The 144,179-nt window shown below is 28.4% G+C and overlaps 1 protein-coding gene and 1 long non-coding RNA gene across 12 annotated transcripts; one reads left to right on the top strand and one right to left on the bottom strand.

The window, feature by feature from the left end:
• Window positions 1–56,948: 56,948 nt before the first annotated feature.
• On the bottom strand, window positions 56,949–73,417 carry LOC107450662 (uncharacterized). 9 transcript variants are annotated; one of them, XR_015429707.1, is made up of 5 exons: window positions 72,899–73,135; window positions 67,483–67,580; window positions 60,810–61,001; window positions 58,352–58,482; window positions 56,949–57,495 (listed from the first exon to the last, which is right to left on the bottom strand). It is a non-coding gene; the product is annotated as an uncharacterized LOC107450662 (long non-coding RNA). The 9 variants fall into 9 exon arrangements; XR_015429703.1 differs by having other exon boundaries at window positions 57,358–57,495; window positions 60,890–61,001; window positions 72,899–73,037; XR_015429705.1 differs by lacking the exon at window positions 58,352–58,482 and having other exon boundaries at window positions 72,899–73,417.
• Window positions 69,559–143,934, top strand: LOC107450661 (uncharacterized). Of its 3 annotated transcripts, XR_001584970.4 has the most exons (4): window positions 69,559–70,857; window positions 138,606–138,908; window positions 141,541–141,653; window positions 143,144–143,725. XR_001584970.4 is itself a non-coding variant. In XM_071184660.2 (3 exons), the coding sequence occupies exons 1-3, from the start codon at window positions 70,251–70,253 to the stop codon at window positions 143,173–143,175; spliced, it is 942 nt and encodes a 313-aa protein (XP_071040761.1). In that variant the 5' UTR covers window positions 69,559–70,250; the 3' UTR covers window positions 143,176–143,934. The 3 variants fall into 3 exon arrangements, 2 of the variants coding, with proteins under 2 accessions (XP_071040761.1, XP_015921994.1); XM_071184660.2 differs by lacking the exon at window positions 141,541–141,653 and having other exon boundaries at window positions 143,144–143,934; XM_016066508.4 differs by lacking the exon at window positions 143,144–143,725 and having other exon boundaries at window positions 141,541–142,191.
• Window positions 143,935–144,179: the final 245 nt, after the last annotated feature.

Raw genomic sequence — 144,179 nt, 5'->3', positions numbered from 1 at the left:
ACAAAAAATCATGTTCCAGTAGCGAAATGAATTAATGAATTCTTGTGTTAATGAATTATTTTACATTATTCTTTATATTTTTGTTGACTAAAAAACATCACTGATTAGTTCTTATGAGTGATTTAAGGTTTTGAGTTTTGGACAGCTTTTTTCAAGTTCCAACTACCATGCGTCGTAGTAAGAAATATATTAAGTGATTTTTATTATTAAATGACGTGAAGTCAAAATTATTCTTTCCCTCAAAAAAATATATATATTTATATAAATTAAGTATTTTTTTTCCTCTGCTCCTAGATCCCTATTTGTCAGCCAACCTAAGTACAGTAATAATAATAATAAATAGTATTGTGATAGAAAACAAACAGAAAATAAATAAAACTATTTAATCAAATACATCTTGTAACTTCAATTACAGCCTTAAAATGAATCAAACATCTTTATAATAATTCACTGCATTCTTTTAAGAAGTTTTGATCATATGAACTTAGATCACATAAGCTCTGCTATAATATAGAGAAGTGAAATTGATTTAACAAATAGACACAGTGAACAAATTATTTATCCTATGGCGATGACAACTATGATGTTATCTGTTTTAATAAATAGGGTAATAGGAAAGCAATACAGAACTGCCCATAGACATTTTGAGTAATAGGATCCGTTTGTGAATCGTCACCCTGATTTCAACTTGACCATTGGTCAAGCCTTGTTCATTAACGTCAAATGCGCGCGCGGGGCCTTTATTAACTAATGGAGGGACATTAACAATTAACTCCATTTGAACTCTTGAGATAGCCGGAGACAGTCACCATGGGAACGAATCCCTCCGAGTTGCTTAGCAACCACCAGGAAGTCATGCGAACTCCGAGAGTTTCTGACTATTATTGGCTCCATGGCAAGGATTGATTGGCGAAAAGGAAAACTGGGATTTAGAAATGTAATGAATTCCGGAGAAGTTCTTTTTTTTTCGGCCCTCTTCTCTTTCTGTGAACGTCATTAATTATTTTTGACTAGACCTACCTTTTGACTTTTTTTTTCCTATTTTGACTTGTTCGATTTAATGAGATATATTTTTTCATTAAAAGCCTTATCTTCCTTTTATCCCGTTTTGATTAGTATTTGAATTCCTGAAATGAATTCGAAACTAAACGTTGATTTTTTTTTTCACTGTGTGAATAGCTAAAACAGTTTCAGGACAAGTGTCGAGTACAAGTTGAAAAATGTTGCGACAATGAAAAATATTGTTTCTAGTTATTGTCATTAAGTGTTACTTATGTAGTAATACACGGTATTCTAAGTGTTATTTTAAGTTTTAATATGTTGTAGCTAGTTATATAAAGCAATAAAAAGCAAAATTTTGAAAGAAAAACAAGATTCAGCAAATTTTTGCTTTACATATTTAGTAACAAAATCCAAAAAATTTCCTTAAAGCGTATGAACTTTCTTTTCTATAATAAAGTGACAAATTTAGTATCATGAATAAAAAAAATGCTTAAGTTGTAAAGTTAATAAAACTCAAAATTTTAGTTTATAGGAAGGCTTAGAATTTCCCTTAAAATAACAAAATGAATTACGTTCTGTTAGTAAATCCATTTTACTGATTTACTTTTTGAAAACTGCTTTACTTTTGTTACATAAAGCAAACCGAAAGCAGGTACAGAAGAAAAGTCCACAAAAACAGATTCAGCTCAAAGTTCCAATCTTAGAGGAAAACATTAGAATTTTCTTAAAATAACACAAATTAAAACAACAAAAAATTGAGTTCTGTAGAATAAAGCATGTCACTGATTTTCCTTTTAAAAAAAGGGTAATTAAATAACATACTGAGACCAAAAGTAGGTACAGAAAATTACACAAAAACGCACACAACTCAAAGTTCAAGTATCACAGCACAAAGAAAGAATTCCCCTTAAAATAACATTAAAAAACTAATCAAACTAATCAAATCCAAATCATCAATTTTCTGATTTACATTACAAAAAAGGTATTAATTTAAAATAGACCAAAAGCAGCACAAAAACTTAACTAATCTAACTTAAAAACTTAACTAATCTAATTTAAAAACTTAACTAAGTTAAAAGAATTCTTTCGTGCTTAACTTCAATCACCACCGAAAATCCCCCCCCCCCACGTTTTTGGGAAGTGATGTGAAGAGCTTTATGTTTGCCAAAAAAGGAATCCTCCCCCCCCCCTCCTTTTCAGACTACTTAAAAAACCAAGTTTTTTAAACTTTTATTTTAATTTTTCTTCAAGTTTGACATGAATTATTAAGTAATCATTACCTTAAAGTTCTATCAATTGCAGCTTGTAGTAAATTTTCAGAAGTTAATATATTCTTTTTTTACTTTCAAGCCTGTTTCAAAAGGCATTTTTTGCTGTGTCCAAAAGGAAATTTAATTTTATTAAGTAAAAAAATTGCTGATTTATTACTTTTTTAATTTTTACTAATTAATTATGATTGAATTCCTCAAAGATTCGTGTATTTCCAATTTCAATTACAGCAATGATCCCTATTTTAATCAGTTAATCCCAGTTTTTTCGTTCATCCTAGCTTTATCCGTTATATACATTAACATATTTACAAAAATAAATAAATAAAATAAAATGAGATTGCAAATTAGAAAAGGCGACTATGCCGTGTGAAACTTATAACGGTAAGTATAAAAAGGGTAAAACACAATGCAAAGGTTACCCAATTACCCAGTATTCTTAAAAGGCAGGGAGGCCCATATATTCTCTCAATCAAATAGAGAAGTAAATGTCCATTTCTGAATTGAATCCCCTTTTTCTTCTGCCTCTTTTTTTGAGTTGGGTGACTATTCATTCATGTGCAATAAGAGGAAAAGAAAGAGGGAGGTTCGGGGCCCCGTGTAAAAGATCCGCAGCTTGTCAAAACAATATCGAAAATCAATGCTCTGACCCCTCTTAATGGACTAAAGCTTCAATATATCTTCCGACGAAACTTTATTTCAACTTTATAATTTTTGCTATTAAATGTATCGTACAATAATTTTAAAGGGCTGAATAATATTTGATGATAGCAAGCAACATGAAGCTAATTAAATGTATAGAATGACTACTGTCAATCTACACTACTGTTTGTGAAAAATGCAGCACCATGAAGAAATTGTGCGAAGTGAACCAAACTTACATGAAATGTAAGACATGCAAATGATTAGAATTATAAAGCGATTGCGCATTTAACAGTATTGCGCATGTTTATCTGTAATACTATCAGTAATATGTGGAATAAATCTCAGTAATTTATGACAATTCCCTAATTGTGATGAAATTTTTACGAACATTTATATAGAAAAAAAACTACGTATATGGGTATTCTATTACGAACGCTCTTGTCATGCATTTTTAGAATTCCTGTTAAAAACGAAAGTAGAAAAGTTTAGAAAATAGGGGACTATGTATTTAAGCGTCAAAGAAAAAAATATCGATATCAAGAATCATATCAGAAAAAGTAGGGTTAAAATCCTCAGAACTTGTTTGATTATTGGGGAAGGAAACGAAAAGGAGGTAAAAGGCGTTTATTAGAAGCCACTGCTTTATTAGGCAATCAAACTGGTTGTCCCGCTTCCTCACTTGTAATGCCCACAACCCATTTCGACATCGTTTTCATTTCTTTTTGACTTATATATTATTTATCAAATCCTAATTTTTGTATTTTATAAATCTTCCTTTTTGATAAGGATTAATAAAATCGATATGAACGAAACGTTATTAAACGTTATTTAAATCGATAGTGCAAAATTCTGTATCGTCAATAAAATGTTTTCATTTATTATAAGGTTTATTAAAGTCTATATGAACAACAATGATCATGGAACACCCTGTGTCTACAAAAAAGTTTACTTTCATCTTTGATAAGGACTGATGAAATTGATATAAATGGCAATGATCAAGAAACACTCTGCATCTGCAACAAAATTCGTTATTATTTTTGATAAGGATTATTAAAATTGATATGAACGGCAAAATTAAAGAACATTCTTTCGTTGCAACAAAATTTGTTTTAATGTATGATTTGGATTATTAAAGTCGATATGAACGGCAGTGAGCATGAAATACTCTGTGGCTGCAACGAAATTTATTTTCCTTTTTGATAAGGATTATTGAAATCGATATGAACGGCAAATCGCAGAACATTCGGTGTACGAACAAAATTTCATTTAGGATAAAGATTATTAAAGTGTAAAGTCTATATGAATGGCAATGATCATGGAAAACACTGTGACAGCAACAAAATTTATAATTATTATTGTTTTCATTTATAACATTGAAATATCAATGTGAACGGCAATAACCACGGAACACTCGCTGTCTGCAGCAGTACTGTTTTTCGATTAATTTCTCGATGAGCTGATCTAGGTAAACTTTCACCCTGTTCACAGCTTGCGTTGACTGCAACGCTGACATAACATGGCTGTAGTGGAAGATGAATCCTAGATTTGAGTCTCACAATACTATTTTTTGATTAATTTCTCGATGAGCTGATCTAGGTAAACTTCCACCCTGTTCACAGATTGCGTTGACTACAACGCTGACATAACATGGCTGTAGTGGAAAATGAATCCTAGATTTGAGTCTTACTATACTATTTTTCGATTAATTTCTCGATGAGCTGATCTAGGTAAACTTCCACCCCGTTCACAGCTTGCGTTGACTACAACGCTGACATAGCATGGCTGTAGTGGAAGATGAATCCTAGATTTGAGTCTCACAATACTATTTTTCGATTAATTTCTCGATGAGCTGATCCAGGTAAACTTCCACCCTGTTCACAGATTGCGTTGACTACAACGCTGACATAACATAGCTGTAGTGGAAGTTGAATCTTAGATTTGAGTCTCATTATTATATTATTATTATAGGTCCCGCAGTGGATTGATCATTAAGACACGGTAGAGAACAAATAATTTCACTAAATTTGTAAAGAATTGACAAATGCTTGAGATAAAGTTTGTTTTCGATTAATGACTGCATGAACTTATGATCCAACTATAGTTGGATAATAGCATATTATAAAAACGCGTATATTTCTATTAAACGCGTATATTTCTATTCTGTTTGTGGATTTACGGGGACTGCAGAGCTGAGATAAGATATCTTTAGTAGAGGATGATTCACAGATTTGAATCCTATCATTAGTATATCGAGGTAATCATAATAGAATAACTGAATCACAATAAGTAATTTTACTAGTCATGCAATAAAAGTTCTCTAATGAATCAAGCATATGCGTATCTGAGCAAAATTTTAATGAAAACAACGCGTGTCGATAATTGGAAAATTGTTAAGAACATTTAAGAATATGAGAACAATTTTAGTCAGTTGTTTACGCTATTAAATTGATTAAGCATTGCAAAAATTAAAAAATTGGAATAATCCCTTTCTCAAAAAGGGATTTCTCTATATCTTTAACAGTATTTTTAGAAGCTCTTACGACAAATAAAGAGATATTAAATAATAGTTTTTAAATATATTGCACCACCTTTCTGATAGTATTATTTGAGTCTCAGAATGAAAGAAATAACTTAAAAACATATTGTACCACTTTCCTGATAGAATTATTTGAGTCTCAGAACGAAAGAAATAATTTTAAAATATATTGCACCTCCTTCCTGATAGAATTATTTGAGTCTCAGAACGAAAGAAATAATTTTATATATTGCACCACCTTCCTGATAGAATTATTTGAGTCTCAGAACGAAAGAAATAATTTAAAAATATATTAAAAATTATTGAATTTTTGTTAAAAATCACCTTTGGAAATTGGGGAGACTTTCCTATCTAGATGAAAATTATCAAAATCAAAGAATAATTCTTAATTTTTGAAAATTTCAGTGTGATTAGGCAATGCAGTGTTGAAATGACTTTTTAAACATTAAAGATTTAGATCACAATCACTTTTCATTTACAAAAAACTATACCTTTTCTTTATATTGACTTTTTCACCATTTCAGAATTAGCGTGGAGGACACTGATTAAATATAGATTGTACTTGACTTAACAGTTAGGAATAACTCTTACAAACTCACTTCTGTTAAATAAAAATATCATATTGTTTGCGAAAAAGAATTATTGTGTGCAACGACAGAGCATTCGAGAAACAGTCTTAGTCCCTAAACAACATGTTGGATATAGCAACATATATAAAGCTTCTCTGGTAGACCACTGCGAATGTTATAAGCAATATTGCACCCTCCAAACAATGCATATTTCCTTTCAAATAATCTAGATAAATTCCAATAGTGGACCATTTTAGCTTTCTTCTCATCCTTTGTGACGTCATGACTAGTTTTCTAAATATATTATCTGATTTTAATACCGTCCACACGATGGTGCAATTAGTGCGTTAGCTTGTCAAAATGAAAGATTAATATTGCTAGTCAGAGTCACTAAACTCATCATCAGCATACAACATCAACGTAAACATCATTTAGTACGATAAATAATAAATCTCTTGCAAATTTTTTTATCTGTTAGTACTTAATCCTATTCCTCACCATTTAGAAATGCGTGAGTGAATTTCATTCGCCGATTGACCCATAGCATTTAATTCAACGATTGGCCCACAGAAGGTCAATTTTAGTTCTCAACCAACTTCTGTAAGGATCCCATGGGATTCACGGAACTGGGCAACGTGAGAGAATATCCTCCTAACAGTAGCCCCTGGCCGAACCCTCGCATTTATCAAGCTGACAAGGGGTGTGCAGGGCGGAGCAGGGCCCTCTTTCTCTCTTAGTATTCTTTTTCTTTAACCTTAGTGCAAACATTACAGGCCACTTCATACTACGTCACTGCTTCAGGGGCACTGAGATGAATGTCGCAGGAGAAGGGGGATTCCTGTGGTTACAGGATATAGAGAATGATGAACTGGAGGCAGGAAACATGAGAAGCAGTTTTTCCCGGAATCTGGATTGGATATCTAAATAAAGAATTACAGTTCTTTCTTTGTACATCTTCGTTTCCAGGACTCAATTGATCTTGATGATGAATTAAAGATGTGACATCTGCCATCATAAGTGAAAATGAACGATGGCAGTGGAGTTATATTGAAACAAATGAAATCGAGCAGGAAATATGGGAATACTTCAAAAGAATCTATATTTTATAAGACGTTAACATTCATGTATGTTGTCTCAAAAACGATGAAATTTCTTCAAGAAATTGGGGGAAGCAGTTTTAAAACATGACTTCACGATATGACATGACTTCATCATTCTTCATGAAATATTCTGGGTTACTGACTTCTAACCAAAAGTTTTATCATTAATCTACTCAACATTCAAATTTCATTCTTTCTTAACTAATATTCATGATAATTAATGAATCAGAACCATTGGTAGAGCAAGCATAAATGATTAATTATTAAACTGAAAAGATATTATGTCTGTTGGAATCAAAGTTTCATTATGACCGAATTTAAAATCTATGCTTTTAGTGTCTGGATTTCAGACATCTGTGACCAAATGGTCATTTTTCAAGCTTTTATCCTTAGAGAAACAAGCCTAACAGTTGCTTGAAAGTATCGCTAGCTATTTTTTACTCCTGTCAAGACCTCTTTTCAAACCACATAAAACTTATTCGTGGGAAGGAAGGATTTTTAGCATTTGAAAGAACATTCATTTTTGTTCTTTTGGCAAAAGAAGCTATTTAGATGGAACTCTTCCAAGTCTGTGGTTGCTTAGTGCAAAAATGTGACTTTGGAATCTAATGCCATAATTTGCAGACAATTATATTTGTAGTTTAGTCACCTGAATATAAGACGCAAACAGAGAAAAGTGATTTCTAAGGATAAATTTTTTTCCCTTCTTCCATGAAAAAAAATATAAAAGGTTTTCGAATTTAAGGGATATCAACTCGCACTTAGCCTTCTGAGTTACCTCAGTCAGGGTGAGTCATAATTTCATGAAATTTGAACTACAGATTACACACTCTTCATTCAGATTCAATGCAGATTACACACGTATAGAGTGTACGCGTATACTCGTGTACACACGTATAGAGGTCATTACAATATTCAGCAAAAATAAGCAAATTTTAAACTCTCATACCATGCTTTCGTTGCAGCACCTTGTCCAGCAAATATTTTATTCTCTTGCAGTTATCTAATTTTAAGAATTTTAGGATTAAATTCATTTAAAAGATATAACGTTGCGCAAGACAAAATTTACGTTATGTTTCATTTAGTAAAATTTTGAAATTTTAGAAAGTTTTGAAATTTTTGAGAAAGAAATTTTTTTTCAAATTCTTATATCCTCAAAGTAAAGAAGGAAAAATAATCGAAATTTTTTAAGTGCAGTTATTTCAAAATATTTATTTTTACTTATTTTGCATTTAAAAGAAATTGAAAATGCATTTTAGAGGTGAGAAGGGCATTTTAGTGCCGTAGGAAGCTTTGATTATATCTGCTCCTCCTACGTCAATCAAATCTCCCCTTCTTTTAGGCTCATATTTTATATTTGAATTGCATTAATCAATTTTTTAAAACACTAAAACTAGTAATTAAAGGGCTTTGAGCTATAAAGGGTATATGTTTACGATGAAGTAGTATTGCTAGCAGATTCTAAGTTTTACATTTTTATTAACAAAAAGTTTTAATTATAGCGCAAAGACATACAGAGGTAGTTAAAAAATCTTCGTAGCTTTCGGTTTGAATAAAGATGGAAATGCTTACTTGGCAGGTTTTTTTTTATCTTTATCATTTAAAAAAGAAACAGGTAGAAAATAATTTTAAAACATTGGATCCTTATTAAAAGAAAGCTTTTCAGCAAAAAATTATGGTTGAAAAGCAATTTATTTAAAAAATAAAATAAAATAAAAAACACAAAAGAAACAATGGTATTGTTCATTTTGAAAATGTTAATTTTAAAACGTTTCTTCCAATAAAAAGAGTTTTATGAAATAAATTTTCTTCACAGATAGTTTTCTTTAAATGATTTGAGATATCTTACAAGTAAAAAAAGGCTGCAAGCACTCTTTCTCTGTAGAAAAATTATCTGGTAAGGATTTAATCACTTAAAAAAGAGCTTTCTTTGATATTAAATTTTCCGTAAATACATTTATTTTATTTAGTTTAAAGATCTTTTATTACCGGCGGATTCTTTTTTATAGTAGTAATGTCTCATTTGGGGAAATATCTTCATAGATAACGATGGTTATAAGAAAATAAATAAAAAAACTCACTAAGCGAAAAACAAACATTCCATTTTCTATAATTAAATAGAAAGGGTTAATATTTTTAAAGTGACGATAGTTATTACATCATATTGAACGAATCACACGTTCTCTACTTTTTATGTGGTAGAGAGTGAAGAAAAAGATAAAACATAATCAAAACCGATTAATTTTTCCTTCTTTTTCTCTCTTTATTTATTAAAAGCTTATAATTGATATCACTCCTTGGAAAGAAGGTCAATAACAGTTAAACAGCATGACTAATAGAGTCATATCTAAAAAAGCTTATGGTCAATATCACTTCGTGAACAAAAAGTTACTAACAGTTAAAAATAGCTCAATCAATAGTCATATATGAAAAACATTGGTACCACAATAGACTTGACCGTAAGAGACAGCTCCCAGTACATCATCGAAATCAAACATCACTGGTAGCGGTCAGTGGGTGACAGCATGGATCAGCGAGCGAAAGGACCGAGGTTGCTCGGTTTTAGTCCTCGTTAAACTGTTGTACCATGAAGTGCATGACTTCGCACGCTGGTCGTGGAGCTTCTAAGGTGGGAAAGATTTCCTCAGATTATCCTCACGGATGTTTCCATGACCGTCGCCAATAGCTAATTGGTCAGCTCTAGTGCGAAGTAAATTCGGTACTACATTACTAAGTCTATATACCACTATGAAAAAGATTATGGTTATTATCACTGTTACTATGAGTTACTATCACAGTTATTATTATTATCACAGTTATTATCATTCACAGTTAAACAGCTCGATTAATAGGGTCGTATTTGAAAAATCACAGAACTCTTAGTGATGGAATTAAGAGCTTACGCTTCGAGATCACTTTGGACATTTCAATTGAGGGACCGTCAATGGGTAAAATGTACTCATTATATACACCGAAGAGCCATTACATTATGACCACCCTCCATCTATAACAATGGGCTCGCCCTGGTTTTCATGGATTCTCGCCCAGGAACAATGCTATCATGGGGCACATTAGGACCCATAATCCTCATAGAACAATCTCTGTCGTCTGTAAGCTACTTGAACATTGTTGCAGACCAGGTTCACCCATTCATGGCAACAGTTTTTCCTGCTGGGGCTGGTGTTTACCAACAGGATAATGCACCATGTCATAAGGGTCGAATCGTCGAGGAACATTCCAGTGACTTTCAAGTCATGTCTTGGCCCCCAAATTCACCTGACCTTAATCCAATAGAGCATTTGTGGTCCTACATGTTATTAGCAGGGTGGTCATAATATAATGGCTCTTCGGTATATATATATATATATATATATATATATATATATATATATATATATATATATATATATATATATATATATATATATATATATATATATATATATATATATATATATATATATATATATATATATATATATATATAATAAATAAATAAATACAAGAAAACACTAAGAAAGTTAAGAAAAACAATAAGTATCATTTATTGCGCTTAAGCTGCAAGTAAACAGCACTCATTAGATAAGTTCAAAATGAAGAATAAAACAAAGAAAAATTATAGACATATGAAAAAAGGGGGTGGGAAATAATAAGTAAGAAAAAAACAACAAACAACATTTTATTAGAAAAAAAAAAAGTGAAATGTTAATTAAAAAACCGGAAAAAAAAAATTTCCGGTTTTTTAATTAACATTTCACTTTTTTTTTTTCTTTTTTTTTTTTTTTTAATAAAATGTTGTTTGTTGTTTTTTTCTTACTTATTATTTCCCACCCCCTTTTTTCATATGTCTATAATTTTTCTTTGTTTTATTCTTCATTTTGAACTTATATATATATATATATATATATATATATATATATATATATATATATATATATATATATATATATATATATATATATATATATATATATATATATATATATATATATATATATATATATATATATATATATATATATATATATATATATATATATATATATATATATATATATATATATAATGAGAGAGTTCATTTTACCCTTTGACGGTCCCTCAATTAATCAATAATTGCAAAGCTATGTTTTGTGTGTTTAGTATAAATAAGAGTGATTTAAAGTCAATAAAGACTAAAGAAAAAATATAACAATATCTCCCTGCATACAAATATGTATAATATATATCTCTTTGCTTACATTTCTAAGCAAGGAGAGAAATTTTTAATTATTTATCAGAAGAAATTTAGGCGCACGTTCTCCTATCTCCGTAGCTTTATCAACAAACACAAGCTACGTTCATATCAATAAATTGAGTAGGAACAATTCATTGAAATGAAGCCGTAGACTGAGTTTACCTTTTGCCTCATATTCTCGTTTTCACTGTTTGGATGGAAGAGCGTGAAAATACAAAAGTAAACTCATTCTACGGCTATCATCTCAATGAATTGCTCCTGCTCAATTTATTGTGATGAACGAAAGTTGTATTTATTTGTTAATAAAGCTATTTAATAATAATAATAATAATTGAAATAAGAGAATCTTTGCTTAAATATTTACGGGTAAATACTTACATTGAGATCAAGTTTGCAATTACTTATCAGTAGATATTTAAGCAAATATTCTTTTATCTGGATAGCTTTATTAACAGACGCAACTTTCGTTCATGGCAATAAATTGAGCACGGGGCAATTCATTGAGATGATAGCCGTAGAATGAGTTTACCTTTTGCATCATATTCTCTTTTTCACTCTGTTTGGATGGAAGAGCGTTAAAATACAAAAGTAAACTCATTCTACGACTATCATCTCAATGAATTGCTCCTGCTCAATATACTGTAATGAACGAAAGTTGTACTTATTTGTTAATAAAGCTATTTAATAATAATAATAATAATGATTGAAATAAGAGAATCTTTGCTTAAATATTTACGGGTAAATACTTACATTGAGATCAAGTTTGCAATTACTTATCAGTAGATATTTAAGCAAATATTCATTTATCTGGATAGCTTTATTAACGGACGCAACTTTCGTTCGTGGCAATAAATTGAGCACGGGGCAATTCATTGAGATGATAGCCGTAGAATGAGTTTACCTTTTGCATCATATTCTCTTTTTCACTCTGTTTGGATGGAAGAGCGTTAAAATACAAAAGTAAACTCATTCTACGGCTATCATCTCAATGAATTGCTCCTGCTCAATATACTGTAATGAACGAAAGTTGTACTTATTTGTTAATAAAGCTATTTAATAATAATAATAATAATGATTGAAATAAGAGAATCTTTGCTTAAATAATTACGGGTAAATACTTACATTGAGATCAAGTTTGCAATTACTTATCAGTAGATATTTAAGCAAATATTCTTTTATCTGGATAGCTTTATTAACAGACGCAACTTTCGTTCATGGCAATAAATTGAGCACGGGGCAATTCATTGAGATGATAGCCGTAGAATGAGTTTACCTTTTGCATCATATTCTCTTTTTCACTCTGTTTGGATGGAAGAGAATGAAGATGCATGTCCATCCAAGTTATTTGTGATTCAGTAGGGGAGGGCAGAGGGCACTCCACTTCAAAGAGTACTCCGTAAATGTCGGAGACGCCGTCGGTATCGATCAAATGGTAACGGGTTTCCATGACAACGGATCGGCCGTCCACCCTCCCAAGAATCCTCTTGCTCGGAAAAGAAAAAGCTTTTCTTTGGATAGTAATGAGCAATGTCCTCTTTCGAACGTTGAGAAGTCGTCGATTGATATTTGCAGCAGAAAAAGGGGGGGCGAAGGGGGCGCAATTAGAGAAAAGAGTTGCTTGCGTCTGATTAATTGCAAAGGGAGATGGAGCGGGATAGTCTGGGGGTGCTTGGAATGAAAGGATTCGAATCTCCTCCCACCTTTTTCATTTCCATCCCTTCTCTCAAACAACACTTATTTCGGCTCACCCCCTCCCACGAGCAAAAGGTATATTTTTAAAAATGAGAGTTAAAAGAATTTTCGACTTTGAGATATTCTTCGAATTAAAAGGTAGGATCGAGAGGGGGTTTCGAGCGGGGGAGGAGGGTCACGAGAGAATCCAAGTTCGTACTCTTTTAATTGCGATGATACTGATTTTAATTTTCCTTTTCACCCTCCACTCTGTTAAAACTAGTTTTTTTTTTCCTTCATCTTTTTCAGAATAAAATATCTCCCCGTCTTCAAAATAATTATTTCGCGATGAAATTTTTAACAAATTAATCTTAGATTATTTTTATTTATGTTTTTGATGCATTATAAATTGAAAGTATTCCGGTGTTTTAAGTGAAATTCGGAAACAGAAATATTTTTCCGGTTCTTTAATGCTTTATTAAAAGTAATTCATTAAGTAGGAAGTTTAAAATTATTTCTTGTAGCGAAAAAAATATATATATAATCAATCTGATTCCCCGAAAATTCTAAATTTGGAACATTTTGTCTTTCTTCTTATTTTTTATCACCTTCGAAATACAAGTGATTCAAGTAGTGAATAAACTGACACCATTGCAATGTTAAATGCAATTTAAAAATAAAAGGTGCAGAATCGAAGGAAATAGTCGTTCACGAAGAGAGCTTCTTCTAATAGTCCGCTGCACAAGAGGAAAACCATGAAAATCTTTCGAAATTAGCCTTACAAAAACTACATTTTATTTCAGGTTCCATCAAGCATCGTGATAGCAGAAAGGGGTTGCATAGAGCGTAATTAATATTACAAATATAATCAGTTTTCTAAAACGGTTTTTAGCAAAACAATTTGCTGTAACTTCCTTTTCTCCTGTTTGTTCTTGGAGAAAGTCAAATGAAATTTTCAAGTTGCAACATCCAAAATCTATCCATTATTGATATAAACTTAAGATGATTGTATGTATTGAGAATTAATTAGCCGATTTGCTACGACTTTTGTATGCATGAAATATTGTTTCTTCCTTTCTTAGCTTCACTCACTTTATGGACGCTATTTAACAAGGTATCATTAATTCATTAACAAGGTATCATTGCTTAAGGCATTAAAAAAATCAATAATAAATTAAATTTTTATCAATTCCATGCAGTTAACGATTATCTAAGGAGTAAATAAATTTTATGTAGTTTCTTAGAACTTTTCGGTTTTCTGGCTAAAATTAAATGAATTTTCCTGAAAATTTCAAAACATTAAGGTACGTATACTATTGGAATGTGACAACTAACCTCCAGCCGTTTTTTAAACTTTAATTTTCCGTACGCCTTTGGTATAATGTTTTATCGGAAGAAAATTCTTTGTTTTATCGGAATCTATGTTTTTTTTTCCGGAGTTAATTTATGATAAATATCAGATTGTTGTAAAAAAATGCTTTTTTTTTTTTTTTTTTTTTTTTTTTTTTTTTTTTTGCTTTTAATCAAGGTTTAAATCGCCACAAAAACTATTTGTGACATTTCTGCAATAGTTAAAAGAACAGCTAGTGAGTGATACGCATAAATTCAAAATGGAAGTTTTGAAATTTAAAGGTGCTCCGCGTTCTGGCAGACCAATTGAGTTCCTATATGTTAATTGTTCGCTCGTAAAAGTTCGTTGTTCCTGCTGTGAGTTAAATGAAAGTAGATTAAGCCGACTTTTGTACGAAAATTTTCGTAAAACAGCAAGGAAACTGACAAAAAAAATGGAATTCCCAAAAGGTGATAACTTAGTTGCTAATTCTATAATGCTTTTATTTTAAAATGCTGAGCAGCAAAAACGTATAAAAATCTTTTTTTTTCTACGGTCAAAACGAAGTGCGAGTTAATCAAAAATAAAAATGATTTGATTCATCGGCAATAAGAAAAGTGAATCAATTAAGGATTCCCCAGGATGAAAACACAATCAAAGTCTTAGGTTGACGACTATCATAGTCCCATCTGTATCTCCGATTCAGCAACGCTCAATAAGGCGGACACAAAATTCAATTTAAGATCGAAGCGAACAAAAGACCATCTTTTGAAACAAAAATTGAGACATTAAGAGGACGTCCACGGGACAAGCTTCGCTGGTCACGCGACATTATCAACCAATCAAACCATCGCCCAGTGCCGCTACTGGTATGACATCAAGTTTTATATTTTATGCTTATAGAGCGGACTGTCCTCCGCCTTGGCTCATTTAAGTACAAAATCCTAATTTAGTCCTTGAAAAGACATTCTCCACACGCAACTGGCCCTGGTAATGACAGATTCGTGACTGATGTACGATCTTTTGAAAAAATATATTGTTAAAAAATTTTAACGTCTTATTTTTCCCTTTCTTGTCCAGTAATCACGTGTAAACGGGGTGTGAACAGATTGTGGGAAACTTGTGAGAAATGTGACACCCAATGTACAATTTTCCAGATGCGATCCTGAAACCATTTGCATTGTGAATTGTGAAGTGCGATAAATCGGGTGGGTAGGGGAGGTGCTAATGCGTATTTTAGGAACTGAATGACAGGAATCAGTAAGGTTGGGGTGGTGTTGAACGGATGACATTTTGATCATTAAGTCATTTGATGATAGCTACTCAGACGTGAGTTTTTTTTTTTTAAATCAATTTCATCATCTGAATTTTAGAGAAAGACGTTTTTTTTTCTTTTTAAATTTACGTAAATTCTATTTTTTTATTTATAACTAAAAATACGAATTTTAATTTCTGTACCAAATTGAAATGACTGATACATTTTTAGGAAAAACTTTGGACTCACAACTAAATTATTTTTATATAAAAAGAATTATCACTTTATGTAATTTTTGAAAATGAATACAAGGAACTAAATGAACTTTAATTTCTGTCAATTTAACATCCATGCCTGCTTAATAAAAATACTAATAAAAAACTGATGTAACTTCAAGCAAAAACTTTGGAATTATTTCTAGAGAAATAGGATTTTTACCAAATGCGAAATATGTATTTTAATTTCGGTATAAATCAACCTATCATTCAAATTCTGTATTGAAATCACTGATATTTTTCAAGAAAATAGTTTGATGTCACATCTGTACTGTTTCTGTTGAAAGAGGGATTTTTTTTTTCGCTTAATGCATGATATGACTTTTAATTTCTGTCAAAAATTATAGCACCATTTATATTCCAAATTGAAATTACTGATACATTTTTAGGAAAAACTTTGGACTCACAACTAAATTATTTTTACATAAAAAGAATTTTTACTTCATGCAATTTTAGAAAATGAATACAAAGAACTGGATGAATTTTAATTTTAGTTAAATGAACATCTATATTTGCATAATCATTGATACAACTTCAAGGGAAAATTTTGGTATCATTTCTGGAAAAATAGGAATTTTTACCTAATGCCAAATATGTATTTTAATTTCGGTATAAGTAAACGTATCATTTAAATCCCTTATTGAAATTACTGATACACTTCTGGAAAAAAGTTTGGATGTATAACTGTACTTTTTCTATAGAAAAAGGTTTTTTTTTCGCACTTGAAGCATGATATTAATTTTAATTTCTGTCTAAATCAGTGCATCATTCAATAATTAATAAATTCCGGAATGAAAATATTAATACACTTCAAAGAAAAATTTTGGTTACTTAATAACCTCTTTGGAAAGAATATTTCGCTTTTAGTTCCAGGTCAAATGCCCTGAAACATTTTATACAAAATGTTCCATAAATATTGACCTTGACACAGAATTTTAGAATTCTGTAAAAATGAAGCTGAAAAAGTATAAACATTAGAGTTCGAAAATTTTTATTATATTTAAACTAGGTAAAGCTTTCGAAATCTGTCAAAAAACTAGTAAGGAATGATGAATGAAAAACATCAAAACATATAGCTTACCTGATCAAAGAAAGACGAGTTTGACAAGAGATACAAGACATTGTAGACATTTAAGCTTTAGCTCCGAAACAGTGAAGAGGAAAGAGAATTATCTTAAAATAGTATTGCCCTTGACAAGTATTTTAGAATACTTTCAAAAATGAAGTTGATAAAGTATAAACATTAGAGAACGAAAACTGTTAGTATATTTAAGCTAAGAAGACAAAAATAGCTGTTGAAATCAGTCGAAAAACTAAAAATATAACTTTATTAGTCTAGGAAAAATAGTGCCTGATAATTTTTAGAACATCTATAAATTTTTTTTCTTAAAAATATTAAGCAATAAAATTATGTGTTTTGTGGTTTTGAACAATTTATTTGTAACTGCTATTTTATTCTCATTAAGATTCCTTAAAATTAAAAAGCAATTTAAGGAAATGAAAATCGATTTGGATGATGCCAATTTTTGTTTTCTACTTAAATCACACAAAAAATATATTTCTCAAAAATCTAAAAACGAACAAATGTATTATACTAAACTTTCTTTCAAAAAATGCTGATTGCAAGATTGTATTAGTATTATAATTTTATCAGAGAAAAATGAACCAGGTACCAGGGAACCAAATATTTTACATCAAAATTACACCTGTAATGTTTACTAAGCAGTTTACGCAAGTTAAAACGTCGAATTATACCAAAAAGTGGCTATCCAAAAAACATAAATTTTACGCAAGCAAATTCGTTTCTCTTATGAATAATTTACCAACCACTTTTTACTTGGTAAAAATAAGTACTTTATTTTTAAGTAATATTTACGTCAACAATACGTCAAAATATACGTAAGTTGAAACTTTGAATTATGGTAAAAAAATACTTATCCAATAAACGGAAAATTTACGTACTTAAACAAATTATTTAAAGAAGCGTTATTTGAAGAATGTTTTACCAACCACTTTTTACAGGTAAGAATGAATGAAAACGTTATTTTTACATATTAGTTACGTCGATCGTACTTCAAAATATACGTAAGTTGAAACGTTGAAACGTTAAAATATAGAAAAAGAAGTAGTTATAGAAAAAAAACAACAAAAAAAAACAAAAAAAAAAAAAACAGAAAATTTCAGTAAATAAATTCGAACCGAAATTTAAATGGTAGATTTGTTTTGTCAATAATACGAAAAATACGCAGAATCATTTTCACTAAATCTAAAAAGTAATATACTTTCGTCAATCTTTCGTAAAATATAAGAAAATAATCTTACCGAAGGGTAGTTAGTAAAATCCATTACGTTAATATAATGTAAAATATACCAAAGCATTTTTTTTCCCCAAATATCTAAATGGTAATATCATTCCACTAATATTACGTAAAATTTGTTTACAACAATTACAACAATTTATGTTTAATTTGCGTACTACATGGGAATGATTTAAAACAGCACGAGCTTTTCATCTAAAATTGGGGTTGCATAACCAAAATGACATGTTTTGAAAGATACTGCCGAATGCAGTAAATATTTACTATCAGTTTGTTTCTAAAAATTAAATAAAGAGAATTAAAAGCATGTTTAGAATTTCCCCCTCTCACTCTACCCCTTCGGCAATTGTGTTCGGTAGGGACAAAAGAGGCCACTTAACAACCAAGACAAACATATCACAACGCGAAAGGCGGATTTTCTTCATAAGATCTCTAACACAATATGCAACTGCAAAGTAATTCTCTCAAAAAATTAATTTTATCTGATTTTAACAACATGAATTAAAGAGTATTTTTCCTCAGACAGATTTGTACCTTGTTTTATTTTATTGATATTTAGTTTATTTTTCTTTTAATAGTTATCAGAACAATTTGTAAACATTCCCCGTGTGTCAAAGTACCCGGATTTTACTTATGACTTGACCTGCCCGCCTCGCACACGCAAACACTCCCTTCATACGAGGACTTAATGAAGAGTCCATCATTGATAGGTATGGACACGAGGTCCAATTCTTTTCCATTTGCTCTGTTTCTGAGGGGTAATTCCTCACTACTGTGTAGTATTATAATGTAGAGGTACAATACAAGATTTTCCTTTTTTTTTTCTGGGTGAGAAAAATATGCTGCAAAAAAAGGGGGGAGAAGAAAGTTGTTTCTTTATCTTTCGAATGATTGTTTTTTTTTTTTTTTCCAACTCTGTTTTTGTAGTAATGTCTTTATTTTTTTACCCAGGGCCGTCAGTAGGCAGGTACTTAACCCCGTTGAAAATGACTTAAAGTTTAAATTGAGAGAGGATATCAGTTAGGATCTCATCTTAAAGTTGAAAGTGAGGTTCTTTTTTATCGTTAGGATCTTTTTTTTTATCCCCTTTCCTTTCTAACTATTTTTTTATTGCGATTTCAGTGTTTAAAGTGTGTTATACCAAAATAGAAATAAATGTGAAGGAAATAAATTACTGTATGAAGCAAATGATCTCTAAAAATTTGTAAATCATGTACATTATCTATGCAATGTAGTTGAGAGAATGCGAAGCTTTCTTTGCCTTTTACTAAAGTCTTAGGAAATGTTTACTTTAAACTTTATCCAATTATATGTAAAATATCATGTTCGAATGAGGAAAAAGTAAATTTTGTTTTTAATAAAATTGAGCAATCGCAGTTTAAAGGAATTTTCCTGAAATTTCTGAAACCGTCTTTGATAATTCTTGCAATGTGGTATAAATCAGAATACAAGGGACTGGGATAAAATGTATGTAACAGAACATTAAATTCTATTTACACAACAACTTTAAGAAAGAAAAAAGTGATTCTAACTTGAATATTTCTAAAAATTATGGTTTTAGGGGGAGTTTTGTATGTAACAGAACTTTAAATTCTATTTGCACAACAACTTTAAAAAAGAAAAAAGTGATTCTAACTTGAATAGTATTTCTAAAAATTATGGTTTTAGGGGGAGCTTTGTACGTAACAGAACTTTAAATTCTATTTACACAACAACTTTAAAAAAGAGCAAAGTGATTCGAACTTGAATATTTCTAAAAATTATGGTTTAAGGGAAGTTTCGTTTTTATTAACAGTATCTGTGATTAAGTTACATTCCATTCTTTTAAGTAAAAATAAATTAATAAAAAAGCAAAAAATAATATGTCTAGTAATTTCATTTGAAAAGTACCTGAAATTTGAAAAACTGAAAGCCAGTGATAATTGAAAGCCAATAGGATGCAGATATATATGGGTCCACTGGATAATATTCTATTTGATTAAAGAAAATAATAATAAAAACATTAAAAAAATCTGTACTTTTTTTTTTAAATTTGAAATCATATTTTACGTAAACGTAAGCTGAAATTAATATGCTGTAAAAAATTTATCATTTCCAACAAAATAATTATCTTAGTTTTTGTTAGTTAATGCCGACTTTATAATTAAATGTGTTTTAAAAAGTGTTATATTTCGCATTGGGAGGGGGAAAAAATCTGATGAAATTACCGTATTGTATAGTAATGAAATTTCTGGTTTAAAAAAAATGCGATTCTGGTTAATAAAACCAAAAAAAATACGGTATTTAAATAATTCATTTAATAATTTTTCCGTTCGTATGCTAACGGTTTATCGAAAATTCTGGTTATAAAAGTAATATTTCTTATTACCACTCATTTAGTAAAAATACAAGACTGAAAAGTAAATTTAATTGAATAAATAATATCCATGCCATGCTCTTAGGTATCATGATAAATTTTGCCACATTTTTCAAATCTTATCACATATTACGAAACTATATTTTATTGTTAATTTTACATAATTATAAATTCTTACCAAAGCTCTTCGTTAAAAATTTCCGAGTTTTTGGGTGTTCCTATAGAGCTAGAACATGCCTTATGAGCTTTTAGCCTCCTCCACCATTTAATGAATTTGGCCCCTCAATTAAAAACCTAATCACCTTCTCCATATTTTCTTTTAATAGGGCTTCAGTTTTGTATTTAAAAATTTCTTCAACTCATTTCATAATTAGTTATAATTTTATTGTGATTTTTAATTCTTCTCAATGTGCAAACATTTAAAAAAAATCGCATTATATATGTATTAATACATTTTCTTTATTTGATAATTATTTTTCTACATTTTACACACCGTGGTATATTCAAATATTTTTAAACAATTTTAATGATAACATGCGTTAGAAGTCCTATTACAATAAAAACGAAAATAAAGAAAAACATTACATTTTAAAACGTTATTACCTCTTTAATAACAGGCACTGTAAACGATAATAAAACACTAAGTTAGTTTTAGTGTGTCATCATAAAGCTCAACTGCTTTCAATTGGTATTTAAATTCAGATTATGTAATTTTTAAACTGCATAAATAATATGTTTTGCTCGATATACTACAAATTTTATTTCAATGTAGCAATATTTGTCATCGAATGGTTAACCATGCTCAACGTTATAAACTAATTACTTTAGTAATGTTATGGCCGTAATCGTTTCAGTCAATACAGAAACAAGTAATGCATTAGGTAATATAATAATATTTTTATTACCATACTCATTTTCATAATGTTTGTTTCCATGCAAATCAAAAAAACAAATTACAGCGCTACATGATTAAATTATATATACAAACGCGGGAAGATGAGTCTCATTAGAACAATTTTAAGAAGAAAATTAGGTTTCTCTGGTCTTAGAATTCGAAATAAACATTAGAAGGGGAGGAGAAGACGTACATAAATCTTTTTTGTTGCAGCCGCCTCACCACAAGAGTAATATTTTGTCCACCCCGCGGCAGGACGTTCGCGTTGAATTGAGTTATTATGAGCAGGAAGCGTTGTCGGCCACACGATTTTACATTATATTCTCGAGCGAAAGAAGGGACGTATTAGACGCCGTTATCGCTTTCTTTCATCCTCCCCTGATTACGACTCGCTCGCCAACCCCCAGAACTTCAGCCTATGATCAAAAATGTAAAAAAGAGAAAAAAATTACGATGTAACGAAGGAAAAAAAATCTTCATGCTTACACGATGATTTAGCAGACGATTTTTTTTCGGCAGACGATTTTCTTTTCCCCACGCAGACGATTTTCAATCCATCTCAAGTGGAAAGAGGGCGGGAAAAAATAACTTCGACAGTAATTTTAAGCACAGCTGCCGGTCACAGAGTCGCGCTAATAACTGTAACTTTACAGCCTTTAACTTCGTTTCTTATTTATTTTTTCTTTTTTTTCTTTGAATTCACTGAAACTTTGAAGGACAAAAACTAGACCTTGGATACGATGAGAATTCAATGAGAGTTGCAAGCTAGGTGTATCAATGGGACGGGACGAATGCTTCACCTTTGTTAACTTAACCTCGTCCGACCCCTTCTGTTCAGCAAATGAAATCTATGCTTCCAGTCACACGCGATCGCTTTCATGAACGCCTTTTTTTATGACTTTATAATGTCTTCATTAAAGGAACATTTTCGTTTTCTTTGCTGAAAGTGGGCTGTGACGAATCCCTCATTCGTTGGGTGCCATTCACACCTTCTGCTAAGTTCCAATTTTCTTGAAATTTTTTTCTCTTTTGCAACCGGGTCAACGAAAAAATTTCTTTGAGAAAAACTTTATAACAAATTTTTAAAAATTGTATAACAATAAAAAATAAAATTACATTGATCGTTCTAAGAATATCAGTGAATTTTGTGCAAAGGATCACTCCTTGAAAATACATCGAATTTTTTTACTTTATATTTTTCACAGATCAGTGCATAAATCCAGTCTAAAAAGGATTTTTTGTGCAAAATTCAACCATTTTGTTTGAAATCGGTTTTTTCAGAAGCTAGATCGCTTCTGAGGGTTCTAAGAATTTTAAAAGTATAAAGTAAAAATACAGGGAAAAGATAAAATATTCGTGTATGTATGTAAAAGAGCATGAAATTTCCATTTGTGTTAATCCAATTTCTATTAACAATATTTCATTCATTAAGGTATTTTGAAAATAAAGCAAGCATATGCTTACAAAATGGTTGAAACTAAATGCATGTCCACTTCAATGTATAAAATTTTATTAAAAAATATGGAAAGAAAGAATTTTAAAAAAATTAACGTAACTAAATGGTACCACTCATTTCATAGTAAAGGTGATCGGAATTTCCTTGCATGTCAATTAATTCATATTCTTAAAATTGTACAAGCAAAACCTTTTTAGGCTTCACGAGAGGGCATTCATAATAGCTCAAAAAATCAAATCATTCTTTATAAATCCGTACATGACATTTCAATAAGTGCTCCGGTGGCACCGACAGTTAAGACATCGCTCACGAGCTAGTTGTAGAGCTGTTGAACTTGAGTTCGATCCTGACAGCCGACAAGGTCCTCTCGTTGGCTGTAATGTGGAAGTTTGGAGAGAGGGTACCACATCAGGCGCTGTCCAACTCATCTGACAAGGGTAAAAATTACGTGGCATTCCAACCATGAATGGCCATGGTTGGCTGATGGGGACATTTGAATATAGGTAAACATCTACTTTTAAATTCCATAAAAAAAAGAACATCGAACTCCAGCAAAAGTCCAAATAAAGCAGACATTGATTTATTTATAAAATAACATGAAATTTTGATAAATGTCAGTTCTTTTTCAATTGAAATGCAAGAAATTTCAAAAAGAAAATTTCACGAAGAACTAATTCTTTTAAAGAATTTTATTTATTTGTAAAAATGCTTGAATGAAAACAATAACAACAAATATTTTGTCAACACAATTCTTCTTGCTGAACCTTAATATCGTTAAAATTTACTACTATATAGCAGACAGTGGATGTTTGCAATATGGATGTAATGTTTAACTAATGGGGTTAATGTTTATCTAAGTAATGGATGCAATGTTTAACTAATTTTCGTAACTTTTATATTTGATTACATTATACAATTGAACGGAAACATGGTTTATTTTAATTTGAACATTGTTAAGATTGCAGCAAACTTGCTTCATATTATGATTCAAGGTGCTTATATTATCGGTCGATGTTGAACTGATTTTTCTGAAAGTATTTAAAAGCAAATGTTTAAATATCGAATATCCATGGAATCAAGTATTAGTATAGCATATTAAATTCCTTCATTCAATCACATGTAATGGACTGTGCGAATGCCATTTTTAATAATTATCATAACATTTTATTATATTTATCATTTTATTATTATAAAATGTGATTTTAAAATAAAAAATCTTTTATTTACTGAAAGTACGATGCGACAGATGTACTGCTCACATACACCCATTCTGTTAGATTTGAAACTTTTGAAATTATGGTTACACCTTTTTTTTTTTTTTCTTCTCAATTTTGATTCGCCTAAAACTTTTTTTTTTAAAATAAAAGAATGAAAGAACGAAAAATTTGAAAGGAAATTTCTTTAAAATTTACTTTAGTAAAAAACTAAATTCTGAACTTGGGAAAAAATAGTATACTGCGTAAAAGTATGGTTATTTTAAATTTTTTGTGTTTTTCCCATCTTATTCTGATTATCTCATATAGTATATTCTTTTAAAAAAAACGAAAATTAATTATTTTATAAATATGTCCAATTTAGAACTTTTGAGTAAGTTTACGGTTTAGTGATGAACGAAGTAAAATACTTTTTTCTTGAAATTGTAATACTTTTTTTAATAAAAAAAAATAAGAGAGAAATAAAACAATTTGATGATTAGAACTTAAATCTTTCCACTTCACACACACACACCAAAATAGACAAATAAATAAACAAATAAATAAAAAATATATAAAATAGAAAATTAATAATAAAAATAAATTATTAATTAAAATAAATAAATAAACAAAATAACTTTAACAAAGACAGGTCCTTATGCTCATCATAAATTTAGATGCTTCGGAAAGGGAACCGCTTAAATGATGCAAATTCATTACATGGATCAGTATTTTACCAATATCTGAAGTACATAACCTACATGACATTTATGTTTTATCCGCTTAGAAAAAAATATGTTGTTTTTTTTTTTCGCTGTCAAATCCGTCTCATAAAATTCCCTCGAAATATCTTATTTTTTTACACCATTAACTTACGTGTACTTTATTACTACTAACCCTCAAGTCTAAAAACAAGGGATAAAGAAGAAAAAAAAATAACAAATGATGATTAAAAATCCGTGCTTGGCGCAGAAATGGCGCTGTTTTTTTTTATACTTCTGCCCCGGGACGGAGGAGAGAAAGATCCCCGAGCGGCGACCTCTTCACTTACTTTAACGACTAATGTAATATTTGGACACGCAAAATGAGAAAGATGCTCTCGCGACGCATTTGTCTTTTTGAGGATGGTTAGGTCACTTTTCTTCGAAACACACACTCGGTGAATTAAACTCGGTGATAACCTCAATCCTATCTCCCCCCTCATCCACACACTCAAAACACTTTTATTTTTATGGTTATATGAATTTATTGTTATTCCTCTCAGTTGGCGGAGTTTTCAAAGTGTGATTTTTGTCGCCACGTTTTAAAAAGCTTCGAGTTCTTATTTTCAAGAGCAGAAGTTTCAAACTGCATTTGTTGTATAATATTAAAAAAGAGGATTTTGATCGTTATTTAAATTGGTTTTGCATGTTTTATTTATTTTTATTTTTTATATGCTTTGAGATTCAAAAAAGAGAGCAGACGATTGTTTTGACTAGTCCATTTTTGCTGGCAAAAACAGAAATATAACGATTTTAAAATTAGGGAATAAAGCAAAATTACAAGCACATTTGGAAAAGGTCTTATAAGCTTCTTTGTACAGCATTCGTTTCAGATTTGAATTACAGATTTGAGTTCAGAGTTCTAATTTTTCTTAGTCAGAATTCGATTCAAATTTGAATCTCTGATTTGTCGATTGAGGAATAAGTTTAGCCTTTTACTTCGCATTTTACTTAAATTTGAATCCTGTATTTAACCAACAAAATTTTGATATAACCTCTTATTTAGCATTAGAGTGAAGTTTAAATTCCAAATTTGTCTATACAGTTCTAAATTTAACTCCTTACTCATTATTCGGTTTAAGTTTAGATACCAGGTACTAATTTTAACCACTTATTTAGTATTTGATTCAGATTTCATCTCCCAATTCGGCAATAGATTTGTTTCTCAAGAAGGGCTCATAAGAAAAAAATTCAGATTTTTCAAAAGCAAGTTAAAATATTTAGGGTATGAGAATGTCTTGAGTCGTCCATTGAGAGTTAGGCTCAAAAGCTTCTGTTGAATTAAAATGCTTTTTGAGTTGAGTGCATTTGTTTATGTATGAAATCCGTCTAGATTCAAGAAATGTTGACGAAGGTTGTTGAGTTTAGATACTTTGGACTGTACTTTGGGATTATCCCGTCGAATTGTAAGCGATCGCGAAAGTGCACAAATCCTTTAGCGCCATCACAACGAAAGGCAATTTCCAAAATAAACATTCTAAACACATTAATTTTATCAAATAATAATAATAATAAAATAATAATAACAAGAGAAATGTTTGTAAAAATACGTAATAAAAAAGTGTTATAAAAAGAATCAAAACAAAGTAAAAATCTCTATTTTTTTTATAATCACACATTGGAATATTCTCGAATCTAACCATATATTATAATAAATCATTTCGGGAGTCAAAAAATCCTTGATAGCTTTTAAAGTGCAAGCAAACAAGTCATTATCCTTGTGCAGTCGCCGCCACATAAATTCGCAACGAATCCAAGTGTTTTCAGGTAGTTCTGCGGTGTTGGCGAAGTATAAAATGTACGGTTATTTCTGCAGAAGCCACATTTTGGCGATATAATCGGCTTTGGCAAAAATTTTCGGCGGGATAATGCGTAAGTACGAAAATGATAGACGGGATAATCCCAAAGTACCTTTCTGTCTATGGATATAAACCATTTACTGATAAGGATTAAATGGTTCTGTTAAATGCAAATGCTTAGACTGTAGAAAAAAATCTCGAAACTTTTCTGAATATATGAGGCAGCTACGGATAATGAAATTTCAAAAACTTTTTTGAATATTTCGGAAACCTCGGAATCTGAATAGGCGTAAATGCGATTAATTTTCATACTTTTGAAAATAAAAGAAATGTTTCTCAATTGATCGGAAACATGCTTTTAAATGAAGTTCTCTGAGATTTTTGTCTAGTCAAAATTAGTTTCTGAAATTTTTTTACACTGTAGGGGAAAAAAATCATTCAGTAGAGTTCAAAAACTTCTTTTGAGTTGATTTTTAATGCTTCTGTTGATGCTGATTTCAAATGATTAAGCATGAAAACCATCTGCACCGAAGAGCCATTACATTATGACCACCCTGCTAATAACAAGTAGGACCACCTTTAGCCGTCAAAACTGCTAGCACCCGCCGTGGCATTGATTCCACAAGGTGCTGATAGGTAGTCTGAGGTATCTGGTACCAAGCGCTCACCAACTGGTCCTGCAATTCCCTCACATTGTGAGGGGGTAACGTGGCAGCACGAATTTGGTTTTCCAAGTAGGACCTCAAATGCTCTATTGGATTAAGGTCAGGTGAATTTGGGGGCCAAGACATGACTTGAAAGTCACTGGAATGTTCATCGAACCAATCCATGACGATTCGACCCTTATGGCATGGTGCATTATCCTGTTGGTAAACACCATCCCCCGCAGGAATAACTGTTGCCATGAATGGGTGAACCTGGTCTGCAACTATGCTCAAGTAGCTTACAGATGTCAGGGATTGTTCTATGAGGATTATAGGTACTAATGTGCTCCATGAAAACATTGTTCCTGGGCGAGCCCATTGTTATAGATGGAAGGTGGTCGCAATGTAATGGCTCTTCGGTGTACGAAAAATTAATATTCAGAAGCTTCTGTTAAGGTGTGTTCAAGTAACTCAATTATGTGCAAAAGTTAAAAATTCAAATCCTCTCTTGAGAATGAAGTTTAAATGCTTTTACTGCTACGAATTTGGATTTTTTGTTCAAAAGCATCTATTGGGTTCAAATGTTTTGTAATGAAAATCGTCTATGAAAATTTTCTATTTAATACGATTAAAAAGAGTTGTTTTTAAAAATATATAATGGTTACAAAATAGTCGATTACGATTAAAAAGCAGTTGCTGCAGTTGAAAATTTAGTTGCTTAAGAAAAATGGTGGTACAGATTTGGATGCTAGATTTATATCTGTTGGGTTCAAATGTTTTGGGAGGAAAATCGTCTATGAAACTTTTCCATTGAATACGATTAAAAAGAGTTGTTTTTGAAAGTATATAATGGTTAAAAAATAGTTGATTACGATTAAAAAGCAGTTGCTGCAGTTGAAAATTTAGTTGATTAAGAAAAATGAGGTTACAGATTTGGATGCTGGATTTACACAAATTCAATGTTTATATTATTGTTCATTGACTTTTATAAATTTCATTCAATTAAAAAATTTCAATATTTTTTTTTCTCATAAGAGATATTTTTACTAACCTTTATGTGGCGGAAACACTTATTTTGATCTGTGGCAACGTGAGCAGAAAGAAGTGTTATTAGGAAAAGGATTAAAAGAACGAAATGAGAAAAAGAGAAAAAGAAATCCAACGCCAAAGAAAAGTGGAAGAAAATCGATTAAGCAGCCATTAGTATCCGAAATAAGGGACTAGAAAAGAGAAGAAATTCAAACACGGGGAGAAACGGGAAAAAGCGATCTGTCTTCTAGCGAACAGAGAAGAATTGGCGCGCCAAGATTAAGATCCGATTGTTTGAAACCAGAATCGATTTTAGCGTGGAACGAACGAATTTCTCCTTTAAAGACAGGGAGAGAAAAAACGAATAAAACTGGAAATATATATATATATATGTATAAAAATAAGAAAATTCCAATCCCCCACATAAAAAAAGGTAGAATAAAACTAAACAAACCTCGTGGAAAACTGCCAAAAAAAGAAAAGCGGGGAATTAGATAAAAAAAAATATGTATGCGATCCGAAGATGAGGATAACGTTGATAAGTCGGGTTTTTCGTAGATTTCTATCTAATCCTTCTTTCCTTAACAAAAAAAAAAGAAAGAAATTTTGAAGTGGCTTGTAAGGTAGCATGAATTTTTCAAAATTGATAGTATAAAGCAAGTAAGATTTATGTTTAATGTCAAAAATTTTGATCCTTTCTGTTCATAGTTAAGTATACAAAAATTTCAGTGGAATAATTTCAAAAAAGTTTTTTTTTATTTTTATGAAAAATTGTATAATATCAATTTAAACGTTTCCAACGTTAATCGTTTTCATTTTAACAATGTGACAAAAAATATTTTCACATTCAGTTGCCATTGTATCAATTTAATATGAAAACCTAGTTTTAGTGTTAGTAGGTAAAGATATTTGCTTCGAGATAGAATGTACATGCAAAAAGCAGGAGAATTAATTTTTTTTTATCCATTCCGTAGCAAGTTTCCTGAAATTTTGACGAAATTATTTCGAAGTCTGTTTTTATGAAACATTTTAACAGTTTAATATAGATCAGTGGTTTCCAACTGGCGGCCCGGGGCCCTTATCCAGCCCGCGAAGCCTTTTCTTGTGGCCAGCGAACTAAAATATATTAGTTGTCATTTTTTTGCGGACAATTTTCGAAGAAAATCTATATGGGTTTAAAATACTTTTCCCGTTAATAAAAACCTAATTTCTTCATTTCTGTGAAATTTATCATACCAACGGTGCAAAAAAAATTATTTCTCAGGTTTTGCATCCAAGAAAATATTTATTCAAATACAAAAATAATCTTGTATGTTACTCTTTTTTATTTCACTTTTTTGTATTTAATGAATATAATTTAGCATGTGTGTATCAGAAACTTCCTCGAAGAAATTCTCCTATTTAACTTTTTGAAACCACTCATTTTGGACGAAAATATTTACACACACATTTGAAAATTTTAAATTTAAAATGTAAATATCTATTCTCTGGTGGTTGCAGCAGACAAACCTGAATTTCGTCATTGAGCAATTTGTGTGCTACTATATAAGTTTCAATACCAACCTTTTTAAAGTTTTATATCTTAACAGTTAGATATCTGTTGCACATTAATTGTTTAATACATGGGTGCATATTAAAGTTATTGTTGTCCGAATTTTTTAATATGCAATTAAATATTTTTAAAAATCTGCTTCTTATTTTAACTTGTAATTCAATACTTTTGTTTTGTACATCTTGGTAAAAATCTGACAGTAATATTTAATTCTCCTTCAAACATAAAAGAGTCCTACATAAAATTTTTATAAAGTTGAAGCCGCCATTTGATTTGTGTTTTCAATTGTGGTCCCCGGCCTCATATAAGTTGGAAACTCCTGATATAGATATTTCGACGCTTTAAATACTAAACCAACATTTCGTTTAATTATCCACACTTAGTTTCCATTAAATTTCCTTGAATTGAAAACTTTATTTTACTGTTAGTTTGATAGCACGATTAGTTTAAAAGTAATTGTAGATAGCTCAAAAATTTTGACTATTTTTGTTCATGACTTATGTTTCTGAAAAAGAAAAAAAAATCTTTAGAAAGGGTTTTTTATTTTAGCGGTTTTAACATTCTGAGTATTAAAGCCAAGAAATTTATTACTGCGTACGACCTCCATTACATAATTTTTTTATTTTATCAAAAATCTATTTTTATTGTTAATGAGTGAGGTAGCGTGATTCTTTCGAAATTAATATTTTAAGGTAAGACCGATTTATAATTCTTACCAAAAATTTTCATTCATTCTATTCATTATTAAGTTTACGTAAATTTTGAAGGTATCATCTTAATTTTTTTCTTCTTCTTTTTTTATGTAGAAATTCATTTTTCATCAATTTCGGCATCCTAACTTCACAAGCCAGCAATTCTAACTCTAAAATACATTTTGTCTCCGATTAATAAACTTAAAAATCTAATTTTGTGAGGTGGGATGATTGCTTTAAAATTGTAAGAAAAATTTATATTTCCTCTTAAAATTTCAATTTTTTTCTGTTTACAGAATTTTTTTTAAATTTTAAAATATTCATTTCAGTTTTTATTTTTTCTGAAAAATTTAACAGCATAATTCTGACTTTTAAATTAAAGAATTCAATATTTTTTAACAATCAAATACAATTGGTTTGCTTTTAAGAAGCTTGTTTGAAAATCTAACTGAAATGTTAACAAGTGACATATGCTAGCTACCTATTTTATTTCTATTCGTTTTTACTACCGTCATTCGGGGCTACTTTGTGCAGCGGGGGCTACTTTGTGCAAATTCGAATTTGGCATTTTTCAAGTGCTGCTATTCAGTATTATGTTTATTTCACGTTAAAAATGTGTGGAATTTGAAGATAGAAGTCTCTTCTATTACTACAAACATTTTTTCTAATTTTAAAACAATCTCAGAGTGTGTTTCGTTCATCCAATGCCAACAACTTTCCGAGGACGTCGGATGTCGAAAAGTGTGCGTGGAAACTTTAGCTGTGAAATGCAAAGACGTTGATAAAAAAATTGTCGTAAATACAAAATTTTTTATTTATATATTAATAAACAATTATATCATGTTAGCGTTAAAAAAATTAGAAAATTAATAACAAATAAATGGAAAATGAAAAAAAATGCATTTTGGGGCTACTTTGTGCAAAGTTTCATTCGTTTTTTTTTTCGACAGAAAAATGGTCAGACGTTATAAAAAAATACCTGGAACGAGAAACTACCATGATTACACTTTAGAAAAGCTGCAACAATGTTTGCAAGCAGTTGTTGGTGGTATGTCGATCGCAGAAGCTTCTCGGAAGTACAAAATCCACAGAAATACTATCTCTAATAAAATTCACAAGAAACACGTGAAACTTCCTGGTAAACTATTATTTTTCTTCTACAAAGATTTTTCTAATGACTTAATCAAACGATTTAACACATAAAAATATATTTTATAGGACATCGGGTAATTTTGACAGAAACTGAAGAGCAAGTTCTGTCATGTTCATTCAAGCATGTTATGTTCAAATTTAACAATATTATAAATGTTAATGAATATGTAATAATTATTATTTTTAAAATTTCATCCATTTCAATGTTTAAAAATGTATATGGTTTTCTTTTGTTTAAACTCAAATGTTTTGAAATAAACATTCTTTTTAAGAAAAAAATTCTTCAAAAAAATGGTTTTTTAACGCTGAAAATTATTTTCAAACTAATATCTTTACATATCTTGATGTTTTTGTCTTTAAAAATGTCAACAATTAACTTTTTTAACAATTTTATATCAATATTTTACTAAAAACATGATTATTAAACTGAATTCCTATCGCTGCACAAAGTAGCCCCATTTGGGGGCTACTTTGTGCAAGGTATGTTTTGACTTATTACTCGTAAATATTACATACAAATAATGCAAATATTTATCAAATTCACTCGTCTGAGTCCAGTTATGAATATAATATCGATAAATTTTACTAAAGTTTGAACTAACATAGTTTTTTTACATGTCAAAGTTCAAAAACTGCGAAATCCTGCACAAAGTAGCCCCGAATGACGGTTGCCCCCCCCCCATATAAAGGTACTTATTGAAATAGATTCTTCATAGTATTAAGTACGTATGACGTCAAATATATAAGATTCAAAAATTATCTTGTCTGAGTTGGGTGCAATATTATATAAACAGATATGAGAACCTATATTTTTTATCCTAGTTTTCTTACTGAACTATTCTATTAAAGGATGGAGTACAATAAAGAAAAAAAGTTTAATCGCGAAAATCTTTGACACAACTATCGAAAACTTGTATTATTTCTCTAAAAATTTTATCTTTATCATTTTTATTCAAAAATCTTCGAATGTTTTCGATAATTTATGATTCTTTAGAGTTTCTTTTTAGAATCTGATACTTCCTTCACCAACAAAACGAACATATTGATTTTTTAATTCATTCGAAAGGCATAATTTCAACGAGCAACCACCCCTCTTTGGAAGAATCTTTAATCAATTCCTTTCAGAGCAAGTATTTCAACAGCATAAATGCCCGGATGATTACCACTCAAATTAACTCGTCTCACGAGCTCAGAATGAGATGCATTATGAGTATTTAAGGTATCATATTCAACGCCTAAGATTCCCTTAATTGTGGGAAAGAAGACGATATTTATTATTTTTAACGCCCCCTTCTAGACCCCTTTCGGAAGATGAGATGGCATATCGAGGGAAGTACTATGACGGCTATGATTATTTAATAATCATTTAATTATGCAGAATTAATGTCTTTTTGTATTTTTTTAATAGAAAATATTTTTTAAGTGTTATTATCGATTTTGTTACTTATTTCAAAATTCAAATTTATGTCAGGTTATTTTGAGTAATTTTTGATGTGAATTTGATAACTTCTTTTGATTTTGAGCATGAGAAACCTCGTCTGCTTGTCTTAAACATAAAAAATTGACCAAGATTCTTTAATATTGATTTTATCGGGAAATATTAAGGCATTTTGAAACATAAAATACTTAAGTGATATTATCAATTTTGTTATTTAATTCAAAATTCACATTTGTCAGGTAATTATGAGTAATTTTTGACTGTAGCTGTTTGACTGTTCAGGAAATGATTTTGAGTATGAGAAATAAGGCTTATACAGAAAAAGAAATTGGCTATGATTTTTTAAATAATGATTTAATGATACAGTATTAACGAATTTTTAAATGTAAAAGGCTTTTATTCGCTAAAATATTATTTAATACTAATTAAACTAAAAATATTACATGCATAGAATCTTTTGAAAATATTTTTTTCAGACAATAAATTTCGGAAATGGCTAACAGCAGTAGGAAGTGCGGTAACCATGCGTTTATTTATATTTCTTCCTCCAAATTCAGATTTTTCTTTTTTAAATCTGTTCAACCACGTTTAAGACAATTTAAGTATGGAACGGATGATTTAATTTCAGACACATTTTTTTTATTACAGTTCTTTCAAATACTTTTGTGTACTTTTTTACTTTTTTACTGATAAAATTTTCTTTAATTCGGTTTTTGAAAAAAAAAAAAAAAAAAAAAAGAAACATTAACGGGGTGGAGAAAAGAAGACAAATTTTCTCGTATTAAACGTTTATTAATTATTCGTTAGCGTTATTTTAAAGAGTGTTAAATGACGAAATCTTTAAAAGCCAAACCACATATTGTTTCGAATATAATTATTTTGTTTTTATAAATAAATTAATCTTGCAACACAATTCAAATTTTTAATAAGTGAATTTTTGCATATATATAAAGAGGCTGTGTTTATGTCAGGTTCGAAAATTTTACTCTTAGTTTGTCGTAATATATATATATATATATATATATATATATATATATATATATATATATATATATATATATATATATATATATATATATATATATATATATATATATATATATATATATATATATATATATATATATATATATATATACATATGCACTATCTCAAGCAGAAATTGCAATCCCCATGCTGCTATTCTTTCTTTCTTTTTTTTTGACAGTTGCGGTTACTCATTTTAGATTTCCCTGTCGTTCCGAAATAGCGACATCGTCTCGAAGGGAGCTTGTTACTAATGAAAAACAACCAACTAAATTCATCTGTCTTTGCAGAAAACATACACAGTAAGTCAAGTCTAGTAGAGCTCAGCATTCATTTTCAAATCTTTATTTTACCTCCGCAACTGAGAGTTTCAATACTCAATATAGCGGTGTTTATAATCGTTTATATAAATAAAGCAGAATGTTTATCTGTGTGTGTACGTGCCTTACTCAAATACGCAATTCTGAACAGATCCGCATCTAATTTGGTATACATCTCGATAAAAGACATAGCGGACCTAACTCTCTACTTTAAAACACCCTCTGAGCTCACGCTACATCACAAAAAAAAATATTTTCTATATTATTAGATAATATGAGTGATTTGCTAGACTGGCAGCTCTAATTAATCAAAAATTAATTATATCACGCGTTTTCATGAATTATTTATTTTTGCTTCCTATTTTATGTTACCACAAGTAAAATCAACGTTTATAATTGGGTACTTGCACTTCAAGAAGACCACACATGTGATCTATGACGTCACCAAAGGCCGATCGTTTAGAAGCAAGTGTCGCCTCACACAATATATTTATTAAAAAATAATTCTTTCTCGTCTTCGTCTTTTGCTTAACTTAGATTTATTATTTGTTTATGTATTTTATTATAACCATGATATATTTTTGTTTTGCGTACCTGGCAACTACGATGCATAATTAGTTTGTTTGTGTTCAACATGGCTTCATGTCTGTCTTTGTGTTAAGTAAGAAATATATTGTGAAAGAATCTTCGTGTAAGAATACAGAATGTATCATTTTAAATAATTGATGCCTGACAGGATTTGCTTACTCGAAATAGAATGAAAAGAACAGTTATTATCGTAAACAAATGCCACGTTTCAACAACCAATCACGATCGTGATACCCTCACTACGTCACTTGTAGGTTCCCCATTTCTCCATGCATAGATGACGTCACCGAATCCGTATTTTAAAAGTCATATGAAATCACTTGTTTCATATGCTTTTAAACCGTGTCTCTATAAACTTAAATAACGGAAATTTAAGAACTGATGTTATAAAAATGAGGTTATCTATTAAGCCCTGAGAAAACTGTGGTAAACTCTGAATATTACTGATTAAGTGTTACTACATGAATTGTTAATCTTTCTTTGGGTGAGTTGAACTTCTAAGTCATATTATGGTATCTCTAATTGTATGAAGCTGAACTGGAATATGCAACAAATTACAAAAAATGAAAGTTGTGTATTAGGGACCATGAATATATTAGGGACCATGAATAAGTACCGACAAGTACTTTCACCAAAAATTGTCGTAAAAATATTAGGGTTGAAAAGTATTAATTATATTCGAAAATTATAATTAATTTCGATAGGTACAAATTGAAGTAAAAAAGTTTAGTATTAAAACGCTAAATTAAATGAGAAGAGTAACTTATTTATATGCATTTGCATGTGAGAACAGTAAAAAACTTCCATATTGTCTTTGATGCTAATGATATTTAATTATATTCTGTTGTAGGTTTTAATTGGGAAAAAACAAGTTTTCAACTAAAAGGTGAAGTTAGTGGAACTCATTCATCTTAGAAAATCAGAAAAAAAATTTATGTTATTATTAACTCCAATAATACTTCATTAATTTAAAAAAAAATATTATACCAGGATGTCTATTATGGTACTCTGTAAAAAAGTTTTTCATGGTCCATCAAACGACTTAAATAAAGAAGGAAATTATTGAATATGGTAAGTTTTCTCTACCAGAAGTTGGTCTGGAGCAATAGCATAATGTCAATTGATACTGAGTATAGTAAATCTTTTTTTTTTCTTTTTTTTTTACCCATTTCAAAATGGGTGTTGTTTTGGGCTTGACGGCAGGCGCACCTTATTCGGACGTCATCACACTTTTTGAACTGTTTTCAAGAGTAATAGTAAACAGTGCGCATGAGTCGTCATTGCATGCGTTGCTATGGCGTCCGCTGCTGCTTGATAATTTTTTCAGAATTTTTTTTTCTAACTTGCCGTCTTCTTTGGCATACGTGTCATCATACTACCGGGCAAAAATATAGCACAAGATTAGGAAAAACAATATGGTCTCTGGTTTAATATATTGTATAAAAATGTTTATTTCCTGTCTTTTATTAAACTAAGGCATTAACTATCACATGAAAAGCTTCTTTTATTGTAACTCTAATCAGTATTTTTTTATACGAATTCTCAGAGAATGTTACAAAGAAGACATGCTCTTCCACAAATAAAATTAGTTTCATGGTCCTTTCAAATATAAATGAGTATTTTGGAAAAACAAAAATAATTCTTCATTTCTTTGCGGCCTGTTTTTCTTTTTAATTACCTAAAACAATATTAATTATTATTCATTCAATTTTAAGTATTCAGTGCAATATTGTTATATTGAACACTTCTTGCATTTGAGACGAAACTTTGTATTAATAACGATTTCAACTTATAAATTTTAGAAGAAAACGTAGTAAATGTTTCTTTTAGAATTCTTTTTTTCATTTTTAATATTATTGTTCATTAAGTTGGTGAGTTTATTTTTGAGATATGGGACCAGAGAGCTCCCATAAATACTTCTTGAGTTGTGAATAAAAGAGAATTCAATCATGTGATTGATATTTTTGATTTTATTGTTTTAATTAAGAATCAGAAATTCTAACCTACAGTTCAAACTAGATCGTTTTCAATACTAATCCAGGTGAATATCACAAATGAAGAGGATCCCAAACTGATTGACACGGTCCCAAAGGTTAGAGTTGACACAAGGAAAAAGAATTAGACAACAAGCATTTTGCCGATGGGTAACCTGTGATAACCTTTCGGCCATCACAATTTTTATTTTCTTTTATTTATATTATTTCAGCGTTTTTTAATTTCCTATTCTTTTTTTTTTTTCTTTCAAGTTACTGATGTTTTCGTGGCACTCTTTGTTTAAAGCCTATCCACCACGACAAGGTGGTGCCACATCGGATAGGATCGGTTTTTAATTGACCTGCCAAAAACCGTATAAAAAGCAGACAGTGATTCGATTTTTAATTGTCCTTTGGCCAAAAATCGTGTAAAATGCAATCAATAATTTGGTTTTTAATTGTCTTAAAGCCAAAAACCACAGAAAAAGCAACTGCAAGAGAAGGTCAGCTTTTAGTAGGCAACCTTCCTCCTCCTCTTTCTTGGAGGTTGTCCAGACACAACATAAGCCCATGGGAAACCCTCATGGTAACACACACCCTGATCAGCTGGACATCTTTTCCTCTTTGTGCCAGACCGAGTCTGCACAAAGTCAGTTGCAGGTGAATAAGATTCTTCACCCTGTTCATCGATGGTAGCTGAACAGCAACTGAGATTCGAAAAGAACTTGCAGATCTTTTTGGACCACTTCATTATTTCAGTGGATATTTTAAACACTTTTTGAAAAGAGGTAAATAAGAACAAGTTTATCGCACCACTGTCAAAATGGAAATGACAAAAAAAATTAAGTTCTCATTATTACCTTTTTCAGTGTTTAAAAAAGGTATTGTTGAGATTGAAGAAAAAGAAAGTAGTTATGTTAATAACGACTCTAAACAATGACGTACTGTATTGTTTAAATAAAATTCGACGCTACATTGTTATACATTAAAATAGGTATGTGTGCGTGGAGGTTCAATAAAATGAAAAAACGTTGATTATTAATGGAGGATAGTGTATCGTGAAAATAGATTTGTTGACACCATTGCGTATCTAATTTTACTGTTATTATAAATTATAGTACTATTGAATAAATAAAAAAATGTGCCGGCATAAAGTAGTGTAAAAATCATTTTTGGTGAAGGGAAACATTTAGTGAGGTACTAAATGTTTCCCTTCGAAAGTTCAAAAGGTGTAAACTTGTTGTCAATATTTTTTTGTGTTAAGATACAAAAAAATGCTTTAAAGTTGCATAAAGTTTATTTATTTATTTTTGTATTATTATTTTTTTTTTGAAGGGATGAACTTTTAAAAAGTTTTTTATTTATCGGGAGGTACATCGGGAAATACAATAAGTAATATAATTTTTTTTTTTTTTAATTCATTTTGTTTTAGCTTACTTAATTTTGCCTGCATACGTGCTTCGGTTTTGTGTCTGATTTCGTAGTGTTAATTAATGCCATTTATTGATTGTTTACTTATTTTTTCCCACAGGAGATTATACGGAGAAAAGTTTTGGTAAAATTATATACTATATATGGTAATAACATTTCTGGTTAAGAAAGAAATTATAATTCTGGCTAATAAAACAAAAATAAACGGAATTACTACCATTAATTTGATCATTTTTCCGTTCATATTGTAACAGTTTACCGGAAGTTCTGGTTTTCAAAATTATATTTCTAATTATCACAAATTTTAAAAAAAATACGAAACTGAATAAACGAATAAATGGTTTTTATGCCATACTCTAAGGTATCATGATGAAGTTACCAAATTTTATCACATATTATAGACCCAGTTTCAGGGTTAATTTTATCAAAATCATCACCAAAATGCTTCGGTAAAAATTGTCCATCTTTTTGGTGTTCCCATAGAGCCAGAAACACGGTACATTTTACCATAATCTAGTAGTTTTGACCGTACTTTTTATCTCAGTGTACGGAAAACGGATATTTAATTAGTTGTTAAATAAAATAGTAATAAATTATTAAAAATTATTTTTTATATGATATTATCTTTGGATCAACGAATGTAAATTTTTTTAAATGTCTTAATGTAAAATTTTTGATTCGCTGAAAAAATTCTCGAGATTCAGGATTTTACCCAAAAAATAAACATTAAGGTGTCCAAAGCTTTGATCGCTTTCCTAACCAAAGTATTAGCAACATGTTTACAAGCTCCGTTATATTGATTTATAAAATATTTTTTAATTACATTAACAATGAGCAACACTTATAGAGCAAAAATGCCAGAATGGAAATGCGTCAACTATAAAATATTTTCACTTCCCCCAAATATTGAGACCCGAAACACAGACTGTTGTGGCAATGTTTCACTTAACACGCTGATAACTTTACTATCAATAGACTTAGAAAAAAAAATTAAAAAAAGAAAAGAAACATTTTCTGCGTCTAAATTTTAGGATTCTAATATTCAATTCCAAAAATTAGGAGTGGCAGTTGTCCAATTTTTAAGTGGGACAAAATTAAAGCACTTAGTCACAGTACTTCTCAAAGTTTAACTCATGATAAAATGAATTTTTGAAGCTTGCTAAACAGATTAATCTCTTTCTTGTTTTTACCTTTAATGAATATAAATCGATAATGATTGATGAAAATTTTAAGAAATATTGAGTGGACTTTTAGAGATTTCCAACTATTGAAGAGGTATAAGTAACTTGAGAAATTTTAATAAATACCATATATGCTAATATAGGTATCAAGGAACCAACTAGTACTGTAATTATAAGTTTTTTGCTGTACTCAAAAAAAATAAGTGCTGGAGAAAATTGCCTGATATGGAAAATTTTTAAATTTGAGTAGGCTTCATAAAGCAACAACATCATTAAGAAGGAATTCAGTTAATCTTTATTTTAGTAGGATGTACAGTCCGCAAAAAAAAAAACGAATCACCCTGAATAACTTTCGTTCTAATGATCGGATTTTCACGAACTAAGTGTCAATCTTAATGGTTCCTGGGGGTGACCTCAAATATGCTAATTAATTAGTGCTAACTATTAATTAAGTTACGAAATCAGACACAAAAACGTACTTTCTCTGAATAAACATGCATTTTTTTTTGCATATTTGGATTTCTTATCTTCAAAATATAGGGGGTAGCCGCAATCTGGGAAATGTGGTCCCCATAGTTTGGTCAGGAGAGCGATTCAAAGTTCGTACCCCTTAATGTTAATTTCGCTTTTTGCGTTTTCAGTCATATTTTCAAAACTAATGAAGCAATTCAAAAAAAATTGCACCCACTCATAAGACTCATTTACCCAAAGATAATTTCATGCAAAAAATAATTTTTAATAATTATTTATTATTTTTTATTATTTAATTAAAGTGAGGATGAAAAAATATTGAATTATAAGGTATGAATTTTTTTATACCATATTAATCTACATATTTTTCAATTGAAAAATCTAAAGTTTCAACTGTTTTTATTTATTAGAAGCTGAGAAAAATTAAAATTAATTATTTTTAAAAAAATAATTTGGCGACAATAAAGAAATAACTAATTGGGGCGATTAATATTAAAATGTGATAAACTTGGGAGGAACTTGACTTCGCGCGCGTAGTGTAAAATTTCATTCATATTTTTTTTCGCTAATAATCGTTTGCTAATCTTTTTATTTTTATTTCTTTCACACTATAAAATACGATGTTTCTTTTTTAGTCATTTAATAATTTATTTGCAATTTAGTAAAGAATTTTGAATAAAAAACACTTTATTCAACAAATGTCTAGTTTTAAAAAAGCGTGCTTCTGATAGAATACACCAGATTGTGCTTATTTAATATAGGGGGTAGCCGCAATCTGGGAAATGTGGTCCCCATAGTTTGGTCAGGAGAGCGATTCAAAGTTCGTACCCCTTAATGTTAATTTCGCTTTTTGCGTTTTCAGTCATATTTTCAAAACTAATGAAGCAATTCAAAAAAAATTGCACCCACTCATAAGACTCATTTACCCAAAGATAATTTCATGCAAAAAATAATTTTTAATAATTATTTATTATTTTTTATTATTTAATTAAAGTGAGGATGAAAAAATATTGAATTATAAGGTATGAATTTTTTTATACCATATTAATCTACATATTTTTCAATTGAAAAATCTAAAGTTTCAACTGTTTTTATTTATTAGAAGCTGAGAAAAATTAAAATTAATTATTTTTAAAAAAATAATTTGGCGACAATAAAGAAATAACTAATTGGGGCGATTAATATTAAAATGTGATAAACTTGGGAGGAACTTGACTTCGCGCGCGTAGTGTAAAATTTCATTCATATTTTTTTCGCTAATAATCGTTTGCTAATCTTTTTATTTTTATTTCTTTCACACTATAAAATACGATGTTTCTTTTTTAGTCATTTAATAATTTATTTGCAATTTAGTAAAGAATTTTGAATAAAAAACACTTTATTCAACAAATGTCTAGTTTTAAAAAAGCGTGCTTCTGATAGAATACACCAGATTGTGCTTATTTAATGTGATTATTTTTTATTTTTTTTATTTTGTTTTTCAATAACTGATACAATTTCAATAATATACATACGTATGCATAGATTTGGAATAATATATTTATCAATTTCTTGAATATATATTTTATAAATATTAATAAAAATACGTAGTCAACATTTTTAAACATCTCTCACAACATCGCAAATTTCTCAACATCTTATAGGGTAAACTAAACAATGAAGGAACGCTTAAGCTTGGCTTGCCTTTAAAAAAATTCATAAAAATTTCAAAATTTGTAATTTTAGCTAAATGATGGTTTCGACATATTTGTTATTAAATGCAAATTATGTAAAAAAAGTTAGATAACTTACATAATATTGTTTTAAGCTTTTGGTGGTTTAAATAATAAGTAGTAAGATGACCAAGTGAAGGAACAGCTCTAACCACTGAATAAACACTAAATTTTCCAGAGAATGAACACTTAATTTTGATAATGTTTGATGCTCGTTAGGAATCCATAGGCCACACAAATGTCTAAAAACAAGATTTTTCTTGGAATTACGACATATAACCATAGTTAATGTGGAAAATTTTACTTTTTTTTCAGTCATGGAATGGAAAGTAAAATATGTTTGAATACATAATTTTAAAAAATGTTTTTCATTTTTTTCTCACAGTTTAATAGTCCGTTCTAAATTGTGAATGTTTATCATTGTGTAATCTGATGGTGTTTTTATTATTATTATAATTCGATCATTTTTTTGTTTAATCTTTTCCTCATATTTTTTAAGCTTTGTTTAAAATCTTTTTAAGTATTTTTTTTCTCTTCGTCATGAGTAATTTATTTCTTTTCTTTTGATTTAACCTTCCTCTTTTTTCCAAATTTTTGGCCAATGTAAATGTATCTTCGAAATTTCGTTTGATTTTCCAGTTCCATTTCCAGAATTCCTCACTGGATAATAAATGAGAAAAAGGAGTTTCGAAGTTTGAGTAAAACCCACCTCTCATTGACTTATATCTCTTCTAGTAGTTACTCTAGTAGTTACTATCTTATCTAGTAGTTACTTATGAAACCAATCGTTTTTGCAACTAACAATGCCTCAAGAGGACTTATCTCAAAATCGGTTTTCAAGATACTTTCATTATTAATGTTAGTTGTCTCAGCTTTAGAGCCAAAATTTGATTATACAATTGTTCTTTTTGAAATAAATTCTTCAATATTGAGAAAAGCGCAGGCTATTGGATATTTGGGAGATTAAACTTTTCTGTCAATGTTCCTTTAAAAATCTGCAACATAACTTGTGAGATTTCCTTCTCAAGCTTCTGAAGAAATAGCGCATCGTTACTCTCGAAGCATGTGTTTTGTTGATAAGTTGTCTTGCTCATTAACTCTTGGTGTCTGTTTTGCATGCATTTGTTACAGTCAACGTTTTCTACATCGAATGAAAAAATATCGCATTTCATAAAAGCATTTTAACTTCATCAGTTGATGCCTCAAATCTTATTTAAAAATGGATGTAAAATTTTCTAGACATATTGTTTTACAATTCTTTTGTTTTCAAGATCTAACGAGATTTCCAAGAATTACGTAGAAAACTAAACCAGAAAATTTGTTTTGAGGAACAAAACTTGCTCAGTTTCAAATTGATATGAGATTTATACCTATCCAGAAGAAGCAAAATTAGGAATTTGATTGCATTTTTAATTAGCCATGGGTAGAAACATTTGCAATATATTTGTAAAATGTTGCTGCGGTCATCGTTTCATTTCATGAATAGCTTTTTCCAATGAAATATGTAGCAGGGACTGATTCTGTAATATCTCTACGAATTCTTCTGTAAGGAAAAACTACCAAGGGAGGTACTTTTTCTTTCCTAGGTACTTTAGAATATAAATCCTTATAACTTTTAAGCAATCACTTTATAAAAGGATGCCAGGGCTACTTCCCTCCTAAAGATTCTCTGAAGTTCTTAAAACCAGTATTTCGAATATTATTCTCTAAGGGAAGTTTTGCCTTTTGAAATTATCTTCGCATTGCACTGAGTTATCGGTGGATGTCACCTTAAAAAAACTTCACCCATTTTTCACCTAGATAATTGTCTTTAAATGGATTTTTCCTACCAGTTCCCGTTAGGACATTAAAGACGGCAATAGGATAATAATTTAGCTAATTATTGGCACAAAATCCTGCAAAGATTCCATTCAAGCTTTTATTATTATATTTAGTTGTTATATTTAGTTAATAAACATAGGTTATTAAGGAGTCTAAGGTATGATGTAATAACTAATCACTACATTTATAAAGATAAATAATAAATTAATTATTATTATAATTCTTTAAATAAATTTAGCAATTAAATTTGCATATTTAAATGAAATAGTTTTAGGAACTATTCATACAACATTTAACTGAATTTTAGGAGTCCTCTATGTCGCTGAACTACTAATTATCCAAGTAAAATCATATTTCACACATACTATTCATTCACTGGGAAATCTATTCTCAGTGAAGGAACATGCCTGTTCCTTCACTGGTTAGAAGTTGTTGTTTTTTTTATTTTTAACATAATTTTGATTTATAATATGACAAAAGGTACAAGAAAATTAAAATGTTTCTTTTATTTTCATTAACTTGAAAAAATCCCAGTAAAGGAACACTTGTTTATACATTGGTTTTTCATCGTTCTGTAATCCAGTTAATAAACACCCCCTAATCTCAGTACTTGCTTATGTTATGATGCTTAAAATAAATAAAACGTAACTTCAATGACCATATTTTGAATTCTTTTTTTCACAATGAAAAGAAAAAGCATTATTATATGCAATTAATTGTAGTTTAAACGGATAACAACAAACACTGACCTTATAATTTTGTCAAAGAAACAAGGCGTTGAACAGATACTAACAAATTCAAAACTTTTTCCAGAGAAGACTCAAAGACCAGATAACTAAATGCATTGTTAAAGGACTTCCTATTGTTAGGTAGTAAGCTACTCTTACCAATCAATCTAAATTAAAACGTTTAAAATCTTATTTCTAAGAAATATCTATGAAATGCTCCTTCATTTGTTGGTTAACCCTATATCATCCTAATCTTAAAAGAAATTTCCGGAAGTGTATCGCAGAACTATTTTACCAACTATTTAATAAAATTTTAACATTTTAAAATTCTTATTCTTTTCCATTTTACGTTTATTATTTCTTCATTAATATACTAATAATTTTTTTAGAACTTTAATTTAGATTTTCTTTAATTTAGGTTTCCTTTTCAAATTATAGTCAAGTTTTTTTTAAAGAATTATTGTCTGCTAGCTAAGAATAAAACCTTGTTAAGAAATTAAAAACATTCAGCTGTTTAAAATTATTTAATGCAAAACAGCTGATTATTTACTTAGCATACTATTTTTTTGAAAAAAGAATATAAATTATTGATTGTCTTTTTTTTTTGTTTCTTGTGACTTCAATTTAGATTATCTAAAATAGTGTTGATGTTTTATAAGTCACTACAAAGAGGATAAAGATACCGAACATAAAAAGCTGTGGAATACGTAGCCAATTTTTTTAGTGTCTTAAAATATCTCAGTATCTTAAATGTCGTCCTACTATCTTAGTTGTGAAATTAAATTTTTAATTATCTGACCACGTGTGATTCACTAATTATTTCATTATATCTTTTACTCTTTATGATACTAAGTAGATTTTTTTTCTGATAATATACTAAACTATTTTGTTGAATTTTTTACTTTAGCATGATTTCCAATATATTATTGTAGTATAATGTGTTATCAGGAAAACGCCTTATTTTGTTAATCAGGAAATACTAAAAATTGAAATTTGTAAGGATTCCGAAGCTGTGCACACAATACACAATTTCCGACCTTATTTTAATAAAAAAAAAATTTAAAAAAAAACGTGGCAAGTAGGCTAACATACCTTTTACAGAAACTGTTAAAACTAATTTTTCCTATATTTCGTCAAAAGAGGATAAGAATGATATTGCTCCAAGGGACCTACTCAATAATTTCGCTATTTCCAGAATGAAATCTGTTTGATCGAAACATATTATTCCTTGAAAATTACACGAGGGAAAAATTAACTTTTATTATTTATCTAAGCTTATTCCATTTATTTAATGATAGCGGTATTAAGGTTAAGGATATGCGTTGGAAGCTCCGTTTATTATTATACTATAAATGCATTAAATCGTGTAGCTTGAATAATTTATTTTAAGTAAATTATTTAATAATTTTAAGCAAATAAGGGTGTAAAAATAAACTCGATCGAAATACTCCGTAAGTATACCCTGAAATATATGTAGAATAAACTTTGGAATCGATATATAAAAAATACCTTTTCAAACAACTTCTAGTAGGACGGAAGCGCTAACTTGTTTAAAAAAGTTGTCCTTGTTACTATTTAATTTCGATTCCTGGTACTAGGGGACATTCCATTTTCACATTCGACTTTTGAAATTTCAATTGTAAACGGAATTTTTTTATGACCTTAAACTAAAATGTTAAGGATTGCAGCAAAAAAAAAAAATTTTTTTTTACTGCATTAATTTTTTTAAAAAGTAGTGAATTATTATTTTTTCAATCTAAGAACCTGTGCCTATAACATATGTAAAACTTATTATAATATCGAGTGAAATAATTTAATATGTTGTGTAACTAAATGGATAATCCCAAGAAACTGAATCGAAAATATAAAAACTTCATTGATTTAAAAAAATAATAGATGATAATAAAAATAGACATGTTTTGAGCGTCCAATAATAAAAGTCACAAGTTATCCAAGCCTGACAAGTCTTGAGAATGGGCGATTATATTTGAAAACTCGAAACATGTCGACTTTTACTTCCCTCTTCATATGTTTTGAAGCCAGTTGAGTTTTTATCGTCAATTATACTGTTTTACATTTGGGTCTTGATCATTATTTTGATAAGGATTTTACACTAGTTAAAGTAAACATATGCATTTTAATATTTTATCAGGATTCATATGATCTTTAAAAATGTAAGAACATCAATATTGTAAAAGTTATATTTAACTTAAAAATTAACATTTTGACACCAGATATTTTGAGTTAATGAAATTAAATATTTTATCTCTTAAGTTTTTGTGCCCCCATTTCAGTATCTTAAGGATCTTACGAGCTCTGTTTAAAAAGAGATCATCAGATATATATAAGAAAGCAAAAATAACCATAGTAGCAGTATTTGGTGGTAAATGTAGCTTATCGTAATTGAAGAATATGCTGTGCGACATTTTATGGTGAATTTGCGAACGTATAAGTTTCAGAATGTATCGAAACATGAGGATGCTATTTGCTAATCATCTTTATCCAAAGAAAACGATGTAACCTAAATATCTAGTAGAATGAAGCGATTTTTTAAGCAATGAATCCTACAATTTGCAACATATTATTTCAATATCTTATTCTTAAACATAACATATTTCAATCTTTTTAAAATGCCACTAAACATTCAGCAATTCCTTGAGTTATAGAAAAAAGAAATATCGTAAATTATAGAAAGCCTTGTGAATGTGCATTAGAATTATTATACAATCTACATTTTATTTTTCAAGCACTTTTTTTTTCTTCAAACTTTCTTGCCTAGAAGACTCGATTAAAACTGTAAAAATGATTATCCCTAAAATTTTGTATATAGCTATAATAAGTTATGCTCCTTTTATTTTAGTATAAAATCCTCGAATAAATGTAGTAAAAACAGTCTAATCTAAATAATATCAGATAAAAAGTTCATGTATTTAAATTCTAAAAACTATCATAAATAATTTATAAATCGATTCAAATTTACTTTTCAAAGGAGATTAAAATAATATTTTTTTTGCTTTTTGGACAGAAATCCCCTAAAAAAATTGTTTATGGCCTAGAAACTTCGAGATATTTTCTATTAACAATAAATTAAGCCCCTCCGAGCAATCACTGAACAGTATTTCAATTTTTTTACTATCAGAGTTTGGTTGCGTAGCAACCTAGTAAAATTAAGCACTCCTCTTTTGAATTAGTCAATGGGTTATCTTAAAATATTTATTTGCGCAGGCGACTTTTTTTGGCGGTTTTCTGGACTATCGCCAAATATATAAACCTTTATTGCGGCCCAATTTACCACCCAATTTTTTTAAAATTTTGTCTACCCCCACTAATTCAAGGGTCTAGATTCCAAATATGTAAAAAAAAATATATGTTTATTCAGAGAAAGTACGTTTTTGTGTCTGATTTCGTAACTTAATTAATAGTTAGCACTAATTAATTAACATATTTGAGGTCACCCCCAGGTACCATTAAGATTGACACTTAGTTCGTGAAAATCCGATCATTAGAACGAAAATTATTCAGGGTGATTCGTTTTTTTTTTTGCGGACTGTACTTCCGATAAACAAGGAATAAACTGTCAAAAGTAATCTCATAAATAATAAGAAGAGTCATAATAAGAAGAATAATAAGAGTCATAAATAATAAGAATTATTTTTAAAAAAAATGGAACTATTGAACTTTAATTAATTGCCTCAGCATATAACTCCCATTTCAATTTTGTACAAGATTTCGTAGTGTTGATTAGTACCAGTACTTGTACCAGATTAATAATTTTTTTTTAGCCCGTGCGAAGAAAGAGTATTCAGATAATCATCAATAAATTTCAGTAAACATAGTACCCTATTCTTCCCAATTTCAAATAAAATTAAGTTTTTCGGAGAAGAAAAAAATTAAAAATGACTATACAGTAACACGAACTTAGAATGAAATATGAATGTCTGCGAGACAAGAGAATTCGAAAATAATCTTCTTTTGCGGGTCAGAACCTCACAGATAGTAATTCCATTCTACAGACTTGTTTCTTGCGGCTTATAACATGTCAGCTTTGGATGAGGGAAACTACAGAGTTCTGCCTTCAACCTAAAAAGCTCCATACTATCCGATTACGGGAAGAAGAACGCTCGTGATGTCATCATCCTTGGAGAGATTTACGAATTTTTCTTGTTTTTTCAGTCGCCGTTTTTTTTATTATTATTTTTCTGTTTTGTTTGCACTATCATGTTCAAGTTTAAAAGATTCATTATTCATTGTCAGTCGGGACAAGGTTTGTAACAGAAAAGACTACATAGATAATTCTTCATATCTGGAAAGTATGTGACAGTGAATTTCGGCACGTGCTACCTTCTTCGCTTTCGATTGGTTACCTTAAATAATATTTTATTTTAGCGTTCTGCTTTTATAGCAACATCTGCTATAGTTTATTAAAAAAAGAAACCTGAGAGATATAATCTATAAATTATTTTTAATCTATAATATTTATTATTATAAAATATACTTAAGCTATATATTTACTATTACAAAATATACCTTATATATTTATTATTATAAATATTTATTTTTGATCTATAATATTTATTATTAAAAACTATAAATTATTTCTATAATTTATTTGGAGTTTTCTATATTATTTTTATTATGCGTGTAATTTATTATAAATCTCCACTTAGGTTTGAAAAAATAAAGCATTTTCTTAACAACCCATTGTACGCTAGGGGGCCATTGCAATCAAAGCTCACATTTTCTTTAAAAACGGTGTGATTGTGACGACGTGATTAGTATTGCGTACTAACCGCCTTCAGTTCTCAGACAAGCTGGTTCCCATCGATTAGATGACTGGTAGGCTCCAGGTTGCTGAAGTGTATCCTTTTATTCACCCAAGTTATTATTTTTTCACCTATTATTGATAATTAAAAGCGTTTGTTATTTCATTAATTTCCAGTTTAGGTTCCTAAAAACCTATTTCATATTTCTCATTGAACGATTGATTACAAATTCGTCGATTCTTTAATAATAACCTAAGTAAGAATCAAAACAAACTTTATATTTAATATAAAATAATCCATTGATCACGAAACAATTCCTCTAAAATTTTCATAGCATGAAGTTTTATAAATTCATCGAATGCTTTTATAACTTGAGGTTATATACATAAAAAAAAACTTGGCATTTTATACAAAATAATTTATAAATTGAATTTTTATAGGAACAATTCCTCAAATTTTCCCATTGAAGGAGTGTTTCTAAATCAATCTATACTTTTAACATTTGAATAAATAAAAAAAACTTTGTATTTAGTATAAAATAATTCATCTATCGGGGAACAATTCCACAAATTCTTCATCGGACGAAGTTTTATGAATTCATCGAATGCCTTCGTAATTTGAGTTTATAAATATATAATTTTTTTATTTTGTCCAAAATAAATCAGATATTAAAGTTTTTTTGGAGCAATTAATTCCAAATTTCCTATTGAATGAGTAGTTATAAATTTATGGAAGTAATAATAAATTCATCCATTTAGCTCTTTACTTTTCTGATTAACAATAAAAGCAAACTTTGTCTTTAGCATCAAATAATTTATTTATGATGGAACAATTTCTCCAAATTTTGCATCGGTCGAAGTTTAATTCATCCAATACATGCGTAATTATTAATATAGAAATAAATGTCTTACTTGTTCCCAAAATAATCCACTTATTAAAGTTTTTATTGGAACAATTCCTCCGAATTTCTCCCTGGACGAGTGGACAGCAGCCACTCTCTTATTCAGACATTATCTCAATAGCTGATAAGGTAGAGAAAGTGGGAAAAATAATGGCTCACCCGGGTTGACAACTTAATCGAAGGTTCCTAAGCCGCGACTCCATTTTTATCGACACTCCCTCGCTTTTCCTGCTGATAACAACTCCTGACGACCACAGGTTTGGTTGGGTGCTATTGTTTTTGTGTTGACTTGTTACTTTTTTTTTTATTCTGTGTCACCTAAATCCTGGACTATTCATTACTATTCCACGTGGATCAGGATAAAGTGAAGAGTACATTATTTATAATGAGGTTACTGCCCATATATTAAAAGGTTGTCTTTGCCTCACCTGTACGCTGCGCCTGTTATCGATTTACATGGGTTTCCCCAATTCGTCAATGAATATTTGTTTTGAACAAATCCACATCAGTTCCTTGCTTTTATGCTGAAATTTCATTAATTAAGGAGTCAACATAATGATAAGCCACACTTTCAAACTGTTCAGGTTATTTTTTTGAAAGCCATTTTGAGCGTAAAACATCATGATTTCTGCAACTTATTTAACCTCGTTTCTGCCATGCATATACTTTTTAACAACGATGTCTTGAAATTTTCTTAAATTGTTCTTAATTAATTTAATTGTTCTTAATTGTTTCTTAAATTTACGATTTTTTCCTAATTTGTTAATGTATAAGTTACGGTTAAAGTGTGAAATCCATTATTTCATAGAATAACTAGGTATTTCATAAAATAACTAGACAAGTCAGCTAAAGTATATAAAATTATTGAATTCCACTATTTAACTCGTTCGTTAATTACGATTAACTAGAATTGTTCTTGATCGCTACAGATGTATACCAAGACTTATATACCAAATATAAAGATATACTTAGTAACATATATACAAATTATCATCAAACTATATCTTTACCAATATTTTTACCAAATTATCATCAATTATAAATTTTTTTTAAATTACTGGAGATTTCTTAACCATCATCTTTACCACATATTTTTTATATGTTTATGACTCTGAACATTTTAATTATTAAATATTATTCTGATCCAAGTTCTATGTTTGAAAAGTCTGTGATGGCGTTTTTACTTATGTTTACTTTTAAAATCTTGTTCTCAGTTCTTTAATTTTAAAATTTTATCCTGTTCTTAATTCTTATGTTCCTACTTTTATAGTCCATTCTTTTTTGCCATGCGTTTATTTGTCGGTGGTTAGCACTGAAAATGTCTTTTTTTTCTCTCACTTTTTGCCATTTACCGAATTAATTATGTTTCCTTAATTTGCTTTTCTATGTTGCTTCGCTGTCCAATTATCAGTATTCATAAAAAAAATATTTGCAACAGATTTTTGAACAGCTTCATGAAATATTTCATCACTTTATTTCTTGCTCAAAATTTTTAATTGTTTATTTTCTTTTTTAAAAAAAGAAGAAAAACTACAAATATAGGATTTAGTAAAAAGAAATACTTTTTTTAAAAAATATTTTATTAATTGCATGGAATATTTAATCAAAAAAATATAATTATTTTCTACCTTGTCTGAAATGCTTTATTTTTAAAAAGCTTGATTGAAATATTTTATTATTTAATTAATTGTTTTAAACACTTAAATGCTTTCTGCCTTCTCTAAAATACTGTATTTTCATAAATATTAACTGAAATATTTTATTCATAGTCTGAAACATTTAATTGCTTACCTTTTTGTCTAAAATCCTCTGTTCTTATAAATCTTGTCTGAAATATATTATTGCTTTATTCGTTGACTAAATTACTTTAATCTGTAATATTTTGATATAAATATTTCATTGTTTTGTTTTTCGTTTACAATATTTAATTTTTTCTTTTCTTGTCTGAAAATATTCTGTTTTTGTATTCATATTTTTAACTAAGTACATTTTATGTATTAAGGGAGGATCAAGGCTCAGCTGTTTAAAGATATTTATTAAATATATTACTGTTAAATAAATTTAAGTTTCATATAAAAATAAGATTTATACCATAAAAATCAAGTTTTTATTTAAACTAATTGGTCTAAATTGACACAGTTTAAAACAATTGAACTTAATATTTGACTAACTGCTTTTTTTTGTTTTTCACCAATGCTCCCTTTTTATTTTTGTCAATAAATTCTAATAAAATAATTTGCTATCGTGCGGTAAATAAAAAAAGCATTAAATTTGAAACTCTACGCATCAATTCAATTCAAAACTATTTAACATTTCTATCCATATCCTTCTATTTAACATTTTATTTTATTTTGTAAATGAGGTAAATGATTATGACCTCAACCTTCTTGAAGAAAAATATACTATGGCTGGTGGTTTGCTGGAGAAAAGTAATAATAATCATTAAATATAAAATTTCCAGTCAATTTTAAATTTTTAGTGCCAAAAAAGTATACGGTTTTCGCATAATTAAGATTGATTTTTCTTTAACAATTTCGTAGAGGGCATAAATTTGAGACAAAAAATTATAAACTTAAAAAACTCTATTTACAGTAAATAAAAATAATGTTTAAATTTCGCCAACTTGTTGAACAAGCCAAACAAATTTCCCACGATTTACAGAGTTTATTATAAAGAGTCATGAACAAGTAGATGCTTGAGTGAAATCTTTTCTTCACCAAACACTAGAAAGATCGCATAAAAGTCCGGAAAAACGCTTAAACCACGACCCTAGGGCGGCCATTACTGTCTCAATTTGAAAGGGAAGCATTCAATAAAGAACGTATACAGTGTAGAGCAACTATTCTGATGAACAACCTCAGTGAAGCGACAACGCGCCGTCTAGCGGCAGAACACTGCCAAAGGCTGTTGAAGAGCTATGCTCATTCACATAAATCAAAGAAGGATTGTGCTCATAAATTAACGCTGCGGTTTTTCGTAAAATTTATCTTTTAGTCTGTGAACGCGTTTAAGCTCAAACTATGGATTGCTCTCTTTTGTTATGGTTTCTTCTCTTTCTTTTTTTTTCTAAGTTTTCCATTGATGTTTTTTTCATTAACTAGGAGGTTATGTTCTGTCGACGCAATTTTTCTATTTTTTTCAGGAAGAGAAAAAAAGGGATTAGATAATGAATAGCAGGTTTCCTTTTTCATGCTTCTTCCTTCTTCATTCGTGAATTAATTTCGTAATTATTCGAAAATAATTCTATGTTAAAATTTTGAACTCGCAGTTGTATCAATTTTAATTGAGACAGTTTACACTTATGCCTAAGTACAAAGTATGGTTAGACAAAATCTTGTAAAATTTTGTTCCTTAGCTATTTTATTTTTGTCACCTTTGAAAAAATTTTACATTGGAAGTAAATTTAATAAAGAAAAAGATTTTTTTTTTTATGCGAAATTACTGCCATGTCAAAAATTTACAGCTCTATGTAAATTTAAAACAATGCAACAATACTGTAAATTAAGAATGAAAAAGTTTACGCTACTACCAATATTAAAGGGGGATAAAAAAGGCCTATGCCAAATTAATTCCTAATTAAAAAATTTTTTAAAAATTAATTTTTGCTAAAATGTTTACAAATTTTTCTCGTTAAAGTTTCGTAAAAACGTTCCTTTCAAATTTTTTGCAAAGCATTTGCATTAGTCAAATAGGCTTAAAGGCTAATAATTTAAATTAATCTAAAAATTACATTTTTAAATTGGATTCACTTTATTAAAAGTTAAACTATTTGATGCTAATCTGCGTGAAAACTTGGTCAAAAAAATTTTGTAACTTATAAAAAACATAAGAACAGATATAGCTCAGATTTTAAGCTAAGTTCCTAACTAATTTTCATTCCCAAAATTACTTTTAAACATAAAATTTTATTGATATCGATACTTACCAAGACGGTTCTGTTTCGTTAAAGCACTGAGGAAACATCCTGAACGACTAGAGTTCAATCCCCAACGATGGCATCCATTTGCTTCAGATGATTGCGTCAGATTAATACACCCATTTGCCTTAGATGAACGGATACCAATAAGTAAATTATAATATTTGAAAGGCGATCCATGCACATTGCTGACCACATTGGCAAATTATGCAGCTTGTCACGACATTGTGGAGCCTTAATCCCCTTGACCCCCTTTCTTGATCGCTATGAGCAGAAAACTATATAATATCGGTACTTTTGCAAAGTTGCTGCAATATTAGTGGAATTTCAAACTGCTCCATGTGTCCAAATAAAGATGAACCCTAGTATGATGTCTAATTAAGTTTAAGAATCGAGATAATATGGTTCAACTTTGCATTGTATTAAGGCTGATAGCATTATATTAAGCTTGAACGAAATTTTGTAGTATGGTACAACATACTACAAAATTTTTAAAAGCGTTTCAAACGAAATCAATTGTTTGTAGGTAATTTTATTTTATTCTGAAATTGCTTTACTTAAAATGTTTCTATGAAAATAAAACTTGATATTATCATGATGATTTTTAATAGAGAATTGTTAAAAAAAAATTCATTAGCTTGCAATATTTTCACGCAAGATTGATAAGATCATATGGTGTTTTAAAAGTCTTTGTAATAGTTTTTCCAACGAAATATTCAATTTAAGAGTAAGAAATTAAAATAAATTATTTCTTTTAAAGAATTTTTTCGTCAAATTTAAAAATTCATAAAACACAATTACTCTTATCACTGTACGTCTACATAAAATTTGATCAAATTTTTAAATCTAAGACTGTTGTTTCCGAATGCTTCATTGGATAGGAAAAAAGAGTGAACAACCAACGAGCTTTTAATCACAATAGCCAATCACAAAGGAAGAAATATTATTATCTATATCTCCTCCTTCATAACGCTTCTTAGCCTATGAAAATAAATTTAACCAGTTCTTCAACTATAATTGTGAACATTTATTTTGCTATAAATATTAATTTTTCTAAAACAACATTTTAATTTTTAACATAATTTTTATATTTATATGAATGAAAAATAAAAATATTTATATTTATTTTTGCGCAATGCTAGAAAAATTATAAACTAACAAACAGTTATAGACCTAATATCAGCTTAAAAACAATAATGCTATAAAAATGAACTTTTCATAAGCTAAGCAATAAAAATAAATACAGTGCGAATTATTTCCATTTTAATTGGTTTTGTTTTAAAAATAAAAATTATAAATAAATTTTATCAGGTAATATGTTAATCAAAAATTAAAATTTATTACAAAAAACATAACTAAGGAAGCGTCAGAGCTTGTTACAAGATGAATTATATATTAGATTTATGAAATAAAAAACGTACCACCCTGACTAACTTTTGATCTAATGATCGAATTTTCACGTACTAAGATTCAATCTTAATGGTTTAAGGAGGTGACCTCAATGATGCAAATTAATTTGAGTAAAAGATATATTAAATTACGAAATAAGTCATAAGAAAAGTATTTTCTCTGAATAAACATATTTTTCTTATAGGGGTAGCCGTAATTTGGGAATTATGATCCCAATAGTTTGGTCATGAGAGCAGACCAAAGATATGATCTCTTAATTTTAATTTTGCTTTTTGCATCTTTCGCGATGTCTCGGGAATTTAAGAAAATTAAAAAAATAATTGTACACAATTATAAAATTCGTTTATCCAAAGATAATTTATATGCAAAAAATAATTTTCAATAATTATTTATTCTTTTTTATTATTTTATTTAATAATACTCAGAGAATTTGAATTGCTGGGTAAATAAATTTTAATATCATTTTAAAGAATGTAATTTCAAAATTTGAAATACAAAACTTGAATGAAATCGGTCGAACAGGTCCTGAGAAATTGAAGTTTAAGAAAGTCAGATATTTAAAAACTTCAAACTGGACCCCCTGGATTTTTTTTATCCTAACAAACTGGAAAAAAGGCACCAAAAAAATGAAAAGCGATTTTAGAATTATCTCTTTGTGTTATATAAATACGAAAAAATTATCCAATAAAAAAATGAAACAAATTTAGCACTTTTTTCCTAAACATTGAGGAAAATCACAAAACAAATAAATGTAATGAATACTTAAAAGTAGCTAACAATATATGCTCCAGAAAGGAGGGGGGGAGGAAAGGATGCCCTTGCACCCCTTAGAAATCCAAGGAAACAAAACTATGTTCTGCTTGCAAATGTTATTAATTATTAATTTTAATTAATTGCAAATGGTCGCAATTAAATTGAATATACTCTGATTAAAATTTTTTTTCATTAAAATCTAAAGCTATAATTAATTTTTTTTCCAAATTGGAAAGTATAGCAAAAACAAATTATTCAATAATAAATAAATAAATGTTTGATAGAAGATTAAAAAAAATTTTATTCTAGAACACACTGTTTTTTCCTTTGTAATAATAAAATAAGTAATTTAAAAAAATTAAAATGAAGCTAATATTAATTGCATTTTTTTCATGTTTAAAATTTAAATATCATTAAAAATGTAAATTTTTCACCAAATAGTGGTTTTCTTTTATATACCGGTTTTCATTAAATTATTGAATTAGTGAAATTTTTTGATGCGCAAGTGTAAAATTATATTTACAACATTTAATTAAAAATTTAATAAAATTTTTCAAACGGTTTTTTAGTTATTTTAATAAATATATTTCCCTGCTTGCACCCTTTTAAGTAAAGTCCTGCTAGTGCCTTTGACTCACAAAAAATAATCCAAGCTCATATGGATGAGTGTTTGAACTATACCTGAAAAAGAGCGCTAGGCATCAATATAAAAGTGTCTCCAAAGTATAAATAAATTCATGAATATTGTCATCGTTCGATATCGGTGGTGAAAATGGACAACTCAAACCTTTTATTAGATTTTATTACTTTATTTAAGGAATAAAAACTTTTTTGTAAGCATGTTACAAGGCAAATAAAATCTTAAAAAGCATAGTTTGGCTAGACAGTAACCAAAATGTTATGAGATGTCACTTTGTTTTAAACCATTACAAATAAGCAATTGATTATCGAAGAAATCAACGTATTCCCCATAAAACTCTAGAATATATTTACTCTTTTAAAATGAGAAATTTTATTTATACCCATACTAAATTTTAGTGGAAAATAGTCATTTTTCTTGGTGTGATAATGTTTCTACAGAAGTATCTGTTAGCAGCACAGAAGTATCTGTTACCAGCTTTGAATAATGGACATGATGAATGGTACCAAAAGAGTTATCGGTCTGGATTCTTATCTGTTACTGGCAAAGACAAATCGGTGAACAGATAATGCATGAAGGTAAAGCGATAAACTTCAGTTCGAAACAAAAGAACAGTTACTATTTTGCAGGAAAAAGGTGACATTTCTTCTTTGTGTACTGCTCTTTCTACAACTATCTTCAACCAGTTATCCTGTAATAAAAATGGTATAATTTCGAAATGCTTTTGATTTTGAATTTGATATACTAATTACTAATAATATACACAGCATGCAATGTATCGTGGGCAAACCTGAATTAACTACCTTAAAATTTGCTCAAAATCATAATGAATAAAAAATGCCCCAGGATGCAACAAAAACAAGAAAAGGATTTTAATGAGTTGTTTTAAGCAACTACTGTTCTCTTCACTGTTTACATGATAACTCTCACTGAGCAACTTTGCTTTAGAGTTTGATAATACATAAATATTTAGCAATGTATATAACAAGTAGTACAAGTAGTAGTATAACTATGCAGTATGGGTATATACTATGTAGTATAACCCTTATATCTATAGTATTACTATAACAAGTGGAGTAGTAGTATAACAAGTAGTACACAGCTATAACTAACAGTAAACTAATTGAAAAAGTCGACGCTTTGGAAATCCAACTACGGAATATCCTAATCAGATTGAATTGCTATTGTCTGGAAAGCTATTGACTCATTCAGATTTAATTGCTTAGGATTATTGCAATCTTTGAAAAGGTTATTTGCAATGAGCCTTCACTTCTCTAGGCTTTATGAAAACAGTTTGAAATAAATCAAGCTAATAACATAGTAAATATGTTTTTTTTAACCCAAATACATATGAATTCCCTTCAATAAACTTTAAAAATGTATCAGGATGATTAAAAAGTAGTGGATTTTTTTCCAATTAGTCAAGCGCATTAAAAAATGATGGCGGCTGATTGCAGAGAGTCGAAATATTCGATTAGTCTACAACATATTCAACAAGTATTTGAATGAAAGAAATTAAATATTTTAAAACAATTGGAGTTACCTACCTTGCTTATCTATGTACCTATCTATAATATCAGCGCATTTTAATTTGACATTGTATTGATGTTTTAAAACATGTTCGTTCCTTTTTTTTCTGTTTTTGAAGGTTTTATAATATATTATAACAGCAGGAAATCTAAAACAAATTTAGAAAATATTGCGTAACATTAAAAATAATAAATAAATAAAAACATGCAAGAAAATGTCTTCTTAATTTTTCAATCTATATCTATATATCAAGGGAAAAATTTATTTTTAGCTAAAAATACTTTCTATCATTTTTTGTGATATTTATATTTTAAAATCTGGTATGTAGATTTTAATTTCCTAAAGACAAATTAAAATAATTTATCGCAACTGCGTGACGCTTGAAATATATACTATTTCACTTTATACTTTTTGAGATCATTTCCAAGTAAACGGGATAAAAAATTTTAAAAGAAAATTTATTATTATTTTTTTTTTTTATAAATGAATACATCAAAATCTGATGTACATATTTCAACTTTCCGTCTCCAATTTTAAGAGGATTGCATTTAAAATTTTAATCGAATGATCAAAAAATCAATTTTAAATATCTCATGTCGTTGAATATCATCTTCCATCTAAGGAAGATTATGATCCAAATTATTTATGAAAAATAAGACGCTCAATCTTTAAATTTCGAGCAATTAAAAACACTACACTTTTTCATCTTCTAAGAGATAAAAACACATTTTCTGTTATCATTTGAAAGAAAAATAAAAACATTGTTATTTGATAACAATTTTTTAAAAAAATCAACACTTTAAAGATTAATGACAAACACATTTGTACTTCGCAACATGAGAATAGCCAAATAAAAGAGATCTTTGCATTTGTAGAGATGCATTTATCATCATTTGCTAAATGAAATTGATATATTGCTGTCGAACGGGAAAAGAAATCCTAAGCAACCAAAATAGCGGATTTCTCCCAAAATATTATCGAAAGATCAAGAACTCAATCAAATCGCTCATCTCTTTGAGGCTCTTCTTCTTTCCGTCTCCAATCTTAGGAAGATTATGATCCAAATCATTTGTGGAGAATAAGATCCAAAGGAGGAAAAAAAATCTCTCAATCTTTTAATTCCGCACAACTACAAACCCTTCAATCCTTCAGGTCATAAAGTTGGTCTTCTCGGCTCGTTAAAAAGAGCCAGGAAAGCTATTAATGGCTGTATTGGCTTTTTCCCGTCCCTTCTGATAGCTTCGTTAGAAGAGTAACACGTGATTCGAAAATGAATGCCTGTCACACACTTTCTTCCTTCGTTTCGTTCTTTTTTTCCGTTTTTGCGAACCCTCGAGATGAATTATTTCATTATTAGTATTATTATTATTCTCCCCGTTCGCTGTTTGCAAAACGAAATTAGAATTGTTGAACGATTCTCGATTGAGAATCGATGTACACACTTCAAAAAAATATCGATATCGAATTGCTATCGATGCGTCTTCTGAAGAAACGTGTATGGTAAACTTGATTTAAAAAAAAGAGGAAAAAATGGTAAAAGGATAAAAAAAAAACTTTTCGGTTTTTTTTTTCTCCTTAATTTAGGAGAGCTATTTTAGAAATGGGTGGGGTGACTAGAATAAATCGAATTAAATATTTTAACAATACATCTTATTGATATTACATTCCGAATTTTCTTTTTTAAACTATAAATTGGAGAATTGTTTTTGAGAATACTGTGTCTGGTATAAAATACACGATATTAGAAAATTTCACTCGTGTGTCATCATTTGCATATTTAAAAAACTAATGTGCAAGTAACAAACCTAAATCTGAATCAATATTATCTGTATAAAAACTTTGTGCATCCGATCTTAGAAAAATTTAAATAAATTGCTGTTTTTTTTTTCTTTTTTAAACATAAACATTTAAATATTTATGAGCATAGAATAGAAGTTTCTAAACTTATACTATGTAGAACATGTGGATTATTGATTTTTGTAAGTTATATATATATATATATATATATATATATATATATATATATATATATATATATATATATATATATATATATATATATATATATATATATATATATATATATATATATATATATATATATATATATATATATATATATATATATATATATATATATATATATATATATATATATATATATATATATATATATATATATATATATATATATATATATATATATAAACTTGGATAGCAAAAATAATACAAAAATATGAAAATTATTAAAAATTAAAAAAAATTGATAATAAAAATTAGAGAGCTAAAAGTTAGAAAATGAAACAAAGAAAAGATATCGTCTTCAGTTCACTCGATTATATCCACAGATTTAGTGCTTTCTAATATTGTATCAATATAGATTATGTTAAAAAGAAAAGTGTATTCATAGAATGTTGACAAATTAATATTTCAGAGAAAGTAAAAGACTTTATCACACAAAACCTGATGACTTACTTTTGAGAAAGGCGAGATTAAAAACATCAAAACCACTTCGATTGTCCACAAAAAATTCAGAAATGCTTTTGTTAAATCACCTTTTACTTTCCTTCAGTAACATGGAGCTGTTTTTCATCTTTAAAGTAGGCCCTTTTTAACAGTGAATCCTCAGACTTTGATATAGTTTTTGCTTATTCGTTTTATGCGTAACTGTAAATAAACATACTGATTTTAATTTCATTACTGACAGAAATTCTAGAAATATGTACTAAAGGACAATTACAGGACAAAGAGTATAAACTTTGATTTTCGACTCAAACAGTAAATTAAAATTATCTTCTATTATACGTTATTCTTCAAAATCAGTCTATGCATCCTTAAAAAATGCTTCTTCATGTTAATCATTACAAAATTACATTCAAATTTGCGTCAACTTCAGATAGTTGACTCATTTTGGGACAAAGTTATTTTAGTTCAACCACATTTCTATTTTAGAAAATTGGAACTTCGTCATCACAGTTAATATCTGAACATGATTATACGACATTACAATTCGTTGAATGTGAACTAATTTTAAAAGTAAAATGCATCCTTTTTCATTTCTAATGAACTAATTTGCAATCACAATACTTGTAATATGTAAAGTTTAGATCAAGGTCACAGCGTCTTTTTGAATTTGACTTTCTATTTCCCTAATATAATGTCGTTTTTAATGATATTTAAAATTTATTTTAAATATCATTCAAACTGGCACTGTAAAATATTCCGGATTGAATTGTGGCAAAAAGTACTGGCACTATGAGTCCCGCTACTTTTTACCGTAAAATTTTATGGAGCAAAATATATGATATACAATAAGTTTTGCACTAATATTTATTGTAAAGTCACTAAATCACAGTAATTAAAAAAATATTACTGTGAAAGTTAAGGTATTAAATTTATCGGTAAAAATGAATTTTACGGATGCTGCTCTCAGGGTGCAAATACTTCTTATAATAATTTGATCCGTAATTTTTTACTGAGAAGATTTCGTGCAATGATTCCATAAATTTAAATGTAAATTTCTTCTATAAGTATTTCACATACATACACTTTTCAACTGCTCCACAATAGCGTAATTTGTATTATGTAAAATTTCCGTCTTCATTTTTTTAAAATTTTACTTTTAAATTTCAAGACAAAATAATTTCAAACATACAATTTAAGTATCATTAAAAACAAAATGTCATATAATGATTCATTCAATTACTTGCAGCATCCGTACTCATTGATTCATTCAATTACTTGCAGCATCCGTACTCATTGATTCATTCAATTACTTGCAGCATCCGTACTCATTGATTCATTCAATTACTACTAAAAGTAATTCATTTTCACTCATATCTTAAATAATTCGCAATAACCAGTACGGCATCTTTTCAAATTTAATTTTTAATTTTGAGAATGCGTATTTCATTTAAATATCCTTCAAAGCAGGTGTATTTCACTTTAAATATCCTTTTAAACGAAATTTAATCTAAGGGTTGTTTCAATTACTTCCAGCATTATTCGTAGTCATCCATATTTAATGATTCATTCAAGTAGAAATGCAATTCAGATTCTTACACTTTTTAAATGCTATGTAATCCGTGTTTTGTAATTTTTAACGTTTTAGTCAACGGCACGATGCATTTTTAATTTTAATTTTTTTATTTATGAATATGTATTCTATTTTAAATATCATGAAAGACAAATTTTCATAAAAAATAAGTAGAATAAATTTTTTTCATAGGCATTGGTACCTACATTTTAATTTAGAAACACAATAATAATCAAAACCAATCTAAAGTTGACTAAAATGTTATTAAATTTGCTTTATTTTTTAGCAATTATAAAGTCTTACTGTCAGCCATTTCAATATGAAATTATAAGCTTTTGTTTTTAAACTGTCTTTTCTCAAAGTGCACCACATTTTAAATCAATAAAAATAAACAAATGAAAACTTTTTTTTTTTTTTGAACATATCTAAATTCTTTTAAAGCTCATTCAACCGTTACAATAATTTGATTTCAAAACACAACAACATCTGCACTCGGCAAAACAATAATTTTTCTCCAACTCTGACAAAAATTTGAAATGATAGTTGAATGAGATAAACAACGAATCAAATCGTCTTCAGTCTCCCCCTATACCCCAACCCCCTCAAGCTTTTGTCCTTACAATTTTTAAATTCTCTTTGGAATGACACGATACAATAAATGGCATTTTTCAGAGCATGCGAAAAGGCGAAAATGATATTTTAATCTTAAGTCTCTTTCCCGTGAAAGAGACACACACAGCAGCGTTTTCTGTGCGTGATATTTTCGTGTGGTTCTTTTCCCCCAACCCCTCTTCAAAACTACCATTTTTCGTAAATCGGTAGTATAGTGTTATCAAAAAGTAGTCAGAGATTCGCTTCTGCAGCGCCCCCTGGCGGCCACTGCCTGTCGAACGGATATTTCGTGCCAAGAATTCATCAAACTCTCTCGCTTTCGCGATGAAAAGTAAAAATAAAACTTGCTAATTCGGGGGAGCCATGCACCAAAATCGTTTGATGTCTGCTGCATCGTCTCTCGTTTAAAAACGTTAGTTTAATGAACTCTGAATGGTTAAAACAAGTGCAACATTGTTACTTTTGGAATTGGTAACGACCTCCATAAATTTCACACGTCGTAAAACGATTGAAGGATCACGAAACGAAATCAATCTCTAAATCTTCAGTCAACTTGATTCATTTGATACTTTTCGTATCAACTTAGATCATTCATTAGTTAGTTAAATTCGGATTGCATCAATGTCTAAACATTCAACCAACTAATCACATTCAATTAGTTTATTTTCAGTAAATTCAATTCCTCTATTTTATTTTCAATCAACTTTTTCTGTGCACTGCAATAATGTTTTGGTTTCTATTAGATGATAAAAAAAAAATTTTTGGATTGCGTCAATCTCTAAACATTCAGTCAAATAAAAACATGCAAGGATTAAGTTTATTTATTTTTAATCAATTTATTGCGCGCTCTAGAATAATATTTTTATTTCGATTAGACGATAAAATTTATTTTTATTTTTGGGTCGTATCAAACCTTCAGTCAAAAATATGCAAAATCGTAGCCCTTCAGCCAACTAAATGCATTCAATATTGCATTTTTCTTTCAACTTAGATGATAAAATTCAGTCTATTTTATTTTTATTTTTTGCGTAAATTATCGTACTTAATATATTTAGATAAAATATGTAAATTTATTTATTTATTTTATCATCAGATTTTTTGTTTAGACTTCGATGATAAAAATGAATTTATTCTTATTTTTGAATCACATCCATTTCCAAACCTGCAGTTACTTGAATTACAATCTATCTACACAATCTTGCAATACAATTGAACTGCAATACAATCTATAAAATTTTTAACATGAACACATACAATATTACCTTTCTTAGTTTCGACTTGGTTTATTAAATTTTAATTGTATCCATTTTAGAAAATAGAGTGGATAGTATTTGCAAAGTCTTACAAAACATTCTTAAGACATAGAAGTGCAACTCTTATTTAATTATTATAACACATATTTAAATGGCCGGTTCTGAGGTTTTCCCGAGAAAGCTGGTGAAACAATTTTCAAATACTTACTTTTTTTAAACTCTTTTATTTAGTCAAGGGAATTTGTAGTTTAAAAAGTTTTTGCCTGATAAAAATTAATTTTAAACGTAGATAAAAATTTAAAAAAAAAATTTCTTCTTCTTTTTTTAAGATAAGTACAGCAATGGGGGAAAAACAAATAGAAAGAATATTAGTTAATAGTAGCTACAAACACCTTGATTTAAGGGCGAATTTAGGTTTTAAGCGAATTTATTTCATTTTGCAACAATTGTTCTGAAAAAGACATCCCAAAGCTTCAAATAGCTACATCATGAAAACCTCATTTCGAGGAAGAAAGTCAGATCATAAACAAATAAATGATTTTACAGCTGTATAATGTTATTACTTATTTTAACATTAGCATCAACAAAGGAACCGTGAGCTCCTTTAATGTTACGTTTTGCATTAATGATTATTTCAGGAGGATGTCAAGTCCACCATGATGGAGACTTGGAAGGTTTGACTTACATTTGCCCATCTTTATTTAAGATCTTTCAACAGATTAATGATTATTATATACGCTCTACTGTAAATTATTGATTGATTTATATCAAATATAAAGTTTTCAGTTAATTAGAATGAGGATAGGACACTGTCAGAAATTTTGGATAATGTTGTATCATAATGTGGTTCAACTTTTTTGGCGAGCAAAATACGGCGCAACTTGAACCGTATTAAATTGTAAATAGTTCCTAAATGACTTCAGAATGACCTCTTGGAATTTTGTCATTAAAATATTTTTTATTATGATATTGGTAAGATTAAAAATAAATTTTTCTCCAAGCCTTTAAATAAAATGGTTTTCTACACCCAAAACAATGATGACGTAAACATTTTCCTAAATTCAAATAATTAGTGAACTTGTTTTTTAATATTCTATGTTTAATATGCAGTCAACTCCGCTTAAAGTAATACCATTAGATCCAGTCAGATCTATTCAATTAAAAATGTTATTTGATAAAAAGGGCTAGTGTATTATTCTGTCTTAAATGCTAAATTTTTATTTTCTAATGAATATAATATTTTTTTGATTAAATAAATTTCCTTTTATGATCAATAGACAATTATAATTAAAGCTGCCAGTGTTATTATAAAAAATGTTAATTAAAATGCTAATTAATGCTAATGCTAATTAAAAGTATAATATAGGTACTGTAATATCATTTTATTCCTTCCGAAATCATTAATTGAAGACTATTTTCATACCCGTTTAATTTGTCATTTCATCGAAATTAGATTTTCTCTTTCTTTTCCTACTAAGTCTTCCATGACTTGAGTATTTTTTTCAAACTCTTTCTGGTTTTATTCGCTTTCTTAAATTTTTGAAACTTGAGAAGTTTCAAATTGATTTGATATTCTGTTTAGGATTTTTTAAAATTTATTACTTCTAAGACTTCTATCTTTTCGATTAACTTGAATAATTCCTTTTCGCGCTCATCGTGCGACCAACTCAGAGATATTCAGTAGTGTAATTAATAATTATTCTACTTTAGAGAAATACGTACTGTACACTTGTGCGTTAGCAGGTTCTTTAAACTTTTTTCTTCATCTAAGGTAACAGCGCACCAGGAGAGGACCACAAGTCTTGACTGCGAAACAAATCACTCTATACTTATATACTAACCAAATGATGTTTGAGTGAAGTAAATCAAAGAGGGGTGAAACCCCCTTAGTTTTTTCAAATGTATAACTGCTAGCAAAATTTGATTCATTCTTAAACTAACACCTGTTTTGAGAAACAAATTTGCATGAAATCCCTATTAAAATGACAACCTATTGTATTCTCTATTTCTTATTCGAAAAACGTAAACTCCATTCCAGATAGTGAAAAAATTTTTAAATTTTTTTTTCTTCCATTTCATGACTTTTGTTTTATACAATTAAGCGAGAACTGAAAACAATAAATAATCTCATGAATATAATAACGATAAATATAATAATAATTAATGAAAAGCAAACTTTAATTTTAATACCTTACATGATATATTCTATATTTTAAACTTGGTGCATTGTAAAATTCAATTCAAATAATTTGCTCAACATGCCAGACACTTTAAATTAAAGGCTAACTAAAATTTGAACATTCGGTATAAATTTGAGACTTTAAAGTTGATGTAAAGGAATTTTGCCATCATAAATTTTTAGTGAACAAATTGTCTTTTTTTTAGCTTTCTTTACCAGTTTTAATGAGGAATATTTAGTAGAATAAGTTTGAATTTTTAAATAAGAAACAAGGTATTTATAAAATTTAAGTATGTTTTATTATAAATTTGAAACTCTTTACTTGGGGTCAAGTTAACCAAATTAGCATACTTTGCAAAAGCTTTGCGTTTTGTTTTGTTTTACTGAAAATCTTCTAGAAATGAAAAACATCCTATTTTTATATATTCCGAAAATTATTTAATACAAAGTGATGCTAAGTTTTATTTTCAGTCTGAATCTTATTTTGAGTGCTGAAATATTTATTTTCATATTGAAAAAAAAAATGTTGCAAATTAATAAGAAAAATAGTAATGTCGTTAATGCTATGAAATTAAATTAATATATTGATATATTAGTTTTATGAATATATTAGTATATTAATTAATATATTCTGAGAATATATTAGTTTTGTGATTTGTTAAAGCTTATTAAAATATAAATCTGAGAAATATAAACTTTAACTTTTGTAACATAATTTCCCACAGCAAATAACTTTTGTACTTATTTTTATAGGTGGTTCTAAACTACTTATAGAATTTTCTAATTCTGACTGGACCTTATTTAATTTCAAAACAAAATAAAAAATAAAATACTACACTTACAATAACGCATACATTAGGTATATTCGTTATTACAGTGTTATGAATGTGTTTTTAAGTAAATAACAATGCACCTTGAAAATAAGTTTTCAAATCACATTAATTTTAAAACTAAAAAGTTATGCTTTGGTTAAAAGTACACGATTTTTTAATGAGTAAAAAAAGAGTTTTACACAGTTTTTCAGTATTTTAGAATTATATTTTAACATACAGTAGAAAGAAAAAATACCTCTATAAAACAGTGATTCAGTAAGTAAACAACATAACATTTCATTAGAGAACCAACCACAAGCAGGAAAGGATAGAACTTTGAGCCGGAAGAGCCATCTAGTGGCGAAAAAATTAAACATTGATGGATTAATTTTTGAATTATTGTTTATTATTCTAAAACTTAATCCCGAATTAGGAGAGATGCCATTAAATTTCATCTTATTAGTAATAAATTACTAAAATAAAGGGATATGTAAATAATTAAATTATAAATTAATTGCATTTCATAGCACAGATTACTTTCTTTATTGTAAGTTGATAAGACTCTTTATTAAATTAAAAATTGTTTTTCATCCATAAAATTTGTTTACTTTCAATTTTTTTACTACGAGTTTATAAAGTAACTTGTTACAGTTCGTAAACTATCAATTTATTTCGGAATATGTTTTATTAGTTTTCACTGTAATCTAAACGCTTCTCGAAATCAAATCATAATATTTTCTGATTTAAAATGAAAATAAAATTTTCGAAATTATGACATTTTTCAAGAGTATCGGAGGAAAATAACGAGGAAATCACATCATATTTTTTTTCTATATTTTTAAACACATAACTATGCAATGCATCATTTTATTATGTGTACTTAGTTATTTACTTTTTGAAACATGCCAAAATTAAAATTTTTTTAAATGAATTTATAATGTTCCATTGAAGATATATTTGTATTGGATACGGATTTTTTTTAAAATTTCTAATAGCAAGATTGAAAAACAATTGCAGCAATAAATACAAAGAAGCAGATAGAGGACAAGCTTGAAAAAAAAAAAAAAAAAAGACATAGAGAATAATTGGAGCAGGCTATAAGGATTTTAAAGTTCCTAAATATTATATTTAACAAATTACTTGAAAATTTTAAAGATTTTCCCAATCAAGTGTAAGCATTTTCTTAGAGCTGTAAAATTTAAAAATACAGTTGAATTATAAATACTGAACGTTTAATTTATATTTATTCCATTAAGGGTAATTTTGATATCTACACTCAAAACTATCTTAATATTTATATGCATTACAAAAAAGAGAAAAAAATATTAGAATCTTATAATTAAAATACGTTTTATTTCCCTTTCTAGACCGTTTTAACCAATAAAACAATACTTTTCTTTTTGGAAACAAAATTATAGTTAATTAATTTAATATATTTGAACAGCATTTCATAGTTTTCCCAATAATTTAATTAGGAAAAATTTCATTCAGTACTTCTTTAAATTAAAAACACCGGAAATTGTTAACAGAAAAAATAATAGTAATACACTTTTCATTTAATCAAGCTAAAGTTAACAAAACTCTGCTATTTTTCAATTTTCAGAAAAATCAATTCGAAAAGTAATCGAAAAATAGAATTATTAAAAGATAAAGGCTTTCATGAAATGAAACTCAGAAAATATGAGCGTTTATTTCTATTAGATGTATTTTTTTTTCTTCGTTTTCTCCCTCCATTTGCTCTAAAGTTAGTGTATTTAAAAGCCAATCCATCAACTTCTTAAGGTCAAGGCAGTAGTTTTTCCCTGTTTTCTTCCCTTTTTCAGGTCCCAGGGCCAATTGTGAGAACGTTTTTTTTTCCCTTCACCCATACGCAGTGGCAAGAAATATATATGGTTGAAGAATACACATCATATCGCAGGTCACGTGTAACTTACAGCAGAGGAAGAAAGAGAAGTAATAACTGCACACAAAAGTAAAAACTTAAAATAAATAAATAAATATAAAAAGGATAAATAAATAAAATAAAACTTTCCGAATCTAGAGTCACGTTTTGACATGAGAGGTGAGGGGAGGAAACGAAGAAATGACAAGGCGAAATTTTCGCTGGGGGGATGGGGGATAAATAAAAAAGATTACAAAAAAAACGCAGAGAGTAAAAATAAAAATTCTTTATTCTGGCACATATTAATTGATGTGGAGGGAAGGGGAAGGCGGGAAATTATAATGTGGTCGGGGTAGAGGGGGATGGGGGAGAAGAAAAGAGAAGGTGGTGGGGTGGAAGGTGAGGGGAGGTATTCGCCAAAGCAAAAGGTATCGATCAAAAAGGCAATGTGAGTGTGTGTGTGTATCCGCGGAAAGTTGCTTTTCGAGCTGTCACTCAGAGAAGTGAAGGGGGAGTGAGCCTTTTTCTCCCAGCAGAGCCCGCGACGCAGACTGGTTGGACCGCCCGCCCGCCCTAGAGCACACTACCGCCCACCCAGAATTCTTCCCCAGTGCGCTCTGGCGATAGCTTTCCTTTTACCGGCACAGCGCCAGTGGAAGAGCCCAGTCGTAATTCGCGCTCGCCAACTGAACAGTCATAAACAAGTCAGCTCTTGACATCTCTTGACGCGATTGTTCTAAGTCAATCGGATGCGGCGCTCATCTTAACCGTGTGCTTTGGCGATCGTCGGCTTCGTCAAATAGTGTTCGAACTTTGGAATTTTTTTCGACTACACTACATAGTGACTTATCGAAAAAATACATTTAAATTTATGTATATTAAAAAAAACTGGACTTGTTAAAAGAAAAATGGACAAATAATTAAAGCCGAACATGGACATTTTTTGAAAAAAAAAATTCCCTTGCATGCAAAACTTGGGATTTTCGAATTTTTCGAGGAGAAATTCTTCGTAGAACTCAAAATAGCTCATAACACATTTTAATAGCATTAGTTATGTTACATATATAAACTGTGAAATTCCATCGAACATTTTTTGAGGGAACATTTCGAACGTTTTCGCTTGTTTTTCCGACTGAAATAAAATGAGTTCTTATCAGTTTGTGAACTCATTAACTTCCTGCTACGGACAACGTAGCCAAGATTCCTCGAGCCAGGACTATTACACACCACAGGTGCAAGCTTACGGGGGATGCTACAGCGGACCCGGTTCACCGGTACAGCAATATGGGCCCTATCCTCAACACAATGTATCACATTTACAAAATGGAGATCATCATTTCAACAGCTGCTCGCAAAACCGCATGAGCCACCCGAACCCCAGTCAGAGTCCTCGTACCCCGACCCCCTCTGTTACTCCAGTGCCCAGTTGCAAGTATGCTGAGCCCAGTGCTGCATCTCCCCAAGATTTGAGTACTAGCGGCTCCCACCCACCTCCAGCGGGGAGTCCGGAGTCTAGAACCTCCCCTCAACCCCCGAGGCAGGCCTCGCAGCACCCCTCACCCACGCATTCTCAAGGGGTGCCCCCATCGCAGCAGACAGCGAGTCAACAGGCTAGCCCACAGCAACAGAATCAGGGCCCACAAGATTCTTCGCCCCAATCGGCACAACAGCAAGGGCAGCAGAAATCGGCATACCCATCTAATCCTCCACAGATTTATCCATGGATGAGGAAGGTTCATGTCGGTCAGAGTAAGTTTTAATAATTTCTCTTCTTATTGTTAAGCATTTTAATATAATTCAACATTTAGTTACTACTCGAAAAATACTTAAAAATCAATATCTTTTAATTTTGCTGAAAAATAAAGTAGGGAATAAAAGCATTCATTAATTTACATTAAAAATTTACACATATTAATGGTTTAGATAAGATAACGGTATAGATTATATGGTGGTGTAGATAAATATTACCCCACCATATAACCATTGCATCCCCCTATAATCTCCACAAATATTAATGGTGTAGAAAAGTAAAGATTGATAAGAGATTTATGGAAATCACTGTTTATCTGCTCCTTATACGAAGGAACATTTTAATAAAGTTAGTTAATTATTTTAAAGATATAGGGAAAAATAAGTTCTCGTCTTGATTTGCATTAGAATAGACAAGTTAAAGTAGCTCAAAATCTAAAAAAAAAATTTTATATAAAGGTGGTAATTTTTAACCTAACAAATTACATTAAATAAAATTTAGAAAAATCATGGAAAATATTAATTTTGCGAATAACATGACATAAAAAACACAATTTATGAGCGTGGGATTTTTAATAGCATTTTTTCTATCAGTCATTGAAAAAAGTTTCAAAAGTTCATTCATTGGATAAGAATTAGATGATTAGTTTAATTAAATATTTTGGAGTGAAATTAAAATAACGTACATAAATTTTTTAACAGAAATTATGATGAATGCACTGTAAAATTATAAAGGCATTCTAAATTCATAAAATAATAAATAATAATTAGTTAATATTGTTAGGACATTTTTGTGTTTATGATTTCAGCACTAAAAAAATAGTCACAAATATTTCAAAAAGTAAAAAGAATTTAAAATAGAAACATAGTTTAATTGAATCACCATGTACTTAATATTAAATAAAATGTTGACTAAATATTAAATTAAGGTATTGGATTTAGGTATAAACTCATAAAAATTTTAGAAGACTGATTGTGTCTGTTAGACTTAATTTCTGTGACATTTTAAATAAACATTGACTTAGAAAGAAATGACATATTACAAATCAATTCACTTGTTATGTTTATAATCAATTCTTATAAAATTTCAAGATAATAACACTGCATTGAAAATACTGTAATTAAGTCGGATTAAAAAAAATAACTATTACTCTACAAATTACTAACAATTAATAGTAAAGTATGTATAATTGATATTCTTTCTTTAAGACTTCAATGTAGTATAGACAAATGGTGATTGTTTATAATGTAAATCAATCACACTTTTCTGTTTATGGTAAATTAAAAAAATGTGTTGTTAGATTTTAAAAAAATGTTTTTGATTTAAATATCTGCCTTACGATTTTAAATATGAATAAACGCTTTGTCAAGAAAATAGATTTACAATAGTTGAACTTTACAATAATAACTTTCGCTTAGCTGTTTGTCGTATATTTTAAGATATACTATTTGATTTCTGAAATACTGGTAATTTTTAAGCGCCTTTTTTGCAATACACACGCAATTTCATTCTGCAATTAACTAGTTGAAAATGAAACAAGCAACAAGTGATAATCTTGTATAATAATCTATTTATAAATCTTGTTTCGTAGATTTAATAGTAACTATTCTATTTGTGCAATATTTACAATTTTTAGTGCAATTTTATCATTTTTAATATGGCCAAAAAAAGTTACGATTCATCAAGCATGCCGTTATTGATTCGCTAATTAAATTTTCTTACCTTTATGTGCACAAGTGTTTTGGTAATTAATATTTGATTTGTAAAGCATTTAAAGCTTAAATAACTTATTTACACTTTTATGCTCGTAAATATTTCTTAAAATACATAGATTAACCGATCGTGAGTTAATTACACTTGCAATTCAAAAATACTCGTATTTTGATGTCTTTATACATCTTTAGATACAATTAGCAAGATAAACAATAAAAAAAACGTATTATTTTCTAAGCTAATAATTATAAAATGAATTAATCTATTTATGTAGCTACAATGCATCAGCATGCAGCAATAACATCACTTGTATTAAAACATACTCACCGACATTTCAACAGTTCGATGTAAAACAGCATCAAACCCAGTCACTACTTCGATAAATAGCGTCTACAGCTCACGCAACAACGAAAACCACAACAATCCGTCCGCCATTGCTGTTATCATTCTCCTAAACGTTAGGCCTAACTGTTTTCGTCTTCGAACGGAGTTCCGTTAGAAAATTTTGTTCGAAGAATAGAAATTCCAACGAAGTCTTGCCTCTTCGTGTACTGTCCGGCTTGTGGCTCTGCAAAAGCCAGCGATGGAGCTTTTACAACAACCAAACCCATCGTAAATATTCGACAGTGGCATGTTCTCTCCTCCCAAAGCCATAAAACGGCTCGCTTAGGCCTATAAAACTATCCGCGCCGCCATAATTTTGTCAGAGGCCCTGCTTGGAGGGTTGGCTGTTATCTTGGAGCGAGGCGTCCCGGGGCCAATTGGAGAAGCGCGCCGCGCAGTTTTATGAGGGCCATAAAATTCCTCCCTGACTGTTATAACCACAGCACGCTTACAGAAGCCACTAAACCATGTTACTTTATTTGAGAAAGGAAGGGAAAAAAAGGTTTAAGAAAAAAAGAGAAAGAAGAGTTAAATTCCTCATTTTTATTGTTGTTGTTATTGACTTGGTGACCTTGTTTTTTTAGTCAAAATAAAAATTTTAAGTCTGAATAAATTGAGTTTTATCAGTATGTAAATAGCAGTGTTATAAATCTCGTTTCAACCGGTTTAGTTCATTTATCAAAGGAACTCAATCCAACGAAAATGCATTCTAATACATAGTAAATCGTTACATAATTACGATGATTAACAATGTCATGCAATGAACAATAATAAGAAAGTATATAGCTTTAAAAAAATTGCAAATGACTGCTCAAAGTTAATAAATGCATAGCTACACTTAAAGGAGGAAAAATTAAATAAGTTATTTTAAATTAAAATAGTCAAATTCTACAATTATCGATACTACGGTACATTATTTGTAAATTTTATTATGTAAATAGTTATTTGACATAGTTCTTGGGCTTCTCCTTTTCAACGAATAAAACAAATATTTAAGATGGGAAAAAAATTCGTCACTCAATACTTAATATTCTAATTTTTGTTATGCATGATTTCTGACCAATAAATATTTAATAAATATAATTTTAAATAAATATTTAAGAATTTGGTAATAATTATGCTTGATTTTCACTGCATTGTTCCCTTTTTGATTATTAATTCTTTTTATACATCAAATAAAATAATAACCAGGAATTTTCTTCGTTTCTATCGTAAATATTCTCTAAAGTTCGCTAACAAATATTTTTGTTAATTTTTTTCTGAATCATTGATCTATGTAAACATAACAACAGGTCGTAAAATAAAAAAAACATCTATCCGTTTTATTTTGGTTTCTTTAAAAAGTGCATATTTGCAGAATTCTTTATAATAAACAAATGCTAATATTTTATTTCAATAGTATTTCATAGGATAATTTAAATGATATTGGTTCGAGAAAAAATATTATTTAAGCAAATATTTAAATCTGAAAATTTCTGTTAATTAAATTTCCATTTTTCGAAGAAGTTATCATAGGCTTATACATTTTTTCAAATCAGTTTGAACTATTATTAACTATCTATAGCTCAACTAAATAAAGAACTTTTATTTTTCTAAAATTTTTTACTCTATTTTATTCATTTGAACAACCAAATTTTTAAATAACAGATTTTCTATATTGTGTGCGTTCGGTGTTTTCTACATGTAGCACAATTTTTTAATGCCTTATATTTGTAACAAGATATAATATGAAAGAAATTGTCATAATTCCATTTGCATGAACAACATAGGAAGTTAATCTAACTAAAACAGGCTGTTCTTCAAAAGCTTCTCACAATTAAAATAATAATGAAAACTAAAATAAACGTCGTTAGCAAAAATGTATATTTTTGTTATCTTTTGTGAGTTTGTAACAGTAATTTATGACTGTTAGGTTAATTTTTGTCTATCTTTGAAGAGCGCCCTCTATGCTATTCAAAAACATGACGAAAATTACCATTAGGTATTTTGAAAATGAAAAGCGTTTGCAATTCAATTTTTTGTATTTAAAAAGTTAGTTTAAAGCTGTATAGTTTAAAAACAAGCAAAAAATGGGAGTTGGGATTTTTAGTTAAGTGAAAAATCTGAAAAATTGGTAAATTTGAGAAAAAACTTAGCAATTTTGTTAACATTCAAGTTATTTGCCCATTTGAAAATCCAGGAAATTCTTTTCAGTATGGTGTTTAGTAAATAACGCCTTTAGTATGTATTTTTAGAATCCTTATCAAAAAGAGAAACATAAAAGTATGCATATAGGAGGGCACAAATTAAAATTCAATCAAGAAAAGAAATTCACTTTTGAAATCTGAGAAATTGCAGTAGGGGAAAGCTGACATCATAAATATCAAAATATGTTTAATTGGAGGTCAAAACTTGAGGATATTTCTAATAAATGAATTTTGAATTCTATCACAATAAAAAATGTCTTGATGTCTGTTACATTTGCTTTTCGCTTTCCTGTCCTGTATATTGACAATTTTCGATAGCGTTTATGTTTTTTCCACAGTGAAATATTATTTTCCGATCCACGGTATGTGTGTTTTTGTATTTTTTAAAATTTCTTATAATGATCAAGGGCGGTCTTTACAGAAGACCTTGTATTGAGTTTAAAAAATTAAAACTTAGTTTTGAGTTTAATGCACTCGCATTTTTTTCTTTTTTCATTACTAAAAAAAAAAGTTTCAAGGAATCCCTTTGGTGATTGGTAAAGAATTTTTCTAAGATTTTTTCGGTCTTTTTACCTTGTACCTAATTTATTTCATAAAATTATTAAGATTTAATTAAGTTGCCAATTTAATTATTAAGATTTAATTAAGTTGCCAATTAAGTTGCCAACTGCTGAGCAATAAAAAAAATTCTACTTTTGTGAACTTTTTCTAAACATTTCACTTTTATTACAAAAAGGCATGCGACTTGTTTTTTCCCAAAATATATGATTCATGGTTCTAAATGACACTCATGCAGAAACAAAATTGCATTCAAATGCCAAGTGTCACAAGGACTTGTTTTATCAGATACCATCAAAGTATAAGATTTGAAAGATTGCCATAATGTTGTTTTTGGATTTTATCATGATGACACTTTTTGAATGATATCGTTTGAGACAAACCTGCTGCCCCCTAGAATAGGAAGAAAAAAAAAACATTTTGGGGGGGGAGGGGGGGGTGAAGATAATCAATATATATATATATATATATATATAATGACAGATTTAATTTAATTTTTTTTTAGTTACACCATGTGTAATTAAACAGACATAAAATTTTTTACTGTATATAATACGTCACGTTATTTCTAAAGATCATCATAAAAATAATATCAAAATTTGTTTTAGGCGAAACTGAATAGTAAATTAAATTATGATAATAATTCCGATATAACAATAAAATTTTTAAGAGATGATAAAAAAAAAGTGTCAATTTTCTAATTTTTTTTATCCAATCGATTATAATCTGTGTATGCATATTATGATAAAATATATCATCCTAGAAAAAACAATTTTTATAAATAACTATCGCAATGTAATGACCAAAGTTAACCATTTGACGGCTAAACCAAAGATGAACCATTTTCAAACTTAAAAATTTTATTATACCCACCTAGTTATAATAATAATTTAAAATGGCTGGTTCTTTATTTAAGAATTTATTTAACACAAACAACTATTTTTCGCTTTTTCTAAATTTAAGTAATTTTTAACAATGAACAAGCAGAACAAAAAGATCGCCTTTGATCATAGAGCAATTTAGAGATATGCATTTAATTTTTCACTTCAGATTTTATTAAACATTTTTGATTTACAATTCCTCTTTTTTAAATAGTTAAACCAATCGATTATAAACGATAATTCGCTATAATTTAATCAAACCTAAAATCGTTATAATTTAACGAATTGTATTTGGGGCAATAAAGTCATTAATAATAAGCAGATGTTTGTTTGGCGAATGATATCGATAATTATATTGTGTGTCATACTATTCAGTTAATACTGAATATTGACAAAGAGACCGAGACAATTCATTATGCATTGTCTGTAATATGCATTTTCACCTCTAGCAGTACTCAGCATAAATTATGATAACTAACAATCCTTGAATTTCATTATAGGAGACAGTTATGTTTCTTTGATTGGTAATCACAACTTTCAACAAGGAAGTTATTTCAAGTTTTAAATAATTTATAGCTTTTTCTTTGCTCTCAAATGTCGACGTTGTTAAAAGTATGGTAATGTAACAAAAGAATAACACAGCTTTCAAAGCCTAATTTATTCATACGCTTTACACGTATTAACGATGTTATATATAGGGGAGAGTGGGGTCAATTGTAACATTTTTTACTTAACTATTTTTAACAAACAAAAAATCCTATATATTATTAGTATTAATTGACAGACGAGTAAAGTAGACTATCCTCTACTAGAAAAAATAAATAAATACCTTATTTTAAGTGTTATTATATTAGTTATTAACAATTTTCGACAGTCGTGCACTTGTTACAATTGTCCACACTTACGGGGTCAATTGTAACAGTTCATAAATTCAACTGAAACATAGTTAATTATACATATTATCATAGTTGTGATATATTTTTTTATTGATCAAAATAGTAGTGATATTTTAGGAGTAAAAATAATAATAAGCAGAGACCTAAAGGGTTAAACTTTTCACTTTAAGGGGTCAAGAATTTTAATTTATGCTGTGAAACGTGTGACAAATAAAATAATGCACATGCAACATAATATAAATGATATAGGAAACTATTGGTGGTTCTTAAAGAGTTAAGTAATGGTTTGTAAATATAAGATTATTTATTTTCAGCTGTTACAATTGTTCCTTTACTTATTGTTACAATCGTCCCCAAGACGCCATTTCAGCTTCATTTGTTAAAAACAATGCTAGTTAATTAATAAAACTAATCTTTTTCCTTTTTGAAATGTTAATTAAGGTGTCAACTTACATATTCGGTTAATAATTTTTATTTGTTTAAACAAAATTAATTTGTTACAATGTAATATTCTAATACCAAAAAAAGTACTTACGTAGCGTGAAAATATCTTTTGTGATGTAACTCTTTCAAAAGTACATAAAAATGGTTGCCAGCAGGGATGTACATGTAGATTTATTAAATAAACCTTGTGCGCCACCTAGGAACCAAATCTAGAACCCGACACTCGAAATTTTTGCTCTGTTACAATCGTAACCTGTTACAATTGACCCCACTCTCCCCTATATATATATATATATATATATATATATATATATATATATATATATATATATATATATATATATATATATATATATATATATATATATATATATATATATATATATATATATATATATATATATATATTTTATGGAAGAAGATTGCCTTTAAACTTATAGTTTCATAAAAAAGTCGAATTGTAAGTTCAATAACTGAGTAAGCCTTTTATAGCTTGTAATTTATTTATAGCTATTGTTTTCTTTTACTTGCAAAAGTAAATTCAGTTTTTGTTCCTTAACAGATAATTATTTTAAATATATTTTGAAATGCGTTGTTAAATATGTTAAAAGAAAGTTCAATAACTCTTTAATCCTTTTATAGCTTAATTGTTTTGTTTTAAACTTCTGAACTCGTTAAAGTATATTCAGCTTTTTTTTTTTTTACAATTTGGTGCAGATGGGACCATAGTGTCCTTTATGTATATACATATACATTTCTGGCGATCAAATTACAATAAAAAAAATATATGGGTACGTTTTAATTGTAAATAAACAGTCTAATAATTGCTAAAAATCTCTTATATTATTGAAAATATGTTTGTACTAAAATGTAAAATACAAAAAAAAGTGGTTAGAATTTTTTTAAATCCATATTCAAACATTAATTAATAATTAACTTCGTAAATTAAAGAAATTTCAATGATGTATAATTATTTCTCTTAGATCTAAATTACTGCAAATAAGTGCAAAATTAAAAAATACTTTTTTGGAAGTAAACCGTGTTTGAAAGAATTTAGCTTTAAAGCAAAATAAATAAATAAATATAATAAAATAAAACATAAATAAAATAAAAATCGGCGTTTCAGGCTGTATTCCATAACCATGAATTATTAAAATGCTAAATATAATATTTTTCACTTATTTTGATCTAAATTAATACAAAATAATGAAAAAAGTATGAAAAGTATGCTTACTAAAAAAATTTTGAGTAAAAGGATAAAATAAATAGTAAGTTTTAAATGTCATTTAAAATGTATTTTTTTATAGTTAAATCAACGTGTTATAACTATTTTATTTAAAATTATTTTTAAAAATATAATATCCAAATTTGGAATAATATGAATTGAATTATATTGCTAGCCACAGAAAATGCTTGATGGGTGTAAGGCCTACCCCTAGTCGACTTAAGCATGAATAAAATTCCATGTGAAATTTTTGTAAATTTCAGTAGTATATCTATTCTTATGCTTAAAAGTTGACAGTGAGAGGTAAATAATTGTGCTTTTAAATCATATCCTAAAACTTCTAATCATCGGAATCTATAGCTCAGTAACACTGGTCGAAACTGTTTGCGTCATAGCGTTCGCACTATTAATTGCCAAATGCATTTTAAATCACCTTCCTCTCCAAAAATAATCAAAGATTGCTAAGAGAGACTAACGTTGTACAGTTAAATTAGACTAAAATAAGATCTTTTTCTGAGAAATATAACAATTTTTTTCGTAAATGTCTTTGAAAATCTTCCACCACTATGCCTTTCAAATTAAAGACTGCATTCCTTGAATTAAAATTTGTAATTAAATTAGCCAGTAATTATGCGTTAAAATGAACAATAAACATTAGTGGAATGGAATCTTTCCTCGAAAAATCCCTCTCCCAAAAATTTTACCGAGAACTTTTCTTGACTCTGCTTTTCCATTAAAAGACTGTATTCATTGAGCAGAAACTCAGTTATAAAATTAACCGGTAATAATTTTCAAATAAACACAAAATCATTAAATAAATTAGAACTTCCTCCAAGAAATTTCATTCTCTTTTCAAAAATTTCCTAAAAAAAATTTTTTTTATACTGAGTTCTTTAAATGTAAGACTGTACTGACTGAAAAAAAAAACACCAGTTATTCAATCAGCTATCAGTTTTTACACCTGCAATAATGCTTTAAAACAAGCTCAAAATATTTAAATTTAGTGCATTTATTTTCCTTCAAAATATGTCTAATGGTTCAGCACATTTAAACACACCTGCCTATCATATATTTAAGCAAATTTTTTATTCATAGTAATATTAAAAAATTTGAAATGTTAATTCATTAATTTTTGCAAATTTTTCTGCTTTGAAATTTTTTACATTTCTATAATAGTAAATTATTTAAAGCTTGTTGAACCATAATAAATTTTAAATTTGCCTTTAACTTAATTAAGTGCAAAACTAAACCAGGTTATCGTATTTTTTAAGACAATGTGGCATTATGGTTCAAAGCAGATATATGATCAGCGCATCAACTTATAGCAGAAAAATTACGCCGTTTTATGGTTCAAAGCATTGATAATATGGTTCATCGTTAACTGTACTGAGGTGCACGGTGTCGAAACCAACTGTACTGAGGTGCACGGTGTCGAAACCAACTGTACTGAGGTGCACAGTGTCGAAACCAACTGTACTGAGGTGCACGGTGTCGAAACCAACTGTACTGAGGTGCACGGTGTCGAAACCAACTGTACTGAGGTGCACGGTGTCGAAACCAACTGTACTGAGGTGCACGGTGTCGAAACCAACTGTACTGAGGTGCACGGTGTCGAAACCAACTGTACTGGGGTTCACGTTTAACAGTCTACTCGTTAAAACTCTTTAATAGGGTGTTAAATTGAACCATATTTCAATTAAAGTTAAGCCTTAATATCGTGCAATTAATTGCGAAAAGGACCACATCGCCCTATAATACACGAAAAAAAAAATTCCGGTAAAATGACCGTACTGTAAGCTAGTGTCATTTATTTCTGGTAAAAAAAAAAGGATTTAAAATCATTCATTCGGTAATGTTTTAATACGGTAACGGTTTGCCAGAAATTCTGGTTTTCAAAATTATAGTCCTTTAAACCACATACTTTGTAAGCAAAACAAAACTGGAAAGTAAATTTAAATGAATTAATGGTTTTTATGCCATGCTCAAAGGTATTTTATTACCACATTTACCAAATTTTATATCATATTATAAAACTATATTTTGTTGTTAATTTTGAAAAAATCTTTGCCAAAGCACTTCGGTAAAAATTGCCGATTTTTTTGGTGTTCCATAGAGCCAGAAACACGGTAAATTTTTCAATGTTCTGGTTGCAATGACCATACATTTTTCTCAGTGTACAGTTCAACTTAGTAGTGTATTTAGTTTACATCGAATTTGAATCATATTATGGTTCTTACACCAATCCCTAACATCTAATAGTAATTTACATTTGGTTGAATAAGCTTTGACTTGTTAGCTACAAATAATCTTTGCAATATAACTTTAGTTGAGACAAACTTGTATAAGCTGGGGCACAAAACTAGGGTAGCAGCCTTTTTTCCTTAGAAAAAAAATTGTGGTTGCAAACATATTTCGGTTGCAGGAGGCTAATTCGCAGCACTGTATTCTGGTTCATTATGGTTCCATGAACCAATTGTTCTAAGATTATGTATTTATAATCATATTTGCAGCACTTATAAGCAATTCAACATTTATTTCTTGAATAATAGCAATTATTTCGTATTTTCTGATTTAAACGCTGGTAGATCTTTTGTATTACGAACATCCTTATTATGAATAAACATCATTACACTTTGATCAACATTGTGTTCAAGGATAACTGTATTAGATGATCATTAAAAACTAAATAAATATCCTCTTTATTGATATTCAGGAAGCTATTTCTTCATTCAAAAATCATCCCATGCTGCGAGGAAAAATTCTTAACGGAAATCGAATCCTACAATCATAATAATGCATTTAAACACTATTATTAAACCTTCGAATTCCGTGTAATCTTTTTCCTTGGCATGGACACAGAATTTCTGACATCAAATGATACCAGGACACCTGGTTGGGTAGATGTCTTAATGACAAATATTTCCTCAAACAAAAATGCGTTTGCAACTATGATTAGAGGCAAACGCTGTTGTTGAGAAACTGCAGACTTTTTTTGACTCTGTCTGCCGCCTTCGGGTCTAAACATCTGTCTGGAAAATGCCCCACACCGCTGGTTGTAAATTTCTGAATATTGATCCGTAATTGCAATGATATAGTTGTGTAAGGAACAAAATGATGTTTAAGTGGAAGATGAAATGTTTAGTGAAATTTAAAATTCTAATTTGGCTAATGTAGTTGTTTAGTATGCAGCCAAGTTTTACTGTAATAACTTAATTTGCTTTTGGATTTATGCTTAGCTCAAATTGCAATATTCGGGGTGTAATAATAACTTTCTTTATGAATTCTGATATCAAGTTTGTGAAAGCAAATTTTTATTCATTATTCTAAGAAGATTTTCTGTCCTTTAAAATATTATCAGTAATATATTTATGTATAAATTTTTAAAAAAAAGTTAAGGGGGGGAATTAGTTAGCAATGCTTTAAAATGAATTTATTTTAGTGTATCTATCCATTTAAACCATTGCAACAAATTTAGGATCCTATAAATCAACGCATTAACATAAAAAATCAATGTGCTCCGAACTGTTAACTTGAAACTATTGTAATAAATTTAGGAAATTTTAAATCAATGTTTCAACATTATTTGCCTTGGAAATTGTAAATATTAGTTCAGTATTTTAAACCGAATTTATTTTTAGTGCATTTATCCATTTGAACGGTTGCAAAAATTTAGGATATTTTAAATCATTGTATTAGTATTATGATTTAACGTTATATAATTTTTTTAACTGAGACTTTTGAAATGAGTTTAGGATATTATCAATAACGTGTCAATGCAAAAATTTAATCTGCTCAGAACTTTCAACTTGAAACTGGATATTTTATTTAAATTTCTCTATGATCGACATTTTTAACTGTGAATAATATCTACATTTCGTGTTTTTCAAGTCAATGTATTATTATTAAGATTCAACGTTATCTAAAAAATTTTTTTAGCGTAAAACTATTGCAACAAATTTATGATTTTAAATCAACTTATCAGTATTATGATTCAATAATATCTAATTTTTTCACGTGAAACTGTTGTAATAAACTTAAGAATTCTAATTCAGCGTATAACATATTAAAATTAAACGTGCTCTAACCTTTTAACATGAAACTGTTGGAAATTATCAATTTGGTAAATTTTAAATCAACGTCTCAACATTATACTCAATGAATTCACATTGTTTAGCAGTGAATAATACTCTCTGTTTATAGCATGTGATAAATAGGGGTTTTCCCTTTCTTAAATAATCGTTATGAAGTTTTCATTCGACATTTTTTACTGTAAAAAACGATAAATAATACGAACTTTAAAATCATTTTCAATCCTAACAGATTACGTAAACATGAATAGAAGTGAAATTATATTTTACATAACCAGTTTTTTTAGTTTCTTTCATTTAATGATAAATGAGGACTCAGTTGTCAAAGGTAGCATCATCGTAACCTCATTTGAGGAGTTTCTTGCACCCTCACTCTACCCCTCTTTCTTTTTTGGTTCTAAAGTCAGAGGCGAGCAACCTTGAAGAGGTTTTTATTTCTAGAATTCTAAACAAGTCTAGGTTGAAATCTGAGTAGCATTACCCGAAACTAGCTCTTAAAGTCATTAGTCAAAACACTTTTGAAATCATCCTCTTAAAAAAAAGATTGCGAAATAAAACTTTTAATATGATTTTGTGGATACAATTTTATATAAACTATAAAGAAATTATTTTTAAAAGTGAAACACTGTTTGTCGATTAATCATTTATATTGAAGTGCCAAAGTACTGTAATTAATTTAACTTTTTTATACTGTCAAAATTGAAAGTTGTAGCAGGTGCTAAAAAGGTGAAAGGCAGCTGCCAGTAAAAGGCACAATTCGAATGCCATCTAGAATTCAAGTCTTCTAAAATTTTGAAAATAAAATGTCAACAAATACTCAAAATAGAAAGTTTTATACATTATCGTAAAAGTTTGAAAATATTATAAAATGTTTTTCACTGTTATTATTTCGTTTGTAAAATTTATTTTTTAATTTTAGTCTAAAATTTCTACACATTATTATTTTTAAATATCGCCAGTTTGTTTAGTTTAATTTTATTATAGAGAAAAAAATTGTGGAAAAATTACCTTTTAGAGATAATAATAATAATTTTGGTGATAAAAACCAAAATATATGGTACTTAAACCAATCATTTCGTAATTTTTCTATTCATATGGTAATGGTTTACCAGTAATTCTGGTTTTGCAAAATTATAGTCCTTATTACCATACATTTAGTAAAAAATATAAAGCAGAAAAGCTAAATTTAACCGATTAAATCCTTTCTATACTATATTTTAAGGAATCATGGAACAATTATCAAATTTTAACACATTTACCAAATTTTATCACATATTAGAAAGCTACATTTTATTTTTAATTTTACCAAAATCTTCACCAAAGTGCTTCGGTAAAAAAATACCAACCATTTTGGTGTTTCCGCAAAGCCAGAAACACGATAAATTTTACCATATTCTGGAAGTTTTGACCATACTTTTTTCTCAGAGAAATTTAAAACAGTTTTTACCCTTTGTCCGTTATCGATTTCTAGGAAAGATTGTATTTTGAAAATATTTGATATAAAAGTTATTTTTTAAATTTTCATACTCCTGATGTAAAATATTTGTTGCGAGGGCATGAACCTTGAATTCACATTAAAATAATTTACATTCGAAGAGTTTTTCACTTGGGGTTTTTTCCCCATTTAAATTTCTTAATGTTGATTTCTACGCGTCATTAGTTAACGCTCAAAAAACAATTTTTGCTTTAACTGTTGTCGAAATTCGCAGCACCTATAAAATTTGCTATTCTATTATTCGATTTTTTTAAGCTTTAAATTTCAACAATCTTCCAGATTTAATAACCAATTTTGACAGATATTTTAAACTAATTTAGAGCCATAATGTGTATCTGGATAATAATAATAAAAAAATCAGAAACTGAATTGCATCCATAAAATCCAGCCTAAATATTCAATTCTTTTTTACCACAAAAGTATTGAGTGCACTACTAAAATATTGTGAACATGCGCAATCTCTCTTAGTTATCACAAAAAAGTTATTTCAACGCTTGATTATACTATCTGTAATTTAAACTATGATATTTTGAAGAAAACTGAAAAACTTTTATTAGCAATTATTATAAATTATGTTTCCGTTTAAACTGGCTGCCGTTTAGTCATATCAATTAATTTGCAAATTACAAAAAATCAATCATCTTCCTACCTTGGGTATGAAACTGAATTATTTTGATAAATCTTAAACTGAAAATAGCATTTCTTAGTATAAGTATATGGTGTACTGTTGAAACACTGCTGAAACAATTAAATTTCTTTTAAATAGGCGAACGTTCTTTTAGTTATCACGAAAGCATTAGTTCAACGCTTGACTTTACTATCTTTAATTTGAACTATGTCTTGGAAACTTTGAAAAAAATGAAAAAAACTTATATATTTAATTATCATGAATTATTTTCCTCTCAAAGTGACTTTTTTATGCTATTTTATTACTGGCGTTGAACAGCCGACCCATTCCTTAGTTTACGATTATCAAATTTAACTGCACAGCCTTGTAATTTTGAGCGTAGCCCAGAAGACAAGAGAATTCCTGGATCAAGCAATAGATCAAGCAAGTCTCAGTGAAGGACTTTTTTATTGATGGAACTAACCCGCAATTGCGTCAAAAGAAAAACCGCGAAAACCATCAATGGTTAGCTTGACAGCAAGGAGATTCTGACCCATGATCGGCCAACTACTGAATATAGTTTACTTCAGCACTGTGGTCGGTGTATGTCGGGTGCAGAATTCGTATCAACCAGCCACCGCTGGGATTCGAACTTAGCTCCCCATATCGAGAGGCGAGCGCTGCACACCCCTAGCCACAGCGTCGTTTCATTCTATTAAATAGCTCTTTCCTTACAAAAAATTACTCAACTTGATACCTTGCTTAAGTTCACATTACACACAGGCCCCTTCTACATCTGTTAACATGATATTTTCGCTTAACTTGAAAGAAAATAAGTGTCAGCTAGGCATCTTACAATTTTTAACAGTTTAAAATTGCATTTTATGTTCAACTTCAGCAATTATATAATAAGCTATAAATTCGTACAATATATTTTTCTTGAACAAGAATCAATATTTATTGGAACAGTTTACGAAATTATAGTCAATAATAGTTTAATCAATAATAGTAATAATTCAACTCCAATATGGTACAAACTGCCGCCTTCTTATACTACTTTAAAATGCAGCTATTAGAAGATAACTACCGCTAGAAGATAAGAAAGATAGCTACCTACCGCTAAAAAAATCACTCAGCTGGTTGCAAAACAGGCAAAATTCTCGCATTTTAAGAAATTCGTGGATTTAGATGGAATTGTCACGAACAATGCACGTCCTAAGGTGATTATTCGAATGATTCGAAATTCTCGGATCGTAATAGTATCGTATCAAAAAAGAAATCGAGATTATAAAAACAATGCGCATAAGCGATATTTGTCTTAAGGTTTGAGTTCAAAAGGTGTTTTGTTATTATAACTCCCCCATCTGCTTTTAACCCTCAAACCCTCCCATCCAAATAGAATGCTACTTGTCTCATCCGAATTCTGTGAAGATTTCTTTTGCAGTGTTACTTTTCTGTCGCATCCAAGAGTGATGCTTCCTGAGGTAGACAAGTCGGTAGTTAAAGTAGAAGACGGATTTGTGAGCCTTCTGATGTTCCGCCCATAGTTCAACAACAACAAAATAACAGTTAATGGTCTCTGAGCCGAACAGACACTAAAATAGAATTTGACTCTCAGTTGTGTTTGTCGGCTCGAGCGTTGCTAAAGTCACTCTTTAGATCAAATCATCGCTCCGTTCTGGACATTCTCCAACCAATGGGAAAAGTTTTTATCTACTTACTTGATGATGTGAACACTTGTCCCAAGAGTGGGACTCTAGAGATGTAGATATGCACTTTTTTTTCTATTTGAGTAACATTCTTTTTTTAAAATATTTTAAATTCTTTTTTTCTCCTGTAAACATGCTACAGATTTGATACGGTTCCGCTTTGTGAGGATATTAATGGGTTGTTGCGAACTTTTCTCTTTCAATATATTAACGCTGTTTAAAAACGTCTAGTTTTGAATTTTGCTACCTTTTCAATAAGGCCGGGATAGCTGGTTGGTGGAGCACTGGACCAATGCCTCCTATAACTGAAAGCCTCCACACGGTTGTTTTTTATAGGTAGTCCAATCAGATCACTGTGAAGGATATCCACTTTCCGAACGAGTCATTTAATACAAAATTTAGTTAATATAAGAAAGTGGTAGCAAATATATGACTAAAAATTTGTTTTATTTATAAATATTATTGGTTTACCTTATTCACTTGTCAACCACTACAGATTCAATTCTCAAATGTATATGATAAATTTCTCTCAATTACTTTTATAAAAGGTTTTGGGTTCATGCGCACAACTGGTTCACTTTTTAAACAGTCTGCGCGGACTACTTATAAAAGACGGTGTGGAGGCTTTTTGATGTAGGAGGTGATGACTGGACCCATGGCCAAGAGTTCGTGGGTTCGATTCCAGCCGGGCGAAGACCCCCCATGTAATAAATAGTGACTGATACACGTTAAATCTGTCGGGTCACAAAGTCCTTCTTGTTCCCATAACAAATCGTACATCTGGGGGTACTGATCCAGGAGTTTCCTTTTCTTCTGTATTAGTTCAAAATTACAATGCTACGGAGTTGAACATTAGTATTCGTAAACCCAAAAACTGGGTCTGCTGTTCAACGACGGATATAATATAAAATATTAAAAAAACATTTTCAATAAGTTTTTCAGCGTAATGAGTATATGATGCCAGTATATTTTTATTTGCTCTCTCTTTCTCTCTGAAAAATGGATTTAAAGTTGAACCACATTATTAGTACTTTGAACTATAATCTCACTCAAATTTACGACTTATTATGATAAGGTGATAAATTGAACTAAGTTTGTAACGTTTTCAATGGGTTTATCTTCGTTTCGGGTTAAGGACATCGGTGTACTTATGTCTGTACTAGCGGGAAACAATTTGCTTAATGTTTAATTATAATATCATAATCTCGAACTATACTACCTTGCAAAATTTCAGCAACCCCAATAAGATGTTAAATTAAACTATGTTTTCTTACAAGTAGAGCCGTACTATCGTGCAATAAAGCTTTAGGAGCATGATCATGTGGTTCAAACTTAACATTACTTTGAGGCTGCAGCAAACTTGAATGATCATATGGGTTCTAACAGCTACTAAAATAGACACTTAGTTTCGAGATAGTTTCGTGATAATTTGATCTAAACGGTGATTAAAACAATGTTCCAGCTGTCAAACACAACTATCTCCAAACATCTCCCCCTGATATCCCTAAATATAAAAGACATTTTCCAAACTATCGGAAAAGTTTTATCTACCTACTTGATGATGTGAACACTTGTCTTACGAATTGGAAATGTAAATGCAATTTTTTAAAAACATTTCAGGTTTTCTTTATTTTATTTATTTCTTTTGTTATTTTTATTTATTTATTTATTTTTTGTCAAGTTGTTACGGATTTGTAGTGGTTTTGTTAATATTAATGAGACGTTCGAAACTGTTTCTCTTCCTATAAATTAAATTAACCTAGTTTAAAAACGTTCAATTTTGAATTTTAATTCTTTTTGAAATGCGCTGTTTCTTGTTTCCATAGCTGCAGGCGACCTTAGACTTAGTGGAGAGGAGAGTTCTTTCTATAGACAAACTAAAATTGATGATGTGAACACTTGTCCTACGAGTGAGAGTCTAGCGATGTACAAACAATTTTCTAAAAAACATTTCGGACTCTTTTTTTCTCTCCCTGTAATCATGAGACGGATTTGAAGCGGTTTTGTCATGGGTAGATATTAAAGGGATGTTCTTTTTTCAAAAATCATACTTTTAAGAGCTCTCAGATAGTTCCATTTTCTTCAGAAAAATACGATTTTATAATCAGAAAACTGTCTTAGTGACCTCTTCAACTTCTTAGTTCCTTTGACTCCGTTTTTTTAATAATTATTATTTTTATTTATTTTTGCGTCAGACATAATTTTTTCAATCGTCTCATGCTATTATGCTAAATATTTCGAATATTTTACTGTGGTAATTTTATTTTATTTTATAACCGTTGCTGAGCAACCAATCCAGTTTTGGGTTTAAGACTACTAATGTTCAACTCTGTAGAGTTGCAATTTCGAACCAATTCAGAAGTCAAGGAAACTCCTGGATCAGTACCCTCAGAAATATTTATTTGCCATGGGAACATGGAGGACTTTGCGACTCGACAGATTTAACGTGCATCAGTCACCATTTACTGCACGAGGAGTCTTCGCCGGTGGGGATCAAACCCACGAACTCTTGGACCAGTGCCCTACCAACCAGGCTATCTCGACCTTACTGTGGTAATTTTCTTCTTCTTTTATAACCGTCGTTGAACAGCCGACCCTATTTTCTAGGATTTACGGCTGCTAATGTTCAACGCCGTATCCTTGTAATCTTGAACCCAATCCAGAAGACAAGGGAACTCCTGTATCAAGTATTGGGGGAAATTTGCCTTCGTGGAGGACTTTTTTGATGGAACTAATCCGCATTTGCGTTACTTGGAGAGGAAGATCACGAGAAACTCCCACGGTTAGCCAGGTAGCAAGGGGACTCAAACCGTCTACCACTGAGGATATTTCACGTCAGCACTGTTTACTGTGGTAATTGTTATTTTTAGCGTGGTATACAATTAGTATTTTTACGCATGTTAAAAACAATTAGTTTCAAGTATAGATATTTATTGATTTTTCCGCCGCTCATAACTTTTTTAGGCTGTTAGATTTATCTACCTTGAGTACTTGATATAGTTAACTTTTACTCTTTATTTTGGCTCAATATAATCGCCTCGGCTCCTATGCTAATTTACTCAATGTTTAATGTGTTCATTGTTTTATACTATGAATAATTTAAGCCAAGACGTGATTTAAGCCAAATAATGGAAATTCATATTTTTAAATAGTTTGCTTTCATTGTACAATTGTAAATTCAGTTATATTTGTAACGTAATTCCTTCTTTCACAAAATGTACATATGTTCGTAGAACCAAAAATCGTACAATTATTTTAGAATTTATTTAACTGTCTGAATCTTCATTATAGAAAAGCTAAAATTTATTGAGACAGCTTTAAAATAAAGATATAATTATTCTTCGAAATTCGAAGCACACCCATATATTTTTCAAATAAAATTTTCAAGCTATTCTAAATAGTGCCTAAAATTTACATTTTAATGTTGTAATCAAAACAGTTTGCAAAAAAAATTTATAATTTTTTTCTATTAATTTTTATTAATGAGAATACAAATTATTATCGATCTTAAATTATTCACTTAACTGAACATTTTATGAACTTTGCTGGAAATAGATTTAAAGTTATTTAATGTCATTAGCCGATTCTCCCACAATATTCAATGGTTACAGTGAATTTTTCTCACATAAGCGTTAAAGCGTAAAACGAGTTGAAATTAAATAAGTTGAGCACTTGTGAGAAGTTACGACCATTTCCTCAAAATTGATTCTGATTTCTTGATGTAGTTCAGAAATTTCGCTCCTGTTTACATTGATGATATAGGTTTTCATGGGAAATTTAAAAAATCGAAAAAAAAATTTTTTATCGAGTAAAATAATGGGAATTGTGAATTTCTGTTCTTGTATAGAGGAAAGAAATTTGTATACATAATTTTTGGTTTTTAAAGGAAGTCATATCTTTCGTAATCCATTCGTTGACACAGCATTACTTTCAATTTATTTCTAAAACTTATTTGCTTTAATTTTTCACAATATTTTAGTATAATTAATGTCACTGAATATAAAATTATTATGCGAGTAAAGTAAATGAGTACGTGACTTGTAGGAAGTTCAGAATTTCAAAAATTGCGATTTTCATAGCGTATGCGTGCTACAAGTAGATAATGGTTTCTTTATCGTCATTTTATGACACTGACAATAAATATCATACAATGAAGGATATTTATTTTACTTCATTTCCTTTGAGAGATTTATTTACATGAGATTTATTTAATACCATTCATTTTATGACATTTATTGAATGTCATAAAACTTCGTTAATTTATAAAATAAATGTCACAAATCTTGATCTATGTGTCAAGATCAGGATTTTTCATGGCATATAGATTAAGGTATGTACTAATGGGACATGATTAAACATACTTAATTAATATGTCAAGATTGTTAATGTCTATAAACGTAAAAAAAATTAATTAAACTTTTTTAAAAATTTAAAGCAATTGAGATACATTTTCAATTCATATTTAAAAAAACAAACAAACACAATATCATATTATTCAAAATTAAAGAGTTATTTGGAAAAATGTTTTTTGCTTTGGAATTTTTATTAAAATCTTTCTTGTACTCTGAATATAATTTTAAAAATTGATTAATTAATTATTTGTTATTGAGAAATTTGTTAACTACTTCATTTATAATTATAGGCTGAATTTGCTTAAAAAAATACAAAATATTAGTTTATCTTTAAATATTTTTTGACATTTCTTAAAATAAAAATGCTTAAATTCTTCCTCTAGTTGTTATTTCTAAAGTTTATTATTTAAAGTTTTGTCTTAAAGTTTATTACTTAAAGTTTTTATTGCAATGATTTCTACAATCTTAAATTAAAAGTGCAATATAAAGATGAAATACTCCTTTAAAGACTTTTTTAAAAAAAATTGTTCTTTCAATCTTTTGAAGCATTTAGCCTGATCGATCTGACTAAAATTGAGACAGAACAGCAATTTAAATACGATAAGAAGAACAAAAGTTATTCAAATTCTTCCCAAGTTGTAACGATTTTATTCTCACCTTTTGATTCACTTTACTCGTTAATAAGCACATCATCGTTTTATCCCTTTAAAAACAATTAACAGATCGTTGTTTGTTCTTCATAAATGAATTTTTCGATCGAAACGTTTTGTGAAAGTACGCTTCTAGCTCTCTTTCTTCGCGGAGAAGCGAAGCTGCAAGATCAATTCCTTTCTCTTCTCGACCGTTCATTTGTATGTTTACGTTTTGTTCGAATCTCCTCCCCCTTCAACATCATATTCTTTCTGGAAAATCGAAGACAAAAAGAATAGAAAAGTCGAAGTAACAAAATGTAAACAGAGAGACACAATTCAGTCGAAAAGAGGCGACGCTTCATGCGAAGTTTAGTTACAAAGATCGATACGAGGGGGCGCTAAAGTGAATGAATGATTGAGATGGAGGGAAAGAGAAGGAAGGATTGCTGAGATTTATTAATTTTTCGGCATGCGACAAAATAAAGAACGCGACAGATAAAATGACAACGATTTCAAATCGGAACGCTTCGTAACTGAAACCATAATTCCATATAATAGTCTGTGACGTAGGTTCACCAGAAAACATGAGAGGTTGGGGGGGGGGAAGAGTATTGAGCATGTATCTTTTTGGCGTTATCAGACTACTTGGGAAACGTGATAATGGTCCAAGTTACAAAAACCTCCCTCACCAACTCCCTTCAAAAAAAATAAAACGATTTTCCGCAATCTATCACTATTTTTTTTTTTTTCTTCTCTCTTTTTACTCACCTTACACGCGATTTTTTTATTTTTATTTTAAAAACAATACCCATCCTCTTTGATTTTATTCCTTTTTCTTTTTGTTCCACCCCTGGGATTATTGGGGAACGATTTTCTTTTGTAAAACGGCGTTAATTAAAGTTCATTCATCAAAAAAGGGAGCCTGGTGATTGTGAATTCCGGATCTAGCGACATAAATGAATGATGATGCTCCGGAATTTGAATAAAATTGCGGAGAATAAAGAAAAAAAATATTCCAATCATTTTTTTCAGTTATTGATTAAATTCTCTAACATAACTTGACCAGCGAGAATTTTAATTCTCTGCTTCCTATATATATATATATATATATATATATATATATATATATATATATATATATATATATATATATATATATATATATATATATATATATATATATATATATATGTCACCGTAAAAGTATATAATGCAGTTATTTATAAAATACCTAGTTATTCTATGAAGTAACTAGGTATTCTATAAATTAACTAATGAGAGACAGTTAAAGTGTAAAATAAGCAAGTTATCTGAAATGAAATAACTAGGTATTCTATAAATAAACTAATGATAGACAATTAAAATGAAAAAGAAGCAATTTATCTCATTTATGCAGCACATAAATGGTATTTATGGAAACGTACCATAAAATCATTTGTTACAACAAGGATTACTAAAATGACACTTGGAATTACAAAGAACATTATTTCTAAAACAAAGACATTTTTTGTTGACACACTGGGTTTTACACGAAAATTTTTTAAATCTCTGACCAGTACCTAAACTTAAACTCTCGCGCGAGATATATGATATAGATTATTTTACACTTTAACGGTAACATATATATATATATATATATATATATATATATATATATATATATATATATTAGTTGCCTTTAAAATATTCTGCCAACTTTCTTATAGTGTACTGTTACTTAAACTAGTAGCATTTAGTATGAAGTCTCATTTTATACATCATCAAAAAAAAAATTTATAGAAGAAAAAAATCCACTACTGACTGACACCTACGCCCTAGTACTTTTCCAGAAAATTTACACTTTTTACGTTTTTTTCGTTTTTCAATAGAAATCACAAGGTAAACTCACGTTCTCACTCAGAGCTCAACTCTTGACCGCCAGACTATGCCGATACTTAGACTACAAAACTTAAGTTGGACATCGCATTTTATAAAGGAATTGTAATAAATAAATAGATAAATAAATCTGGATCAAAAATTATCATTGAAATTAGCATTAGAGTTTTACCAAAAAATTTACATTTGCTGTTTTTTTTTTTTTTTTTTTCGTTCCGTTCCTTAAAGTAGTAGTGAACTGTTACTTAAGTTAATAGCATTCAGTATGAAGTCACATTTTACGAAGCTGTTAAAGAAAAGAAATAAATGAATAAAAGTAAAAACTTAACCAAAAGATTCTTATTGAAGTTAGTATAAGGAGAAAAAAATTCTAATAAAATTACCTTACGGTAACATTTCCGTTTTTTTTAAGGAAAAAGAAAAACATTATTCTGTTAATAAAACTTAAATATACGGTATTTAAACCTGTTATTTGATAATATTTTCGTTCACATAACACCAATTTTTAAAATAATTGTTATTAGCACACATTTAGTAAAAAATACAAAACTGAAAAGTAAATTTAACCGAAGAAATGATTTTTATGCCATACTCCAAAGTATCACGCAAAACGTACAAACGCTTAGCACATTCACCAAATTTTATCACGTGTTATAAACCATATTTTATTCTTAATTTTACCAAAATCATTATCAAACCGGTTTGGTAAAAACGGGCTTTTTGTTGCTCCCATAGAGCCAGAGGCATGGTAAATTATACCATATTCTGGTTGTTTTGAACTCAATACTTTCCCTGAAAGTTTACCCCCCTCACAACTTTATTTTCATTCTTTAATAGTGTACTGTTAAGCAAACTACCAATATTTAGTCAAAACTGATATGTTCTAAAATAATTGGAAACAAAAAATATATATTTTTTATTTTCGTTTTCAATGGCTGCGCAAAAAACTACGTAAAACAATCAAACGCAATAAAAATATAGGACGATGGAACAAAGATAAAAGAATTGAATCATTATCTAAGACTTGCTCTTGTGTCCCAATATTTTGACACTTCTCCTGGAATGCAAAGTGTCCCACAGCGCAGCTTTCGGTTCTTTCCCATTCCTTTTTCGGAATCACATAGTGGACGAATAGAATCGGTTGTAACGACTCTGCGAATAATGGGCGGAGAGGCAATCTGTTAAGAGGACGCCATACCACGAAAGAAAATTTTCGTCACGAATTCTCCTCCTCCTTCATCACTAACTTAAAATTTAAAAGAGAGAAAAAGAAAGTTCATGCAAACCTAAAGTAAGTCATGAAGTTTCAATTGCTGAAAAAAATAATTTAAAATATTAAAATGCAAATAAATTATTGATTGAGTACCTTTCCGTTGCGTAATCATAAGTCATTATCTCATAATTTATTTTAATTTGTATATTTTAAGAATTTCTTTTGAGTATTTGAAACTACATGGCTTACTCTACGTTTATCTGAACTCACTTTTTCTGCACTTTGTTGTTGTTGTCGCTTGACGTTGACGTGTTCCTGTTTAGGCAGAGGGGGTGCGATTGTTCTTCTTTTCCAGTGGGTCCATCTATGGCCAAGAATTCGACTTCTGCCACACCATACGTCGCACCCGTTTATAGGGCGGACCCATTCATACATCCATTCATTCATTGTCTACACTTTAAAGTTTAAATTAGTAATAACGGAGAAAGAGAATTTATACGAAGAAAATTTTTTTCCCGAGGTATAGTGTCTTCTTAACTGACGGAAGGACGCATCATGGTTTATAAGGAATTAATGAAGGGCCCGTCATTTTCCAACTTTTTAGGGCTGTGGAAGCTTACAAATTCCGCCAGAAATTAAATTTAATGAATTTTCCCGAAACAGTTTAGTCTTTCAATAAAAAAGTAGTTGTATTTGGAAGTTGTAAAAAGTTGTTATCTCTTTTTGCAAGGAAATAAATAAAAGTAGAAAACTTAGGTCGAGAGACACTTATCGAAAATTGCTATAGCACTTTTCCTAAAAGTTTCTACATATTTAATAAATCTTTACAAATTTAAGTATTTTTTTTTAATACTAGTGTACCGTTACTTAAACTACGAACGTTTATTCTAAAATCATATATTGTTAAAAAAAGAAAAGTGGGAGAAATAATTGAAGTTTTCGTTTCGATTTGCATGACGAAACTTTTCAAATGGTTGGATTGAGTGGGGCAAACTTCATTATATCCAAATACTTTTAAAAAGTACTTCTTTGGTGTTGAAAATAGATATGTAACTAAATGCACTTTTTATTCTTTTCACTAGCCCATTAATTAAATTACAGTTTTCGATTGGGTTTACTTCACGAAGCGTTTCAACCGATACCTTTGAAATCGAACAAAACTTTTTTAACCCCTTCAGGACTAGCAGATTGTGAAATAAGCACTTCCCCAGTCACGCTAACTCGGCGTTTAAACGTACTAAACAGTATGTTTACGTACTAAAACTAGATATAATACAAGAGAATCAGATTGAGATAATGCCCGTGTGATCTAGGGTAGCTTTAGTTAAAAAAGATTCCTTCAAATCGTGGTCCATGAAGGGAGAATCACGCGATCTTGATTCTGAAGGGGTAAAGACTCGAATACGTTTAAAAAAAATGGCCTGGATAGCCTGGTTGGTAGAGCACTGGGCAGATGATCAAGAGGTCGTGGGTTCGATCTTAACCGGCCGAAGAATCCCCGTGTTGTAAATGGAGACTGGTGCACGTTAAATCTGTCAAGTCTCAAAGTCCTTCATGTTCCCATAACAAATCCTACCTCTAGGGGTACTGATCCAGGAGTTTCCTTGTCTTCTGGATTGGCTCTAAATTACAAGGCTACGGAGTTGAACAATAGTAGTCGTAAACCCAAAATTTGGATCGACTGTTCAACGATGGTTATAAAATAAAGCATAAAATACGTTTAAGAAACGTTGTTTCTTTAACTTTGAAAGCAAATGAATATTTCTTCCCTTATAATAACAGGGCAGTTACAACGTTGACCCAGTAAAAAGTACAGTCTTTAATTCGCTCTATTTTACTCAAAACGCATTCTATGCAATTGGTAAATAATGACCACAATTGTTAAAAATAAATTCCTAATAAAACTTGGCCTTTTTTATTCTTGCTTTTTTTTACACTTTATATGTCCTTAGGAACACTAGTACTTGCTACAAATATTCGAGAACAATTACCTACAAGACCTAACAAATGTCAGTAGCCAGAATTTTTTTCTTTATCAACTTCCAGGGCTATTTATAATATCAAACCGAGAAAAGAACAGAGAAAAAAAGTAAATAAATAAATATAAAAGAAGGGGAGAGAAAAACATACTTATGTTTCCGCTTTCTCCGTTCCCGAAGTCACGTGATCGCAAGGACTACAAATGGCACTTCTGGTACATTAATTGAAATAGCGCAGGTAATTGTACTCGGAAACATTTGTTGTCTTGCTGTTGGATTGCTTAACTGTATTTTCCTGTATGCGTCACTTTTACTTCAAGATGGTGATTAATTGTCGCATATTGGCTCACTTTGGTTTCAAGATTGTCAGCCAAGTTGGTGGAACACGAGATGTTTGATTTGCAATGCAAATGTCTAACAAAAAACATGCGTCATTTAGAGTTAACGTATAGTTAGACATGGGCACTTAATTAAATAATCTTGTAAATCATACTTTAATTTCAATTTGTTATTTAAGGGTTATTTTTCAGTAAGAAATGATTAATCAAAAGGTAAATAAAATCAAGTAACAAAATATTTACAACCAGGAACAGATAGTTACAAAAAAAAATTGTCACTGGTTCAGAAGATCGTAACTAAAACATGCGACATGTCCGTACACATTTTCACTGGTTCATTTACATATTACATTTTAAGAAAGCTTTTTATATTTTTTTCTTTTTGTGACAAAAACGCAGACAAAAATCCGTAATTGAAAATCTAAAAGACGAAACAGCATACCATCGCTTTAAGCGGATTGATGGTGCCGGAGACCCCTGAGAATTTATTTAATGATGGTCCGGTTAAAATTAGAGTGGTCCCAGACCACCATTAACTTTTAGCCTGTATATAACTGACTAATTTAATGCCTGTATATAACTAACTAATTTAAAAATTAAAAAAATATTAAAATAGACTTTAGATTATTTTAATCCGCAATACGCAATTTGATTTTGATGTCAGAACAAGAATGATCTTAAAGTTTGTGAAGACCTATATCAAGCAAGTTTATGCAACACCTCATAGAAGGCCTTCGCACAAGTTACCATAAATACGAATTTCGATATTTTAGTAGTCTGAAAGCTGTGACATTTCTCGTATTTTTCTCCACTGCCCAGTTTATGTTTGTTTCGTCGGACTACTAAAGTCGTCCGTACAGAAGACTTGCCTTCTCTCTTCTAGAAGGAGATCGTTTGTGTCACTGGGATATGCATCGTATCTTTAACACTCATATGAATTCCCATCTTCGTTTTAAAAAGTTTTTTTTTTTTAAATTTTTATCAATGAAACACAAAAAAACAACCTAATATATAGTTCTTTGTTGACTTATGGAAAAAAAAACAAATCGCTGTAATATTTTTTCTTTATATATAATTTCCTTAACCTAGAAATACCCATTATCTTATTATCAATATTGAAGCATGGTAGTTAAGTTTCTAGGACTTATATTTGCAATGATACAGAAAAAAAACCCTACTGAAACATTTGAAATTTTCGTATCGAAATTTAGTTTGTTAGTAAATTAGTGCATGGCTAGCATACTAGTTTGAAATTTAATACATCAAAGTACTTCATTAACACATCAGTGTGATATGTATACTAATCACACTTTCTCAGCATATGCTATACTTTTATGCTTATACTTTTTTAGTGTATGCTACATACATTACAACAATTTCTGGCTAGTTTTATTGCTTTCATCATTATTATAATAAGATTTAGAAACGAAAATTCAGCCTTTCTGTAACTATTGCTGGCGTCTTGCATGGTTCAAGGTATGACTAATACAGTTCAAAGTTGAATCAATATGTCTAAGAATAGTTAGAAATGCGAAACAAAGTAACAGATTAAATCTCTTTTGTTGCAAAATTAAGATGACACAACAAACAATGCCACTACAGTCAACAGCTCTCAACATCCCATTTTCCTTCTAAATTGATAGTTTTCATATCTATTACACGTTATGACGTTACAGTTGGTTTGCTTTAAGCTCACTCGCACCGCTCAAGTATAGTAAAGCTGAAATAAAGTACGCTTCTCTCACGCATGCTTACTTAAAAACAAGCGAGGCAAGTGTTTTAAGTTTTCTTTTGAACTAGCTTTGAAAAATGATATTCTAAGCGAAGAAGTGTTGTTTTGTAACATCCCTCCATTAACACCAAACATTGTTTCCATTTGAAATGCTGTGCGGTGCCAAATATGCGGAGAGTTATTTATGGACGTTATCCATTTTAATCCAGAGTGTAGGTAAAATATCCCCCGCACCACTACGACAGCCGTATAATCAATGACGCCTGTGCGTGGATGGCAAAAAAAAATAAATAAATAAATAAAAAGATGCCTTCCGTATTGTTCCCTTACTTTTTTTGTTTGTTTATTTTTTGCAATGAATATGTTTATGAATAAATATAGAATAAAAGTCCGGAGTTTATTGAAGAAATGCCAATAGATATTATTGCTTTAAACCTTTTTTTTTTCTCTAAGACCTTACTAGACTTGTTATTTGAACAACTATTAGAAAGTCAGAAAGGCAACATAAAAATAGTTATAATGTTAGAGCTTTCTGAAAGTTATTATTGAATATCACTTAATTCATCTTTATAAGTGTATTTATCACTTTTTTCCTAGACTTTAGATTAATTATTTGAACGACTATCAGAGACGCAATATAAAATAATGTTATTATACTAATGTTTTCTGAAGTATACTATTGAATGTCATTTAATTATTTGAATGACTATAAGAGACACAATATAAAATAATGTTATTATTCTAGTGTTTTCTGAAGTATACTATTGAATGTCATTTAATTATTTGAATGACTATCAGAGACACAATATAAAATAACGTTATTATACTAGTGTTTTCCGAAGTATACTATTTAATGTCATTTAATTATTTGAACGACTATCAGAGACACAATATAAAATAATGTTACTAAACTAGTCTTTTCTGAAGTATACTATTGAATGTCATTTAATTATTTGAATGACTATCAGAGACACAATATAAAATAAAGTTATTATACTAGTGTTTTCTGAAGTATATTATTGAATGTCATTTAATTATTTGAGAGACTATCAGAGACACAATATAAAATAAAGTTATTAAACTAGTATTTTCTGAGGTACGTTATTGAATGTCATTTAATTATTTGAATGACTATCAAAGACACAATATAAAATAACGTTATTATACTAGTGTTTCCTGAAGTACGTTATTGAATGTCATTTAATTATTTGAATGACTATCAGAGACACAATATAAAATAAAGTTATTAAAGTAGTATTTTCTGAGGTACGTTATTAAATGTCATTTAATTATTTGAATGACTATCAGAGACACAATATAAAATAACGTTATTATACTAGTGTTTTCTGAAGTATATTATTGAATGTCATTTAATTATTTGAATGTCTATCAGAGACACAATATAAAATAAAGTTATTATACTAGTGTTTTCTGAGGTACGTTATTGAATGTCATTTAATTATTTGAATGACTATCAGAGACACAATATAAAATAAAGTTATTAAACTAGTGTTTTCTGAAGTACATTATTGAATGTCATTCAATTATTTGAATGACTGTCAGAGACACAATATAAAATAAAGTTATTAAACTAGTATTTTCTGAGGTACGTTATTGAATGTCATTTAATTATTTGAATGACTATCAGAGACACAATATAAAATAACGTTATTATATTAGTGTTTTCTGAAGTATATTATTGAATGTCATTAAATTCATCTTTAGAAGTGTTTCTATCCATCTCTTTTTTCAAGATATTAGATTAATTATTTGAACGTCTATTAGAGACATAATATAAAATAAAGTTATAATTATAGCGTTTTCAGAAGGATATTATTAAAATCTTATTTATAAGTTCTTTTATCCGTCTCTTATTTCAAGACTTTAATTATTTGAGCGATTATCAGACACGCAATATAAGATGAAATTATCAAACTAGTGTTTCTGCAGAATATTATTTAACAGTATAAAAATTCTTTATAAGTGTTTTTATCACTTTTTTTTCCTCAAGACATTACATTAATTATTTTTGCAACTATTTCCCCATGATGTGATTCTTTAGTTCAAAACTATTTTTTACTTTTGAATCTTGAAGTAGCTTTACTTTTTTTTAACCCTTGGGTTGTTAATACTTTTTTTATTTTTAGGACTAGATTTTGCATTCCTTCTTTCTTTTTTCTTTTTCTTTTTTTCCTTCTTAGACGTTTACTTTTCTTTTTTATTAAGCACGATTTTTTACTTTAGACTCTGAAAACCGAAACACTAAGTGGGAAGTTCCAAATGGTTGTTGTAATTTTTTGAACTAAGACAAAATTCGGAACAATAATTTAAAACAGTGAATAAGTGGTTTATTGGCTGGGATTTTAAAATATAATACGCAGTATTTACATTCACTGACCACTTAATAACTAAACATTATGTTTTTAAGTAAAAGAACATTGAATTAGCATTAACAGTATTAAATCAAAATTACATTAATTAACAGTTTAATAAATTAACATGACTTTTTTTTATAATGTGATAAAATGTTATAAAATTTGGTGATTTTATCATTATACCTTAGATCATGGCATGGCAGTTAAATTTACTTTCAGTTTTGTATTTTTTATTAAATGTAAGGGAATACGAACTAAGAACTATAATTTTAAAAACCAGAATTTCCGGTAAACCGTTACGAGATGAACATGAAAATTACAAAATGATTTATTTAAATTATATTTTGGTTTTATTAACTAGAGTTAGCGCTCTTTTTTTTTTTACTAGAAAAGTCTTCATCGTAAAGTACAGTAATTTATCCAGAATTTTGTTTTGTCGTGTAGATTTATTGATTTATTAATCGAAAACTATAAATAAAATAAAGATTATAATATTTATAAATTAGCTTAACTTACTTACTTCTATATTTTTAAATAAAGTCGGATTTATTTTAAATAAAATCGCCTAGTTAAAAATATAAAATACAATGGACCAAATAATAATTATACCAAATACAATTTAACAAAGGACATATTTCATTTAGATATGCGTCTATGTTATTAAAATTTATCTTTATAACTCATATCAAAGAAATACTTTATTTTATGTGCTTCATATCTAAGTGTTTATTTTTGAATATGCTTATTTTTGAAGAGTGCAAATATTAAAAAGCAATTTTATACCTTTTAAAACGATGTGCCCTTAAAATTTTAACTTGATTTTAGAGTTACATTTCTTTTCTTCAACATAAACCGGCACAATAATTTACTTTTAAAGTTCTTAACAAATTATTGAAACATAGTATACTTATAGAAACATAGTTTTTACATAACGCATGTCAAATAAAAACTCTATTTGATGTGTGTCATAACACATCAGTAACACACTAAGTAAATATGGTTATTTTAGTAATTCGTAAATATAATATCATATATATTAAAATATATATGCATATATATTAAAAATCAATTTTTTATGCCTTTTAAAACGATGTGCCTTAAAATATTAAATAAATAAATACAAACCTGATTTGAAAGTTACATTTATTTTCCTTAACACCAATAAATCCAAACAATTACTTAAAAAGTTCTTAAGAAATTATTGAAATATAGTATAATAGAATAACGACATCAGGGAAATAAAAATCTTTTTCAATTTAAATATTTTATTATGCTTCTCAATACACTTTCATATCATAATACTTAAGCCATTAGAAAATTGGAATTTGCTCTAAAGTGCTTTTAAATCTTTTAGAGTCTGGGGCTACATCGTCAATAATCTTAAAGGATATCAATAAAATTTAATCGTGCAATAAACCTGTTGCATCATTGTAAAATGAACTAACGGTTTCTTCTAATGCAATTCGAACATCAACTCTTCATATGTCATGTATACATATTACAACGCACCTTTGCACTAGGTAATAAAATTCTAGTAATATTAAATTGAAACTATTAAGGTATTATTTAGAATGATAAAATTGGCGAAGGAGCATTAATGTATCCATGACATAATGATAAATAAGGAAATACAATCTAATTTTAGTGAAATATAAACTTGAGGATTTCGTGTTTCATATTTTCCAAAACTGCAGAAAAACCGATCAAAAAAGCTATTATAATGGGGAAATTTAAAAATATTATCAATGTATCTTTTATTGTAAATCATGCAAACGTCTAAACGTATATATTTACATATTTTTCATTGAAAAGAGTGAAATATGCTAGAAAAATCTCGTTAAACTGTTAAGAAAAAATAAATTAAATAAAACTATTAAGAAGCCTGTGGTTTATACAGGAAACTAGGAAATTCGCATCGCCACTTAATTTTATGAGTTTCTCCTGGTAACATGCTTTAATGAAAATACTTCTTGTTTTTGTACGCCTTCAAAAGTTCCCTAAAATTGAGAAAGTTTCAGTTAAAATCCTTGTCAAAAGAAATATTTCAATCAAGCTATTAGTTAATTGAGAATTAAAGTTCATGATATCACAATATAATGAAATGTGTATTAGTAATAGGATTGGAGAGGATTTTTATTTAAATTTTCCCACTTCCAACATTTGAAACTATTGAAAACTATTTAAAACAATTCTACAATTTTTATTTTCATTGTCGAGAAAATTTTATGCCTACATTTTATTTAAGAAATGCATTTTATATGCATTATTATTCCAGATTAAGCATTAAAAACTAATAAACAATAATAATCAAAAAATATAAATCTATTTTATCACGATCACAAATGGAAAATGCTGCTACCAATTACTAATTTGTATTTATTAGTAAAACGTAATTTTTAGATTTAATTTCGCTTATATCAATTGTACAAAATCCCTATTATTCCCAAAACGGAGAATATTATTTTTATTAATATTATTATTTACATATTGTGCACTTTTAAATTTTTCTTTTCATTATTTCATAAAATCTACTGGAGTTTTTTTTTTTTTTTTTTTTTTGCACATTTTACAACAAAAAATGTAGTATATTTCAAATAATAATTTGGTACCTTTTACGCGACTTTTGTTAAGTATAAACGAAAATGACTTTTTCCTTCGTGCTTAAGTTATAAACTTTAATTTATTAGCGACTTTATCAAGCATTATATTTTTTGGAATCGAGAAATTTAGTATAAAAAAAATTTTAATGATATAGTTTGGGAATAAAAAAAAACCTGAAATTGCAAGAAGGGAAATCTAATTAACTGTACGACATTAATTTATTTAATTAATTTCGCAACATTCGTCCACTCTTTAAATTTTCAGATGTCAATCGGACTGTGTAGCGGTCCAGGAACTGGCCTTACATTAGATAGGTTCTGGGTTCGAATCCCGGGCAAGGCGCGGATGTCCTTTCATTCTCTGTACTATCTGTTCTTACTGTGAGAGCAACGTTGGCCCACCTAATATGGTGCCCTTGAAAGAGTGACCAACAAATCTGCCCTTCAGATACCTGTATTGACGAAAGGTCCTTCCCTAGATGATCATTGGAAATTTTTTTTTTAGATTTCAGTAGATAAAGAAAAAAAGAGGCAATTTTTGTGAGTCAATTTCTTCTTCAGAGTGAAGATGGTTTTTAGCGTCAATAGACAGTCTATATGAGTAACTAAGTCATTAGCCTAATGAATTTCATGAGTGAAAACGTAATGACGCGAATAGTTTAAATGAGTGTTAGAGATTTATAAATTTCACCAATTGGATGTTTTCGGACAAAGAATAAATGCAAAGCATTATCTTTAATGATGTCTTCGTGTAAACTTTTAAGCTAAGTACACTAAAATTTATTAAAATGTCATTTAAAACCATTTATCTACGCAGCTCTTTAATTACTATGATCCTTGAATTCTGACAATTTTGGAAGTAATTATATAATAATATTATAAAATTCAATTTTATTTCTTTTAAAAACTAATTAAGTCAAGCACTTGCAATTTTATTAAATATTTATAATTTTGCTTATGTCTAAATTTTTAAAGTCCTGCAGAAATATCAGATACTAAAGACCCAATGAAAAAAAAATTTAAAAATGCTTTTAAACTAAATAAACAATGTTCAATAAAAATATTAATTTCAAAAACAATTCTATAACTTATTTCAAAATTATTTTAACGGAATTAACTTCGCTTACTCTTAAATATATCGTCATATTTCGACAGGTGTCTTACTCTAATTACAACAATTTGAAAAATTGTTTTAATTTAATTCGAACGTATTTTCTATTTCTCTAAATAAATAGCCCTTTTGATTAATTCTTTAAGTTTACTTTCTGAATAGCTAAGCAACTTGAGTTTTTCTCTAGCCAAAACTGACCATTATGCTGACTACAAATTCTGGATTTTTGATTTTGATATATGGCTTACTCCCCCTTGAAGCAAGATTAAATTTTAACGCAAAAGCTCTAGCAGTTTTACAAATACTTTCTGTCCTTAGATGGCAGAAGTTAAATCGATTTTAGTGATTTTCTGGCCCCCTTTTTCTTTATACCCCCGTCCCCCCTCTTTTGCTTGCCGCTTTTGCTTTCAACTTTCTTTGAGAATTTAATCTCGTTCTTTCTATACAACGCCATCTGTCGAGAAAAATATAAACAGGAACCATAAATAAATGCGAAAAAACAACTCCGTCTATTTTTTTTCCTATCAATTTCTGAGTTTTATTAAATTTATTTGAAAAAGAGCTCGAGAGAAAAATAATAATAAAATGGTTCTATTTTGAACATATAGCAAACGTGGTTTTATTTGGAACATTATTTTATTGTATAAGGTTAATTTTGCGATGTGTAATCAAAATTACTTATGAATTACACGTATGTTAATTATCACAAGTATGTAATATTTAATATTGTTTTTGTTGCTCTATTAAGTTTCTGAATCGAATAATGTAGGTGGCAATTGCCAGTTAAAACAACCTCTATTGTCTGGTTCAGAATTGTAACTTGTGCAGCAATTAGGCAAAGACTTTATCAAAGTTGATTAAGTTTAATTAAATTCTTATAATTATGGAATAGGTCATTGATGACCTATTCCATAAATACAATGAAATAATACAATGATGCATAAGATGTCAAGTCTTTTATGAGCTGGTGAATAGTAGAGAGATTTCGCACATTCACGTATTTGAATTTTGCGCATCGTAGCTACTAAAGAACTATTTCGATTCTCTACGGAGATTGCGCTGAACTTTCTTATGTGGACGGGCAGGATGCTATGTCAAAGAGCTAAATCTCTCTATTTAGATGAAATATTACTTTTATTAGCATGTAGCTGAGTTTCAAATATTAAGCAAAAGTGGCTATGTAATTTCTCGAGAGACAGTTTTATTTATTAAAATTTTAAAGAAACTTTATGATCGAAATTTTGATTTCTGTCTTAATTTTATTAAGCTTATTGGTGAAATTGTATAAATTTTTATGAGATAACGACACGGGAAAAAAAAATTCAGGAAAAAATTTCAGTACATTACTATAATGACATTTTTAATAATAATAATGGGGGAAAAAAACACAATTCTGGTAATAAAACCCTTAATGTACTGTATTTAAGGCATTCCTCTGGTAATTTTTCGTTCATATGCTAAAAATTTACTGAATCTTCTGGTCTTCAAAATTATAGTTCTTTTTACCACACATTTAGTAACAGAAACAAAACTGAAAAGTAAAATTAATCAAATAAATAGTTTTTATGTCATGCTCAAAGGTATCATGATAAAATTCATAAATTTTATCACAGATAATAAAGCTATTTATCATTGTTAATTTTACCAAATTCCTTACCAAAGCGCTTCGGTAAAATTTAATATAGTAATAGAAAAACTGTAAATTTTACCATATTCAGTTAGTTTTGATTATACTTTTTTTTTCTCAGTGTGCGAGTTTATGCTCTGAGAGCCCTATCGATAACTTAGAATCCTGGATATTGCAGTTGAAGTTAATAGATTACTTAGCATGTTTATCAAGTGTGTGATATTTAATTCACATGAATATAATTCGAAATTTTTGTTATTGCGAATCACAATGTACAATTGTGGAAGGAATGTTGGAAGCGAAAGCACTTTTCAAATTTTCTTAGGACTATTGTTGTATTGTGTTTCTTTGTGATGTTTCATAAAAACAAATTACACTGAAAACCATTTTGAAAAAATAAGTTTATGCAAAACGATGTCACATAAGTTTTAAAGAAATATCCGCTTATGTGAAGAAAAAAAAAAGTCGTCTAAAAAATTCTTTATTTAGCTTAAAATCTACACCAGGTGTAAAAGAGTAAAAACACGCATGTTTTCCTTTTAAGATAAGACTTTAAAAAAAAAACGTTTATAGAAAAACGATATTTAAATTAAATGTTTTAAAAGTTTATAGACCTTTACTAATGTATCTAAAATATTATTATCTTTAGAATTTCACTGATGAAACCAATGCGTAATTTTATGTCCTTCTGAAAAAATTTTCTTTTGTAATAGTATATAGCTCACAAATTTTTCTTTAATTCATTTAAGACATTTATGTTAATAAAATTTCATTAAGATTTATATATTAAACAATTCTTATATTTACACCAATTCACAGGGTTTGTCTTCTTCCTTTCACACTGATTTATAAATTCCATTTAAAAAATAATGTTCTAAAAATAATAACTGAACGAATAATTTAATTTAAATTAAATGTTTCTGAAACATTTTTTAGTAACATTTACATATAAAAACGAAAATTTTTATTTAATTTTTTGTAACTTGGTTACTCGAACATAACCAATAAATAATTCCATTTTCCTTCCTAAATATTTTTGGCTTTATTAGAATTCTTTAAACTTAATTAATTTGAAACATTTCCTTCGATATGATGTGTATTTAATTAATTTTAAAATAAATAATAAATCATCATTCCTAAAATAACTTAAAAGATTTTACTTCAATTCTCCTTGGCCTCCTTTTTTTCCCCAAACGAATCATTAGTAAAGAGAGAGACATGTCTTAGTTTTTGTGATTGATTATTTTAATAGCTCTCTTTTAAGCATTGGTATATCATTAAAAATCAATTAGGATTTAATTAGATATTTTTCAATTAGTGTAAACGTTGGTAGAACTTGATGAGAATTTTTAAACTTGTTTCTGTTGTTTTTCTTAAAAATAAAACAAGAAAAGCATAATAAATTAGTTTTATTTTTGACATAAATTACTATTTTCAGTAACATTTACAGATATGTTGGTAAACTGAATTTTCCGCTTTTGTGTTTTTACTAACTAAATAGCTCTTTGTCAAGAGGGAAAAAAAATATTTTTAAATTTTTTTTTTCTTGATTTAATGAAACGGAAAAATAAAGTCTGTCCAATCTTTGACTTTTAAAATGTTACCATTTAAAAGAAATTTAAACGATATAAATACTTGAAATGGAATTTATCTTCTGATGTTACAATAACATACTTTTTGCTATAACTATAACAAGAAAAGTAATGTAATATTTTTTAAATTAAGATAAATTATTACACTGTAAAAAATGCCGGATCAAAAATACCGGCATTCAGGGTTGCATTACTTTTTACCGTGAAATCAGCGTTTACTGTAAAGTTTTACGGAACAAAAAATAAAATATAAAGCAATTTATATACAACAATATTAACTGAAAAGTCAGTGAAGCCAGTGAGCTGTTATGAATATTTACTGTCAATTCAGTGAACTGTAAAATCACTGCAATTTAAAAACATTACTGGAAACATTATGGCATAAAATTTTACGTTAAAAAAAAATTTTTTTTTTACTGTAAAATGTACTTTAGGTATGTTGTACTCAAGGTGCCACTACTTTTTACCATAATTTGATCCGGAATTTCTTACAATATACTCTAAGTAACATCTATAGAGGAGAGTTGCCTAAACCGTTCTTCTTTTCACATCATTTAAATGTTTTTTTGTCACTTTTTTCTTCAGTGGAATAAGGAATATAAATCTCATAATATATAATATAGAAATAGTTTTGCTTCTCTTCGACTGATTCACGTATAGAAAGAGGATTTCTGTTGTCAAAAAATAAGTTTAATTAAAGATTGACGCACCAGAATGGTTAAATTATTTTCACTGTTCTCAATCGTTAAAGTTTTATTAAAAAACCACGCTCACGAGTATCGAAATAACAGTTATCTAACGAAGAAAAGGGTAGAAAGAAGCAGCAAATGTTGCGTAAAAATTAATATGATGCAGTAAATAATATGTTGATTAAAGCAACTCTGCTATATGTTCAAAAGTGACACATTATGATGCTGAAAAATTACATCCAAAACTTGTTAAACCGATTAACTTAAATAAAACTTAAAGTAAGTGCATAATAACTTGATTCTTTTGTATAGATCTCCGTGTGAAAAAAGCTTCATAATTTTTCTCCTAGAACGTTTTTCATACTATGTTCCTTCGGTAACTCTGCTGTTAAGAATTCCGGATCAAATTACGGTATGAAGTAACTGCAATTTAGGCACATTTTAGCTATTTTTGCTGTAAAATATCATACCATAAATTTTACAGTAATATTTATTCAATTAGTTTTTATAGTAATTATCACCGTAAAATTTTCATTATACCAGATATTACAGTAAAACTTACGGCATATTACGGTATTTTGCTCGGCCTCATGTTCCGGTATAAATGGATTTTATGCTAAAATGTACCGGCATCCTGAATTCCCGGTACTTTTTATCGTACTAGTTTTTAAAATTCAACATAATACGAATTCAAACACATTACTAATATTAAAAATGTTTGCAGAATGAGTGTCTTAAAGTTAAAATTAAAATTTTATGAACTGGAAAAGTATAATGGAATTTTTTTAGCCCCCATCCAAGAAAAGTTAAATTGAGTCGCATTAATTGAATTGCATTAAATAATAAAAACAAACATAATTACAGAAATTTTGTTTGTAAATTCAGAATTATATTATTGCTATCCAATAATTTTTTACTGCAGTTGTTCCATCTATTTACTTTCTTTGATCTTTCTATTATAAACTTAATTTTGTATTAAAAATATACGAATTTGAATTCAATATTTGAAAATACCCAATGAGTATTAATACGTAGCCTAGAAATGTGGTAAAAAATTTCTCTTTAAGTGTCTTATTCATAAAAATAATCTAATTTTTTAAAGAAATTTTTTCATTTCTATACCTAATTTTCAAAAGAAAAGAAATTAAGTCTATATTTTATTTTAATAGAAGTTGAGTAATTTTATACTGTTGCTTAACAATTGATTAATTTTATACTCTTTGTATTTTAAAAACGCTATCAAAACAAGTGATATTGTAAATTTAAAAGGAAATATTGCTTTTGATACATTCATCAAAAATAATGGAATATGTCCTGAAAATTTGTTGATTACTCGCATTTTTTTTTTCAGTTTTATTTTTAATTGCATGTAATAATGCATTGCATAAGTAAGTCAGCCGATAAGAAGAAAACTTAGTGGACGAAATTGTGAATTAAAATTTCAGTAAATTTGAGAATAATAAATATAAAATATGCTTAAAAATATATAATAAATATAAAAGTAACTAACAGGATGCTTACGAGAAACTTTTTCTGTTGGGTATCACCTTTTTTACTGGCTGAAGACAGTAAATGAATGGTTCATATTTTTATTTGACCGTACATTGTTTTTATATACAATGACAGTACATTGCTGTTATATACACTTAATTTTCCACGCGTGATTATGACAATTATAATAAAGATTTTTTTTTTTTTAAATATAGAAAATTAACATTTCTGAATTATCAGTAAACAGTTTTTTTTTAAAATTAATTTGAATGTTGAAAGTACAATTTCCGTTTGTTACTAAAAAAATTTTTTCTTTCTTTTTTTTTTATCTGGAAAATTTGCATTTGGATTGTATGATAAGCAGTTTTTTTTTTCCATTATGAATACGGAAAAAAGTATGATTTTTTAGTTACTTAAAATCAAGATTTATTACCAAAATCTACTTTTCTTGTGTAAAAATTTAATTTTGGAATATATTACCAGTAGTTTCTCATTTTTTTTAATGTTAAAATATTATTTCCTAAATAATAAAAATCTTTTTCATTAAATTAAACCTAGAGTTCGTTGTATTCCATCCAAATTTAATAGCTTATTTTGCTTTAATTGTTGCAAAAATGGCTTATTTTACCGAAATCTGTACAAAACTATTAAAAATAAAAGTATAAAATATTTCAATATATCATAATATAATATCACGACGCTGATAAAAAAGCTTTCAAGAATTTATTAAATTTTCATTCATTTATTTTCTTATTTATTTGATGAAGAGGTCAAATAAATTATTCGAATTTTTATGCTGTAATGATAAGACCGTATAAAAAATATGACAAACGTTTTAAATTGCAAATCCCTTTAGATTACTATAAGAATAACGCTGAAGCAATTATAAAGAATAATTAATATCAGAATCGAAATATCTTCTTTGCATAAATATCTCCGATATTTTTAATTTATTTCTCAGCAGGAACAGTCAAATTTATTTTAGGTGTTGTTGTTTGCATGTAAAATTATTTCAAACAACAAACTTTTTAGAAAATATTTATTAGTTGGTTGAAATCATAAATTACTCCTTTCATCCAAAAAGCGCACCGAAATATTTTTCTCTCCCACAAAATGCGATGAATCTTTCCCTGATTCGCTCATAAATTCCCTGTATGAGGGAAAAAGGATGAGGAGCCATCATAAAAGAAGAGAAAAATAGGACGGCATGATGAATGTTTTCGTTGATTTTTAATCAATCATGTACACAATGAATCGTCCTTAACAAACTTTTTCCTCCAGTTTTTTTCCCTTAAAAATATGCGGATCTTGAGTGCGTTGTATTTTTTCCCTTAAAAAGGGAATGTTAGTAAGATTTAAATTATTTCAACAGGATCTGTACCCTTAGAAATATAAAAAAAAAAAAGATAAATATTTCTTAGGGAAAAAAAAAGGGCAGGATAGAAGAAAGAGAATGTTTAAGAAATCATTTATCAGGTATATAAAAAACGAAAAATAAAAAATAAAATAAAATGAATGCGAAATAATCATCTTTCAAATGTTCTAATTTTTTTTAAACAAAGAACAATGAGAAGAATACAGTGAAGATAAAAATAAAGAAACTTAAAAAATTACTGCTCTAATAGTAATAAGTGTGTCTAAGTGGGGGGAAAAAGAAAGAAACTGTAGAAATAAAAGAAATGAATTCTTTAAGAATTTAGGGTGGATATTGTAATATGCAAATGATTTTCAGGGTGTATTCTTTTGAAAATTCCCTTTTGCATTGGCAAAAAATTAAAGAACATATTGTGTAGCTAATAGCGAAATATATTCAATTCAATTCTTTCAGATTAATAATTGATTGGTTTTGATGTATCAATTGATTGATACTCTGAAGTCGAGTTTAAAACAACATTCTTTAGCATGTTTAGCATCTTTAGCATGTTGTTAGCTGTTTCAATTTTGACATTTTCTTCTATTTTTTATTCTGCAAAAATATAATATGTAACTTAAAATGCTTCTTTCGTCAGAAAAGTCAGAAAGGAATTAAGCAATTTTAAGTGTGCTTTAAATTTTTTCATTAAATGTTTATAAATAAATAAGCAAATAATATTGAAAGTAAATTTCAAAAAATGTAAGATATAAATAACATAATAATTTATGATTTTACGCATTTATATCATTTCATAACACTGAACCCAAAAATACACGAATTTTAATCGATTATTAGTTTTAAGAGAAACATTCCGGACGTAGGCCTATTAATAGCTTTGCAAATAAAAATAACTAAATAATATTACTAACAAAGAAGTAAAATTTTTCGAGAAAATTTCGAAAAGACTTTGAACAATATTTTTTTCTTTATTTTAATATTTTTAGCAGATAGCATATTACTAGAGGTTTTACTCTATTGGAATTCTTACAACTGCAAAAGAAAAAATTATTGTTAAAAAATTCTAAAAGTTTCTACATGAAATTCCAGAATATTTAAAAATAATCAAACTTTAACCAAATATAACGGAATTATTACCAATCAATGATACGGAAAATAATTTAAATTAACATTAAATGTAACACCAATACTTTAGTCTACTTGAAAAAAAAGTTAAATATCTGAATGTTTATGAAAATGTTTTTATGAAATTTTTGCAATGACTTACATTTATTATATGTAATCAGTAAAGTTTATTACATTTACTATAAATAAGCTGTAAACTTTATGAAATCTTCAGGTAACAAAAAAAATTTTTTTTAAAAATATTTAAATAATTTAATCATTTACTGATAAAATGTGCAAGAGGAATTAAATTAATATTAAAAGTAAGAATTGTTTTTCCGTCGTTTTTTTTCCCAGCAGGAAAAAAAAATCTTGTAAAATTACAGCACTGTCTGTCAATGACATTTCTGGTTTAAAAAAAATATAGTTTTGTTAATAAAAACCAGAATATACTGTATTTAAACCATTCATTCAGTAATTTTTCCTTACATATGCTAACGATTTACCGAAAATTCTGGTTATCATAATTATTCTTACTACCGCACATTTAGTAAAAAAATGCAGAACTGAAAAATAAATTTAACCGAATAAATAATTTTTATGCCATGCTCTATGGTATCATGATCAAATCTCTAAATTTTACCACATTTATAAAATTTTTTTACATATTATTAAAATATGTTTTATTGTTAATTTTAATAATATCATTGCAAAAGCTTTTCTTAAAAAATTATTGAGTTTTTTTATGTTTCGAAAGAGCCGAAATCTCGGTGAAATTTACCACCATATTCTGGTAGTTTTGCCCATTCTTTTATTCTCGGTGGTGAAAACATAAGAGAAAATCCAAATGTACAAAAACACGTGAATTTTACGCTTTATTCACGTAGAAATTTTACGCTTTATTCATGTTTTTTGTTTTAGAGAGTGTTAAAAAAATTATTTAAATGAATTTAATCATTTTACGAATGAACATGAACGAACATGATTCAAATTTCGCCGATCTTGTTTATAATGTAAAAGGTTTAAGTGTTTTAAAAATTGGAGTTTTGTAAATTATACGTTACCTAATGTAACAGTGATGTAAGATACAATATTTTTATTACAATAACAATACCTTTTCATACACCACGATATCAATGAAGACATCGCGTGTCCATGAAAAAAAGCGACGGATTCATTACGCTAAGTTTATTGCTGTATCGCATGTCTCGGACAACAACGACTTCAGTTTTGTCAGTTTCATTTTTCTTGTCTCGTTTGATCGTTTTTTGAAGAGCTATTCTATTTTTGACTTTATAGTAACATCTTGGTAATCGAAAACTAGTCAAACGCATGTCAAAAGTGAATTGAGCACAACTTAGTGAACTTCATTCTCACATGACTAGTTTCCCTTATTTTACTATATAATAGCTAGGTATTATTAGATACAAAGTTAAAAATGCTAATTCAAGTAATTATTAAACTATATCGTGCAAAATTTCTTAATTTCGTGCAAATTTATTTCAAAATTAGCCTTTTTCCACTTGATTACGCGATAAATTACATTGCTCAGACAAAAAAGCGATTTGACTTATTTATCTCATGTGCTTTGAATGATATTCGCGTTCAAATTTTGGTTTAGGAGATTTTAAAATTATAAACCGAATTTTTTTAATGATATTATGTTGAGAAATTTAAAAATTCTACACTAAAATGGAGATAGTATTGCAGTATATCTACTTCTAAAGTAAATATTATTTTATATATATTATAAATGTATAGATTAAAAAAACGTAAAAAAATAAATAAATAAAAAACAGTCTGAAGCGAAATTGCTAGCCCCCAAATTACCCATCAAAGATGATGGGGGCCATCGGAAGTAGGTAGCCAATCTTTCACAATGATAGCTCAATACCTTTATCACTACTGCATCACAGGTTATTATAAAACAGATTGAAACGAATTAAATGTAAAGGGTTTTTTATAATTAACAACCTTAATATATATTTTCTGAATATCAATATACACACGAAGTAAAAAAAACAAACTATGCATATCAAGGAACACAAATTAATTTTTTAATGAGCAAAAATATTACAAATCCATGATTGAGATTATAAAAAGCAAAAAAAAAAGAAAAAGAAAAATTTATAATAATTAAAAAGAAACTTATTTATATCTCTATTGAGATAAGTATTGTCTTTAAGTTTTATCCTCAAATAAACTGATTTTAAATTATATTTATCACTTCCTATTGTTCTCCTTAACCTCAACAGTAATTCGTCAGAATTTGAAATAATAATAAAGTAAAATTTTTAAACTCCAGATATTTCTATTGATCTTATATGTATTTCAACATGAAGGGATAGAATATTTTCCTACCTATAATCAAATTAAATAATATTTAAGTTTCTTACTACTTCTATTTTAAGTTTCTTTTATTTAATTTCTTTTATTTATTTTTATTTATTTAAGTTTCTTCTTATTTTCATTTCACGTTTTTAAGCTCCAATTCATTTTTTTTAAAATGTTGTTTTTAGATTTATGGGGATTATCGATAGAGTCAGATTGAATAAACTGGAAAATTTTCTTCCTTCAAAATCTCTATTTACACTATTTTTCAAAATTTAAATAACTGAAGCAAATTTTTCAATGCTGATTAATGAGAAAAATCTCTTATACACCCAAAAGGCGTCGACAGATGTTTTAAAAAACTCAGGTTAAATAATAAGGAAATTTTTGCCCTAAGAATAATAGATTATTTGTTTCTAAAAACGATTATGATTATCATAATAAATTATTTTGTTTGTGCCAAAACATGCCAGAAGAATCTTGTATTGCAAAAATCTTTTCTTTTCTTTTTCTTTTGTTTTGCATCAGTATTCTCGCTTTTTTGAATTGTGTCTAGTAGACTGTCTGCTCCTAGAGCAATCAGTAACTTCTGATTTCCCCTTTTCTTTGTCAGTTTTTTCCCTTAAAAGGGAAGAAGTATTCACATGCTTACTAAAAGATGAATATGCACATTTTCATATCTAACTTTATTTTATAACATAAAGATTAATTGGTTTTTCTTGTTCATTCTTGAAATTATGGTGGGTTATGGTTCATAAACTATGAAGTTATATGAATTGTTTTCGACTAAATATTTTGAGAATATCAAAGTAAATCTTATTTAGTTTTAATTTATATTCTTTATTTGACATGTATCTTCGCATTTAAAATTTGTTTCTAGATAAATATTGTAATTTTTTTTTCGTAATCTTTTAGGGAAATTTCTCTTTTTTCACCGATTCTAATTCAAAACCAATTTAAAAATAAAAAACAATCTGCGGCTATAGAATGAGGAGCTACATTTTTAAATTGTCCAGGAGAGTGTTTTGAAAGAATATTTGTTGGTGAATAACAGCTCGATTTCTATTAAGATATTTCTGCATGTTATGTTATTGTTTATAATAATTTGAAAAAAGTATCTTTCTGGAAACAATGCTATGGAACAGTTTCATGAAAAAAGTCAACTGCAGAATTGCTTGTTTATAAGTATACCAGCCTAAGCCCTTTACTTGTTGACTTCTCTGCATATTAAGCGTTATATTGGGATAAAGGCCACTATATCCACACGATTTTTAACTTGCAAGAAGGATTAATGGTAATATGTTTCACCTTGTAATATCACTATGGTTGCAATATATATATATATATATATATATATATATATATATATATATATATATATATATATATATATATATATATATATATGTATATATATATATATAATTTTATATAATAAGTTGAAGCACAAGTTTTGTTCTTTACAAATTTTCATTCTTTGGTTGAATTATATTACTTAAGTAAGATGACTACTGTGCAAATCAGAATTAAAGCAAGACAGTGGAGGGCGGTTGATAATTGCTTCTTTAATGCAAGGGGAAAAGGGGCAGACTCAAGTTGCGAAAAACATGATTATATTATATTTAAACAGCTCCTGTGGTTCATCCTAGCACATTGAATTTACAGCAAATTTGAACGATATCATTCTTCGAATTTGAGCGATATTATCGTTAGTGCTGCGTAGATGCAGTGTATCGCAATTGCTCTTTCTTAAATAAAATGAAGAAATTTTTTACATCCACAAGATTGAATTTAAGCTGATTTTTAATCAAAGTCACAGCAAATTAATCAAAAATTATCATAAATAGCATTTTTTTTAAAAATTAATAATCATTCACAACGGAGAGTGTCAATTAAATTTTTCGAATTCAAATTTATTTGATTTTACATTTGAACTTGCTCTAAGTAAATTTACAAAATTTTGCATTAGAATGACGAACGAAATTGATTTCTTTCATATTTGATTTCGAATACATTTTCTCACAAAATGCTTAAAAAAAAAAAAAAAAAAAAAAAATGTTTGAACAATTTTTCTTTGCACAAACGTCGACATCGTTCTTAAAGTGGGAATCAATGTCAAGAAATCAAATTCGAGAGGCTCATTTATAAAAATGTGGGGGATGGGACTTATGCCCCCATGAGGTGTATCTTCAGCTATGGCTCCAAATTTGGCGTCAATCTCCTTCAGAATGTTCCATCCGTCATAGTTTTTGTTTCTAACTGTTTCAAAGCACAAAGAGAAAAGAAAAGGAAAAAGAAAAGAAAATAGAAAAGCATCTACAGTAGGCCGTCGCTGGGAGATAGAGCTTTTACTTGTCTTGACCCGTTTCTTCTCTTTTCGCCTTTCTCTTTTCTCATCCTGCTTCATTTTTCATTTTCTGGACCCTTGTTTCTTTAGAATTTCTTCTTATTTTCTTCTTTTTTTCCCCTTCTTCTTGATCGTCCCCTCTCAAAATAAAGTCTTGCTCCCCAAGCGAACAGCGATTTCTATTGTCGTTTTTCTCTCTACTATATTTTTTTTCCTTCTTTATACCATTCTTTTTTCTGTTCTTTAAATTTTGTTGTTATTGTTATAACATTCTTTCCATTTCGGAGGGAAGATTGGAATCTACATCGCCAATGGGCGTTTCTGTTATTGTAGGCAATTTGGGCGAATTTTACAGCAGTTCACACATACTTTCTTTTGTAGTTTGTTTACATTGTTGAAAACATTAAACGTGGTATGAAATTTCAATGTTTCAATTTTATATATATATATATATATATATATATATAATTGCTGATATATATATATATATATATATATCAGCAATATTTGTATTTTGTAATAATAATATCACGTATTCTTCAGTTATGATTTTTGAGAAATACTGCATTTTTAACTATTTTAAGAAAATTTTTCCCAACTTCTGTGTCTTCTGAGAGCTCCATAATTATTTTTATCTCATTTTAATATCGTCCCAACTGTATTGCTGGACGATGCAGAGGTTAATGTTTGCCAATTTCAGCTTTCCTCCATTGATTCATGGTGATGACACAGTATTCATACTCTTTTTCCTTTATGTCGTTTTTCTTAATCTATTGTGTGGTATACATGTTGCATTAAGATTGACGTTTTTGACGGAATTCGTCTCTTCAACTAGTGATCGTAGTAATTTCATCACTTTGATGAAGCCTTTCTAAAGAAATCTTTTTTCAAAAATGAAAAACATTGTTCCCTTCTCTTCGGAATGTCCCACTAGTTCATAAAAATTTGCAAATTAAAAATCGAAAATTGTCATTTATGTCATCCTTAGCTCAAAATATTGTTTTTTGAATGTAGATATTTTGCTCAACAACCCAAAATTTCACCCAGTTTGGGGTTATTTTAATGTGATTACCAAACATTTTGTGTTAATTACTTATTTAATTTAATTTTTCCCCGAAAAATATAACTATAGTGAAAGAAAAAACGTTTCTGAGGTATAAAAATTATAAACTTGAATCAAACTTAAGACATGTTCAAGAAAATATTCGAATTCACAAAAATCATCGAAGAGAAAAGCTTAGTCAATCGTTTTCACTTCTAATTAAATTCAAATCGGAAATTTCAGGTTTCGACAACTCATTATAATTGGCGCTCATTTTATCTTTTCATCCAGCCAGACGGCGATACTGATTATTTGATGAAGTTTGCACAAATTTTGGAATGTGGGCTTTTGTTTAGGAATGCATATCACGTGGGGTACACACCCCTTTCCCCTAGCACTTTCTGTTACGAGTAAGATTTCCGACTTTATTATGCTCGCCACGATTTTGGCGCCTCGGGAAGCGAGATTAAGGATATCCGAGAATGCTCATAATGACGCTAATGATCTGCAAAAGTCGCGCACCCGATCGCAAAAGGGGCATCTAACGGCTGTTATTGCTACTGTAATCACTTTGTCAGTAGAGTAAATAATAAATAACTGTGCTACAATCAGTTACATACCTGATAAAAACTTATAATTTTGAGATCAGTTTGCAATTTTTTATTACTTGTGTTTTACTCTTATTAATAAATGTAATATTCGATTTTAAAAATTTAATAAAATAAAAATAAAAAAAAGCTACTGAACATAAGACTATAATTTAGAAAAAAAATCAATCAAAGTAGTTATAATTAGCTGCGAAATTAAGGAAAAGGGGAAAAAATAAGCAAAAAAGTGGAACAAAAGTTAAACGGAAAAAAATATTGTTAATATTATTTTTTTTATAATAACATCAAATCCTCCATTTTCGTTCTTTTTTTCACGTCTTGAAGATAACCCATTGAGATTCATACTCCTGGAAATACAAAATGCACATCGTGATTCATTGGAAATAGTACATAGCGATTCATATTAACACCTCCGAAATACAAAATGCATATCGTTATTCATTAAAAATCGTGCATAGCAATTCATATTAACTCTCTCGAAATACAAAATGCAGATCGCGATTCAATGGAAATCGTGCATAGTGATTCATTTTAACTCCCACGAAATTTGAAAATAACATCGTGATTAATTGAAAAGCAAGCATAGTGGTTCATATTTACCTGATTTAAGAATCACATTTAGTGTTTAATATTTACGTGATTTTTGAATCATAGCATTCCAATTATTATTTTAGCGATTTACGAATTCAACTTTTCGAATTTGTACCATAGTGATTTAGGAGTCATACATCGAAATTTGTTACCATGTGATTTGTGAAATACGCATCGCAATTATAGTTGTTGTTGTTGTTAATTTATGTCGCACTAGAGCTGCACAATGGGCTATTGGCGACGGTCCGGGAAACATCCCGGAGGATGATCCGAAGACATGCCATCACAATTTTGATCCTCTGCGGAGGGGAATTATAGAGTTACCTATAAATCCCGACATCTTTTTTTAAGAAATTAATAGAATCGGACGCAATTTTCTTCTATATGTTAAAATGCAAATCATAAGAAGTATTGAATAATCGAGATTCTGTTTCTTTCACATTTAGCTTTTCGGTATTTGTTAAACGGAAACCCAATAATTAAGAAAGAAACTTCTCACTTTTGAAAAACTGTAAACGGTTGTCATCGGATCTTAATTTGTATAATGATTCCATGGATAAAATCCCAATGATATCTAATTTTTAGAAAAGTATTAAATTATTTTTTTAATCCATGAAATTTTATTATCATTTTTCTTTACATAACTTTGTCGAATATTTTCTCCATACATATTAAATAAATAGACAGTTACATTCTATTAATATAAGTTTGTTGTGTTTTAAACATGTTATCCATCATCAATTTAAATGTTAAATTTAAAAAGCTTACTTAAATGTTTCTCTAACGTTTCAAAAACAGTAACTAAGAATTTTAATAATGATTAAAAAAAAGACGAATTTTACATTTCATTGACTAAATATATATACATGTTTTTGGGATTTAAGGAAATTTTTTTATATTTATTTATATTGTTCTGGATATTCTATTTATTATTACAAATATATTACAAATATTCTATTTATTTATATTGTTCTGGATCACTCGTGTTGTGTCTTATTAAACGTTAATCTAATTAAATACTTATTAAAAAATTGTTTTTTAAAAATTAGAGTGAAATTAAATTAAAATTTGAAGTAACAATGGACTTCTTAGTGAAGTCGCAAGAAGAAAAATATTTATCCCCCATTCTTTAAAGACTTCGATTTTTCCCCTGCCCTCCCTATTTGTTGAATATTTAAACAGAATATTATGATATTACATTTATCATTTTTTTTCATAACTTTTACCACAAATAAGGGGGTGTAAATTTAATATGATGTACGATAAAAATGGAAAAAAAATGCAACACATTTTAATTAAAAGAGTCATATTTTTGAGAAATAAAATTGACACCTTTTCTCATCGTTTTTTACTTCTGGCATCAATATAGGTAACTTATTAGGTTGGCGAGAAAATTTCATTTTCTTTATTTTTTCCCCCTTAAAACATTCGACATCATCTACGCCAAAATCCCTAGTGTCACATCAACAGACAGAAGTTGATACATTCCTTTTCGCTGATCACGTCGCTCTTCTTTTGTTTTTAGAGAAACTTGACGATCGACCTCCCCTCTGCTTCTCTAATGAATTTGAAGACCTCTTTTTTCTTTTTTTGGCGAGGAATAAAAGTTGAATGAATGTTTTCTTTAATTCTCTTCGGAGAATAGGGTTCCATCGCATCTTCTTATTTTCGACGCTTTGTCATTTAAACTATCATTAGAAATAGCTAAAGGAAATTAAGTGAACATAATAAGTCAAAATTGATGCGAAACTTACTAAAATAATAATTTTTTTTTTAAAAAACTGGTTTCCATTTTATTTATTTTTCTCATAATAGAAAACCTCTTACATTATGCAATAAACTTCTTCAGAATACAACATGTAATAACACTGTAAGTTTACTGGAATAGAAGTGTTTAGTTAGAACTATTATAGCTCATAAGAGATTATTTTTCTCCTTCGTTTTAACATAATAATTTCATCCAGAAAAGTATTAAAACAGAACTAGTATTGAAACTAAGCTAGTATTAAAACAAAATTAAATAGCAAAGCAATAATCATAAATTAACAGATTCATAAAGTAGTACCAACAAGTTCATAAGCCAATACAATACAGAAATATTTGTCAAGTTTTTTTGGTACGTCAGTATTTTATAATACTATTTTTGGTACTTTCCAATAAAAATGAGAGAGTTAAAAGTTTACAGTGTTTAATTTGACCCATCATAATGAAAAACCAAATTATTTTTATATTACATTTTCTCTAATAATATCATCCAAAAACGTTGAAGGTTACTTTTGGATTAGTATTAAAATAAAATTTCGAAAAAAAAAAGAACTAAATTAAAACAAATAAAGACGTTTATAAAGCAGTACAAAATTTGTGTGGAGATTAAAATATTAATTTTAAGAAAAATTCTTCTAAAAATGTTAATTGAGTTTGCCTATGATTTGAAAATGGGCCAAAAATAAACTATCTTCGACAATTCGCTATCGAAATTCTCTCAATTAAATCAGATTCAATATAAAATTAATAATAATATTTTAAAGAAAGAAAAATAACAGAAACTCAAACGATTTTAATGATTTTAATTATGAGCAAACGATTTTAAAAATCGCTTATTTTAGGAATCGTTTTAAATTTTTCATAAGCCCATGCAATACAAAAGTACGCTCGTCAGTTACTTATGTACGTTTTTGCAATCTCAGTCATTTTTAGTGCTATTTTCCGTAGTTTTACAAACAAAATAAATAAATCAAAAGTTTGTTGAAAGGATCTTCATTGAGCTGACCACAATACTGGATGTTCGTGCGGGACAGTTGATAATCTGGCATCACTAATGGGGGATGATCATTTTCTGCATGAATTCTACCGTAATTGAACACTTTTGTTCGAAAAAGGATGCATTTTGTGCACCCATGGTTAATACCGTATTCAAGAAAAGGAAATTAGACTACCTTTCATGTTATCTCTTCTTTTGATTATGTAACCGTAACCGTGAAATTCACTTTGTTTCCAAATTGACACAAAATTACCGGCTACAGTTAAAGAAGTGAAACGGAGCATCACTCATTCATACACTACATACATACATACACCGTCACTACTGTTTGAAAATTATTTTACAAAATGATATGGAATACATTTAGTTCAATATAAACATGTTTTTAAACCTAATACAATGCAGATTGCATTTACTACAAATAATTAAATTCATTTGATATTCTACATTGCGCTTTTAAATGTAGTTTACGAAATACTCAATATAGGAACACAATATAGAATATATAGAATATAGAATATATAGGTTACACAATATAGAATATATTTAGTTCGATATACCTTTGTTTTAAACGTAAACTAAGCAGTATAAAATGTGCTTTGTTCAATATACACAGTTGAACGTAAATTGTACAAAAAATACATTTGATCAATGTATTTATGATTTTTTTAAATCTTAATTATACAATATAGAATATATTTTGCTCAATACACATATGCTTGTAAATTTTTATTTCGCTTTAATCAAAAACGGGAAATAACGAATTAATCAAATTGTTATATTGTTTATTTTTTAGTCATAATGTTTATTTCAAACCTTAAAATAAAATTATATTTTGATGAACTGAAAAGTTTTCAACAATGTTATAAATTAAGGAAATTTAAATTAATTTTTAGACTATTCTATGCCATGTCAATGAATAGGTACTTTTTCAAATCTTCACAAAATGCCTTTTTGATACAATAGTCTTTAAAAATATTTTGACAAGCAATTTTGTGTAGGCTATACAATTTAGAATACCAAAAAGAATACAGATACACCAAATAGGTATAGAATCAATATCGAATTTTGATAATACAAAATTGATAGACTCTAAAACCTAACCCTTTGACGGCGTAGAATGGGCAATGGTATCCCGTTTGTATATTTTTTTCTGGCCCTCTAATTATAAGCAAACATAAATTTTGGTAATTTTTAATTATAAAAAATAATCTAATAACTACTAAAAATATTTGTTAAATTATCGGAATTATATTTGTTCTTAAATAAAAAATCCACAAAAAAAATAGTATTTTACAAATTTTTTTAAATTCTTATTCACAAATTTATCAATATTTGATTTTGTAAACTAAAGAAATTTCAATAAGGAAAAACTATTTTTCTTAGATCTAAATAAATGCGAACTATTGCTTGGATGATTTTATCTTTAACACAGAAAAGGACGCGAGTGTTTCATGTTGTATTTCATAACCACATTATTAAAATGCTGAATCTGATATTCTTCAGTTATTTTGACCTAAATGAATACAAAATAATGAAAAAGGTATAAAAAAGACATTTTGATCTTTTGTTCATATAATAATGTATGAACAAAGCCTAAAAATTTAATATTTCAACTTTAATGTTTTTACTCAGTAAAATTTGTTTTATTACAATTCAAGCAATTATGGAACAACAAATTGATAGTGCTTAGATACAAGTGATTAATTTTGTTCTTGTTAGTTTGATCGTTGACATTGGATCGACATACAGAAATAGTCGCCTTAACAGGTGTCATTGTATTTTTCCTTTTACTTTTATTAAATCCTCAAAAATTATTTAAAATTTTGTGAATCAAAATTTACCATAGGAAGCATGACAAATGAAGCTGAAGCATCGAGCTAGATTTTTAATATAAATAATTTATTTCTCAGTAATTAATGATGAGAATTTCATCTCGATTTTATAAGAGAATGATAAATCAGACAGCGTTCATTTTATGAAATTTTAAACGATTTTTCTAGAATGTAAGATCTTTATAATTAGGCGCTGAAATAAATCTATACGAAACAAAGTAAAAACAGATTGATTATTTTTTTCACACCTTCCGCTTTCTTTTGGCCCTGTGATTGAGGTCACGTGATAGTAGAAGTAAATGAATGAGGAGTGGGAGGGGGGAGTGGAGAAAACCCCAGCGTAAAGATAAGAAGAAATTCGTGGTTTTAATTATTCCTCCTTGAAGGTATTCTCTGCCTTATTTATTTTTTTCCTTCTTCATCGGCTGCTCCTTCCTTCCTTTCGGAGGAGAAGAAGGCTTTTAATGAAATCGCATCTCTCCAGTGAATTGTCCCGGGGACGCGGCGTCCACCGATGATGCGGAGGAGCAAAACACCTCGTTCTTCAAGATGCCCATCAATAACGCACATCCGTTTAGGGGACTGTTCACAAAGTGAGGAATATATCTTTTTTTTTATGGTGAGGGGTTGAATATGTCACGTGGTCAAAACGATTGTTTTTCCTTTTTCAAATAGATAATAGAGAGGGATTAATGAAAAGGAAATCCAGCGACGTAAACTCTCAGCCTAATTTACTTGTTAACTTTAAAGTTGTTTTTAAAAGGTTCTTTATCGTATGATAACGTATTGTTTTCCTCCTATAACGTCGTTTAGCAACGACTGATATGCTAATTTAATATCGAAAATATTTTGAAACAGTTATTCAAAGCTGTTAGGTTAAGTTTAGTACATCAATAAGGCAACGTACTTTATTTTGATGACGAAATGGCGCCGAATCTCAATACTTAAGCAATTTTATGGGTTTTTTTTTTAAAAAAAACAAAAGCATTTCTGATAAAATTGGCTATTATTTGAAAAGTTACTCTGTTTCTCCATTATTTGGGTTTATAATGAGAGACAAAAAAGTAAGGATGGTTCATTAAATTTTACAATTTTCATATCTATGAAAAAATCTCGTCACACTAGAGATTTTTTTTTTAAATAACGCAAAAGTTATGCATTCTATCCACCCATATAGCGTTCATAATATCCATATAGAGATCTTATCACGAACGAAGTTTAAGCAATTGTTTTCAGAAAGATAGTATTGATGTATAGTTTAAGTTTAAAACTTTGAAGCTGTTTTTATTATTATTAATATTATAGGTATTAGTTCCTTTGGAAAAAAGGCTAAAAAAAAAAGAAGAAAAAAAAAAAAGAAAAGAAAACTTAGAGTATGTTGAGCGATTTTTCAAAAAGATGGCGTTTTTAAATCGCAAACTTTTAAAAACTGAAAGTGCTTTAAAAAATCGAAAAAAAAATACGTACTCACACATTATAAGGCACTTATCAAGAGAAAAATTGAGGAAACTTACTTTAACGATATTGGCTGTTATGTGAAGCTCCTGGCTCAACGAATACTACGAGAGAAAAGTTTTGCATACCAGAAGTGTGGCATTTTTTTACATAAGACCTGCTACTAAATTCGTTTTACATAAGGCCAGCTACTAAATTCCTTACACAGATTTAGGCTTAAGAATTAGGCTATTAGAATCATCACATTATTACACTTTATAATATGTTTTTTTTTTTTTCCTAAATGTTTTCATGCCTAATATAAGTGTTGTACTGGAGAATGATAGCAGAAACTGTTACATACCTTAGTTTGGAACTTCAAAGACATATTAAGAACATCAGGTAAATCAATACTTCAAAGTACTTAAATACTCCATCAAAATTGTGAGACTAAACAGTGCAGCAAGCGCAAGAAAAAAAATTATCTTTTCCCCCCCTAAAATAACAGAAAAAATTCCCTGCCACAAGATAGTGACACGAAAACTTTGGGACAAACTTTCGAATGATGCATTTTGGTCAGTTAAATAATTAAATAGATTAAAAATTAATATTATTCTGCAACTTTAAGTATATATATATATATATATATATATATATATATATATATATATATATATATATATATATATATATATATATATATATATATATATATATATATATATATATATATATATATATATATATATATATATATATATATATATATATATATATATATATATATATATATATATATATATGTGTGGAAATACATGGGAAAAATCATACCTTAATAACATAAAATGTAATAATTTTCTGTCTCAAGTCGATCTTACGATACTTTGTTTTGTCATGATGTTGCATGATTTTTGGGGAATTAGCCTTTTATATTCATAAAGTATTTATAATTAAATAGCTAAAATGTCTTATTTATTAGTTCAATGATTTTTAAAATGTACCAAATATGCATGATCCAAAAATAATCTAGACTATCTTTCTTGAAATCAGTGGCCTGTTAACCAATCATGTTAAGGAATCTTGTTTCTCTTATTGAAACATGAAAAATTTACGTCTCTGTTATAAATCCTGAGAGTATAATTAAAAAATATTTCGAAGCATTTTTATTCCAAACTTAACTTACATACACTGTCAGTATTTTCATTTTTGTAAAATAACTAGCAGCAGTCCATCCATCCAGTTAACCGTAAAGTTTAGGGCGAGGAACATTTTTTTACCTTTACTATTTTGAATCTATTTGCAAATAGTATGGTTTCAAAACCATAAAAAAGGAATTTAACGGACATTAGAGATAGTTTTGTAGCTTTATGATGCTGCCATTCATGCGAGGATAAGAGTACCGTATTCTAATAGCCAATGGTCAAAAAATGGGGTGTGCATAGCATCCGGAAACTCTTCATGTGCTGAAGGGAGTGTAGGAAATATTGTGATCGAACCCCCATTCGTTACGTCATGGGATTGGCAGACTAGCCCGCTCGGCTATAATATGTACCAATCGGCAAGGAACTAAGTGACTTCATTAGGTGGGCATAGTTGGTGCGATTAAATTCTGATTGTTGAATCATAAAAGGTGAAAGCAGTTAATAAACTGTTTTTCTCACAGTTAACAGTTCGAATACCGTTTTATTTACGGTTATTTGACTGTTATGTTTGAATATAGTGAAATAACAATTAAATAAATTGTTATTTTTCCATTTTTTCCCTGAAATTTCTAACAGTGTATTTTATTAATAAGTATAATAATTCTCTTTTTAGTATTCATATGTTTTAGAATAAAGCAAAGTTTGGGAAATCATAAATTGATAAAAATGTTAAAGGATTTCATTGAAAATTTAGTAAAAAAGTGGGTTCTGTAACGCTCATTTTACAGCTTATGAACTAGTTCAGGGAATTTTCCCAAATTATTTATAAATACCGCTAATAAGCATGTTATTGATGTCATATCGTCCTTTATTTATATCAAAAAAAAAAAATTTGAGAATTTCTTTTATAACATCCAAGATTGCATATCAAATGAACAAAAAAAAAATAGCAGTTTCTCTTTTGTATTGCATTTAATTTTTTTCCAGATAACTGAAATTTCATACGATATAAACAAAACAAAAAAATCAATTTCTAAAACCTTGAACCCGTATTTTTGTGGACTATAGTTTAAATAATGATTTTAGAAAACTTAAAATAGAAACTAAATTACTTTATTCTACAGTCATTTAGTTTCTTATCTGCATCTAATTTCGCTTTCTTTTTTTAATATTAATAATAATTATTTTTTTAAATTAATAATTATTATTTTTTTATATTATTTATTTATATCTTTAAATGTAATTAACATATTTCATATTTTTTTTTATAATTATTTTATATTTTTATATTAAATATTTTTTTAAATATTTTTTTATATTTTTTTATACTTATTTTATATAAATGAAGCAATTAGGGAACAAACACAAAATTTCTTGTTTCATAGTACAAGGAAAATTTAGCAGTTTACCGAAAGCTTCTGACAGCGTTATTGCTAATATTATTATACTCTCGATCATATCAAATTTTCATCAAACTAGCGATTAAGAAACGGTAATTAGTAGGATGTAAAATAAAATTTATCTGAAATGAAAAAAGAGTGTTAGAACTTCTTATCGTTATTTTAATATTATAAAAATTTTGTTGCTTTATTACTTATATCACATTATTCCTAATATTTTATATTTTATAACCGTCGTTGAACAGCCGGCCCAATTATTTGGGTTAACGACTACTAATACTCAACTCCACAGCTTTGTAATTTTGTATCCAATTCAAAAGACAAGAGAACTCCCGAATCAAGTATTGGGATAAATTTGCCGTCGTGGAGAATTTTTTGATGGAACTAACCCTCATTTGCGTTACCACGGAAAACCACGCAAGCCGCCCACTGTTAGACTGATGGCAAGGGAACTCTAACCCATGATCCGTCTACTACTGAGGAAACTTTACATCAGCACTGTGGTCGATGCAAGCCAGACGCGTAATTCGTATCGACCATCCATTGCTGGGATTCGAACCCGGTTCACCTCGTTGCAGGGCGAACACTCTATCCCCTGAGACATCACGGTTCCATTATTACTAGTAGCCATTTGTATTACTAGTGTCACTTTATTACTCATAGCCTTTTTAATAATATCGCTTTATTACTGATAGCACTTTTACTAGTGTCACTTTATTACCGAGAACTTTATTATTAATATTGCATTATTATTAAAAGGTCTGGTTGCAAAAACCATGCAACACGACAGCATACACTGCAAACTTTTACGCCACGTTTACAGATTATTTTTCATCTCAAATTTAGAAGGAAAAAAAATTGCGAACTAAAGTTACAGAGTAAAAATTGATTGTAATGAAGAAGACTTCTCTGTTCTAATTGATGAAAAAAATAATCTACAAATCTTTTCATTTTAAAAAAATTAAGACACCAACCTAACAGATGTTTATTAATTATTCTGCATCTCTTACAACACAATGTAGCTAATCATATGTTGTAAAAGCAGCAAATTGAGGTTATTCTCCTTCCCGTATACTAAGATTTTTTAAATCTTCCATACAATTTTTTAAAACGGAACAATTAATAAAACAAATTTATCTGTTAATATATAAGCTAAAGAAAATTGGTGTTTTTAAAAATTTCAAATTAGTTTCATTTAATGAACTGGTAATTTTAATATTAGTAAAAACAATAATTTTAAATTTCCAAAATTTCTAATTACTTGGCTATAGGTCGCATAGGGATATTTCTACTTATTAAAAGTATTACTGTATAAAATTTTAATTAAATTAACATAAATTTTTTTTATAACCATTGTTGAACAGCCAACCCAATCTTGAGTTTACGACTACCAATGTTAAACTCCGCAGCATTGTAATTTTTAACCCACTTTAGAAGACAAAGGAACTCCTGGATAAAGTATTGGGAGAAATTTGCCTTCCTGGAGGACTTTTGGGCGAAGTAACCCTAATTTGCGTTACACGAGGAGGAAAATCTTCCACGGTTAGCCTGGTGGCAAGAGGACTCTAATCCATGATCTGTCTACCACTGAGAATATTTTACGTCAGCACTGTGGTCGGTGCAAGCCGGACACGGAATTCGTATTGACCAACCATTGACGGAATTCGAACGCGGGTCACCTCATTAGGAGGTGAATGCTGTACCTCCGAGAGTCACCACACCTCAACATAAACTATTTGTGCATAAATTTTATCTAAAACAAATTTTCTTATACGCACGTTAGCCAAATTTTTACATTGTTCCTATGTGATTGCGATGAGGTCACCGACAAATTTGAACTTTAAAAGACTGTGCTGCAGTAAATTCTCTTATTAAGCTGACAACATTATTAATAAGGTTATTTTATTCTTAATTTTTATCAAATTTCAATAAAACTAGCGAATAAGAAACGCTAGAAAAGCAGGATGTGAAACAAAATTTAACTAAAATGAAAAATGAGTGTTACAAATCGTAATCGCTATTTTAATACAATTTCTGTCGCTTCCTTGACATTTTGATATTACTTTTCACCTGCTGGGAAGTTTTTTTCTTTCTTCTTTTTTTTTTTTTTTTTTTTTTTTTTTTTTTAAAGGAAAGTCTTTAATGAAGGAATTATGTCTGAAATTAGACTACAGAAGATGATTCACGTTCTGGCTCGCAACCATCAAAAGAGCTTCTCGTTCAAACTCATTAACTTTGTCTTGCGAGCCATTCAACTACACTTTTCATTTTTCTTTTTTTTTTAAAAAAAATTTTAAAAAGGAAAATTAAGAAGAAAAAAAACGTTTGAAACAAAGGAACAAGCCGCATAAATGTTGACTATTCATCAGTCTTCCATTTCAGCACGAGTTTTTTTTATTCATTTATTTATTTATTCAATTACTTGGTGATTCATTTGTTTATTCATTTACATTTCTTAGTCTTCTAAGAATTCATTTAAATAAGCATGAAATGCACAAGGAATGCATAAAAAAATTAGTATCAAGTAGAATAATTCAGAAAGAAATAGTTTTATATACTTTTTAACTAGTTATATGCTTCCTAGAAAAAACCAACTCTTGGTAAGTGTCACCGGTTTTTCGCAATGCAAAATCTAAGTTCATGCATCAGGATCAAAGATCCGAATTCACAGAGTCGTTCTTAAACTAAGTATATTTTAAGTACTCACATATATTTCTTTCGATATTCCAAAGTAATTGTCGTAGATTCAGTCATTACATTAAGGATATGTTTGTTTAACATATTTTACCCATTTTGAAAAGCTATTTTATTCAAATTTTTTTCTAACATCACGAACGAGCGAATAATCGTTTCTACTATTAACGAAATATATCGTTTCTACTATTAAAAGTTCACTTTATCCTTAACTATTTAGTCCGTGCTTTAGGTTAAATTAACAAAACTGATAATTGATTTTCTAAATCAACTTAATTATTTGTGTTCTAAATCAACTTAATTATTTGTGTTCTAAATCAACTTAATTATTTGTGTTCTTAATCAACTTAATTATTTGTGTTCTAAATCAACTTAATTATGTGTGTTCTAAATCTACTTAATTATTTGTGCTCTAAATCAACTTAATCAATTATTAATGTTCCGAATTAACTTAATTATTAATGTTCCGAATTAACTTAATTAATTGTTTTTAATATAAATCAACTTAATTAATGATATATGTTCTGAATCAATTTAATCGAAGATTTAAATAAACTGAATGTAAATAAAAATTTAGCTGAATTTTATTTTAACATATCTATCCTGTCTTACTAATTTTATTTTAATATATCTTTCCTATTTTCTCTATTGTCTTATTTAGCTGAATTTAAATGAAGTAATATCTATTTTTATATATATTATTATCGTATCTATCCCGTCTTATCAACTTTATTTTATTTATTAGCCTATTTATGCAAATTTAAATAAATTAGTAACTAATTTTATCTATCATGATATTTATCCTGTCTTAGCAACCTTATTTTGTTTATTCTTATTTATCTGAATTTAAATAAACTAGTTACTAATTTTATCCATCTTATCGTATCTATTCTGTCATATCAACTTCATTGTATTTATTATTTAATTTATCTGGATTTTAATAAATGAATAACTAATTTTGTCGATCTCATTATCATATCCATCCTGTCTCATCAACCTTATTTTATTTATTAACCAATTTTTATTAATTTAAAAAAAACCAGTAACTAATTTTATCTTTCATCGTATCTATCCTGTCTTATCAAACTTATTTTAATTATTATCTTATTCATCTGAATTTAAATAAACTAGCAACTAATTTTAGTAATTTAGTATATTTTCTATGATACTGTATCTATCTTTTTATCATAAACATAAAACATAACTTAATTTTAAACAACACTAATGAATCCGCAGTCTGCAATCTTTAATTCATTAGCGTGCAAGCGTTACGTAAATGAATATTTAATAGTGATTCCCCATTGGAGACAATTCTTATGACAACAAAGGGACGAAGGGTCAACGGAGCGGAACAACCAGATGCGCAATTAAGAACTCGCACTAATTACCAAAAACAACTCATTACTTGAACTTGGGGTGTGGGAGAATTTGGAATGTTTTTTTTTCTTCTACCATTCCCCTCCATGAACGAATCATATCTGTAAGATCAGTTTAAAGATGTGCCAAAAATAGGTCGACAGCTACGTTTCCGAGAAATTCTTCCTTTATTCTATCTTATTTTTTCTTTTCGAACGTTTCATCTTCTATAGCTATAGTCATATAAAAGTTGAGCTTGGGCCATGCATCATCGGGCCGATCAACGCTGTTGATGTGATTTTAATAACCGTATTTGCATGCAAGCTGCTCCACCTCATTTTGCTTCCAAACACAGAAGACGGGTGGGTAAGGGGAAGGGTTGCACTTTCGGCATGCATAAATAATTTCTAGTTTGGCAACAAAATTGGAATTGCATCCGACGTATTCAAAAATGTATTTAGAATCCTGTCTTGTTGACGTTGGCTGATTCGAGTTCGTAGATTTAGTTCCGACATTGGGTGTTCTTTGTAATTAATACCGGCCTACCTTATTTATCAGATAGGAGAGATATTAGATTTTCTTGAAATTCTGAAATAAAGTTCCTTGGATTTATTACTTTGGGACTTTACAGATGAAAATCTTCTGAGCAATCTTTTAGTTAATTGCATTATATAATTGAGATATGAAAATTAAATTTTCATTTTCGCTTAATAAATATCAAATTGCTATTTTAAACTACTTAGAAATAGTAGTATTTATCAATAACATATATTCTAGTTATTGAATCTAAATTTAACTGTAAGTTCTGTATATTAATTGAACATGAAGCATTAATAAACATTAATTAGAGTGTACTAAAGTAAATTGTAAAACTACCTTAGGTAAAAAAAATATTTTTATTTACATTTTGCAAATAATATGTTTTTTCTACATTTAATTTAATTGTAAACTGAAGTTTACTTAAAATTGTTGTAAACTGGAGTAAAATGGGAGTTTAAAAAGAGAAGAACTAAGCATGAAGTAACGTATAGATAATTTATTTCCATAAACCGTAAATTTGTAAAGAAAATAAAAAAAATATTTTCCAGTTAAAGTTAAATTACATTTGAAAAAAGCTGTAAATATTAAGTGAATTGTGGTTTTGAAGCAAATTTAAAATAAATTTTACATTTGGAGCAAGTTGTTGCTGCTGTAAAGGAAAGATAAAGTTACTTTATTTGAGATAAAAACTCTCGAATAAATTTCTTTAGATTCATTACTTGGGATCCGAATAAAGAATTTTTGAGCATGTTTTTTGTTATTTAATATTTTCAAATGCTGAAAATATAATAATTAAATTTTCATGATGGTTTAAAAATAATAAATACGAAATTCAAATTTTAAGCAACATAAAATGTATAGTAGTTGTAGTATTATAAATTTTATGTAGCTTACTAACATATGTATCAGTATTAAAATCTAAACCAAACTATGGGTAAACGATAGTCACTGAACACACAACGTTAATTAAAAAGTACTAAAGTAAGTTGTAAATTTACATTAAGTATTTACTTTAAAATAAGTTGTAAATTTGAATTGAATTGCAATTTTTAAGTAAACGTAAACTGAAAATAAATTATTAACTTAGTTCGATAAATAGTAAGCAATCAAGGTATAGACATAGATCAAAAATAGAAAGATTATTTAAAATAAAAGTTCTCGAATAATGTTCTCTCGATTCATAATTCGGGGGTAAAATCAAAATATAAGAATTAATTCTTTTCTGATTCACACATGGTGAAAATCAAGTTAGTATTTTAATATAGATATATACATTGAAAAAGTACTAATTGAAACGTACATGGAGCGTTAAGATGAAAGCACGATTGTAAATTGGAAATATACTTTAAAATTTAAAAATGTTTAGTACTTAAAAAAAAAAAAAAAAAAAAAAAGATTTTTATTCCTTTTTTTATCTGAACAGAATTGATTGTAAATATATCTAATTTTTTTTTTAAATATGCATTAAACCGTAAATACAAACGTTCTTAATGCAAATTTATATCAATAAAATTAACGTAAATTAAGAATTTAAAGTAAGATGCAAAATAAGATTTATTTAAACGAATTGTAAATTTGACTTGAAACTTATATTTCAAATTGAGTAAGTTTTAAATGAGCATTGAAAATATGATGTAATTATTATACATAAAGTATATTCTAAATTTACTTCAATAAACTTGAAGCAAATTAATGTTGTAAAGAACTTCTAAATATCTGAAATATTTGAAACATTAGTTTGATAGTACTTTTTCTATATTTCAATCCCTTAAAAATTTAATTTGAATTTTCCAAAATTAGAGTAAAATAATCGATTTTTTCAATATGACAGCCGACTATTTCCTTGGAAAGGAAGTAGGTTTAAAAAACCTTTTTATTAATTTTGCAAATAAAATTTGTATTCAGTTATATAATCAGCTAATTTTCGTAGAATAGGTGTTCTATGTTTATTCACGGGAATTATTTATCGTTCGATGATTTTTTTTAAGCGTCGCATATTCCTTTGATAAATAGCTCAAATGATATATATGCGTGTTGTGTAAATCTATTTCATGTGTTAGCTTCGAAACTGCTTTAATAAATTTAAAAAAGAAATATTTAAATTTAAATCAATCTCTAATTTAGCACTTGAAAGAAAAATCAAACTACAATAAATATTATTTTTATAATGCAATATAATTTCACAAATCTGAAATTATTAAAGATAAAATATTTGAAAAAGAATTAAAATAAATCAAATAACTTTGCATAAGATGACAGAGTTGATCTATAGATGGCGCCACTATAAGTACTTCTCAGAAAACCCAAATTTATGACTTGTAGGCATAATAAATCTCTCCTGATATGTATTATGTTAATTTAATATGAGGTGTGAAAACGTAAAAATGTAATTTGTAAACGATTATCTCGTGCTACTAATTCGTTGTAAATGTTTGTTTGTTGATGAAATTGAGTTAAAAATGCTTTTATTCCGTGTTAAACTAAGTTATTTTAGTAATAAGCTTAAATAATTTATATCATTTAAAATTTAAGTTATGAATTATTTATTTAATATAATTATTAATCTATAATTTTTTAAAAAATAAAAAAATTTAATTTAATGTTATACAAAAATTATTAAAAATCATAACTACAAATAACATGCAAATGTTTTTTTAACATATTTTCGAATAAAATAATTTTAAATATTTTTTTCAAAAATTTTTTGATTTTTAACGTCTATTTTCTATTAATTATATGCTGATTAACTTTTGATCTTTACATTTCAGTTAATCTAATATTTGTTTTTTATAACAATAGTGATTATATCGTTATGGTTCCTGATTTTCTAAATAATATTTTTGCAAAGAAAAGTAATAATTCAAATATTTTGAAATTTTAGTTTTTAGCTGGTATAAAATATTCCATGTTATATAGAATTGCTAATTTTAATAAAAATTTTTTGCAAGAAAAATTATTACGAGAATTGATTGATATTAATAAAATGTTATAACGACATGAATAAATTATCTTACTTTTAAAAAATAATAAATTGTCGCATTGAGATATGCTTGACGAATAACGGTTTTAGAAGATAATCACTACCAATTTCAATAATTATTAAAAACATAAATAATTACCACAAATAATAATGCTCTATTAGTATTTATTACATTAACAGTGATAACTGAATACCACTTATAACAATTACATGTAACAAGAACTTACCAGGGCCCGAATTAATTTTTGAACGTTTTAAAAATTAGAAAATCAATAAATTTCCTAATCATAAAATCAGCATTTTTAACAGAACTAAGAGTTTTCAGCAGGATTTTTTTCTTTTTCTTTCGTAGAACAATATTGCGTACAATACATCTAAAATCATAAGCATCATCTAAAACGTAAAATGAAAAGTACACTTGTAAGTAAAGAAGTTAATATTTATAGTATAATTAAAGAATGTATTAAATAACTATTAAAATTTCAGAATATTTTATTCTTAATTATCGAAATGCAATTATCGAAATGTAATTATCGAAATGAAATTGCTTTAATTTTATAACATTTCATTAATTATGATTAAAATTTTATAGAAAAGAAATTAAAATTGTAAAATAATGATAAGGTAATTTAAATAGAAAAGAAAATTTATTTGAGTTTTCGGAACTAATACAACGCAATGCATTGTATTGTAAACAATGATTCAAAATAAATTATGGTTCCATTGACTGCAAATAAATAATAGCTACTGATCTAATTATAATTGTACTTATAATTTATGAATGCTATAGTGGTTGCAAAGTATTTCATTATGCAACTCTGTAAAAAAAATCGGTGATGAACTTTGAATTATAAAATGATAACTTCTTGTACATTGAACCATTATAGGATGCAAATTTGCTGAAACTTAATAAGGTGTTAAATTGAACCATATTTAGTTCAAACGGAACCATTTCTTATAACAATGTAAGGTTAATTTTAACATTAGCTACAACCTTTATCACCTAACGCAACAAGGTTTAGAAGTGATTAGCAAATAAACCATGTAATGTTGAAAAAATTTTAAGCTTAACTATATTAGTTATTGCACTTTGAGTTTCGTATTAAGCTTGCATAAAAAATAAAAAGCACTTTTATATCGAGATTGAATCTGCCTTTACAAAACAAGTCTAGAAAAACCTTCGATCGAGGATGAATTATCTTTTATAGAGGAACATCGAACATGAATTATCTTTTGCAAATCCTAAGTACAAAGCTTTTTCAAACAGAGGACAAATTCACCTTCTCATGGTTTAATTTCAGATTTTATGCGCGTCACTGAGACAAGATTTATTTGCGCAGGCTATTATATACTTTCTTCAACTCTTTAAAAGTGAAGGTTGGCCAAATCATTAAGTTTTCAGCGCAAACAAAATGTTGCACTTGAGAACCTGGACGAAACTAGAATGAAAAAGAGCCGAAAACAAGGTTTACAGTACCTGTAAATAAAAGCTGGAAAATTATATTTTTTTGTTAAGTTTTTTGCGTGCCTTTATTCAATTTGTATGGAAACAAACTTTGCATACTAACATTTCTACTAAGTTTAAAAAAAGACTTATCAGTCAACCTTTCTATGCTAACCAAATAAAAAAAAATATATAACGGCTGCCGGCTATCTGAGATATTATCGGCTAATTAGTTTTTAGAAGTAGAATAATTTGGCTCAATTTATATAATGTTATAAGATTGCAGAATATTTAAAGGATATAATAACTTCACAGGTTCGGATATTTCTGAACTTTTTTAACACACTCTGAACTCGCCTTTCGATAAAATGGTTTTTAGAGCAATTTCGCTAGATTCTTATAAAATGGTTTTCAATGGAAATAATTGTTTGAATCAAAAACAATCTTTGCATACTAATATTTCTATTAAGTTTTAAAAAAAATTTACCAGTCAATATTTCTATGCAAACCATATAAAAATAATTAGTTTCAAGCAGTTGAGTTGTAGTTCATTTACGCGCACTAGAGATGCACAATAAGCTATTGGCGACGATCGGGTAAACATCCCTGAGGATGATCCGAAGACATGGCATTGCAATTTTGATCCTCTGCAGAGGGGATGGCATTCCCGCTTCGGTAGTCCGACGACCTGCAAGCAAAGTCGAGCACTTCACGGAAGAACATTTTAACGAGGACCAATACCGCACACTCTCGGTCCCTACGCAGACTGATCCAAGTGGTCACCCACCCGCACACTGACAGCAGTCAATGATGCTTGACTTCGGTGATCTGCTGGGAATCGTGTCTTAACGATCAGCTAACTTTAAGCTGTAGAATAATATGGGTCAATTTAGTTCCATGTTATAGGATTGCAGAATATTTAAAGAAATATTAACTGTTATTTTTTGATATTAATTGTTATTTTTCCTTTACAGATGGTGTAAACGCAATGGGAGAAACGAAACGACAGAGAACGTCCTACACTCGATATCAAACGTTGGAACTCGAGAAAGAATTTCACTTTAACAGGTATCTGACTAGGAGGCGGAGGATTGAAATTGCGCATGCGCTCTGTCTATCAGAACGACAGATCAAGATATGGTTCCAAAATAGGCGGATGAAATGGAAGAAGGAGCATAAACTGGCATCCACCATGCCGCCACAGATTCCTCAAGTCATGGCTGACCATCACCCACATCATCACCACCCCCATCACCATCACGCTCACCACTTACACGGTGAGTTCAGACTGTGATCTAATCCAGATGAGATCTATTTAATCAACTAACCACGCGTTTTTTGTGGTTAAGACCATTTCAGGGGACAAAAATGGACGCCAAGGACCCAGATCTGGGCAAAGGCTGGCTTCTCTCTCAGTTCAATAATGTCTTCAACCTAAACACACAAAAAATTATCCGCAAAGAGGTACAAAAAAGTTAAAGGTCCGAATGTACTCAGTGAAGTTGGCACTTTTGTCAGTATCAAGTGTGGTCAGATGGGAAACAAAATGTATAAATTGGTACACAGAGGTGAAATACTATAAAAGAGTATATTTTGTATTGTAAGTACAGACTATTTACAAGTTTGCAATCTCAGGTATGAATGCCTAAAATAACCTTCTGAGAAAGTAACTTTTAAGGCAAGTCAGTGGATTGCAAGATGTTTCGAAATTTCACAGCATTGAATTAATGTTTGCATTATTAAAACCTACATCAAAATTTTATTGCTCCCACGACAAAAAAAAAAAAAAAATGTCAAAAGACTCAAAAATAAGGCCGAGTGGGTCCACTAGTGATGGTAATTTAAAAAAAAAAAACTCAATAGGTTTTTTTTTTTTTTTTTTTTCTAATACGGGCAAAATTGATCAAGTTTTAAAACTATGGCTTTTGACAAGCCGACTAATTGCTAATCAAAACACAGAAACAACTGTTTCTTTATTGAGGAGAAAAAGGTTTTGTCTATTTTATTAGTTAGGAACTTTCAGTTTTTAAAAACTTATCGAAGTTGCGAAATTGCACTAGGTTCTAAAAATTCATGATCTTAAAATCTGACTAACTTTCTAAGTTTTACTACAAAAATTCCTGCTTATTTCACTTCATTTATCAAATATTAAACTATGGTTCTTAAAATTCTAACATAATTTGGAACAAAAGAATAAAGAAACAATAGACTTCTTAGGCAAGTGTTTTATTCCCTGGCTTAAAAAATTTATGTTTTAAAAACCCAGAAAAGCTGCCAAATTGCACCCGATATCAAAAATGCTTCGGTTTATTCCACTTCATTTATCGAATATTACTGGTCAAATATTTTTCTTATATAGTCAATGTTTTGGTTATTCCTTAAATGAATATTTATAGGTATTTACGAATTATATCTCTTGATCAGTTTTTATGATTAATAACAATGCTACCATTAATAACATAGCATTATTTATATATTGCATTAGTACTGTGCTTAAACATTATTTTGCAATACTTAAGACAAAATATTTATAATTTATAATTCATTAAATATTTAATACAATTTAGTATATTCATTAAATTTCAGTATTATGGTTATTTCCTTCCTGCATATCTATTAAGTATTATGTATATGACCATACGCATCATATCCTTTTATACATAATTACCATAATTGGCAATGTTAAAATATTTACTAATCTACACTATAGGTCATTATATTGCATTTTTATTATATTTGATTTTATTATATTTGATTTTATTATAAAATGTTTTTGACAAATTATTATTTAAAATTCAAATATGGAATTTATTCGTTATTTACTATTTATTAAATAATTTATTGTGTTGCTTCTTAGAAAAAATTGTTACTTATTTAGTTTTATTTATTTTTGTTTCATATTATTTAAATTATTTTCAATTTAAAATATTATTTTTAATTTATTTCTTAATTTTCATTTAGTTGCGGTACTTTTTATTAAATTATACTATTTTAGAATAGAAAGAAATTATGAATAAAAAATAATATTCGAGATAATAAATAAATACAATTGTATCTATTATTCAAATTATAAATATACTGTTGAACTTTCTAAACACAAAGAAGTTCAGCAATTAAATTTATCAAAAGAGTGTATGATTGTTTCACTTAATATTATTATTTTATTTTAATAAATTCCATTCCTATATTAAGCAATTTTTATCATTATGAAATAATAAAAAAAATGTTTATAATTTTTTAAATAATATTTAAATGCATTTTATATTTTTATCAACTATTCAGTTGATAAAATTTTTAATTTAATACACGTTTTTATCTTTTTAATTTAACTGTTGGGGAGGTTTACTATCGTCAACAGTTTTATTAATCTTATGAGTACTTCTTTACCAATTTTTCATCAGCTTATTTTTAACGAAATATTTATCGTAATCGAATATAATTATAGTATAGGAAAAATATATTTTCAAAAAATTCTAAAAATAAATTGAGAATAATATTAGCATTTTCATGTTTTCATTTTTATTTTTCAGCGAAAAAAAGCAAAAAAGAAAAAACTAAGCACATTTTGTGAAAAGTACTTAAGATTAAAAAGCACCTTCTATAATAATATTTCTTTTATTTCTATTATCATGCAATTTCTAAATAGATAATTTTTGTGTTAAGCAAATAATTTTTATGTTTTATAATTTCTGTGTTAAGTAAATAAAATTAGAATTTTTATGCAGATAAATCTTTCATTTTTAAAATTTTAAATCATAAAATGGCACATTTAATATTATTAATTTGTAATTTCATTCTTTTTGAGCAAATTTTAAAATAATCATTCAAATTTGCTTACATAGAAAGCAAAATTAACATAATATTTTATTTTTCAAATACTTATTTTCCTTATTTTCTTTTCTTTTATAGTGTGTTAAAAGCCTGTAATAGAAGCGAAGAAGATTTTAGTAGGCATTTCATTTGCTTTAATTGAAAAATTAAAGCAAAAACAACATGTCTGTGCATGTCTTTCATTTAGTCTGGTGCGTGCGGTCACATACTTTACATTTTTAGATTTGTCCACGATCCCTCTGTATTTGTTCTCTTTGTTTTCAATAGAAACTAAAAATAAGTTTCTCAGGGCATTCCTACAAAAATTGTATGTATTTTTGTATTGTTTATGTATGTGTCATGAAAAGTCACTGAAAAATTAATTAAAAATTGATTGCAACTAAAAATAATTTCAAACTGAAAATACTAGTAGAATTTTCAGAATTGAAAGTATAGATCAACATTACTGAAAGGTTTTTCAAAATTGAAAAATACTGAAAATTGAAATTAATTGAAAGATTTTTTAATCTGGAAATACTTTATATAATTTGAAAACTTTTAAGGAGTAAATTTATATTTTTGTAACGTAATTTGAAAACCATAGTAAAGATTTAACAGTGATGTTTATTACTAAATACAGACTGATAAAAATTCGACACTGCTCAAATTACAATAGAATCAACGTTGATATTTATACTGTTTCTTTTCAAGAAAATTCTCATCCTATTACTAATTGTAAAGAAAGGAAAATTGTTCTTTTCGAAGATTTTTTCTTATTATTCGATTATACTTATAACATGAATATGGTGTTTCAGTAAAATAGTTCAGTTTTGGAATTCCTTTTAAATAAAATAATCATGGGTTTTAGCAAAATTATTTTAGGAAAATTAAGAAAATATTTACACAAAGTTTGAAGCTTTAAGCAATGTTTTTAACAACATTATTTCAAATCACTAAAACAGGCATGTTTTCCTCCTTTTTTTAAAAAATCTTTTCTGTGGTTGAAATTTTTAATTACTGTATGTCAAATTTATTGTCATTATTTTATACAGAGAAGCGTCCATTAAACAACTAAATGAACTACTTAATATATTATCTGATCCAAACTTGTTTTGCATCTAAATTAAGTCTTATTTTTCCATTTTAAATAAATAAATAAAGCAATTTGTGCATTGTGAAGTGCATATGTTTACTGCAGTTTTAAATTTTATATAAATGCATACTGCAGCATATAAAACAGTTTTCTATTGTTGTAAGATATTTATCAAATCTATAATTCTTCCATAACTTGATACTATAACAAGATATTTTCGATAACTACCCCCAGTTTTAGCTTTAATATTTATTTACAAATTCACAATATTGAATACTCAATTCAACTTTCCACAAGGACTGAGTTATAAATTAAAATCACTGCAACTTTCTATGAATACGAAAAATTAAATTCAAATTTCAACAATATCTATTTCAAGTTTCGAAAATAATGAAGATTCACTATATATAATATACTTATTTCTTCATAATTTATTTTCTTAAATTTCTTGACTCCTAATTTCCTAACTGAAAATCCTATCTAATGAATGTTTTGCAATAGCGGATTGTTTATTGTTGGGTAACGGATGTTTCACTGTATACTTGCAATATACATTGCTCGTTTAATTTATGTAACATATTTTTCAAAGTAGTTAAATTTCTATTGCAGATGTATGCATGATAGAACAAAAGTTTTGGTAATAGTGATGAAAACTTGAATTCAAAAGTGAAATTTTACGATAATCATATTCATTGAAATACTATACAGCGCAAGCAATCCTATGAAAGACAGACTATTTAAATGTGCTCACTCATTTCTATATATAAAAAAAATAATAACAATAATAATAAAGATTCAGTTTCTGAATCTTTAAGACTGTGAAGAACTTTCACTTGTTCCTGTGCAAACTTTAAAAGGGATGTTTACTTGTACAAAAAATGAACTCAAATTTAAATAATGTATAAATGTATTCCTACTTGTGTAGAAAATATTTAGTGTGAAAATACTCCACCGGATAAAATTCAATTATCCGGAAATGTTTCCTTTTCGAAACAGTTTTGATTAATTTATCTGAAATGAACGCTGATGTGTCAGTGTTGTAAAAAAATTGTATTATTATTTCATATAGAACTTTGATTAGTCCTGGTAAAATCCCAATGATGAGCATTGTTTAATTTTTTTTTCTTTTATCAAGTAAGTAAATAGAAGTAAAGAAAAAGTAAATGAAAAAAAAAATTGCTAAAAAGTACTAAAAAACATTTTTATTCATTGATTATTTCATTGTTCCTATTATTTTTTATCGATGAAATAAATTAACGATAATCAATATTAATAAATTTGTAATTTAATAATAATCATTATAAATAAAACACAATTATTTTAATTGTATTAAAACATTGTTCTTAATTATTTTATCACCAATAATAAAATAAATTAAAAAAAAAAAACAAACTAAAAAACACCAGAAGCACTTAAATTTCTTATTCTTAGACTATTACATTGTTGCAATTATTTTTATCAAATAATTAAGGACGAAAAATTAAATAATAAATTTCTTTTAAAAAAATGACATTTTTCACTTAATGTAAATTTTTTATTTGAATGTTTTCAATAAAATTAATAAATATCAATCAAATAATCTCTGATAATGTATAAATACTTTGAAATCAATTTAACTAAATAAAATATAAGAAATCATATGTTT

This window comes from Parasteatoda tepidariorum, chromosome 10, assembly GCF_982258835.1.
Source record: "Parasteatoda tepidariorum strain Cologne lab strain chromosome 10, Ptep-v5.0, whole genome shotgun sequence".
NCBI lineage: Eukaryota > Metazoa > Arthropoda > Arachnida > Araneae > Theridiidae > Parasteatoda > Parasteatoda tepidariorum.
Note: the sequence above shows the minus strand (reverse complement) of the source record. Positions and strands in the feature narration are given on the sequence as shown.

What these genes read in the sequence shown, in the direction of transcription:
- LOC107450661 (XM_071184660.2), top strand. Translation starts at nt 70,251, where the DNA reads ATGAGTTCTTATCAGTTTGTGAACTCATTAACTTCCTGCTACGGACAA. An exon ending in GAAGGTTCATGTCGGTCAGA is followed by an intron (nt 70,858 to 138,605) that starts GTAAGTTTTAAT and finishes TTTCCTTTACAG; the next exon opens with ATGGTGTAAACGCAATGGGA. An exon ending in TCACGCTCACCACTTACACG is followed by an intron (nt 138,909 to 143,143) that starts GTGAGTTCAGAC and finishes TTTCTATTGCAG; the next exon opens with ATGTATGCATGATAGAACAA.